At 42.8% G+C, this 144,179-nt stretch overlaps 1 protein-coding gene across 4 annotated transcripts; it reads left to right on the top strand.

Annotated features, from left to right (window-relative positions):
* Positions 1-30,773: 30,773 nt before the first annotated feature.
* NGF (nerve growth factor) lies at positions 30,774-81,683 on the top strand. Of its 4 annotated transcripts, none has more exons than XM_010371946.1 (3): positions 30,794-30,822; positions 74,394-74,517; positions 80,794-81,683. In XM_010371946.1, exon 3 carries the CDS (start codon positions 80,806-80,808, stop codon positions 81,529-81,531), a length of 726 nt encoding a protein of 241 aa, XP_010370248.1. In that variant the 5' UTR covers positions 30,794-30,822; positions 74,394-74,517; positions 80,794-80,805; the 3' UTR covers positions 81,532-81,683. The 4 variants fall into 4 exon arrangements, with proteins under 4 accessions (XP_010370245.1, XP_010370248.1, XP_030792213.1 ...); XM_030936353.1 differs by lacking the exon at positions 30,794-30,822 and adding an exon at positions 31,429-31,561; XM_030936352.1 differs by lacking the exon at positions 30,794-30,822 and adding an exon at positions 60,696-60,755.
* The last annotated feature ends 62,496 nt before the right edge of the window (positions 81,684-144,179 follow it).

Below are 144,179 nucleotides of genomic sequence, written 5' to 3'. Positions count from 1 at the left end.
AGTCAAGCAGTTGGATGAAATGTTTGAAACACATAAATTGCTGAATCCCAGCCAGGTTGAATGATTACAAGAGGACAATACAGGCAAAATACAAAATCAAGATAGTTTTCAGACAAAAACTGTTAAAACAGCATCAAGTCCTGTGTTGTATGAAGAACAATGACGGCAATCCCATAATTTGTGGAAAGAGTCCTTCACCACCAGCATCTAATTGCTGGCATGTCTTTTCCAAGAATGGAGGCAGAAGTCGTGTAGTTAACTTTTGTCTACTTCGTCCTTCATAATGGAAGATCTATTAAGATTGAATATTAAATTATTCAAATAAATTAAAGACAGCATCTTCTTATTGTCTCTTACCCATGAACACAGTGTGATCAAATTAGTCATTTCTTAAAACCAGAACATAAATAGAAAAAGGAATCTCTCTCCTAGGTCAGCAGACAAGGAAGGAAATGGCTCCAACTGCCTATTTCCCTAATCCCAGGACAGGATATTTTCATAGTCCTTGCACTCTCCCTTTAGGGATAGATGTGATGGGTGACAAATGACGTGTTAATGACTCCCCCTGGACCAAAGTTTAGATGTTTGTGAGTCTCTGCCAAGGCTCTTGTCCAGGGAGAACCAAAGGAAGGGGATTGGGTCTTGGTGCATCATTCAAATAGAATGAATGTAGCATCAACTACAATAACCCTGGGCCATGACAAGGGTTCCAGCATCTTCTAGTGCTCCTCAGAAGCTCCGTTCATGAAAATTAGGCCTACTTCTCCCATGGCCATCTCCACCATGGCTTCATCAGCACTAGTTTAATTGCTTTATCTAATATAAGACATTTATAATCAAGAATTTAAAAAATTGTATGGTCAAGTTGTGCTGAGCATTACAAGGTTGTCTCTAATGTTCTGACACTCTAAACCCATAAATTATCAAATGCTAAAGTCAAATAATGTTTACTCTACCTTTCCTCTTTTGGAGACCATCATAATATTGTGAAGGAGTTCCTCACAATAAGGATGTGCTTTTGCCATCTTGATGGAGTCTCCTTCTGCTGGTACAGTGTGTAAAAGTACTATGGTCCTGCATAAACCCTCCCTATGAGTGTAAAGAGAGTCCCATGTGGCTGGGCACAGTGACTCATGCCTCTAATCCCACCACTTTGGGCAGCCAAGGCGGGAGGATCACAAGGTCAGGAGATTGAGACCATCCTGGCTAACACAGTGAAACCCTGTCTCTACTAAAAATACAAAAACTTAGCCAGGCGTGGTGGCATGCAACTGTAATCCCAGCTACTCAAGAGGCTGAGGCAGGAGAATCACTTGAACCTGGGAGGCAGAGGTTGCAGTGAGCTGAGATCGTGCCACTGCACTCCAGCCTGGGTGACAGAGCAAGACTCTGTCAAAAAACAAACAAACAAAAAAACCAGAGCCCCATGTACTACAGATCTGTTTATAATTTCCTAGCTTGTTGGCCTAAACACAGCTTGGGTTTCCAGGGACATGGAACAGGCTCCTAACTGGTGGCTTGGTGACATTAAGTCTCTCCACCTGAAAGTCGCAACTTGCCTGCAGTCAGAGTTCTTGTTCTTCCCAATCAGCTCTCAGCATTTCTCTGCTCACAAAAGGAAAATCCCAATTTCTATGCTGGCAAAAAGTATATGAAGAGTTCATATTTGTTCAACAAGCACTTATTAAACACCTACCATTTGCTGGCCTTGTGCTAGATAGTAAGGGCTCAGACTCAAATTTTACCTCCTTCCAAATAAGTAGTAAGAGCTGGGAGTTGGATAGAACTCCAAGATCTGTTTGGAATTTTGGCTTTGTTTTTTACTAGCTTTGTGACTTTGTGCTAGAAACAACCTCTCTAAGCCTTTTTTCTCCTATCGCTAAAACATGGGCAATGACAGTGTTCATCTAATTAGGGTCATGTGACTACTTAATGAATGGACATAGTGAGTTAGAACCGTGCCTAGCACATAATTAGACCTCTTCAAATGTTAATTCTTCTCACTATTGTTATTCTCATTTTACAGGTAAGTTGAAGATGAGAGAGATGAAGTACTTTGTTAGTACGAGCAAGAGCTAGAACAAACTAGGTCTACCTGAAACCATGCTATACCCTGTTTTTCCAACATTAACATGTAGGAAAGCCTAGATGTTTTCCATCTCTCCATTTCAACATCCACATGCCCGTTTCATCCTTAACCTGGTTCATATCGTGGTTGTAGGATGGCTGATGTGGAGGTCAGGGCTATGTCATTCCTGGTTCCTGTCCACTTAGAGAAAAAGATTAAACCCATCCATGTGTCTCTTATTTGAGAGCAAGCGGAAACATTCACGGCAAACCTATCTTGTCATCACTTTGGTCAAAACCGGGTCACATGGCCATTGAGTCACTCATTTATAGGTGGGATGGAAATGTCCTCAGAGTTTTGGGCCCCTTGGAATTTTCAGGGCACTTCCTTACTGATTTCCTTACTTACTTTATTTATATTCCTTATAACTTTTTAGACTGGAAAGATTTAAGTATGTTTAACTATCTGTAGTTCAAGCCGTGATGGATAATAGATTGTAACAGAGAATGGTGGCAAAACTGATAGCATAAAGATCCCATAAATGAGGAAGAGGACAGGAGCCAAAGCATTGGTGGAGAATGGGGGGAGTTGTTCTCAAGTAAGAGAGGGACCCCTCCTCCATTATAACAGGAGACACAGAGCAGATGGGTCCCCATCTAGGCAGGTGACTGGCCAACCTTGCTCCCTTCAGAGGTCTGAGTCAAAGCCACCCACTGCACACTTTTAGTTGCATCTACTTCTAAAGGGACAAGTTTTTTGCTACCTAAGCAGGTGCGCAACCCACCAGAGGAAATTATTGAAAAGTGTGTCCTCGCCCACAGTGCTAGCATTTCCAGCTGGGCTTTTTTTTTTTTTTTTTCAATCAAGGTTTGACATTGAAGAACGTGTTCTAAGAAGCATAGAGTGTTTAGTTTCCTCTTTGGATAATGCCTCCTCCTCTAATCACTGATACCTCATGACAAGCTCTGGCTCTTTGGACAAAGTGACCCAGAAAGCCACAGGCTGGTGGGTCAAGATAAACTAGGAAAGCTAAGAATACACCCTCCACATTTGTCAAAGTTCCCTTAAAGAAAACAGTTTCCTCCAAGATATTTATTACTTACAAAGGAAAAATAGTAACTTCACAGAAAAAAAAAAAAAAAAACCTGGCAGACACCAATTAATCAATCTATTAAAGTTAATATCACCAGTAATGAGACATATTGACTTCCTGTACTCCTTGATAGGATGAACCCAGAAGGGCACAGCCCTTTTGTGGTATTCATGATGATAATGCATTGCCATGATCTAAATATGTGAAAACATCAGACCAACTCAAATCAAAAGACATTCTACAAAAACTGACTTCAAAAGAACTGAGGTTATGCAAATGTCCTTCTACAATTGATTGCCTAAACAAACTGGTCCATTAAACCATGGAGTACCACTCAGCAAGAAAAATAAATGAATTATTGACCAATGCAACAACTTGGATGGATCTCAAAAAAATTAGGCTGAGTGAAAAAAAGCCAATCTCAAGAGATTACATACTGTATAACTCTATTTATATGATATTCTTGAAATGACAAAACTATAGAGATAGAGAACAAATTAATGGCTGCCAGGGATTGGGAGCTGGGGATAAAGGGAAGTAGCTATAGAAGGGTAGCACTGGGAGTCCTTGAGAGAGAACTGTTCTCTAGTGGTGGCCACATGAATCTACACATGTGATGAAACTGAACAGAACTTATACAATCAGACACACACACACACACACACACTGATACACACAAGTCCATGTGAAACTGGTGAAATCTGAAGAAGATCCATGTTCCTCATCAATGTGAATTTCCAAGTTATGATATTACGCCACAATTATGTGAGATGTTACCAACGGGGGACACTAGGTGAGGAATATAGGGATCTCTCTGTATTATTTCCTACAACTGCATGTGAATTTAAAGTTATCTCAAAATAAAAAGTTTTAGAAATATACATTGAAGTTGTCAAGAAAAGATTTGGGACAATTACAGATTGGAAGAGACTAGGGAATCATGATAACTAAAGGCAATTTGATATCCTGAATTAGATCCTGGGCCAGAAAAAGGACACTAGCGGAATAACATCTGTAGTTTGGCCCATAGTGTTGCACAAATGTTCATTTCTTATTTATGATCAATGTATCATTGTTAAGTATGACAGTAACACTAGGGAAAGCTAGTTGAAGGATACACAGGAACTCTCTGTACTATTTTTGTAAATTTTTCTATAAGTTTAACAAAATTTCAAAATCAAAAACTAAATAGAGTCTATAAGGAAAGATTTCTTCTATCTTAATAAAAATCTGATAACTGCTTTTTAAATATAAATTGAAAAGCTAGCAATTAGAGTAAGCAAAATTAAAAACGAAGTGAAAACAAAGGGTATATGTAATTTCATAATATTTTTACCTATAGATTTCTTCAAGGTTAGAACCATTGAGAGCAGCTGTAATATAAAATCGTCTTCTATTTTTCCTTCCAGGTGACTCTACAGTCCACTCTCCTAAATTTCCCCATCTGGTGCTCGTATCTTAGAGCAACTCTCTGCTCCTGATCATCCTGTTCTGTGAATGTGCCACCTCCTACGCCCCTCACCTGCCCTTTCTAGTGGAGACCCAAGCTGGCCCTGTGGCCACCTTGGCTGATTCCAATGAACCCACTCAGGCTGTCTCTAGTCTAGAAGGGTGACCCCCCATGATTCAGTACTCTTTTCTACAGGATGGGTTGAAATGCTCGGTAAAGATCCCACCACATATCATAAATACGAGATAGATTTCTCCACACTCCTGGTCTCAGTGTCACACTCTCAGGTCCAGGGAACTCAGAAGAGACAACCAACTCCCACCCAGAAGTTGCACTGTGCAGGCATGTTCTTGGGTTCAGCTTCCGCCATGTTCCTAGGCCAAGTTATCTAAACAAGCCAGGTTTTGCTGTGGAGACTTTTTTCCTTCCTTTAAATAAGTACTTTTCCAAGCATGGAATTCAGAGGAGAGGTCACTTTCTCTTCATGGGAATCTGTCTGCTTTCTTTTTATGGTCATTTCTATATCGAGAAGGTCCTAGGTCCAATAAGCCATGAGGTATCCTAGCAAAGCTCTGAGCAAGTGTCCCCACTTCACTTGCTATCTCATTACCTCAAGTCTCATTCAAAGGCCACACTCCTCCAGTTCCCTTAGTCACTGATTTTTCTGTTCAAGTGGAAAGAAATACTTAATGCTACACCATTTGTTTCTTCTTTGGGTTCTTATCTGTGCAGCTCTGGTCCACGGCTGAACTGGTCTGGTTTTCATCCATCTAACTGGAGAGGTTATAGCAGGATGGACAGAAGTTTGGACATAGTGGTCTGGGAAAACTTCTCCCATAAACCTGACTTGATGCATCTGTCCTGCTGGCAGCGGAGGCCCACCAGGCTTCCAGCTGGCTCTTTGCCTCTTCCCGGATGAGGAGCTCCATTGGATGAGGAGCTCCATCATATTCTTTACTCTGGCAGAAGCAGGCTTCCTGTCCAAGATCCGCCCCAGAGAGGTAGGCATGTCATAGGTCAGGTATGCTGTGAGCAGTCTCCCATCCCAGCAGGTGCACAAGGAAGACCCACACATTCAGCAATGAGAATCAGAGTGGGGGATCAGACCTGCCAGTCCTTGCTTCTTCAGACCCACGTCTTCCTAAAAACAACCAAAAAATCCAGATCAATTGGGTGATTCTAGCTTACAATCGTCTATTTTGTATTTCAAAATAACTGGAAGATAATAATTGGAATTACAGAAAGGACAAATATTTAAGGTGATAGATATCCCAATTACACTGATTTAATCTTTACAAATTATCCAAATGTATGAAACTATCACATGTACTCCAAAAACTTGTACATCTATTATGTACTGCTAAAAATAAAACTAATTAAAAACACAAGAAACAAAGCACCCACATTCATCTTTGGTTATGTTAGGTGAACCAACAGAACTTAGAGCTAAGTTTCCAACATTCAGGCTCCTGAATAAATCCATTCATTTTTATACAGAAGATCGGGCCTAGAACTTCAGATACTTTATTTCCAAGCCAAAGTCCTCTGACACGAATGACTTTAAAGGAAATCTACCCATCTACTCAAATCCCACTGGTATAATGTTAAGAAAATCCACTGCATTAATATCTCTAGTTGTGGCTGACCAGGGGCATTGGCCACGAAGGAAAAAGGGAAATAGTCCAAGACAGGGAAGGAGCTGGTTGGTATCTCAGGCCTGCCTCAAGGGTCTGTGTCACTTTGGTGAAGTTGCTAGGCTGAGAGGGTTTCCAGGTCTCACAGACCGACCTCTTCCCACTGGCAGTCTGTTGGCACTTACTGAAGGTTGGCTAATGACTGTCACATGGGTCCACTTTAGATCCCTGCCCCAGGGCTCAGAGCACACTGCAGCCACAGCTCCAGGCACAAAGTGGCACCAGGAGGGGCCAGCCACTGTGCCTAGTACCCAGCCTCTCTGCACTTTCTGGTGCATCTGGAAGGTCCCGAAGGAGGGGTTCAGGGCCCCGGCTGCCATGGGCACTGTAGGTGGGGGAGATACTTCATGGAACTCAGTGACATTTTCTTTCTGTTTATTCTTTATGTTTTAATGGAATTCTGTGGTCCAGACTTGGTTTCAGGCTTCGTGCTCTCAGAGTCAGCTAAAGTACAAAGGGGGGAAAAAAAAGAGAAAGTAGTGGGAAAAATTAGATTCTTGATTTGTGTCCAGATGGTACTGAACAAAAATAGACTCAGAGATTCTCACTGCAAACTTGCCTCTGGTATGAAGCTCCCCCCACCCCCCTTCATTTAAAATCTTCTTGGTAGAAGAGGGAATGGGAATGGGAAAAATACTGGGAACGTTCATTTTTCTTTTTCCCAGCCATATATTAAAAGTCTTGCACAGGTTCCAGTTGAGGACTTTTGTGCAACACCAGGAGTCACACTACATGCAGGCGCCTGGGGTGATATGATTTCAACCAACTAGGAAGAGCCCCTCCGTTGGTGGCCTGAAGGCAGGATGGAGGGAGCAGTGTGCTCTGCTGGCAGCCCCAGCGTGTGACATGCTGGGAAGCCCAGCAGCAGCTGGCCCGGCTGTGGCTCTGAAGGGCCCAGCCTCAGCCCTGCTAGGAACAGAGCAGCCACCCACACCCCCTCTGGTGCCATGTTCATGGAGCTCACTTCAAAAGGGACACGGCCCCTGGGGCTCTGGGCCCGCCATACCTGCAGGGAGCAGCAACATTGGCACTTGTGCCATTCTCCTCCACTCAGAGAGAAGCTCACGGGGCTTTTCGGTGCCTGCTGGAAGGCCAGGTACAGAGTAGAGGGCACACAGTCCTGAGGAGAGCACGGAGAGCATTGAGGAAGTCCACTTGTTAGAAACACAAAAAACCTGACGGATTTAACAGCTCATGTGAGATTCCACAGAACATGGGCTTAATCACAAAACCAAAGCAACCCAGAACCCCATCTCTGCCAGCCTGAGGCCATACCCTGTGTGGTTCTCTCATCCCAAAGCTTGTCCCAGAATTTCTATCACTCCTTGGTGTTCTCTGGGAGCTCAGTCCATGAGCTACCAAACAGAACGGACGTGCTAAAGTCCAGGACCCCTCTCCACGGACCGGCAGCCCAATGGTGGTCAATCAGATGCCAACAAAATGAGCAGTGGCCAGTTAGAAGGTGCTGCTTTTTAATGCAACTTTCTCACAATTGGGTTTTCTTTCTAATATTTAGGAATAGTTAGGTGCTGGAGCTGGGCATGGGAATAGAGCCAAGCATTTGAGAGGCAGGAACCAGGCAGATGTCAGAAACAAGAACCAGCAGATGGTCCAAAGAAGGCATCTGTCTGAAGGCCAGGCCGCAAGGTGAGAGCTGCTGCCAGTCACCAAGACGGACACTACAGGAGAAGCACAGCCCAGAACGTGGCCTCAAGCACTGGGGTTTAGATGCAGGAACCTCTTTATAGCTGCCTGTGGCCACATCTGGGTTCAGGCCCTGATGCCTTTCAGAGCTTGAAGCTTTGAACTGAGACTGTTAAACTTCCTTAATCCTCTTCACCTGTGTGTTAAGTGTTTTCTCAATTTCAAATCAGCATTAGGTGGAACCTCATTGTGTGGACAATGCTATCAATATATTTGAAAAGAGAATATTTTGTTAATCTCTTTTTTAAAAAATGAGCTTCTGGATTCATTGATTTTTTGAAGGGTTTTTCGTGTCTCTATCTCCTTCAGTTCTGCTCTAATCTTAGTTATTTCTCGTCGTCTGCTAGCTTTGGAATTTGTTTGCTCTTGTATCTCTAGTTCTTTTAATTGTGATGTTAGGGCATTGATATTAGATCTTTCCCACTTTCTCCTGTGGGCATTTAGTACTATCAATTTCCCTCTAAACACTGCTTTAGCTATATCCCAGAGATTCTGGTATGTTGTGTCTTTGTTCTCATTGGTTTGAAAGAACTTATTTATTTCTGCATTAATTTCATTATTTACCCAGTAGTCATTCAGGAGCAAGTTGTTCAGTTTCCATGCAGTTGTGTGGCTTTGAGTGAGTTTCTTAATCCTGAGTTCTAATTTGATTGCACTGTGGTCTGAGAGACTGTTTGTTATGATATCCATCCCTTTGCATTTGCTGAGGAGTGTTTTACTTCCAATTATGTGGTAAATTTTAGAATAAGTGCTATGTGGTGCTGAGAAGAATGTATATTCTGTTGACTTGGGGTGGAGAGTTCTGTAGATGTCTATTAGGTCCGCTTGATCCAGAGCTGAGTTCAAGTCCTGAATATCCTGGTACATTTTCTGTCTCATTAAACTGTCTAATATTGACAGTGGGGTGTTAAAATCTCCCACTATTACTGTGTGAAAGTCTAAGTCTCTTTGTAGGTGTCTAAGAACTTGTTTTATGAATCTGGGTGCTCCTGTATTGGGTGCATGTATATTTAGGATAGTTAGCTCTTCTCATTGCATTGATCCCTTTACCATTATGTAATGGCCTTCTTTGTCTTTTTTGATCATTGTTGGTTTAAAGTCTGTTTTTATCAGAGACTAGGATTGCAACCCCTGCTTTTTTTGCTTTCCATTTTCTTGGTAAATATTCCTCCATCCCTTTATTTTGAGCCTATGTGTGTCTTTGCACGTGAGATGGTTCTCCTGAATACAGCACACTGATGGGTCTTGACTCTTTATCCAATTTGCCAGTCTGTGTCTTTTAATTGGGGCATTTAGCCCATTTACATTTAAGGTTAATATTGTTACATGTGAATTTGATCCTGTCATTATGATGCTAACTGGTTATTTTGCCCATTAGTTGGTGCAGTGTCTTCATAGTGTTGATGGCCTTTACAATTTGGCATGTTTTTGCAGTGACTGGTAATGGTTTTTCCTTTCCATGTTTAGTGCTTCCTTCAGGAGCTCTTGTAAGGCAGGCCTGGTGGTGACAAAATCTCTCAGCATTTGCTTCTCTGTAAAGGATTTTATTTCTCCTTTGCTCATGAAGCTTAGTTTGGCTGGATATGAAATTCTTGGTTGAAAATGCTTTTCTTTAAGAATGTTGAATATTGGTCCCCACTCTCTTCTGGCTTGTAGAGTTTCTGCAGAGAGATCCACTGTTACTCTGATGGGCTTCCCTTTGTGGGCAACCCAGCCTTTCTTTCTGGCTGCCCTTAACATTTTTGCCTTCATTTCAACCATAGTGAATCTGATGATTATGTGTCTTGATGTTGCTCTTCTCAAGGAGTATCTTTGTGGTGTTCTCTGTATTTCCTGAATTTGAATGTTGGCCTGTGTGGATAGGTTGGGGAAGTTCTCCTGGAAAATATCCTGAAAAGTGTTTTCCAACTTGGTTCCATTCTCCTCGTCACTTTCAGGTACACCAATCAAATGTAGGTTTGATCTTCTCACATAGTCACATATTTCTTGGAGGCTTTGCTCATTCCTTTTCATTCTTTTTCCTCTAATCTTGTCTTCAAGCTTTATTTCATTAAGCTAGTTTATATTTGACTGTGCTTTATACTTGACAAAGCACTTTCACATTTCTTCTCTTTTTTGGACCTGATAATTACTCTGCAAGTTAAAAAGGAAAAACTCTGAGGACCATTACACTCTATGAGGACAGGGATTATTTTGTTCATTGTTGCAATCTAAGCACTTAATATATTGCCTGGTCCAGAGTACATACTCATATATAAATACCTGCTGAATAAAGGGATGAATGGGTGGGTGGGTAGATGAATGGAATTTGCCTTAATTTTCAAGATGGATTCAATTTCCAGTTCCACTTACTAGTGAGAAGCCTTGTGTAAGTCTTTAAACCTTATTTTCCTCATCTATAAAGCAGTGACAATGATATTGTTTCTGCTACCACAATGGAAAAAAGGACAAATTTACTTAGTGTCATTGTGATCAGGAATAAAGCCAGGGCTTGAATAGGGTCTCCTGATTTCTAGGCCATTGTTTGTCCCAATGTATATGGCAGAGGGAGGAAGAAAACTGTTGAGTGTTAATCTGTCAGGCACTATTTTATGAACGTTAAAATCATCATAGCAGGGCCAGGTGCAGTGGCTCACACCTGTAATCCCAGCACTTTGGGAGGCCAAGGCAGGCAGATCACTTGAGGTTGGGAGTTCGAGACCATCCTGTCCAACATGGTGAAACCACATGTCTACTAAAAATACAAAAATTAGCCAAGCGTGGTGGTGCATGCCTATAATCCCAGCTACTTGGGAGGCTGAGGCAGGAGAAATGCTTGAACCTGGGAGGCAGAGGTTGTGGTGAGCTGAGATTGCGCCACTGCACTCCAGCCTGGGCAACAGAACGAGACCCTATCTCAAAAAAAAAAAAAAAAAAAAAAAACCTCACAGCAGCTTTATAAAGAATTGTTATTCCCAATTTACAGATGAAAAAAATTAAAATTTAGAGAAGTCAAGTGACTTGCCCAAGTTTCTACACAGTTAGGATGGGACTGGAATGCAAGTCTACTGACTTCAAAACCCATTTTCTTTCACCACCTGCCATATTTTCATATTAGCTCACACTAAATCCAATGTTGGAGGCCTCCCAAGTTCCCCATCCACTTTGGAAACAAGATCTGCAATATCTGCCAGTGACTCCAGTCCTGTAGAGAAACAGCCAGCCGAGTGAGCGGTCATCATGGTTTTAACTCTTGACCAACACGTAAAAACAATCTTGCAAAGTTGGAGTATTTTGGCAAAAAACATGGCTATCCATTGCCACATTCTAGATCATCAAACCACTTCTGCTTGCCTAAATTTTTAATTCCTGACCATTTGAAGAATAGCAGATAATCATGACCTTTATGAGACCGATTCTACGGAAATATTTATGGTCCCAAATAAACTTGTATTTATTACAAGTATATAAAGATTTACTGTGGAAGTCACGGTGTAGGAAAACCTGCAGGAAAATGAAAACAGGGTTTAGTCTAAACCTTTTCATAGCCTTTCTATTATCGTAATTGGCTGAGTTACCTTCCATCCAGGAATCAGGTATACAAAGCAACTTAAGACTCAAAACTCTGATTCAGAATGTTCCAATGTGGGACACACCTGTGCTCAGGAGGAAGGAAAGAAAAATGGGGTAGAGAAGAAGAAAAAACTTTAATCCTGGAAAAATGGAAACTCTTAACATGCGGGACTCAAACATGCTGGTCTCCAAAATGTGTTTCTCTATTAGTTAAGGCTCAGCTACAAGTGACAAAGAACTCAGCCTAATTAGTCTAAAGCCAAACGTTAATTTATGAGTCCATATAACTTACAAGTCTAACTGTTTGTATGCCCCTCAAAATTATATATTGAAGCCCCCAATGTGATGGTATTTGGAGGTGGGGACTTTGGGATATGATTAAGTATAGGTGAAGGTGGGGCACTCATGGTGGGATTAGTGTTGTTATAAGAAGGACCAAAACTTTCTCTCTGTCTCTTCTCTGGGCAATGTGAAGATGTAGTAAGTAGGCTGCCATCTGCAAGCCAGGAAGAGGGCCCTCACCAGAAGCCAACCATGCTGGCACCCTGATCTTGGACTTCCCAGTCTTCAGAACTGTGAGAAATAATTGTCTGTGGTTTAAGCCACCCAGTCTATGGTATTTTGTTATAGCAATGCCCACAGACTAAGACATATGTCCAGCTTCAGGCACGGCTGGCTAGAGGGAGGGATCAAAGCTGTCCTTATCACCTTGTTAATCTGTCCCCTGTATCTCAGCTCTGCTTACTCACCCAAGGCTTCATTGTCAAGTAAAGCTCACACCTCAGTGCAACCCAAGCAGCTCCAGCTTATATTGCCTCAGGTTCAAGTTGGAAGGAGAGCCTAGGTTGAGGTCTCTCCTTCTGTTTCAGAATTCCCAGCAGAATCTCATTGCATCTCACTGCCCCTGTTGGGGCCACATGCCCACTCCTGAACCAAGCTCTGTAGCCAGGGAACGTGATGTGCTGATTGCCTTAGGCCTAGGCCACAGGTGTCACCCCTGACCTGTGGTTGGAGCATCACTCAAAGAACCCAGAATAAGGTGAGGCCACCAGCTCATCAAGCGACATGGTGAGGGTGCTGGAGACACAAAGAGCACAGCCTACCAAGTGGCTTAGCAGAGGCTAGGTGGGGGCCAGGCCAGATCTCAAAAAGAAACCCTCAGGACCAAGAAAAGCGTGATACAGCAAATAAACAGATCAACACCAGAAAATAAATAGAGCAACATTGGCAAATAAAAAAACTGACTTTTCCCAATAATCTTGTAACTGAGTTTGTTATTGAGCCTTGAAATCCTTTAAACTGAATCATAAGTTAAAAGGGGAAATTTGTTGAGATGAAAATTCATACCTTATGTAGCTCAAGCTTCAAAACCCAGAACATGGGACTCTGTAAAAAGGTTGTTTATCCTAGAGAAATGCTTTCTTATTAAATAATGTACAGGTGTGCCTCACTACACTGTGCCTGTATTCCTAGAATACTGTGCGTAAATTGAATTTGTGATTCTTTTTTCAAATCTGGAGTACTGAAAGGGGCATTGCAAAATGCATCTCTGATATGTGAAAAATCTCCCTATTTTCTCTGCATGCTTGAGTTGTGGCTTACTGGTTTTTTGTAAAGTGGAGCCTCTTGGTATCCTTACACACATACACACACAAACACACACACACACACACACACACACACACACACACACAGAGAGAGACAGAGAGAGAGAGAGAGATTCACTATCCACTGGATATGGAAAAGCAGTACCTGCAGAAGAAGCTTAAAAGGTTTTTTTTCCTCAATAGTCTTTTTCCATATGAGTCCGCCCTTGAGGGAATAAATCTTTAAATTCACTTCCCCAGAACCTATTCCTCCCCAGACAACAAATTTCATAAACAAATGGCCCTTCGGCAACTTGACAGCAGAAAGACTCCAGGAGCCAATACTCCCGGAGCCAACAAACAAAATTCTGTTTCAATAACGTCTGTTTCCATCAGATCAAAGTTCAGACTTCTGAACATCTCAGTGGTACCAATTAGCACAGCAGTCTGGCTAAGTTAAACAGATTTCACCAGCAGAATCTAATCCAGAGAGGTGGTGTCACAAGGACAGATGCCAAACTAGGCATATATTGTGGACTGTGCTGATTTGTTGATTTGGAAATTCTGTTTGAACTGTTGATAAAAGTTGATACTCAATCAGCACAAAGTAAAGTTGTGCTGATTAGTAATTTTCTCTCAAATAAGCTGGGAACTCACAGGTTTCCTTTGGCCAGGGGAATGCATAACACTCTTTTTAAAAACAGCCTCTTCCAGCAGTAAAGCTCTAGGATATATGAATATGATAATGATACAAAATTCTAAAAGCAAAATGGCAAAAAGACACATTTTTGGCTTCTGTACCATAAGTCTTTTTTCAAGAGAAAAAGGAGGGAGAGCAGATTGTAAAGGACTCACAAGTGCTTGCCAGACCTTATTTCATCATTGCCTGCTACCTCTCTCAGGAAGAAAGCAGAGAGGGTCATTCCTAGAAGGAGCAGGTAACTCTCTGTTTAATGTGGTTTCCAGGGGCACTGGAGCCTCAAACCCAGGGAGCACCTTCCCGAACTGCTATCCTGATGCCAGGCCTCCTTCCATGGGGGTCACTCTGCTAAAGGCAGCTGTTCTTGGGAAATGCTGGCTTAAAGCCACTAACATGTAAAACAGTGATATCAGAACCTCTCCTGAGAGGCAAAATTGATGATACCGCACATTCATTATGGGAACCATCTCATTTAATCCTCCAAACAACTTTATAGAAATGCATGTTTTATTAATATCTTTTTACAGATGAAGAAATTGACACACACACACAAATAAAAAACTTCCTTGGGCTACACAGTTTCAGTTTAAAGCTACACAGGGTTTGAAGAACCAAAAGACTTGGGAAGCCACAGAGAGCAAGGAGCACAGGTAAGCTTAACCTGCTTCACCATTGCCCCTGGGGCTAAGCCCCAGACAAGTCACAAGCACGGCTCTCTCTGTTTTCCCAGTAAGAGAAAGGGGACCCAACAGGGATGGGGTAGGGTGGGGCAGAGAGCTCCCAGCAAGTAACCTGCAAGGCAGGCACTGGTGGAGTAAGCAAATCGGCTGACAAATGCCAAGTCCCAAGGTAAAAAAGAAAGCAACCCCCTGATTCTTGCTTCTTAGCTCGTGTCATCTGTGAACAGCTCCCATCCCATGGACCTTTTTCACTTAAGGCCCAAAGGTTAAGAGAAGCAACAAACAGGAAAGGGATTCCCCATGGGCCTTGCACAGAATCAGATGTTGACAAACAGAATCAAGTCCAGAACTAAGAATTACAGTACCTGATACTCTCCCCGGGCCTCCTCTCACCGCTCTACACCTTAAAGACTGACATATGTAATATATTTAGGAACACGAAACATTCTCAGTGTCCTCACTGCCAGGAATTTTCTCTCAGCATCTACATTTTGCTTTGTAACCCTAAGCTAGTTCCACCATGGAAAGCTCCTGGGCACCCTGGATGGGACAGACCAGGAAATTGCTGACTTCACCCTGAGCTCCCTCAGGTGGATGACCCACCTGTGAAGGTCTGGTATGTTGGACCAGAAAGCACTACAACATCCCAGAAATCCAGATTCCCTCCACTAAGATAGCTCAAGTTCATGCTGTTAAGTTAATTTGTCTAATTACAAGGAAAACATTTGACTCTGATAGCTCTCTTTGCAATGTCCCATACTTTGAGGGATTAAAATTCCTCCTAATATACCAGAGAGGGTGTACTTCTCAATGGATTTGGCTTCTACTCAATGGGTTTCAGAATCCATTGGCTCAGTCATTTAGCAAACCTTTATTTGAGCAACTACTATGAGCCTGGCCCAGGGACCGCTGCTGGGTCCTTAGCACTCCCCACAGGAGACAGACAAATCATGACAATAGCAAGTGGCCATTTTTCAAAACGAACAGGCAAACCTGGCACCATGGGAGCAGAGTGCAGGGTTCAAGGCAGTACACTCTGCTCCACATTGGTGCTGACTTTCTGATGACCCGGAGCCACTCAGGTTTTATCTGCACTCTGAGATCCATTTTATACTCAGATTCAAAGTGCATCAGGATGCTTCCTGAGAACATGAGCCCAAGCCACCCATCACACATCATCACATCTAGGGAAGTCCCCTCAGTGACGGAGGCAGGTGTTTCAGGGAACCTGAGCATGGGCAGTCTGGCTGGGTGGGAGGAGCCAGCCCCTCTGCAGTCCGACCCAAGCTGAGGCCCAGAGACCTTGAAGGTCATGAAGGGGCCAGAGGACAGTGAGTGCAAGCCAGTTTGCTGGATGCACTAGTCATTCAAGCAGTCACACTTTTATGCAATAAATATTTCTGCCGTGCCTATTGTGTGTTAGACATTGCTCTGGAGTTCGGGGCTGAAATAGGACAAATATTACTTCCCTATAGAGCTTACATCCCAGAGCAGCAAGTCATACAACAAATAATAATAGCAAATGCTATTACTGTGTGCCTGCTCTACCTGCTTCACATATTTCACCTTCACCACCAGTCTGTGAAGTAGGTGCTATTACTAACCCTCTTTACTGACAAGGAAACTGGGGCACAGAGAAGCTAGGTAATTTCCTCAAGGGAGCTAGCTAGGAAGTGAAGGAGCCATGGATTTAACCTCTGTAAGTAATACAGAGCTCAGTCTTCAAACAACTACACTGCCACAAAATAAATCAGTTGCTTATGCATTGTATTACATGATGATAATTTCAGGAGAAAAAACGTAAGGCAGAGAAGCAGGATAAGGAGTGCTGGGGTGTGGTGGGGAGAGTGGGGTGTGTATTTTTCATTACAGTGGCTGGGAAAATCCTCAATATGAAGGGTGCACTTGAGCAAAGACTTGGAAGAAGTGAAGGACGTCTTGGGAAAACATCCTGGGTAAGATGACATGGGGAAGGGCATTCTAGAGTGCTTAGGGAAGAGCATTGCAGGTGTCTTGGGGAAGGGCGTTCTAGAGTAGATAGTGAGTGCAAAGACCCCGAGGGCAGCATGCCTGCAGTGTTGAAGGAGTGGAAGTGGAAGGAGAGGGAAGGTAGAATGAGGTAGGATCAGACAGGTAATGGGGTTTGGGGGTGGGGCACACCATGCAGGACCCTGGAGGACCCTGAGGAGGGTGACGTGGGCTATCCTCTGAACAAGATGGGAAACTGGTTGCCGTTATGCTTTTGGCCAAACATTTCCATTCCTTCCCTCTGGCCACACGATAGGATTGCCCCTTTTCGTCCCTTTGAAGCTATACATGGCCATATGACTTGCTGAGTCAACAAAATGAGAGTGGAGGAGATGTGGTCACTTCAGGCAGAAACTTTAAGAACCATTGTGTGAACTACCCTGTCAGTGTCACTGCTTTCTGTGACTTCAGGAGTCTTCTTCAGGCTCATGTCCTGAAGGACTGTGATGAACAGAGCCCTTCTGCTCTACTTGATGGGACATGTGGTTTGAATGAGAAGTAAACTTTGTTGGGTTAAGTCACTGAGATGTTGATGTTGCTTATCACCTGAACATAATCTAGCTCAAACTGACTGATGCAGAGTCCAAGGGAGGGTTTTGGGAAGAGAAGTTTTAGCAGGGTCAATCTGGCTGGAGCTGGTGTTCAGAATAGACTGAAAGGAGACAAAAGTTGGATGCAGAGAGAGCAGTTAACACAGTATTGCTATAACCTAGGTGAGAGATAAAAGGATGGTGTATTGGATCATAGTAACACGGGAGGCAATGAAAGGCAATCATATTCTAGATCTTCTAGTGGAACCACTAGGATTTGCAAATGAGTCAGATATTAGGTGGAAAAGAAAACTCAAAGATAACCTCAAGATTTTCAGTGTGGACAACAAGAAGGATAAAAATGCTCTCAAGCCCCCAAACCACCTGCTAACACACACACCACACACACACACACACACACCCCTTAAAAAACAAACCCCAAACCCTGTTCCTTATTTGGCAGGCAAAGGAGTTATTCCTCTCAAATAAACATTGCCCTTTACTGACAGTTTATGTCCAAATGAACAGACTCACAATAGAGGTTGGCTTATTGTAGATCAATTTATTTTAGCAACTTTCAATTCAAAGAAACCCTTGAAATCATATAGTATAGTCCATGCCACTCATTTTATCTGAAGAAACTGGGGTCCAGGGAGATAAATGATCTTGCCCAGGTTCATGTAGAAAATGAGTCGAGTTGATATGAAAATGGGTCGAGTTGATATCCAAAGATTCCTGATGGCTAGTGCAGTGCTTTCCCTCCTGCCTCATGTCCAGTCTGGACAGAGGATGCTCCTAGGTGTGCATAGGCCTTGGAGGGGATGCAGGGAGGAGAGGAGAGACATTTAAAAGGAGTGTTACCTTCTTCACTGTTTTGTATAGACCCATCCTGAGCAGGCCTTAGCAAATATCTTCCCTTAAGGTTGCCATTACTTCCATCACGCTAACCTTGACTTCACTGGTCCTGATCCAAATACCAAACCTGAGAAGAAAAAGTATTAAAATAAACTAAAAAAAAAAAAAAAAAAAAAAAAAATACATCCTACGCTCTCTCTCGCTCTCTCTGTGTTTGTGTGTTTGACACCTACAAAGCATGGAACACATTCAGGTCCCTTCTTCACTTTGTCTTGTTTGGTGTCTTCTTGCCCTGCCAGCTTTGTGCCATTCTTCTTGCAAAGCATTCTTTGAGCTGCTCCCCATGGGTCGGGCACAGCTAAAAACAGGCAGTGCCAACACATCTCTTCATATCCTAGCACAATGTATCCTAGCACACTAACTAGAATCATTTGTATTATGCACTTCTATGTCATACTTTAAATTTGCGAGATGCCTGACTATCATTTTTATTAGATTTTTATTATGAGTTGTACCTTTTAAAACAGCTATTTGAGACCATTAACATTGGAACCCTTCTCTGGCTTTCTGCAAACCTTGGACAATGCCCATTTTTAGTGACTATTGTTGTAGACCTGCTCTGAGGTCTAGGGAAGCCAAACCAGCTTTTTATAGTTAGTGATTGGAGATTTCCCAGGGGTGACAGAGTGGTGAGAGGCAACAAGGAGTTTAGACCTGAATCTCTTCTTCTAAGAAGAAGGCAAAGAATAACCTGAAGAGGAAAATGCTACAAAAGACAGTCACAGCGTTAGAGGCCAAATAGCACGCCTCAGAGCCATCGGCAGCTGACATTATAAGGGACAGTTTATAATGTTTACCAGGCCCTAGTATTGGAAAAATGTGCAGAATAAACTGAAATTGTGTTAACTTTTCTTTCTGAAGTTTAAATGAAGATCCGCATTACATAAAAGTGCCAAAAAGTATATCAGAGCCTATAAAAATGTTAACTAAGACAGGGTGTTTCCAATGAAAACAAATTCATTGGAAAAGAAATGTCCCCATAAAAAGGCATGCTCTGTGCCTCATTTCTCTATTGAGAGATCTGCAAATGCTGCACTTGATGTGCAGGGTAAACCTCCGTTTCTTCCAATGCAAACCAATTTTGTCTTTCCCTGCATATGTGCAAGCAGTGTGGTAGAAAGGTCACTAAAGCTACATTTGGAACAGTGTGATATTGTGTGCTGTTTCTGGACACGTGACCTGTTTCATATATTAACTGCATTCTAAATTCCATTAACGACAATGCCATCTGTGCTTTCTTTAGTTTTTACCTCCATATGTATCTTTATTCCACCTTAACGGATCCCAGCTGTTATTAAAGAACATGGTTTAAGTCCCTTCACAACAAATATTTCTCCACAACAAATGATCCCAAACAATGGCCCATTTCTTGGAATAGTTTTCCTCAATTCAATTTAATGACTATATTTGAAGACAAATTCTTCCAAGTACTATACTCAGTTCAGTTCTGCTGATGCAGAGACAAAAAAGAAAGGCTGAATACTCTATGCCAAAGGGCTCAATATTTGAAATGACAAAATTCCAACACCACAAAGGAACTGTGGTTATCCCTTGAACTAATACAGGATTCCAAGTGGGAATGGTGGTTTTATCCTATAGATGCTTTAGATTATTATTATTATTTTTCTTCTTCCACTTCTGCAGCTTTTTGTCAGAGGCCTCTGGTTTCTAGGTTCCGTTTCCGGGATAGGAGTTCTTCACCTCCAGCTGCTCCTCCACCATAACATAGACTTACTTATTTCCAAGGGAGACTGAGGAGGCCTCCTTGTCATCTTAATCAGGTCAATCAGGTCTGACAGTGTGATATTAGCATCGATACCAAACAACTGAATTGGGATTTATCTATACCAAAGTACACAGCAGATGAAGCGTTTAAATCAAGCCTTTGCCCTGTCCTGTGGCCTTGGTGGCAAAGTAGCCATTTATTTCATCTCTGTCCAGTGGAACTACGTCACACATAAGAGCTTTTCTCCTTGGGCCTCTTGTGCAAGCATTTTTTCCCTCACCACAAAATGTTTTTCGTTTTTAAAAAACGAACTTGTTGCTCCAACCAGCTTGGTTACTGGCTCTGGGTCCAGAACTTGAGGGTAAGTGGTGAGGTTGAAAAGTGTTTCTAGATTCTGTGGCTTCAAAGTGGTTACCCTTTCCAAACCAGGGTGGGCTCTCTGCAAAACTCTCAAGTTGGCGAAGTCTGCTTCTCCCCTTCATTGCCCCTAGCTTGGTCTGAGCAAAAGGAAATGCGTCTGTGGAATCAAAGGACCCCCTGACTGAGCGCTCACCATATGCCAAGAAACATTCCAAAGTCCCTTACCTGCACTGTCACGGTTAAACCTCTCCATCCACATCCTTAGCAGGGTTCTTCCTCCTCTACGGAATCTGGTGCTCAGAGAGGTTAAGTAACTTGCCCAAGGTCATAAAGGTAGGAAGTAGCTGATGCAGGCTGGACTCACATGTGGGACAAAGAAACCTCAAAGGCCACAGGCCCAACTCTGCCCTTTAAAGCTTTCTATCAAACTCCAGCTACATTCTTTAGGGTACATGGTACAAGGACATGCTATTTTTAAAAAAGACAATGAAGAAAAAATGTTTGGCAAAATATATAATTCAGCTTCACAGTCAATATACATACATATAATTCAAGTTATTCACAGTCCTTCTGTGACAGCAGAAAACCCTAGCTCTCACATGCTCCCTGGGACTTGAGCTCGTTGCTGGAGACATTGCCATTGTAGGCAGCACAGGGCATACGCTTGCTCCGTGGGGCCAGAGAAGCCTGTCTGTCAGGAAAATGCCTTCCCCTAATGCACTTCCTTCTTAATTAAAATAACATTTTGAAAGTAAAGTTATACAGTGTTTAGAATAAACAGTACAACAATAGCTGTGATTAATCTGTCAGAGATCGTATAATGTGATGCTAATAGGAAGAAATAAACTCCTGCTGAAGATCAAAGTCATCTCTGTACACCGGGAACTTTTAAAATTAGAATGCAGATAAATGAATCTCCAACCTAAGAAAAAGAGCTCTGCACTCTGCAGGCTTAAAAAATGAGGGAGAAAAGACAGCCTGAGGTCTTCCCACAGCCCAGAGGAGCTGGGAGCCTGAAGAAGGAGTTCTGGTCTGAATCCTCGCCTTCTGTTTTTCCCAAGCATCTGGCAGTCTCTCTTTCTTTAACCTTGTGACAGTCACTCAAGCATCCCTTAGTCTGCCCAAACACTGCTATAATCCCATCAGGCTCAGCCCATGAAAAGGCACGTGTGCCTGTGTGTGTGTGCTGGGGGGCTGTTTGCGTGGAGCTGGGGGGCTGTATGTGTGGAGCATGTGTGCTGGAGCTGTGGTGGAAGAGGAGAGGCACCCAAATCTGTGCTGTGTACCCCCTACACAGACCCTCTCATGTGCCTTACAGGCAGGTGTCATTTTCATTTACAAGCATTGGACTTAATGAGCGAAGGGGCTGGAATTAGGAACTGAAATCTTATGGTTCTAAAGCCTAGGCTTTTGTTTTGTTTTGTTTTGTTTTGCTTCTCTTGGGGAAAGGTGTGTCCTAAGAAAGTATGATTATCCACGGAAAGGCAAATAAAGAATCTAAGAATGTGCATGTAAACATATTGTTAGGCAGCAATTAAGAATGGAATACCTACTGCATGCAGTCATGGTGTTAGGTGCTGGGGATGCCACGGCCCCTGCCACCCCAGACAGTAGCTTGTAAAGGAGGTGGGGAGGAGAAGGGGGACAAACAAGCAGGTAGGCCTTTATAATATAGTGTGTAGACTGCAGAGTGTTGTGGAGACCCAGTCAGAGGGGATGATGGGGTCACAGAGCAGGACACCTAACCCAGACTTGGGCAGTAAGAAAGTCACATTTGTACTGAGGCCTCAGAAATGAGGTGGGGTTGGCTTAGTGAAGGAAACACAGAGCAGAGAAACTGTCCCAGGAAGAGGAAGGAGCGTGTTGCAAAGGCCCAGAGACGAGATAGAGCATAATTCATGGAAGTCAATACAGTCTGTCTGTGAGCAATCTTAACACCTATGCAAAATGATGTCAGGGCCTGCCCATTGACCTTGTATTCTTCCAAATATCTTCTTCACTCAATTTACAAACTATCTCCTCCATCTTTTGTGTTAGCTCTGCTGCCCACTGAAGTGCAAATACTCCTGCAAGAACCAGTGGACTCCAGTGGTTTCATCTCAAGGCCAGCGAGTATTCTAGGCCATTTACTGAGGGTAGGATTGAGACCTGAAGATGACCTAAGGTCCCCTAGAGCAAGGCAATTTTTGCCAGACTCAGAATTCGGCAGAAGTTGAAGTCCTGCTCAAAGCAAGCCTTTGTCAAATAAGGGGTGATGCATGTTTCCCACTGGCTATGTAGCAGCTCAACCTGCAATTCCACATGACGGAGGCACATCTTCAGTACCCGAGAGGGGTCCCAGGAACTCCCTACTGGTCCAACACTGCTGCTTACATAAGAGTAATACAGCTCTGGACTGAGCAGGGCTGAAGAGGCACAGCTAAAGGTCATGGAGGAGTTAAATCAACCAGCACATCTGAGTGATACAGAGAGTCTTCTTAGCTTCCACTATGCTGATAAAAATTGATTTGGTTCTTTAAGAATTTTCCCAAGTATTAGTCTGTAAGGTATAGTATGGAGAGCATGAGTTTTGCAGACTGTCTTAGACCATTTGTGTTGCTATAAGGGAATATCCAAGGCTGGATAATTTATAAATAAAAGAAATGTGTTAGGCTTATGATTTTGCAAGATGCACAGGGAGCACAGAACCAGAATTTGCTTCTGGTGAGGACCTCAGGAAGCTTCCACTCACGGTGGAAGGTGAAGGGGGGCTGGCATCACATGGGGATAGGAAAGATGCAAGAGAGAGGGGAGGGTGGTACCAGACTCTTTCAAACAATCAGAGCTCATGGAAACTAATAGTGAGGCATCACTCATTACCATGAGGACAGCACAGGGCCAGCCATGAGGAATCTGTCCCCATGACTCAAACACCTCCCACCAAGACCCATCTCCAACATTGGGGATCAAATTTCAACATGAGATTTTGAGGTGACAAATATCCAATCTATATCACACACCAACAGACTCGGTTAGCTATTTGCTAGTTTTGTTCAAGATGATTATTAAACCCTCTGAGCTTAATTTATTTATCCATATGAAACGCATTCGTTGAAAACCTATTATATTCCAGGTATTATGATGGGTACTAGAAGTTTAAGGTTCCTGAAAATTTTATAGTTTAGAGGGGATAGCAGATTGTTATCTATTGTACAAATGTGATAAGGAAGGCATAGGTATTCTCTTTCACATTTGCCAGTTGTGTGATCCCCCCCCGATTCTTCCAGGGGCATATGATTTTCACAGGGTACCCTTGGGACTGTTGCAGCTGGAATGCAAAGGGAAAATGTCCATATACATCTTTAGCAAGACATTTCACAGCAAGACAGTGGTTTTGAAAGTCAGTCATTCTTGTGAAAGAAAAAAAGGGGGAGGGATGCTGAATTTCTTAAGCTCTCACAGATTATAAAGAGCTAGACTTGGAGAGCTTGATCATAGAGTTTTACTATAAGCTATTATGGTAGAGGGAGCTCAGGATGTGACATAAGAGGAGTTCTGGTTGAGAAGAGAAGAAAAAAACACTCTTGTTCAGCCCAGAGAGTAGAAGAGGAAGAAGGAATTGGGAAAGTCAAGGTGGTCATCTGCCAGCGTCCCCAGTTGCTCTCACACTTTGGCCTGCACCTCAAGGTAGAGAATGAGTATTATAGAAATAAACAGGTAGGAGGGAACCAGGGAACACTGGAGTGAGTGATCTGTTTCCCTGGGTTCTGGCCTCTGGGAGATGCCTCATAGTTGGTATGGTGCCAACATGGTAGAAAGTGAGAGTGTAGCTTGATGGGGGGTTAAGTTCTCAGTGGAGACTCTGAGATGATGATACTGGTTGCCTTCAGCCTGTGTGCAGTGTGCAGAGACAGCCAGCCTCAACATCATTCCTGATCTGCAAACTCCATATGTTGCACATACGTCCTTGAGTATTCCATAGGCCCAGCAAAATCTTAAATTGAAGACCCCTGCTTCCCAGGCCACCACATAGGCCCCACCTCTGGATGCTCTATCTCCATAGCCAGCATCATCATTTACCTGTTCAGGCAAATCAGGATTTCAGAGGGCACCCAGGAGACCCTTTCCTCACCCTACCCCTGCATCCAGTCATTCCCCACTCCCCGATGAATTTATACCCTAAGTTTTGTTTGAATGTCTCCTCTGCAGGCTTAGCTCCCAGGGCATGAATCAGCCTGCTGCCATCACTGTCACCCTGACTATGACTACTGGCCCCAGGTGGTCTCTCTGCATTTGATTTCACCCTTCATTATCCATGCCTTCCTCGACCTTCCCAGTGACTGATCCAGCAATATCTCCTACCACATCATGTCCCACCAGTTCTGAATCAGCTGCAGTTTCCTGCATGCAACGTGTTGTCTCACACTTGCACACCTTAGTTCAAAGTGTTCCCTCTGTCTCAAATGATGCCCTTCCCAGCATTCTTCTCCTGGCTCCTACTCATGCTTCAAAGCTTAACTCAGGTAATATCTCATTTTAAATGATTTATTGAGCATGTGTTTTGTGCAATATGGAGGGCTGCAGAAGCACCTAGAAAGGACGCTTAGTCTTAACTTGGGGGATCAGGGAAAACACCTGACTAGAAATGTCATTGAAGATTCTCAGAGCTGAGTTTCAAAGGAAGAGGAAATGGACAGGTGGAAGGAGATGGGGGAAAGCTAAAAGTTTTTGAAGCACTGAAAACATCATATAGGACCTGTGGGGCTGGTGCTGCTTGTGAAATGAACTGAAATAAATTCACCATGGCAGAGGCTAGAGCAAAGAAAAGAAAGTAGCAAGAAAGGAGGATGAAGGGGGGCTGGAGGAGCCAGATGACACAGAACTTTGTAAGTCTCTTCAAAGAATATGGAATTTATGCAAAGTGCAATGGGATAACAACAAAGGCAAAGCCCTAAGTTGGTTGAATTTCCCATCTCCCCAGCTTCGAGATCCTCTCTTACAGATTTCTTATCAGTTTATGTGCCTGGTGCCCCATTGGATAGTGGTTCCTATACAGCAGTAATCATTTCTTCTTGAGCTTTGTTTCCTTGTACCTAACACAGATTCTGCCCCAGGATAGGATTTTAATAAATGCAATGAGCTCAGTGTCACCATTGAGGGGACAGAGATCTACCCAGGATATGGCAGAGTCCATTTATGCCAGACTCCTGCATAGGAGCATCACAGATGAAAGTATGGGGTTCTTGCCTGCCTCAGCACCACAAAACCTTACTTGTCAACATGATACCACGTGACAGGAAGGAGCAGCTGTGAGGCTATGCAGGCAAACTTCATCACTGGGGAATCCTGCCCCAGAGGTATCTCTGGGGTGGCCCCAATAGGAATGTACCAACTCCAGGGCCAGGAAGGACTGTATAGTGAAGACCCAGATGGAGGCACACTTGCCTTGGCTGTGGGCTCGTGAGGGACCCTGAGGGTTTGTCCCAGTGGAAGAGGAGTGAGAGAGACTCAGGGGACTCTGAAGAAAGCACCAGTGAAAGCCACAGGGTCACCAGTGGTTCTTGTGGAGACCAGTTCTTGTGGAGACTGGAGTCAGACCAGTCTGAAAAGGTAGAGGCTCACAGCTGTTTGAATCAGGAGAGCAGAGGAAAGGATCCAGTCCCCAGAGGGCTCACCTGACTCTCCTTGCAGGTACCTAAGGAGATCATTGACTTGGTTGGCACTGCCTGTCTCTGCATCTGTCTCATTCACCTGTCCTGTGCAGATCAAGCTCACCAAAATCACAACTGACTTTTATGGGCCTGGCATATAATGTACATTAAATAATGCACATTTATTTAATAGGTGAAGCAAATTAATAGAATTTAAATTTCACGTGTCTACTGGGGACTACTAGAGCAGGGAGGAAGGAAGTGGGGCAAGGGTTGAAAAACTAACTGTTGGCACTATGCTCACTATCTAGGTGATGAGATCAATCATATCCCAAACCTCAGCATCAGGCAATATACCCCTGTAACAAACCTGCACATGTGCCCCCTGAATCTAAAATAAAGTTGAAATTATTTTAAAAAATTAAAAATAAAATTCTATGTGTTTATAGGCTGTTTTGTTCATTTGCTGAATCCCCAGCACCGAGAATGGGGCTGGCACATAGCAGGTGCTTGAAAACTGTTTAACATATTCACTCCATATAATGAAAAGTAATTATGATTATTATGGCTCAAGGAGGGTCAATCTTTCTCTTAAGGACACACCACCTAAGAGGACAGATGGGCTAAATCTTGCCAGTTCCAAACTGGTGACTTTTCTGGGCAGCAAGCAAAGAGCTGAACTGTCCTGGGCCCACATGGGTTTCCTGACCTTTCAAGAAGGGGATCTGTGGGGCACCTGCCTGGCTGAGTTAAGAGCAAGGGCTTTGGATGGAGGGGCTGAGAGTCAGAGGAAAGACAGAAACACAGTCCTTGCCAGGGCCTGTGCAGGTTCGCTGCAACAAGAACCTAGGTAGTGCTTTGCATATAACACTCCAAGTGTTGGTGATTAAAGGAGAGGCCAGAGTTGAAACTATGCTTGGAATTATAAAATTAGGAGAAAAAACACCTGGAAGAACAAGAGTGGAGGAGAACGTAAAGCCCCAGGACTGAACTGTGGGAGGCCCACGAGTGCAGAGGGCAGATGAAGAAATCAGAGGTGGCTAGTAAGCCAGGATAATACTGTCACAGGGACTCTGAAAGGAAAGTGGTAGACAAAGGAGGTCATGAATAGAGCGGACTAGGACTGGCAAAGCCAGCTGAGCTTTGTTGAAAGGAGGAGGAGGCATGGCATTTAACAGCAAGGGATTGGGTTCAATTCTCTACTCAGCTATTTGGCTAGCTATGAGACCTGGAAAGTGACTTACCTCTCAGAGTTTCATCTTTTTTATCTACAAATGAACAGGACCAATTAATAAGGCTAGGAAAAGTGCCTTGCCCAGTATTTGAAATAAGGCAAGCACTAGATAAATGCTGCTGAGATTGTGTTGGTGGTGGTGGTTTTCTTGCAACTAATGACCTTTAAGAAAAAAAAAATCATCAGTTCAGTAGGGAGAAAGGAAAGGAAGGGGAGGAAGATGGGAACTAGGTTGCAGAAAGTTTGGGGGAGGGGGCAAGGAAATGATGGGTATAGATCAGTTTGCTGAAGAATTTGATAGTGAATGGAAGTTGAGAAATCCAGAGTTTGGGCTAGCAGTTTCTTTAAGAGAGAAAAGGCAAGTGAATGTTCACAAGCAAAAGCGAGGGAACTAGTAGAGATGGAGGAACTGGAGATCTCAAGGAGAAACAGCAAAAGCCAGCAGCAGGCCACAGGAGTAGGCAGGGATGGCCCAGAGATGAAAGGGGCACCACTGGCTCTCTCTGCACCCTGGCCTACTTTAGCTCCTTTACCAGCTTTTTACTGTAGCCTGAGTTGGTCAGTTTTTCTCCCAGGCTCTTTCAGGGAGTGTAGTAGAAAGAAGTCTTGCTTAGAAGTCAAAAAGCCTGACACTGGCCACGTGTATTTGGCTGAGCCTTTTTCCTTCCTGAGCCCTTGTTCCTTAATCCATAAATAAGGTGGCTGGATTGATCATTTCTGTGATTCTGTGGCCATGTCATCTCACTAAGCATTATGAAACATATCCTCTTCTGAAGTTCTTCTTCACTCTGATTAGAAGGAAGAGGAAAAAAAAATCTTTAAATGGAAGCTATCACTTCCTCCAGCAACTGGGACAATATTTCTGTGTTTCACTTGAAGAACGAGCAGATCCAGTGATTCCATCCTTGCTGGCAGATCTCTGCTGAGCCTGCTGGTGTTTTAAATAGCACATGCACTTTGTCCTGGCCTCCTGGAATGAAGCAAGGGAGAGGCCAGGGGTTTGTGCTAGCTGACTGTTGCTGTTGATGAGGCACTCAATGGCTGCAGGCTTCTAGATCTTCAGAAATAACAACAATTACTGTACACGCCACAATCTCTCCTCCAAGTCAGCAAATGCATCAGCTGCTGGTTATTTTGATACCCTGGTTTCAAAGCTCTTTCGAGAAAATCTAGTACAGAAAAACATTCTTATCCTCTGCTTGTCTGCACCATTCCTCTGGCCGCTGCCCTCTCAGCTGTTTTTCATTCCTGTGAATGTAGCTGGTCCAGGCCTAGAAGTCCTTCTCTCAATGACCCAAAAGAAGGACATTTCTGCTGGAACCTTCTTGAAAGTGGAAGAGGCAGGGGAAAAGGCACCTGGCTGTGGTCTCTGTGCCAAAGGCAGGCTGATCTGGAACCTGCTGGAAACCAATCCAGTGTTGGTGGGTTGTCTGACAGTCACAAATGACTCTGACTGTTGTTGGATTCAACAAGTATCAACTGAGCACCTACTATAGGCCAGGTCCTATGCTAGGACCTAGGGAAACTGTGATAAACATGGCCAGGGACTAATAATCAAGCCCCCACTAGAACATAAGCTCTCTGAGAGCAGGTACCACTGCCAGCACACAGTGCCTGGCATATGGTAGGCTCTCAGTCAATAATCTTTGGAGTTTTTTTGTGTTTGCTGTTTACACGTTCTTACTTACTCAAGATCCTTGAAGTCCAGTGACAGAAACAGAGGTAGTTAGGGGCAGAAAGGAGCTCTTATTAAACCAACGTGTGCAATAAGAATATGACCAACAATTTAGGGGATGAGGATGGAGCATATAAGCAAACTTATACTCTGCTTACATCACTTAAAAATTTCCCCCTTACATACCACATGAAAAAGAACCACAAGTGCCCCAAATCCTTTTGTCCTTCTGAATGATGCCACAAGAACACATACAAAAGCTCTGCATTCAACAATCAAATTCTCTGTTATTCTAAAAGTTTAATTTCATACCCAAATTCTCAGGCAGCTATTATGTAAGGCTTGGGGCTAGTGCTTTCCAAGCAAGTTTATACATGACATGATTGATGGATGAATTCATCCTGTTGTCTGGAAGTTCTTTTGTTTAATTGACGATGATAAATTTCCTAATGGATCACCCCGACTATGATACTACTTTTGTAGAAAGGGCCATTCACGGTGTTCCCTGGCCTCTTGCCCTCACTTCCAAAGTGTGTTCATATACCAGCCTGTATCTGAACAAGTTAGAAGTGGACAAGCCTAAGGCTGGGAAACAACGAGGTCACACCAAAGCTAAGGCCGACTTCCAATTCTAGGGCTTTTTGCCTTCTTCGTCCTTCTCAGAGCATGTGCAAATGGAATGAACTTTCTTGTGGGAGCAAACGTGAAAATAGAAAGAAGTAAGACTTTAAGACTAATCTGAGCCAAGGGAGTTGGAAATGCCTAGTCAGGGCTTCATCTTGCTCAAGTGCCATCCATTGGGAGTAAAGGACCACCCCAGGACTTAGTACAGGAATCATCTGCTTCACTAAATCCCAGCTCCCCAGAGGGTGCCCTTCTGCTGAGTTGCACTGGCTAGTGTCACCAGCAATAGAGAGATTCTGTGCCTCAGCTTCCCTTCCTGTCACTCTCCCCACACCCACTTATCCTCTGTGGCATCCACACGGGGTAGCAGTCCAACCCACCCTTGCTAAAGAAAGAAGTGAAGACACAGACAAGCTCAACACAGGAGGGAGTGGGGCTGTAAATTTCCAAAGAGCTATGAATCCCCTGGAATGCTACAATTAATGATGCACATTTGGTGACAAATTTGACTTCAGGGGTATTTCTCCCTTGCTAATTTTATGCTGGGGTGGGAACAGCCCTGGCAGAGGGGCAGGGGAAAGTCAGGCAAGCTCCCCTGTCAGACTGAATCCAGGGAACTCAAGAAATCTTGAAGGGTCAGGAAGAATTTGTGTGGGGCCTGGAGTGTGGAGAGAGGGCCTAGGCAGAAGGTTTGCTGGCTATGTCAGTCTAGGGGTCACAGGCCCGTTGCAAAACTGATGAAAGCTGCAGACCTTCAGCCCAGAAAAGAATATTAGCATTGCACACAGTCGCGCAAATCAGCCTACCGTTTCAGAGGGGCCAGGGACTCCGGGAAGTTCCTGGAACCCAGGGCCTTAAGTTAAGGTCCCTGATCTAGTCTAGCTCCTGACTCCTGAAGTCCTCTGCCCCTTGTCCCTACGCTGGACTCACCAGTGCCTGGGGGCCTTCTAACTGGTTCTGCAGCCGTCTTCCCTTGTCAGAGGAGCTTGGGCACCTGCCCCTCGCAGAGCTCCCCCTGGGTTCTCACCTATCCTGGGGTAAGGAAAGGCGCCATGAAGAAAAGCTCCCTTAGGGCGCGGGGAGCAGCCAATGCCTGGGGCACCGAGGGCGACGCCGGGCAGACCAGGGAAGCACTGGCGAAGGGCAACGCGCGGGGGCAGGGCGGAGAGGTGAGGGAAGCTGCGAGCAACTCCGCTAGGCCCCAACCAGTCGGCCCAACGACCCCCGCCGGTGCCCCAGAAAATGCCCCTCCCGGCTTTGCGCGCGCGGCCCCTCAGACCCCAGTGGGTTTCCCTTTGACCTCTGGAAGTTTAAAGTCCTTCTCTGGCTGGGTCTGGCCAGCCCTCCAGGAGCGATCCGCCTCTAGTCCCCAGGACCCCCTCCAGCCGGGCACCACCGCCCAGCCACAGCAGGTGCGGGGCTGGTGGTGGGGAGGGGAGGGATGGGGGCCAGGATTTGGAGCGTGTGACTCAGGAGTACGGGAGGAGGGGCTAAGAATTCAAGAAGCCTGTGTGAGAGCAGCTCTGCGCTCCGGCACAGCAGAGAGCGCTGGGAGCCGGAGGGGAGCGCAGCGGTGAGTCAGGCTGCCCTGAGCCGATCCCGAGAGGGGCGCAGCGCGGGCGCGGGCCGGGGTGGCTGGGCTTCGCGGGAGAGTATGCAAGGATACTGGTCTGGCGAGCTCTCTGGTTATCCCCAAGGCTCCCGCGGGCCCAAGAGCAGCCCTGAGAAATGTCCCGAGTGGGTGTGGGGGCGCGGGACCCTCGCGGGAGGACGAGTCGGACCGCGGGAACAGCGTTCGTTCTCGTCGTGGAGTTCCTAGTCCCGGGATAGCCGGCGGTCCAGGGAGCAGCCTTGGCGCCTGCAGAAGCCCACGGCCATGCCAGGGTCTAGCTCGAGGGCTAGAAGTGGATAACGCGCAAGTGAGGGAGAGCGAATGGGCACGGAGAGGGATGCGCCGGCAGCTGGCGCGCCGGGGCGGGAGGAGTGGCGGCCAGCACCGCGGGGGGAGCGCAGAGCGCGCTGGCTGAGGTGAGCGCGGAGTCAGGAAAGTGCTGCGCTGCTCCCAGGTAGGGGGACGAGCGGAACCGGGCGCGCTAGACCTAGGGCAGTTCCCTCCGCGCGTCTCGGAAGGGCTGGGAGTCGTGATTGAGGGCCCCGGGGGTTAACCCAGGAAGTCTGCGAGCCAATGCTGGGGTCCGTCCGGCGTACCGGGGCCCTCCACGGAGCCGCGTTGGACAACCTCAGGTCGAGGTCGCCAAGGTTCAGCCGTGCCACTTGGGTCACACGCTTCATCTCCAGCTGTCTGCTGCCAGGTGTGGGAGAAGCGGGCGTGGAAGGTTGGGGCGGGCAGCGCCTTGGGTTCAGGCAAGGAGGATCTAGGAGAGGGAGAGAGGACTCAGGGGTCAGGGACCTGCAACTTTGAGCCAGCAGAAACAAGCAGCTTAGCTCCCTCTAATTACAGACCTCCTTCTAAAAAAAAAAAAAAAACTCCGAGATTCTTAAGGAAGGTGTTTCGTGCTTGAACTTTTTCTTCTGTTGTGATTTGAGAGATTAAAAAAGAGCCTGCTTGCTAGGCTGGTTTTTCCAAGTTGTTCCAGGTTGGAAGTTGTAACAGTTCGAAGGATAATTTATGAGTGTTTCATGCATTAAAGTGTATTACAGCAAAGCCTTTTGGGTGCTGTGGGTATTAAGGAAAACTTAGTGCACGTTCCCAGCTGGAAACCAAAATAGTGCTCTCCTGGGTGCCTCTGCCCCATCTGTCATCCAAGGCCAATGGAAATCCTGTAGAAAAGGCACTTGATTAATTGTCCTGGCTCCATCCTCTGGGCACACCCACTACCAGTGCCAGTCCCCTCCTCCCCAACCCATGCACAGCCAGCTGCACTCTGCAAATGCAGAAATGACAGTGGAGGCCCCATCGGTAACTTCTCTCCAGGGTCTTCAAACTCTTGAAGCTGTCAGTTAAGGCTACTGGAGGGGAATCTTTCCCCTTCTCTAGGCAGTGCAGAAGGGCAGCAGCCATTGGGCCCTGCCAGCCCTTCTTACCCTGTGTTTACAGTTTCCTCCTGAGTGTCTGAAACTTTCTCCCTCTGCAGAGTCACAGAAGAAAGGCTATATCAAACCTGATGGGTCTCTTTTGTTGAATAAGTCATATGTCAACCTGATCAACCCAAGTGTTAATTCATGACGGGCAATGTTCCCAGAGGGTCAGAGGAGACGGGCGGGTCTGGGGGCTGAGACTGGCCTAGCTGTAATTGACTCACATAGAAAGTGAACATTCCTCTTGTTGAAGGGGGATAGGGTTAATGCCACATGTTGCCAAACTCCTACCCCACTCTTTCCCCAACATCTTCATGCAGGTAAAGGGAAAAAAGAAGCACCAAAAATGGGAAGCCAAGATCACTGGGGCATGAGAACACTAATTTGACAGAAGTATAGGAGCACCTCAGAGGATTTTAGAACCAGCTGCTGGCACCACTGCATTTCCAGCAGCCCAGGCCCATCAGAGAAATGAACTGGGCCCACTCAGGGCAGTCATCCCAGTGTTGGTGGCTCTTTCCCTGCTTTTAACCCTTGCCAAGGAATGGGGTTCTTGCCTTCTCCTATTGCCCACCCCACAACTCCCCTGCCCCAAGGGCCAGTGGGAGCAAGGGATGAGGCTTCACATTCTCATTCTCTTTCAGGGAGAAATCTGTGCCTTGGACAAGAAGGGGGCCCTGGCTGCCGACATCAGCAGGGAGAGTAGGGTAGGGCAGGGCAGGGCTGGAGCCCGAGGGAAGTTTCTCATCATTACTGAGATTAAACTGATGAAAAAAATCACACAACTTTACTTTTTAAAGAGTGCTGAGCACTCCTGCTGTGCTCATTCATAGAGTGCTTTACTGCAGCACCCTGCATCAGAGCAGCAGGGAAACTACCCAGAGATTCAGCCACTGTTCTTCTCTACCGGGCATGGAGCAGGGCCAAGGCCCAGATCCCCAAGCAGATGTCAGTGCCAGACCCGGACCAGAGACCCAGCCATTTACCTTTTCCCAGTAAGAACTTTCACGGACTTCATAGTCTGGAGCAAGCCTTAGAGACCTTTGCTGGCAGCAAATTCTCTGCTCTCAGGAAGCAATGGAAGGTTTGCTGAGGTCTTGCGTAAAATCTCTGGATATCTGTGTGCAAACAACCCATGCTCCCAGAAAACACCTTTCTGTGACACAGAAAGAGTTCCTGTGTGTTTCTTTGACTATCAACTCTGATCTCACAAACCATCAGCTCTCAGGCTTAGCCAGTTCCGAGAAATCAATTCTGTGGTGGACCATTTTGAGCAAACTGTGTCCGCTGGCATTGGGTAAATAAATGAGGATGAAAGACCCTTCCCCAGTCCATTCCCATGAGACCTCGCTTGATAACAGTGGGGAAACAGTTAAGATCCTAACTCCAAATAGCAGTCAGACCAGGATGATCCTGAGGCTGATATGTGAATGGAGAAACTGAGGCTTTGGGGTCCTCGGTCTTTTATTAGGGTGTGCAGAAGCATGGAAATGTCACTATTTGAGCCAAGGAGAATAAAACTTCAGCCACAAAGTTTAACAAAGAGCAGAAGAATGAAAGCATGCAATGGAGAACACTTTCTGGTGGTTGGTGATGTTTTCATTGCTCCTCTCTGGGCTACTTTACATGCTTTTGAGGCCTCAGACTATGACACAGTAGGAATCAGATTAAAATGTTAGGATGATCCCTTGATTTTCTTCTCCTATATTTCGGGTAAACTTCCTGTTATAGTTTCCTCACTTGGGAGAAGGGAAGGGAAGTAGCTTTGTGACCTTGAGCAAGTCGCTAAACTTCTCAGGTCTCACTTTCCCAACTCACTAGGCAAGTATATTGGATTAATATTGTTTCTGAATGGAGCTGTCAGCATTTTGGGACAATTCTTGGTTAAGTGTGACCAATCTGCACAGTGCAGATAGTTTAGTATCCCTGCCTCACCTCCTAAATGTCAGAAGTCGTAGTGACAACCCCAAATGCCCCTCATAGAGGGCTAAGTGTATTCAAAGATAATGTTGCTCCCGGTTGAGAAGTCTTTTGGAAATTACCAACAAGGGCCCTATTGTTGGGGTTTCTGTGGTTAATCATCAAATTGGGGCTTCAGAAGTCAATCCTTGGGCTTCATCCTCCAGGAGCCAACAAATCAGACTCTAGGCCACCATCAGCAGGATCCTCAGTGCTGTAGTCCCAGCAGGTGTTATCCTTTGCCTTTTGTGAGTGAAGTGGACTACAAATGACCCATGGGAAAAGAAAACCAGAAAGAGTAAGGTGAAGGGACAGGTGCTATTAGAGCATGGCAGCTTCCTTCTCTGCCGTATGTTATTAAAAACACAGGCAGACTGCCTGCCTGTGGAGTCTGTAGCACTGGGAGGAAATCCTTCCCTCCTTTGCTAAGTGGATCACACTCTGGCACCAGGAGGTTCCTTCCCTGAAGCAGAAGCCCCCAGCACTGACCGCACTTAATACAACATGAGTGCATGTTGACATCAAATTAATACAACTGTGCCCAAGCTGCGAAAATAAATGAGAATTGATAATGTGACATTTCATTGAAAAAAAGGCTAGCAACACTACACTTGATGGATGGTGCTTGTAGCACTGGGTTTATTCTCAAGTAGAATAGCTCGTTATTCTCACCTCTGCCTCAAGGTCTCATTGGGGGACAGAAAATAGAACTATTAGTTTATTTATAGTACATAGAGTTAAAACGAATAAAGTCTTCAGAGGACAGGAGGGTATTATAGGAACACATGCTTTCTACTCATGCCCAACTCATTACAAGTAGGAGTGAAAATGAACTGCAGAGCTTGGTGCTGATTTCAAATGAGCAAAATAAAAGAAAGAAACAAAAAAAGAAAGAGAGAGAGAGAGGGAGGGAGAGAGGAAGGGAGGGAGGAAGGAAGGAAGGAAGGAAGGAAGGAAGGAAGGAAGGAAGGAAGGAAGGAAGGAAGGAAGTGAGGAAAGGAGGGAGGGAAAGAGAGAAAGAGAGAGTCTTAAGGAGCTCCCTCCCCAAATGAGGTTGATCTGATGATGAAATCTGTCAGGTGGAACTGGCAACAATGCTTTTGAATTGCCTAAGACCGTAGCCAACGCATTCACGTGCGGGAAGTCTTTTTTTTTTTTTTTTTTTAATTAGTAGTACTATTAGTCAGAGTCAGACAGTCAGGATTTCCCTGAAAATCCACCACTAGGCTAAGCAGATTGAGATGTTTTAGCACTTTTGGCACCGCCTGTGGTGGCTTCTGCAGGTGGAGAGCCCTGCAAATGAAAGAAGCTGGCTATGAAGTCAGTGGGAATGAACCGCCCAAGTGTCACACAGAAGCCCTTCCACATTGGGTAGTTTCAGTCCACTACTACAGAAATAGTTTCCCAATAACCACGAAGTATTTGCTATCAGTACAGATGGGCTGATTTTCCCATCTCTTTTGGCTGTTCCTTCAGAAGTCAGAGTTGGTGGTACAGGTCACTTCCCCTCCGTGTGCGGTTGCTAAGTGAGCCCAGAGAGGATGGTCTGAAGAGCTCAGCCCTTGCCCACGTTAGGGGGTGGAGGAGACTGTCCTGTCTTCAGTTCTTCATCAGTACAGATGGATTACAACCCTCATTAGTAATAGAGTGACTTGCATGTCTCACTTACTCAGTCTAGTGAAATGCCAACCCATTTTTGGATCTGAGCAGACCTGGCTGAGAGGTCAACAGATTGAGGTACTGCCTCATCACTATGGATGACTGTGTATTGAACCCCCATTGTGTATGGGTGATGCCAAGCGGGACAGGCTCCCTTTGGATTATGGAGAACACTTTCAGAAAAAGAAGTTCGACCAATGAACATGAGCTTCCTCCCCTCCCCTTCTCCCTTGGAAGGGCTGATCTGAGGGGAGCCCCCACTGCATGGTTGTTTTTTTTTTAATTTCAGGTAGGATAACATCTTTTTTGTATTTTTTTATGTATCTGTGCATATAAAGCTTTTCTGCATTGGGAGGAGAAATCTTTTTGTTTGCATTGAAGACTTGTCTAAGAATTTACTCACTGATATTTTAACCTTCTGTAATTAACATTCTCATTTTGATAGAATTTTAACCAAACATTTCATCTTGCATATTATCTTCACCTCATAATGGCTGGGTAAGAGAAGACTCAACGGAGGTTCTCCTGTAATTTTCTTCCAGAGGCAAACTTCTCCTCAGACTTTTATTTCAGAAATGTTATGCAATATTCTCTAAATAAGGCATTTCTTGAGAATGACCATTTTTGCTGGCAGCTTTAAGAGTGTTTTGCTTCCTTACTCCACATAACAACTCCTCTGTGTCTTTAGGATTTTAAGTGTCTTAGGAATTCTTCAAGTTTACAAGAAAAGAAAGAGAAAGTGAATTTTGCTATGGCAGTGGGGCATTTGTGCTCTCCCAGACCAAGAGCCAAGGGTTAAGCAGCTTTGCTGAATTACACAGAACCTGTGGTTAAACGGGAAGATAGTCCTCGCCCCACAGGGGAGGGGGCCCACCATATATCAGGGTACTGAATAGATTTCCTTCTCTCAATTAACGTTCTTATTAATATGTTATCTGGGACACTGGGCACTGTGGGAACTCAAAATAAATATAAATCATGATCCTGCCCCAAGGAGCTTGCTCAGAAGTCATAACTAAAAGGCTTAGTGGCTCATCAGAGAATATAAATGAGCTGAGGCCAGAGATCGCTGTGGCTGTGAAAAACCAGAGAGGCTATGCCTCATTGTTAAGGGGCAGGCCAACCATTGCTCTAAAGGATTGTAGGTCCAATATTGCCAGATCTCTTCGAGAACTTTTCAAGAAAAGCCAAAACTTTGAGATTGAAAAGCCAAAACTTTGAAATTTCTTCACTTTCCACACATCAGTACAGACCAAACAAAACTTGTCTGCAGGCTTTTTTATCTTCTTGTCTAAATTAACACACGGAGCAATTGCAAGCAGTATCAAAACTGGAAGTAGGATTAGTACTAATTCCGTGACTATATGACCTCCAAGAGGGAAGGGGTCTGGATGTCAAGAAGGCTTTTTCAGGGAGGCTTCTCGGAGGGGAGTGAGGGGTTGTCCCACAGGCAGGTAGGATTTTACAGGAGTCCTGGCACTTAGTCAGATAGAACTGGATTTAAGTCCAAGTTCACTTCTCATTAGCTCTGTGAGCACATAACTTAACCCCTATAAGCCTCAGTTTCTTCATCTGTAAAAGGGAATCATGATGCCCGACTGATTTTTGAGGGCAATTGTAAAGGGGAAAGGAAAGAGTACTGGAAAGTTCTTACTGCTGAGTCCAGAATGTAGCCAATATCCAGTAAGCTGAGGCCCCCTTCCCGATGGGGACCCCCTCATTGAGCATTGCAGACAATTGCTTTTCAAGGATTTCGAATTGCTTTTTCTGCCCCAGGAAAAGCACAGGAGGTCTGGGTTATTTTTCTCCTCTCCTGCCCTCTTCTTGCTTCTCCCTGAGGCCTGTGGCTGCTTGCCCAGTTGCCCTTTGTCAGAATCCCAACCTTTAAAACCCTGACCTGGGCCACAGCAGAAAAACACAACCCTACTCAGTAAGGAGGAGAAGTGCTCCAGGAGGCTGTATAGACACGCACGGCAAATATTTAAGGAATTCTTAGGAATAAAAAAAAAATTCGTAAATCTGGATTTTTGCATGAGGCCATCACAAGAACATGTTTTCTCAATTAGCGTGCACATTGCTTGGAGTGAAGTCACCACGTCCACAGCCCATCAGGGCTGACTCGAGCTGAGCCACCTGATCAGACTTCACTTTCCATGACCTAAATGTGATTCAGCCAACCCTGCCACTGCCCCTAGCTGCTGAAACAAAATCATTCCTGAAATCCTAAACCAGGGTGGAGATGTACGTGCTCCTCTGAAAAGCAGTCTAATTTCAGATCCTGGTTGTATTCACCCCAAATTGAGAAAGACAGCACTACTTTGGAGGGTGGATTGATAGAGTCCCCACAACACCTTGCATGTTTCTTTTCTTTTACCATTTATTGTTAGATGGTGACTGTGTGTAGCCTTTCAGAACAGATGAGTTCTTTAGGTTCTGAAATCAGAGAAAATAGTTTCTTTTGCTAAAGCATACATCAGTTGCCTAAAATATTAGCAGTCAGTGCCTGAGATCAGTGATTATATATTCTGGATGGTTTCCTGGATTGACTCTTTTCCAAGCAAATGGCTTTGTCAGATATTTGTAATTTCTGAAATATTTTATTAATGATGTCCTCTTGCCAGAGGGATGGTCCAGAGTATACAATTAGCTGCATGCCTCAGGAGCGAGAGGCTGCCCGGCATCCACCGACATCAAGCAGGAGTTCAAGGACACTTCTAATCAACTGCCATAGAGCAGAGAAAAGAAAATGTTTTCACAAGTTGAAGGCCGGGTGTGTGGCCCATGCCCAGCACTTGGGGGTCTGAGGCGGGAAGATCACTTGAGGCCAGGAGTTAAGGTCATCCTGAGCAACATAGTGAGACCCCATGTCTACAAAAATAAAAATAAAAAAATTAGCCAGGCGTGGTGACATACACTTGTAGTCCTAGCTACAAGATGGGTTCAGGTGGGAGAATCACTTGAGCCCAGAAGGTTGAGACTGCCGTGAGCCATGATCATACAAGTGCACTGTAGCCTGGGCAACATAAGTGAGACCCTGTGTCAAGAAAGAAAGAAAGGGAGAAAGAAAGAGAGAAAGAGAGAGAGAGAGAGAGGGACGGAGGGGAGGGGAGGGGAGGGGAGAGGAAGGAAGGAAGGAAGGAAGGAAGGAAGGAAGGAAGGAAGGAAGGAAGGAAGGAAGGAAGGAGGAAAAAGAAAGAAAGGTAAAGAAGGAAGGAAGGAAGGAAAGAAAGAAAAGAAAGGAGGGAGGGAGGGAGGGAAGGAAGAAAGAAGGAAGGAAGGAAGGAAGGAAGGAAGGAAGGAAGGAAGGAAGGAAGGAAGGAAGGAAGGAAGGAAGGAAAGAAAACAAAATACAGGTTGAGACCTATCATCAGGTTATGCAATCAACTTAGTGTGCAACTCTCATTAGGGAAAAAAAATGAGAGAGAATAGAGTAACATTTTCAAAAATTAATATGCATTTCATATAGCAAGGGAAAATGTTTATGACACTTTTGTTTTAGTTATACTGTATATATGTACATATACATATATATGCAAACTGGCTCATAATAGAAAATGTGGTTTTTTACTATAAGTCATAGTCAAAAAAAGTGTGAAAGCCACTGGCATAGACAACAGCATTATTCCAAACAGTGGATGCTTCTGAAGCCAGGCAAGCTTGAGGTTAAGTCCCAAGTCTGTGATTTGCAGTTGTGTGATCTTGGGTAACTTTCTTTCTCTAAGCATCAGTGTCCTCATCTGTAAGGTGTCCTCAGCTGTAATTCTTGTACAGCTGTTGTGTACATTAAGTGACAAAGATGTATGAAGTACCAGGTTCTGTGACTGCCACCAAGGACACCCTCAGTAAGTGAGAACTGCTGTCATTATCTGCCTTCCCTTTGCCTGTTCCTCCTCTTTCTCTTCTTCCTCTCCTTCTCTTCCTCTTCCTCCTCCTCTTCTTTTCCCTTCCCCTCTTCCTCTTTCTACTTCCTTCTCCTCTTCTTTTCCTTTTCTATCTCTTCCTCCTCCCTCTTTCTTATCTTCTTTGTAACTACTCAACCTCATCAGAACTATTGACAATGTTTTTATACCTAAGGTTTGCTTTTTCTCTAGCAAACACAGCAAAGAAGCAACAATAATCATATCTTGTCTTTGGCCCCACATTCTGCACTGTCTTTCTCCCATTTCATGCTTGCAAAGCCATCTTTCTGTGATTCTTTTCCCCAAGCATGACCATAATAGTAATTGTCCAAGGGGCACAGGACATCCCCCTCCCTGTCACTGGGCACTAACAGGGAGTAGCATGGCCTTTCCTGGCCTTGCCACTGGAATAAACGCTTTGGTCCTAGTGTGGGTTCAGTGACTTTGGAAGGAGCTTCTGTTCCCACAAAATCATATCCTTCCCCTTCAGTATATTTTTATAAGAACAACAGGGCTAAGATGCCATTAAAATGTTGATATTGTCAAAATTCTAAAGAAGTTTCTGCCCAGAGCAGAGAGTCTAACATTTTCTCCTGAGCGAGGCTCCAGGCTGCCACAATGCGGAAGGTTTACATTTCTCCCCTGGTATAAACAGTTTAAAGGCTCTTAATGTGAATGTTGGAGCTGACACGTTCAGGTAAACCCTGATCCTAACTCCAGCCCTCAACCCAGTGAGCAATCTATCACTGACCTCGGACCTCTGGTTCCCAGTGGAGGGCACGTGAAAGAGTGACCCACACCAAGATTCTACTTAGGGCCACAAAGGTGACAGTCCCAATTTTCTTGAGAGCCTGGCTGATGTCGCCTCTGAGAACAGATCAGTGATGACAAACTGCCTACCTCTTAGTTCTCACGTAGGCTTAGCCTGCCCCCATTCTGTATTCACCCTTGTTCCCCCAGGGCTCATTCCAACTCTCTCCTAGTAAAATGCCCTCCCACTGGGCCCCATTTTCACCACTAGTACTCATAGAGGATTATTAGCGACATCTCCTTTCAAATGCTGAATTCCTGTCCAAACTAAAGATTTAATGCTCCTTTTTAGGTGGCTAAGATATCTCTAGTTGAGGTTTGCAAGATAGTGGGACAGAAGGCAAGAAAAGAGACCTGCTTCTAGAGATAATTTTCATCTTTTAAGTGTATCCTCTTCTCTCCACTGCTCATTCCACTATTGCCTGTAAAATTAATGTCACCAAGCCAGTTGCACCTTTTAAATAACATTTATAGCAGGAGAGAGACATTTGTCACATCATGCCCTGCCCCCACCTCCCAGGCAGGTGGATGATACTGAACCAAGCACCAGGGAGCTGGAGTGGACTGCAAACAAGCCAGCAGAGAGATGTTTAAATTCATTGCTGTTGCACCTGTTTTTAAAGGAAAAAGCAAATGCTGACTTACTTTTATTGTGCTCAAAAGGCGGAGGCGGGGAGTGTATTTCCACCCTTTCTGAAACTTGAAATGACAAATGGAATCAATTGCCCCTGAAACGACACGCCACTAAGAATGTTTCTTACTCATGAAATGAATTACCTTTCTTTCCACCTGGGTTCAAGAGTGTTGTGTTTGTGTTTTCACAGGGAAAGTGTGAACACTAGAAATGTTTTCATTTTCTATTTTGAAGAGGTCAGACTCCAAAGCCTGACTTCAGATTTCATGCCCATGTGTCAGCATCTCTGTGTCTTGGAAATGAAAGAAAATATTTTGGGGGTGGGGTTTTCAAGTGCTGTTGTTTTTGAACTTTTCCAAAAAAGAGCAGGAGATGTCAGAAAGCAGAGAGCTTAATAAAGCAACACAAATATGTTTCAAAGGTTTTTTTTAAAGCATCTTTATGATTAAGCCAAAAAATAATAATTTTAAGTTGACACAGTGCACAAAATGTTCATCTTCCAGTCATTTTGACTTCTTAAATGACTGTGAACCTATTACAGAATTCTGACCGGCAATACTGGTGTCTAGAAAAATCTGTTTGTATCTTCTTTCTTTTGTGGTTTGGGAAAGTTATTATGTAAGAAATAAAAACAAATGGCTATGTCAGGGGTAGATTATTTCAATTCACTAATACCTAGATTTAAGAGATGAGGAATTTATTCCTGATTCAGAATCTTACTAGTGGTATAATTTAGGCAAATTACAAAACCTCTCTGAGCCTCTATTTCTTAATCTGGAAAATGAGAATAATGCTACTTCCCCCGCATATCTGTTAGAGCTGTTGCATTGGATATGGTTGATGGATGGGGAAACAACTTGGTTGTAGACACAGAAGGTAAGATGGGAAAACCTGGACCAGGAGTGTGAAACTCCAGGTCCTAGTGCTAGCTCTGGTCTTAGTTGCATGAGGGATCTTGACAGTCACTTGCTCTGGTATTGAGCAGTTCTGGCTCCTGCTGGTCCATTCCAAACGCAGTAACAAATGTAGATGCACTCACATAAACCTGGGCAGAGTTGAGGTATTCCTGCCATGGTCAGAATGGAGGCCTGTGCCAGGCATTGAGCAGAACCTTGTGAGGCAGAGGCCAAGAGCACCATAGAAAAAGCATGAATGTGGAAACAGGCTTTCCAGGGTTCCAGTCCCAGGAGTCGTGCTTAAAATGCATGTGATGGAAAGCAAGTTGCTATAGTGCTCTGATTTTCAGTTTGTTCAGCTGTAAAGTGGGATCAGTAGCACTTATTTCCTAAAGATTAACCAAGGTAGCTTTTGCTCAATCATTTGGTTGTCTAAAACTTGGATATAGTACCATTGCCGCCACCATTGAACACAAACGAGTGGCTGGGGAGCTCCCCAACTACTCAGTCTAAGGCAGAAGTAACAACAGTGCCAGAACGCTTCGGGGATACACATGTCCCTGTCTCTTCTCCTAATGTCCCTTCTCCCTCATTAGTCCTCCTCCCTGGCCTCTTTGCTGGCTTGTCCTTATTCTCTGGACCTCTAAATATGGAGTTCCCTGGAGCTTAGCTTTCCTTTCTAGATCGCCCTCTTCCTGGATGATCTCATCCTCCCCAGGCATGAGCTACGGTCTACGACTTCCGGATGTTCATTTCAAGTCTGGACCTCTCCCCTGGGCCCCAGACTCTTATATTCTACTGGCATGTCCACTTGGATGTCTAAAGGACATCTCAAATTTAGAATTTCTTTTTATCCCCAAACTACTTTTCTCCTAGTCGTCTTTGCTTTAGATAATGACATAATTATTCCCACAGAATAATCCAGAAACCATCCTTGATTCTGCCTTCCCTCTCACCTTTTATATCCAATTCACCAGCAAGTTTGTTGGCTTCACCTTCAAAATGTAGTCAGAATCCAACCACTTCTTACAGTCCCACTGCTGCCTCCTTAATCTGGGCCAGGGTCGCCTCTCACCTAGACCTCTTACTGCATCTCCTGCCTCTGTTGTCGTTTTTCTTTTAGGCCAATAGCAGCCAGAGTGCCCTTTAAAAATGTAAATTGCAATGGTATTTCCCAGCTCTGAGCCTCCCATGGATTTCCATTATATGTAGAATAAAATTATCTTGCCATGGCTTTTGTTCAGTGGTTCTTAAATAGGGGTGATTTTTCTCCTAGGGGATATTTGGCAATATCTGTGACCACCTCATTTCTGGTGGTCATTAAGAGGATGGTGGAGGCTTGAGGGGTGTTACTGGCAGCCAGTGGGTAGAGGCCAGGGGTGCAGCAAAACAACATGCACAGGACAAGCACCTGCAACAAAAAAATCATCTGACTCAAAATGTTGATAGTTCTGGGGTGGAGGAAACCTGCCTTATGCGATCTGGACCCTGACCATCTCCAGCATCTTAATCACTCCTCCCCTTGTGGTTGTGTGGTGACCATGCTGACCTTTTTGCGATGTCTTCAACATGCCAACCTTGTTACTGTCTTGGGGCCTTTGTACTCACTGTTTGCTCTATTTGGGACACTCTTACCCACAGATCTTCACATGGTTAGCTTCTGATCAACATTTAGGTCTGCTATCACCTCTTGATCATCCTAATCTAAAATATCTATCCTACCGCCACCAAGCCCTGCCATTCTATTCTCCCACCCTCTCTTACTTATTTTTTAATACTTAATTTTATGATTTGTTTTCTTATGCTACTATCTGTCTCCTCCACAAGAACATAAGAATGAGGGCAGGAACTTTGCTATGTTCATCAAGGGATCCATTCATCACATAGTAGGAGCTCTATAAGTCTTTGTCAAATGAGTAATTCAGCAAATAACTGACAAGGATAGCACAGGCACGGCCTATGACAGAAGGTTAGGAGAAGAGATCAGCAGGATCTAGTAATTCAGGGAATGCTCTCCGGAGGAGACCTGCCATGGGCTGCCCTGTGAGTTTCCGGAGTACACCATCCCACCAGATGAGCTGGCCCTAAAATGGAGAGGGGCTTCCTCTCAAGCATATATGCACCCAGCATAGCCTTCTTGTCGGTTAGAGACAGCTGTGGATTTTAACCTGTGATAGGACAGAGACCCAAGCTGTAGGGCTCAGGGGTCCAGGCTCTGATGGAGGAGAGGAACCAGGAAAGAAAGTGAGTATGAGAGAAGCAGGTCCAGGAAAGAGAAGCTGAAGCTCAGGTTGGCTCAGGTCAGGAATGGAACCCAGTATAGAGGGAAGGGAGGCACCAGGGAAGGACAAGCAGACAGCTCCAGAGGAAAGTCTCTGGGTTGGCTCATCCTGGGGTAGGGAGTCAATTGAGGAAGCTATGAAATGGAAAGCAGATAAGGGACAAAATCAAACCTTTCATGTAGCCTGGCAGAGACAGAGTCCTGTTTAGACATAGTGACCCACATAGAGCTGGTACCACATGAGAAACATGACATTATGACAAACACAGTTAATTCCAGGACAGTCTTGATTCCAAATGCTCTGACCCATCATCAAACATTGCTCTTGTTCTTCAGTTTTAGAAAGTCATGACAGTAACACCACATGTAACAGTGCTTAGCAATGCCAGGTGATGGGTGGGTGTTCACTTCCATCCAGGTAAGCCTCTTGTGCCATCTCAAAGTAATGATATTGATGTCCAGTTCTTAAGGGAGATGAAGTGAGCACAACAGGTCATAGATCATATTTCCAAGGTCCCAGGATTCCAGGTTATACAAATTCTGGGGTTTGTAGATCACAGTCTCCCACGGGAGAGGGATGCCTGGTGGCATGTACACAGCTCTGGCCATCCTGATATTGTCTCCAAGAGAAAGGGTATGGTCAGGGTCTGTGCCCTCAGAGCCACCTCAGGACACTTACTCATAACTCTGGTTCATTTTGCTGCCTGGATCCTTCTAAGGAGATGACTACATGTGATTAGCTGGCCAACACCTCATTTTATTAGTCTGTTAATGTAGTTTTAAAGTAACACACCTAAGATGCAGACAGCTTACTCCAACCTAACAAAAATGTCATTATGAAAATTTACAAGGTCTACAGAGTGATATAATGGTGATGAAATTCAGATGTGTCAAATTACCCTCATGTTTAATTTAGCCTGACTCAGTCCATAGAAATATGGATTTTCCCACAGACGTAGTCTCAGCTGCCTGGGCACCGTGTGCTTTGCAGGGCTGAGGCTGTGATAAGGTTGCCTGTCCCACAGCCTCAGAAGTCATAAAACAGCCTGTGCTGACCATCCCCTCCTGCTTCCTCAGATTGCTGCTGACAGGCCACTTTGTCTTTTCATTCACAAAACCCATCTGCCAACTGGTCTTTGGGATCCCCTTCCATCGTTAGGTCCTCTTCTTGGTAGACACAGATTTGATACTCTCAAACTTCTGCTCCGTTGAAACATGATTTCTGGATCTTCATTCCTACTAAGAAATATAGGGCTGATGAAGGCTTAGACCCATACTCATCCCAGGGGCAGATTCTAAGCAGCTGTCAAGTTCTCTCAGTTAGAACGTTAATAAACCCCACTCAGCAACAATGGACCAAGCAAAAGCCTGACCCTGGTCCTTCCTTCCTGCTAACAATGTGACTTGCAATAGCTTGTATAAACTCCCTCTGATTCTCAGCTTCCTGAACTGTAAAACCAGAATAATAATAATACTCCCTTATAAAGTAGTGATTGTAAGAAGAGAACACATGTAACACTTAGCACTGTGCTTGGCACATAAAAGCTGTTCAACAAATGGCAGCTACTCTCATTATATTATTAAAATCTTGGAAAGTAAGATTTCAGACATTAGTCAATGACTCATGGGAATGTTTTGGAGCTTGAGGTCTATGTAAAGTGAGAGGGCAGGAGAGTGGAGTCTAAAACATGGGGAGGAAATCCCCATGCAAGGAATGCAGAAGGTCATTGCCATGGCATCATGGTGACTGACCACTCATTTGTGGGCTAAACCCCATTAAGCCAGCTGCAAAATGGGGGTAATAATAATGTTGCTATAATTATTAAATATAGCAATGCTTATAAAATGGTTAACATAGCTCCAGGCACACGAGCCTCAAAAAATTTAGAGCTGTTGTTATCACAACCAGTCTTCCCTTGCTAGCTCCTCTGTCACCTCTTTACGCTGGTCAAGCCACTATTTAGACAGGTCCAACCTGGGTTCCTAAGGCACTATTTCACAGTTTGGGGGGGGGGACAGTGCAGCCCCCACCCCAAAGGTCTCTTAGTGTCACAGGGCATTTATAGCCTCCAGAAATCACTCCCACAGATTTCTGGGGCCCACTCCTTGTAGCCTCCAGGTGGCTTTGTCACACGTAAAGGCAATGTCATGCTATGCACAGAAAGGGAATAGCCCCTTTCCTTTCTTACCATGGGCCTGGAGTTGGTCCCACCTGGCTGTCACCCTTCATTCTTGGGATAGTCATGAAAGCAAGGGATCTGTACCCCCGAAAGGAATTTATTCAGCACCAGCAAAGGGCAAGGTGCCCAGACTTAGCTTTTGCCATGAGCCCTGCCAGAAAGGGCTGGGCAGGGACAGAAAAGAAATTCCAGAGACAAGGTTTCTCTAGTGTCCTTGGACTTGGGGAGAAGTAAATTGTAGGGTTGTCTCATTTATGATCAAAGGTACAAAAACTTTATAAAATGCCGTGAGGATATTTTGTCCGTGTTCCTAAGCAAACAGAAAAATGGAGAAACATTTTGGGTCCACCAAAATTGGTAGTTAGGATGAACTTTTACTGCAAGGGCCATGTCTATCTTAAGCTAATTATGTAGCAAGTATGGCTGCGTCCTCACTGTGTGCATGCACTGCTCTGGGCTTTTGGGGGCTGTAAGAACATTTAAGATTTACACCTGCCCATAAGGGGCTTGCCATCTGTTTGGTGCTTCTTATTTCAGTTTTAATTACAAGGAAGACATTAGCCTTTTGGGAAAAGAATCACTGGGATGAATCTAATACTACTGGGCTGGCTTTCATGCAGATTCTTTTATGGCCCTTTGGCCTTGGACATGAAAAGGTAGTGAAAACATTTCATTATAAGGTTCCTTCTCCCCTCCTGCATGCTCTACCATCTGCCCTTGGCTATGACACACACACACACACCTCACACACACACCATGCAAAAGTGGAGCCATTTCTGAGACAACTGCAAACATTAAAGAACTGCAGTCCTTTCGGACTCAAAAATCCATAAAATCCTAGTGTTGAAAGAATAATGAAAAATAATTCAGTCCTTTCGTTTATAATAAATGCAAAAAAGAAGAGAAAAAAACCCCAAAAAGCTGGTGGATGAAGTTCCTTCCTTGATTACAAATCACAGTGTTAGTAACAGCCCACCCAGCCCAGGGCTCAGTTCATTTTTTCCTTCCATTCTTTCATCAACTATTTATGAAGCACCAACATTGTACCAGGAGCTGTGCTCCTGGTGATACAATGTACCACTGGTGATACAATGGTGGAAAAAAACCATACATAATTCTCTCCCTCCTGACGGGTCTTACAGACTAGCCAGGAAGATAATCAGTCGGCATGCAAAGAAATGACCATTTCCACCTGCTAAGTGTCATGAAGGACAGTTCCACGTGCTGGTCCATGCTGCATCTTGGTGGGTAGAGCAGGCTTCTTAGAAGAAGGCATGATTCATCTGAGGTCTGAAAAGTGGGCAGGAAAAGGAGAAGAAGGATACTCTAAAGATAAAGAGAAGTCCTCCAGGAAAATATCTCACACAGTGGCGGGCTGAAGCCAGCTCACACAGGCTCACCCCTGCTCCACCATAAGCTTCTCTTCCCAACTCCACTCCCAGTGAGGCCACACTGCTAACCTGGAATTGGCCAAACTGGGGATAATCGCATGCAGAAAGCAGCAGATGCTCCAAGTGAGGGCTTCCAGCCACCTCTGCTTTGTAGAGCCATTTTTTACCAACACTTCATGGGCTTCATATACAGTGGTGCCCGCTTAGCTGTGGTTTCGCTTTCCAAGGTTTCAGTTACCTGGGATCATTTGTGGTCCGAAAATATTAAGTGGTAAATTCCAGAAATAAATAGTTTATGTTTTAAATTGTGCATCATTCTGAACAGTGTAATGATATATTGCGCCATCCCACTCTTTTCTGCCCGGAACGTGAATCATCCCTTTGTCTGCTCTCTAGGCTACCTGCCCCTTAGTCACTTAGTAGCCTGTTTGGTTGTCAGATTGGCTGTCACTCATTACCCACTTAGTCGCTGGTTTGGTTGTCAGATGGACTGTTTCAGTATGGCAGTGCTGGTATTCAAGTAGACCTTATTTTACTTGATAATGGCCCCAAAGCAGAAAAGTAGGGATGCTGGCATTTTCTTATAATTGTTCTATTTTATTGTCACTGTTGTTTATCTCTTACTGTGCCTAAGGTATAAATTTTATCACAGGTTATGTAGGTTTGGGGAAAAAACATAGTGTTTATAGGATTTGGCACTATTTATACAGGGGGTCTTGGAACATATCCCCTGCAGATAAAGAGGGACTATTGTATTCCACCTGTTTTCAGACTGAGGGTGACACAAACACTGCCCTTTAAGCCACCAAAGGCCTGGTCCTGCTCCTGCAAAAACTCTACCAAATGCCTATTCCCAGAAAGGCACTGTCAATAAGTGACTTGGGCCTTGCGGCTGTTTATTTCAGACCCTGGGCCATCTGGCTTCTCCCAGGCTCCAGAACATCCCAACAAGTTAATACCAGACAGCTAAGAAAGAGCCTGTTCTTGTGGTCTTCGCCATCCCCTTGCCATCTAATGATATTTATCAACCACCCACGCCTGCCCAGTGCTGTATAAGACACTTGGCCAGGCAGATCGCAAGTCAGGCTTTGACCCCTCAGGAATTCCGGGCCTGGCTGAGGCTGCTAGGCTGACATTGTTCTTCCTTAATATAAGGAAGAACTCAGGCTGTTGGGGGCACAAGAACCAGGGCTGAGTGCCCAGCTGAGGATGTGGTTTAAGAGATGGTACTGCTGCCCTTTTTTGTTTGTTTCTAGGCACCAGAAATGCCAGGTGAGTAGGGGTTAGAGTTCATACTATGTATGATTTGGTCAAGTTTTAAAAACAACTGACGCTACCACCCGTGTACCCCCACTACGATTCCACTTCTCCAAAGAAATTTGCCAAAAGAAAAGGTGAGTTTTGAGTTCTTACTAAGTCTGTTAGGAAGCAAGGATGAGTGGCAATCCCAGAGGTGGGGGTTTTGCAGTAGCAGTGTCTTTGTTTCCAAACTGTGTGTGTACAGATGTGTACATGAGTATGTGTCTGTGAGTACATGTACACGTGTGTGTGCTTGTGTGTGTGTAAGCATGTGTTTGTGGGTGTGTGTCTGCAGTGCCGGCAGAATGTGGAGAGCAACAGTGTCTGCAGTGGTGCAGGGTGCAAAGGAAGCAGCCAGACGGGGCTATGAGATGGAGAATCTTGAAGAAGGCCAGTCACCGGGTCTGGTTAAGAAAAGAAACCAGGCATCCTGGATGGACAGAATTCCCTTCCCTCTGGTTATTTCTCAGCTCCAGAAGGGAGTGAGTGACTCTCATTCTTGGCCCATGCTGGAGAAGACACCCCCTGCACTGTGGAACTCAAACCATCTACTATCTTGACCTTTAGTCAGACTTAAATGCTGGATATGACCTGTGTGTCTCCCTGCCAGGACTCTAGTGAGAGCCAGGCAGGAATGTGCAGAGTATGAATCTGGGGAGTCCCATGAAGCCATTCAATAGCATCTGGCCATAGCCCTGCTGTAAGTGACACTGGGGCCGACCGTGTGTCTCCAGGAGGCTTCCACCCAAAAGCAAGAATGAGAAGTGATCCAGGTGGCATTGCCAGCTATTGATGGCTAGTGTTGAATTCATTCTGCTTGTCAGCTGCATCTTTGGGAGTGGGGAGCAGGTAGGAGTGTGCTGAGGGGAAAGGCTCTCAGAAGGGCGTACTGTTGGGAGAGTAGGGACCAGCAGGTGGGCTGCCAGGGAGGTAGGGATGTAGTGATGCAGAAAGTTGCTATTTGAAGGCTCTAACAACAAAGAAGAGAGGATGGTTGGAGATCACAGAGTATATAGGGGTGGAGGCTGGTGCAGGGTGAGCAGACAGACTGTTGGAAGGTGGGTGGACATGAAGATGGCCCTTGGCTGCTTTGCAGAGAAGCTTTGCCCCCTCCCAGGTCTTGCTTCCTCCTTTGTCCTATGCTGTGGCCTGTCGGCACAGCTCACATGCTACTCCTTTTCCTGACACTGCCTTGGAGCCTGGGATTATCCACTGACCCTGTCCCCACCACTGGCAAAGTATAATTTGTGGGTCCCGGCCCAGACAGTGAGAGTCAGTGAGAAAGCCTGGAGGGGAAGCACTGTCCAGTTCTCGGTAGAGGGACTGTGGGCAGAGTCACCATTAAAGCTGTGCAGGTTGTGTCCTGTCTAGGGCATCTAGCTAAGGGGATGAGTAGGGGCTCAGCTCACCAAACAATGCCCCTGGCAAGGAGCGGCCTCTACCTGAGAAAGGGACATTTCTTCTAATTCATACAAAGCTTACTCAGGGCCTAGCTGCAGCCCCCATTCTGGGAGCCCCTGCAGGCCATGGAATGGAGGCCCCAAGAGAGAATAGAAATGCCAGAAGAGGAGAGAGAGCATATACGGTGGGGTCCCAGTGGAGGGGGCAGCCTTCAGAACAGGGAAAGGTGAAGACCAATATTAGCCACTTTACAAGTCACCGAGAGCCAGCCCGGGGCTATCATTTTACTACACTGAAATGCTTGTGGTCTGAAGATGAAGGGATGTTTTCCTTATTAACATTGAAATAATTAACTTGTTTATGTTATTATGCTCATTGTCTAAACATTGTTCAATAAAACATCTTATTGCTGATAATTTTCCAAATGTTACAGTAAACACAGGACTCCTGCCAGTGGCAGGAATGCATTTCGAGTTACACAGTAAGCGCGGTGTTTGCTTTGCTGCCAGAGTCACTTGACTAAGGTCTCCTGACTGTAGCTTGGCTGCAACTTCTTATCAATCCCAGGTGAAGAGCACTCTGATAAAGAACAAATTATTCTCTGTGGTCAGATCCCCAAATATGTGGGTGACAAACACAGTGGCATTGTTTCCTTGACTGAGTCTTGTTTTCCATGTGTGGGAGGAATTCCAGACTTGAGAATTCTGCATCCAGACTTCATAGATTTCTTTTTCTTAATTGAGACAACACAACTAATGATAAAGAACAATACCAGCCTGGCTTTCAAGCTCCAAAAGGCTCCGGGTCAAAACCTGACCTCCATAGGGATTGGAGAGGGTCCAACAGCAACTACTCTCTTCTGTTGTCAAGCTAGACCACGGGCTCCTTGAGACTAACTTTCCGTTGGCTTCTGGAGCATGGAAACGGAGCAGATGTGCCTGCCTGCTAATGCACTGTAGGATGGAACTGCTCGCCCAGCTTATTGAAATCAGATGCACAACACTCGAGCTGCCCTGCAAACAGATGGTGGCTCCACGCAAGTGCCATCACATTGGAAAATTACAAGGGCCATGACTCCATCCCCTCTCCACCATGCAAAACTGCATTTTTTTTTTTTTTTTTTTTTTTTTACCAACTGGGTAAGAGAAAGTCCTTCTCTTCTCCATACATCCCCTCTAAGGGGCCAGGCCCTTGTGAAATATAGCACTCCTAGATTGCTAAAGTAGTATGAAAATTTGAATACAATGGACAATTCTGGAAGGATGTACCCTAAATATTAACATTCATTATCTCTGAGTAGGAGGGAATTGAAATTAAAAAGCAGCATGGCATATCTGGACTTGTACATAGTTTTTTGAGAAAATTACACCCAATTCCCAAATAGTATTCAACTTGTCAGAAACAAATTCTGAGATTGTTTAGAAATTGTTTTTAATATGCAATATCCTTTAAGAAAATTTTACCTTAAAATTCTAGATAATCAACTATTTCAATTGGTCTGAATTTTAACTTTAATCTAAATTATATTGAATTTCTTTGAGAATTTCTAGGTTAAAACTATGTAATCTGAGTAAAACATTAAGTTAGAGTGATTTTGTTGGCTGATTTTGGATATTTACATAAGCAAACATACATATATAGCTTCAGTTTCCTCCTCTGTGCAAAAATTAAACAGCTCTATTCATAGGACTATTATGAGCATTAAGTGAGATCATCCATTTAAAATATATACCACAATACCTGACTATACAAGATACATAAGAAATTATAGCTATCATTAGCTATATAATTGTCATTTTTCTTTTAAAGATGACACCAATTTCTGCAAAAAAACAAGTGGACAATCAACAAGGAGATATCAATTGGCTTATTTTCTGAATAGATGTGAGTGAGGAACAAATATCCAGGGCCCCCACTCAAGTCCTCCAGCCTGCATTGGCTCTTAGATCTCTTCTCAGCCAGACCTAGAGGTAATGAATGCTTAATTTGGTGTGGCAGGAGTTTAGGACTAGAAGAGAACTTAGAGATAACCAGTCTGGGTCATTTTACAGATAGTGAGATTGAGCCCAGATGGGTGATGACTTCCCCATGTCACAGAGCAGCAAAGACAAGACTCTAGGGCCTTGACCGCTCCTCTTTTCACTTTGACAGATGGTCTCTCTGGTTGATATATAATGATATATAATGACATTGACTCCTGCTAGTGCCTTTTACTACATTGTGATATCACACAGTGCATAGCATAGCCCTGGATGCATAGTAGGTACATGATAAATGGTTTGCTTAATCTGCTGATGTGCCAGGTGTATACTTGACAATCTAAGAGACAGGAAGTCAACTAAGACAGGATCCCTTCAGGAAGGTTCAAGAGACTGACAAGGAAAGTTACAGCAGGGGAAGAGGGGGTCTTAGAAAGGGGAAATTTGTTTAACTTCCTCGACAGGAGAATGAGAGTCAGAAGCCGAATCACGTAATGAACCTCAGCGAGTTCATTCGCCAGACTCCCTATGCCAGACAAGTCCCAATGCTACATATTTACCAAACATACATGTATAGCTCTTGACTTCTCCCCTAACTCTACATGTCTATATCAACTGCCTATTCCAATTTTCCATGCATATGTCCATAAAAGGTATCTCAAATATAGCTATCTCAGTATATAGGTATCTCAAATTTGACACTTTCAAACCTAAACTCTTGATTCTGCCTTCAATCCTGCTCCTCATTCAGTGTTCTCCATCTCAGTAAATCATGTCCTTTCAGCTGGGTGCCAAAAAGCTTGGCGTCATCCTCTATCCCCCTGTTCCCTCACTCCTGCACATCACAGTCCATCAGGAAGTCCTTTTGACCCTATTCCTCCAACGTATCCCACTTACATTGTCTTCTCTCCTCCCTTACATTGCCATGAGGCCCCAGACCATCACCTCCCACCTGGATAATTGCAGGAACTGCCTTAACTGATCTTCCAGTTTCTTTTCTTGGTCCCCATTGTGTGTGCTCTGCCAGAGTGCTCCTCTTAAAATATATCCAGTCATATTGTTTTCTGCTAAAAATCTTCTAATCGCTTCTAATCTCCTTAGAAATAAAGTTCAAACTCCCCAGGGTCCATAAAGCCCTACAAAAGCTAGTTCCAGTTGCCCCTCAGCTGTCATCTCCTAACACTGCCGCAGCCACAGGGGCAGGTTTGCTGTTTTCAGCCAAGCAGGTTCTTGCCTCAGGACCTCACACTGGCCATACACTGCCTCAAATGTCCTTCCCACATTTCTGCATAGCTTTCTCCCACACTTCATTCAGGTCTCTTTGTAAACATTGCCTCATCAGAAAGACCTTTCCTGACCAAACTAGCGCTTCAACTTATAATTCCAAAACACTTACTGTGCTTTATTTCTTCCAGCACTTATCACCAACGGACATTTCCTGGTAATTTGTTCTTTGTCTTCTGTCCACCTTTATGAGAGTTTAAGCTCCCTGAGAGCAAGAATTTTTCTGTTCTGTTCACGACTATATCCCCAGTATCTAGAATAGTGTTTTGGTGCATAGTAGTTGCTCAATATCTAGTTGCCAAACAAGCGAGTCAACAATAAACTTTCATTCTCTATTTTAGCTTAGTTGTTTGTGTGCTTATCTATTCCCCCTATTAGACTGGTCTTCTTCACCTGTAATTCCTGCAGTTCCAGGCATGGTGCACCTGCACAGAACAGGTGCTCATTACGTGTGTGTTGAATTAAGTTGAGCAATTACCAAGCACTAGCCACAGATTTTGTGACTTAAATCCAGTTCATATCATCTACAAGAAGCACGCCCAAAGGGTTTGTTAATTTTTCTGAGAGATAGTCCCAATGTTTCATTACAACTTAGGCAGCAGCTCTGGGAAGAAGGAGCCGCACAAAGAGCTTTGTGTGATGGGGAAAACAGGGAGGTGCAGTCCCAGTCAGAGCTGTTAGCAGCAACCCTTTGCCAGGCCTGAACATGCAAAGCCAAGCTCTGGGGAGAGCAACAAAAGGGCCGATTGGATCCGAGCCACGAGGTCACAGAGTCCGCCTTGGAGGGGAAGGGTATGCCATGTGTTGGCCACAGAACCATGTAGACAAACTACAGCGAGTCAGACACACCAAGATTTTTGCTCCTGTTTGTTTCTGCTACACTTCTACAGAATCAAACCACTTTGTTCCTTGACTTTGGAATCATGTCCATTTGTTTAAGGTAATGGACTGGGGTCTTCCACCATGCCACCCCCAGGACCCGCACCCTGAAGTCCTGGTATAGGCTGTGCTATAATGTGGTCTTTTTAATAACTAGCTTCTTTGGAAGGAGTTCAGGTGCAGCCAAGTTGTACAAATTTCAGGGTTATAAGTGGGGCTAGAACATGACACAATGTACTAGGAACTATTTTACAAATTTATCTTAAAATCAAAGCTACTTGCAAAAATGGATTTAGCTCTGCCCTCAATTGTTTCCTCAGGCTCAAATGTTTAAATAGAAATAATTCACAAAATATGTCACTGTCTGCTTATATTTTATCCTCATGGCAATAGAATGTTACTCAACTCCCCAGGTCACTATCAATTATTTTTAAACTGCTTTGCCTTTTACTAAAAACTCTTTAGTATCCAGAAGATTTGTTTCAAAAGCTGATCAGGAAACAAACAAACAAACAATTCTGCATTTCAAATATTTATTAAAGGAAAAAGGAAAAAGCTTTTAATAAAGAAACTTAATATGATGAGTATTTCGCTTTTACCTTTTTAGTGGGTTGTTGCCCCTAAGTGATCCTTGTCATTGTAAACTATGCCAGGAAACCTCCAAAATTAAAGCAAGTGCGGATTTACAAAAAAACAAACAGCAGCTGTCCCAGTTCATCTAAGGGTCTGGGCCAGCAGCCTGCTGAGAATTCATCAAGCCCAATTGAGCAGTTCAAGGCAAAAGACATTTAAAAAATAAAGTACAAACCCCTTGGGAATATTAAGAAAAGACTCATCCAAAGTTTTCCAAAGACGTGCATCCAAGGCTCAAACCATTACAACAGACCAAAGCAGTACTCTCTAAACCAGAGCTGCAAAACAGCCACTTATGAAAGCTACTACGTGAGACATCAAAAGTATTCAGGTCTTTCCTTCACACAAGACTGGCTTAGAGGGACAGAACTTTCTTTTTCCTCTCTCTAGAAAATTCCCAAACCACAGTTTTATGGGCTCTATTATACCGATTTTCAAAACATTGGTCAACTTAAAATGCCATTTCCTTTGGATGGTTTAGATTATTCTCAATAAATTTTTAGTATATTGATTCAAATAAATGCTACCAAATCCTCAGTAAAAAATGTTTCCATGGTGAAATAAGTATGACCTCAAATGAAATCTTAGAGATTCCCAATGCATATGGAGAGCTCTGAGTAAAGAAAGCTGTTTCTAATCCAACAGTTCCCAAATATGTTTGACCATGGAACCTTCTTTTTACTAACGCCTTTTGACATTCCAGGGTTGAGAAACACTGGTTTAAACATTTCTGTGACTTCAAGGTCAAGGTTAAGATCTATTTCCTATTGGGATCATTCATTCACCTATTAAGTAGACATTTTGTTAGTTGGCTTGTACAGGCCAGGCTCTCTACCTAGACCCCAAGGCAAATAAGAAGAAAGTGCTAAGCTCCAGCAACTCTGGTATCTGTCAGGGTTAAGCAAAAGACAAAAATGTACATAAATATCAACATTTTCATGTGATACAGGCTTCTGTGAACCCCTTCATTGCTGACCGTATGTACAGCACAATTTATATCCCAAGTTGTTCACTAAATATTTCCTGTGCCTTTGTCGTGTCTCTTCCGCTATATTGTTTATTACTTAAAAGCAAAGCTCATGCCTTATACTTGTCTAGTATCCTCTGTGGTACCTGGCATGGGATTGGACACATAGTAGGTCATCCAGTGAATACTGGCTGATTGACTGATTGAGGACAAAACTAGATAATCACTTGAGTCCTTTTCAATTTTGCAGTTCTAAGAGTCATTTTCAAATACTGGCACAATCTTGTGCCTACAAAACTATGGTGAACCACAAAAGCATTGAATAATTCATTAGCTCTAGTTTACCAAGAGATGTCTTAATGCCACAAAAGTCACAAAAGTAATGCATGCTGCCCCACCAAATAGACAAGCAACAGCAAACTAAAGCAATTTACTCGCTACTTATGGACACAACTTAAGTGTTAACTTAAAATTTAGTGATTTGACCTTGTAATCAGAGAACAGTCAAGTTCTGATTTTACATATGGGAATCCTGGAAATCAAGTGAACATTTAGCTATTCATTGTAGAATTTAATACAGATTAGGGTTAGCCACAATTGGTAACACTTGGGGAGTTGTTAATTTCTTGCTGGCAATTTCACTGTAACTTCCCTTCATAAATTTCAGATTTAAACTTGGCATTGTCATCCAGATCTTATGCACGTTTATTTGATTTACATATGATGAGTGGCTCCTAATAGTATACTCAGTAAACAAACATCACCTCTGATGCTTTATGTATTTGAGAATTATTCAGAGCCACAGAAATTTAATTTCATAAGTGAACAAGGAAGTGAATTTAGTGAGAATAAATTACATTAGGCTTTATTATGATACGGCAGGATTTCCCAACCTCTGTACTGCTGGCATATTGGGCCAGACGATTCTGTGCTGTGGGAGGCAGACCTGTGCATTATGGCAAGTGTGCATCATCCTTAGCCTCTACCCACTGGATGCCAGTGGCACCCCTCCTACCCCCTTACCAAAGATGGCTCTAGACATTGCCAAATGTCCCTTGTGGGAGGAGTGGGAGTGGGAGAAGTCTCTCCTGGTTGAGAGCCACTGATGATAAAAGAACCCCTGGTGACTAAAGTCAGTTTTAAGACTAATGGTAAGTGAATTTTCAATTTAGTGGAGTATCGGTTAGTATGTTCCCAGAGAATGAAAATCAATGCTTATTGTGCTTTGGAACTAGATAAATCTGTCTTCTTTCTAGCCTGTCTGGCTTGGGACAAGTTATCTAGCCTCTCAGAGTCTCAATTCCCTTGTTTGCCCAAAATAGAGTACCTACTTTGCATGTGGTCTCAAGCATAAGTGACCTATACACTGAAAAGCTTCTAGTGTAATGCCTGGCAAGTACCAGGCATGTATGAAATATTTGTGTTCCCCTTCCTCCTCCCCCCACCCCGCCTGTTACTCCTCCCATGACCCCTTCCCCACACCCCACACCCCTTGCCCCAGTGCCTGGGATAAACACAACCAACATATATGCTTGGTGGATTCTTTCCTATTTTTCTTTCCATGGCACAAATAATCAAAAGTGTCATATATACAAACCTTATACAAGCTTTGGAGAATAGAACAGCCTAAGTCAACAATAAATAAAGGAGAATCTGAGTTCTCAACCCTTAGCATTTCATGCCCAAGAGCTTCCACTTACAGGGAATATGTCCACACACATTGGACTAATTTATCAACTTCTTATTCTCTGTCCAACATGGTAAGACTGTAACTTGACCAAACACAGGGACTGCTCACAGGCTGACCATGTTTCTTACCGACACCCCCAAGCCATCCAATAGACCAGGTTTCTTTCTCAGCAACACTGACTGGAGCCATTGCCCCTGAAAAGGCCCAGGCTCGGCACCATGGTGGGAACAGTAACATGGAAATGTATCTGGTGTAGTCCTAAACCTGAAGGATTTACAGAAAGGACACATGGAAGGACTTATGGACCTTATGTTCATTATAAAGGCATTATAACAACATTACCAGCCATTTGGAAAATGGGAAAGAGAAGAAGGAGATCACCCAAAGTTGTAGCACTCAATACAACTGTTTTCATTTTACATATTTACTTCCAGGCCTGATTCCCACACACATGTGATTTCCCTTGGCTGCAACAATTTCACACATATTCTTCTCAACCTGTTTTGCCCCCATACTGCACTAGATCCCAGCATTGTCCCTGATTCTTACTGTCTTCACAGTTTTCACATTTGATGACTGCATAGAAATTCTTGCAGAAGATTTTCCATAAAGCAACTAATTAATTATCCCTTTTTTGAGGAACACTTGGTTTCTGACTTTGCAATTATAAATAATTTAGTAGCAGGAAAAAAGTCATAAATATAGCTTTTTCCCTCTCAGGACGTTTTCCTAGGATAAAACCTCAAAAGTAAGATTAGTAGGTTAAAAACTATGGGCATTTCTACAGTTTTAAGTATAATATTGTCAAATTATTTTAAAATACATGATTCTGTTTACAAAAGCTATTCATAGTTTGCCTAGAATGATGGTTTCCAGCTTTATCCATGTCCCTGCAAAGGAACATGAACACATCCTTTTTTATGGGTGCATAGTATTCCATGGTGTATATGTGCCACATTTTCTTTGTTTAGTCTATCACTGATGTTCTCACTCATAAGTGGGAGTTGAACAAGAAGGACACATGGACACAGGGAGGGGAACATCACACACTGGGGCCTTTTGGGGAGTCCGGGGCTAGAGGAGGTATAGCATTAGGAGAAATACTTAATGTAGGTGACAGATTGATGGGTGCAGCAAACCACCATGGCATGTATACCTAGGTAACAAAACTGCCATTCTGCATATGTATCCCAGAATTTAAAGTACAATAAATATTTAAAAAGCTATTCATAGTTTATTTCAAAATATTTACAAAATATAGAACAGTATAAAGAATAAAACAAAAATCACCCATAATCTCGTAATTCAACTACTGCCAACACATATTATATTTCCTTCTAGTCTTTATTCCCCTGTGTCTGTCTTTAATATATGTATCTATCTAAAATTAGTTTTATTATAATATTATCAAGTCCTGGCTTCCTAAATGAGCAGGTATGACTGCTCTAAGGCATAACAAAGGGGTCTTACTAGAGTGCAAAGGATGGCTCAAAGGCTACCTGATTGCTTCAGGTATCCCAGTAGCCTTCTCCACTCATTCTGCTAAAGATCACTTATCTTCCCTCCTTGCCAATAGGACTGTCTAGCATTCCTGTTAAATGGAGCCTAACTGATCACATACAGGGACTGCATTCTAAAATCAATGTCTGAAAGGCCTTTGAACTGTAACTGACTTTACCTTTGAAAATCCCTGAGGAAGGACCCGTGTTGGAGAACCATTAGTGTCTCTCAATAAGTTCAACCAGCTAGTTATTCCTCCAGTGAGAACTAGTTGCTCTTTCTTGGGTTGAGCACAAGACAAAGTAGTTGGCTTACAAGGGGCTATATTGTTTTAAAAACACCAATCTTTAACACCAATATCATGCAGAATGAAAGTTGAATGGGAAGCAACTCTGACTGAAGAATGGTATATTCAGATCTCAGCCTCACATAGTCATTTGTGGAATGACACTAAGAATCACCCTTACTATTTAAGTGGTTCATCATTTTCACTCTTTCTTTCTCTCACTTTCTGTCTTCTTTCCTCCCTTCCTTCCTTTCTTCTTTACCTCTTTCATTGCTTCCTTTTTCTCTCCTTCTTTTTTTTTTTTTCTGATTACATATAACTGAATCTACACAAGTTTAATGCTCTTATAACAAAAGGCCATGACAGTCATTCATACTGAATTGGACACTGCTCATAACAGGGAATTCCACCACAACTGGCAGCCCATTTCTTTAGTTGAATATCTTTAGAAACCTCATGTTGAAGTAACGCTTGCCTCTCTTCCAGTTCTGCCCATTGTGTTTCCTGGAATGATGGAGAGCAGCTCTTCTCAGACTCCCTGTGAAAGCCTTCCTGAAGTTCTAACATCCCTACTTCATCCAACCCATTTTTGTTATGGTGTGGTTTTTCAGGTGCCTCACCTTCCTGGTTTGCCTTTAACACCTTGCCACTCTGGGAAGAGAATGACTGTGGGTCTTGGGCAAAGCCTATAGCCTTCATCAACCTGTTCACTGACCAACTGCACAGCAGTGACAGGGGCATGGCAGTGGCACAGAGGAATGGTGGAAGCACATCCCTGAGACAGCCTCTCTGCAGCCCCAGCTCCAGCAGCCTGCATCCCAGATTTATGGATGGCACCTGGTAAAGCAATGATGCAAACTCAATGTGAAATCCAAGTACATCATCATCTATCTCTGTATTTGGTTTGGGGTTTTATTAATGACAGAGGATGTGATTAAACAGTTTACACTGTAACTAACTCCAGCTGGATCCAAGCATCAATGGGAAACCCCAATTCCCCTGATGTTGTCCTTGTGTCCTTTCTACTCACAATTTCTTTTCCAAGGCATTTTCTCTGAATCTGATAATGGTGAGGTCATACAATCTCATTTATTTTAAGAGACAGTCTGGCATGCCCAGCCCAGTGGCCCTGCAGTGAAGGACTTTTGTGTTGAAGATGCTGTGAGCCCTTGGATATGGCCTTATCCTAACCTATGAGATGAAATCACTGTTTCATTCTGCCAAGGCAATGTTATCATTGGGTTTGGGCTTATATTTGAAATTTTTCCAGCAGAAATCATATTCTAATAGACTCTAAACTGAAATATCATCATGCATAATCTTGTAAGATTACCAGAAGCCGGTTCAATGAAATTTAGGTTCTTTCGGTAGAGTTGTTGCGTATTATAAAATGGCTGTGATTACCTATTCCTTGGACTTTTTCTCTAGGGAAATTCAGGAATCACATCTCACCAGCACAAGCTGAGTACTATAAGTCTGCTTGTGATTTGTGCAGTGATTTCTTCCTCCTCACCAGAGCTGAGGTTGAGATTATCTTCAAAGTCTTTCCTCAGTCTCTGTCTCTCTGATCTTTCTCCCAGCTTCTCTCTCTCTTGCTGGCATTGCTCCTTTGCCCTTTGGATCTCCCTCCACACCCTCCTTTGCTTTCTCCACTCCCCTCTATTGCTTTCCTGCTTCCCCCTCTTCTCATTTACTCTTCGCTCTCATTCTCTTACTCCCCTCCTCTCTCAATTGCGTCCCACTATAGCTCCAATGTTCTCTTTCTACTATTTCAGTTTTCCTCTACAATAACATCAGGTTTCCGAAGGGTAAGACAAATCCCAGCTCACTTAGTTTGTTCCAGTGCCTATAGGTGTTGGGGTGATCTCATTCCATCTGTTCAGGATTCATCCATTCATGCCACCACATTCAACAAGCTCCAAGCTGATGGGAAATGAGACAGCCATTTCTCCCTCTGTCCCTGACCTGGGCTTAGCCCCAGGATGGCTCCTAACTGGAATCAGCAGATCCAGCACCAGGGCCAGGGCCATCAATCATCAGTACCAACATTGTCAGATATCCCATAGTGCCCAGTGGTGACAGGACCAAACTGCATAATTAATGGCCATGTTGTGCTCTTCTGATGTGCCTGCCAAAATGTCACTGCTACCCTGTAGGTGACAGCCATTGTTCACTGATGAAGAGCCTTCCTCTAATTTGCACCATCATACTCACTATTCTTGAGAAGCTAAAAGAAGATGGTGGCTTTATCTCTTTTAAAGAGAGTTTCTAGAGGCAATGGGCTGGTGGGCTAGAGCAACTTCCAGAGTTTCACCCAGTGCTTGCAATGAAAACCACCAATTTGCTGTGTACACAGCAACGTAATTCCTAATATTAAGCTATCGACCCAACTCTCTATGGCAAATCAGAAGATAGTTCTTTCTCTTCTGGCTATGTTTTTCGTAGTGTGAGATTTTTATTATTCTAGAAAAAGGCCATTTCACCTGCTAACAATGAAAGCAAATGTCTTGCCTAAAACAAACAAACAAACAAACAACATACCGCTGATGGTAACTCAACCTCCTCTTTTTTTGCCTTATGATTTACTTCTGTTATATGAAGGACTCACTGCTGAGAGCATATAGCCTGGACAATTGAATCCTGATTGAGCAACTCACATGAATTCTGGGAAATAAAGTCAACAATTCACAAATTGAACCCACTTCTGAATGTTCATCCACCAAGGACTCTTGACATTTGATCTCTTTGCATTTCTGCTCAATGTTTATTGCTTTCCACTCGTCCCTCAAACCAAAGTCTTTGCTCAGTAATTTCTTGTTTTAGAAAGTGACAAACAGACCAAGCAGAGAAAACACTGTATGTTTTGGACTAAAAATGAAATCATTAGGGTAAGTTTCTATTCTTGTCGACTGGAATTTTACTCTGGTTTTGATTAAGCTCAACAAAGATATTATATTTGATGCTTTCCTGTAAATGTATGAGATGGTTTGCTATTGCTGTCCATGAATGGAAATATTAACAGTCTCCACTTGGCTCCATCAGCCTCTGGCTTGGTCTTCACACCCAAAAAGCCAACTAAGAGAATCACATCCTCAGCCCAGAGTGAGTAGTTTCTGTCTTGCCTGCAGTTTTTCTTCACAGTCTCAGAATTAAGAGTAAGTCTTATCCAAAATACGTAAAATTAAATGGAATAGCCACACTCTATTTCTATAAATTTCTCAGTAAGGAACAACTTCACATGTCTAAACATCTATCTTTCATTGCTACATTTCTATCAGATTAGTGGGTCCTTCCAAAATCTGTTCCTTGTTGGTTAGATTACTTCAGTGAGGAGAGAGTATGATGTATGGGCTCCCTCAAGGGTATAAACAAAGAGAATGTCATGACAGATAAGTAGAGAAGCCAAGGTATTTTACAAACTCAAAAGTGTGTGCTAATTTTTTTTAAAAGCAATTAGGTATATTCAAGCATAGAAGATGCACAGAATCCCACCTATACATTATCCATATCATGGAAGCGGAAATTGACACTCAGAGCAAAACCCAGAGGACAGAACTCTTGCTCCCTTGAATTGATCAGTGTTGTGAGCAGTGCAGAGTAGGGTTGAAAAGGAGTGAACCACAGAGCAAGGGACCTGGGCTCTTGTCCATCATGCCACCCACTCAACAGTGTGACCTTCTACTTCCCCACTGTACTACTGAGGTGAAGTTTCCTCATCTGTCAAATGAAGTTTGACAGAGTTTCCTTATCTGTCAAATACTAACCTCAAAAGATTTTTAATGAGTATTTTAAAAGGAAACAAATATATATAAAGTGCTTAGTATAGTGTCTGGTACATAATACATGTTATTGATTTTTAGTGGTAGTAGTTGTATTCATTTCTAACCCACAGATTATGCTAATGGAGTAATTAACATATTTTAACAAATAATATTATATTACATTTAATTTCACACATAAAATATAGGTCATTCTATCCTTATTAATACTTCTAATACGGCCTAAGCTGTAGGCCAAAGAGGACTCTTGGGGATTTCTATCCTATCCCTGCCTTTTCTTCCTACAAACCCAAACTCAAACTCACAATTTTGGCATACTCACCCTAGTGACCCAGCAGTCACTAGGAGCTCCCCATTCAGTCTGAACCAGTGACTGAGGAAAAAAGAAGCTGTCTAGGCATCCTCCTCAGACAGCTGTCCTGCCACTTCTCCCGCTGGGGTGGAAGGGCCAGGAGACAGCCATGCTCAGGGCCTGGCCTTTAACTCCCAGAATGCCTCTCTTAGAAGTGGGAGTCGTTGCTATCATGGAATTGGACTAGCCAGAGGAGTGCCTCCTTCTGGAGGCTGAGAAGAGAGGTCAGAGAGGGTGCTCCCTTCTTTTAGAGGCCTAAGCACAAAGTCCACTTGTCTTCAGATGTGAAGAAATGGAAAAACTCAACATGGTCTGCAAAAATTGTGTACCTACATTTAAAAGATTGCATCAGGCAAATGGAAGAGCCTTTCTCATTTTGGAGGACCAAGATACATAATCCCTTACCTGCTTTTAAAAATATGGCCAGGTGCAGTGGCTCATGTTTGTAACCCCAGCACTTTGGGAGGCTGAGGTGGGCAGATCACCTGAGGTTAGCAGTTCAAGACCAGCCTGGCCAACATGGTGAAACCTCATCTCTACTGAAAGTACAAAAAAAGAAAAAGAAAAAATCAGCCAGGCATGGTAGTGTACTCCTGTAATCCCAGCTACTTGGGAGGCTGAGGCAGGAGAATTGCTTGAACCCAGGAGGCGGAGGTTTCAGTGAACTGAGATCATGCCACTGCAGTCCAGCCTGGACGACACAGCAAAACTACATCTCGAAGAAGTAAAAAATACTTGTGTGTGTATGTGCACATATCTATATATAAATGTTCTTGTGACCATTACAGGTATTGCTCTTTTGAGATAATTCTAAGATTTATCAAGGTCTAAACTGAAAAATGTTATAACCAACATTATTGGAAATACAAAGCTGACAAAAGAAAAGAAGAATCTCAGGAGAAAGAAAGGAAAAAACAGCCCCAGAATCAGTGCTAGAAAATAGTATAATGAAATATATGGAGAATCAGGAATATTGATTTCTAGATCTAACTCTATTTACCAGTCAGTTGGAGGTTATACGGACCTACACAATTCATTTAATTACTCTGGAAGAGACTAAATGACCTCAAGGCTCAGCTATCTTCTGCCTCTGGTGATTCTATTTATGGCCTATGAGGAAGTCTTGGAGAACACTGGTCAAACTTCCATGACTCCAAAGTTCTTTAACCCTTTAGAGGTGATGGGGATGGTGACGATGGTAGTAATGTTAATGGCAGTGTTGATGGTGGTGGTGGTAATCATGGCAAAATGTTGGAAGTGGTAAAGCTGGTGGTGGCGATAGGATGTTGGTGGTGAGGAAGTGTTGGGGAAGATGGTGGTGGTGATAATGATGGAGGAGGTAATAGTGGTGATGGTGATGGAGAAAGTAGTAGTGATGATGGTGTTGGAGGAGGTGATGGTAGTGATGGTAATGGAAGAAGTGGAGGCAGTGATGGTGTTAGGGGTAGTGGTGGTTGTTGAAGATAATGCTGCCATGCTTTATGGATCTAAATTCTATACTTGACCTATCTAAATGCTGTGATAGATTTCAGAAGTGGGCAGAGAGGGAAAGCACTTAAGTCCTGGGACTTAATGAATACAGGTGCACAAAGAGCATTGGTACCTGTCTCTGCCCATAACCATCACATGTGCCTTTTGAAGTTTTTCCTCTGTTTGGGACAATGCAGGCAAAACATATATGCTCAGGCAGATACACAGTGTTCTACTGGTTGTGAAATTTTTGGTGTTTGTTTGTTGAGGTTTTTCGTTTTACTTCTTAAATTTTAATTTATTTTTGCTTTTTATTCCTCCAAAGTTTGAATCCTTATTTTGAGAATACAGGAATCAGGTCTGTGGAAAGAAGGAAAAGTTGAAATAGCCAAAAAGAAAGCAGGGCTGAAAGTACTGGACACAGATGAGGGGACACAATACAGGGAGATGAAAAAGGGGAAAAGCATCCTCACACGCATGAGACCAAACTGTGGTTTTGGCAGAGCTTAAAAGTAACTGTCAGTGTGCAACCACACAGGATAGGTACATGGCCCTGGGACAAAAGGTGAGAGCTGGAGCCAGTCCTGGTGGCTGCAGCACAGAGGGAGCTGGGGCAGTCAGTCTAGCGCCCACCTTCCTGGGGACAAAAGGCGACACTCTCTAGAGCAGACAAGGCAGAAAGAGTCCCTGGAGGGCCTTCGAGGTGCAGCTTCCTTTACAGACAGAGGCCTGGTGCCAGAAACTCGGCTGATTCACAAAGAGAGAAGTGAAATGCTAACAAATGGTTTTCATTATCATCGTGCAGTCTCCACCCTCATTCTGTATGTGTACTGTGTTTTTTCTTTCTTTTTTTCATCTTTTCATGGGTTGTAACTAAACAATGAGGTGATTGCCATCCCAGTGGATTGCACAACATAACCAGCGGCTGGGTTGGAGCATAGCCTTCTCCAAGGAAATTCTAGACAAGAAAAATGAACAAGCTGGAAGTAAGGAGGGTGTTTGTTTTGCACAACACCTGTGTGCATTTTTAGTGCTCATAAAGAAGGTGGAACGAGGGTCTTAGATTCTTAGGTCCTCTGAGGCCCACCTGTCAGGCCACCAATGTGGCACTCTCCTTCTTAAATAAAACACTAAATAGCCAAAGTGAAAGGGAGGCTTGCCCAGTTATCCAAGAAGGCGAATTGGGACCACTTATTATTTCCCAGTATAACATGAAATAATGATTTACTTGGGTTGAATAAACTGGCGCAGCTGTGGGAAGAGTCTTCAATTCCGTTCAATAAACATTCATTAAGTGCCTACACTGGGACAGCCCCACAGATAGAAATACACTTAAGACCTCAAGAAGTTAATCCAGCAGATGCCTAAACTTGTCCCAAATCCCTGGATAACCAAGTATAAATTTGATCATGAGGATATCTTCCATGTTGTATTCTCCTTGTGATTCACTTTTCCTGCAAGGCAGCAATTACTTAAGAAAAGATGCTATTAACTTTACAGTGCCTGGCAAGTTTTAGTGACAGCTAAACATCGCAGCGCTCAGACGAACACAGCCATAGCTGGAGCAGCTTCCTCCCTCTGACTGCGACATGGCTGAAGAAAATGGATCATTTCAAAAACAAATGTTTCAGTTTGTTACTCAGCATCTTTGTTGGCAAATGATTGCAGATAATCGCCCCACAGCTGCAGGCTGAGCAGTCTACAATTGCTCGGTTCCACTGAGCATGTGCCTGGCCAACCATTCCAATCACAACTGGGACACAAAGTGGCGATTTCTTCCTGCCAGAGAGGGCCAGGTGGGGGCATGGGATGAACAGGAGGCATCACTTTCTCTTCTGCACCCAGATCTGCCACTAACTAGCTGCCTGATTCTGGCCAAATGTCTTTAATGATATTAATAAGAGTAGCTGATACTTATGTAGCACCAACTAGCCCAGGCACTGGGCTAAATGCTTATTCAATTTAACCCTCTCAATAACCCAATATGGAGGGTGTAATTGTTCTGATTTTTGAGAGAAGATGTTGAGGGGCAGAGAGGTTAAGTCTCTTGCTGAAGATTGAGAAGTGTGGTGATTGAGAAGGAAAACTGTCTGCCCTCATCTCTGGAATTTCTAATTACCCACAATGTTCTGGGTCTCTAGAGACAGATACTCTCTGTGGGTCTCTCGTTAGCTCCGGAGTAAATTTCCCCAATGCAGAGTTTTTATTTTGTTCATGTTGTCATTATCAAATAAACCTTAAAAGAAGAAACACTAGAAGACTGGGAATATTCTGAAATATAATTATATGAGAAGCAAGTGACTTTAGAAAGGACAGCAGGTTTTCATCTCTCTTGACCTTTCCTCCCGAGATAATGAAAGAGCTAGATGAAACTCCTTAACCTAAGCTCAAAAATCCCTGTCAAATAGCCCTTCATTAGAGTTAACCACCCTGATGGTATTCCAGCATTCCCCATAAGTCATATGTGTTACTGTATAATAGGAGCCCATATGGGACTAAGATAGTTAAAGCCATGCACAGGAAGTAGCTAAAACAGCACAAAGCCCCCTGACAAACACACACATGGAAGTAAATTCTTCATTTCCAGTTCTTATCTTCGCCTCAGGTTACCTAGGATTTGCATGTGCTGCATGCCTGGGCAAAGCTGGGCTGAGTTATCTCTTTCATGCCTTGAGTCAGATTTTCTGGATGTGAAGTCAACAGACAAGCCAGGAAATGTCAGTGCAGAAGAGCAAGGGAGCTCAAGACACGATGGCAGCTGTCACTCCAGAGTGGTGTGGAGTGGGACGGTATCTGATGTGTCCTCGGACTCAGTTTCCCTTGGGAGGTGTTTGGTGCTGACTGCTTGTGATCCACGTTTTCTTGGATGCAGGTTGGTTGAGGTGCAGTGATTTTTGCAGTGAAACTGAAGTCCAGCTGCTCAAACAGAAATGGCCTCATCTAATGGACACTTTAATGAGTAAGGGTGGCATTTTACTTGAATCCTTACATTCAAGTCCCATGACTCATCCCTTATCCCTCCTTAATTGAAGGATGGACTGCCTGCCTTTTTTAAAGCACCAGAATCCCATGTGTCAGTTAAGCCAGTATAGTTCCTGGTCTTTTTCAGGGCTATGAATCTTTACCTTGTCTTAATTTCTGAAGTTACATCTGAATCGCATTATAGACTTATGTGTTGTAACATTTCTTGACCTATTGCTTAGAAAACATACCACACACTGAGAGGAAAAGGCTAGCTCAAGAAGACCCGAGGACATTTAATCCTATAAAGCAAGTAGAATAAAGGGCTTGGATCTGAGTTAACATTCACTGGCACCGTTTTGTTTTCCTTCGTGTGTTCAATCCTAGGTGGTCATTCAAGGTCTGCAGTAGCCTGGAGACTCCATAGGTGCTGTTATAATTATATGCGAACCTTGACTGCAACCAACCTGAGAGTCGTTGCTCCCACTACCACTGTCTGCTATTAGTCCCAAGTATGGGAACAACGGACCAGGGAAAGGCCAAAAGCATCGCTGAAATAGAGTTTTTTGTGTGTGGTTTGAGGATTAGCCAGTTGGAACCAAGGAGATGTTTTCTTAGGATCTCAGAAAAGTTTAAAAAATTATTGGATTGTTTTTGGCACTCAGATATAGATTATAGATATATTACTAGTATTACTAAGCTGATGGGCTATACTACAAGGACGATTATTTAGCCATACATTCTTGCAAAAATATTCTGCCCTCAACTCTGTAACGGAAGGCTGCTATGTGTTTAGATGTCTTATCTTCTACCACATTAATGTTGTTGTAATTACTCACACTTTGAAAACCTCCCTGGGGTGTGGGCCGTCATATAGCTCATGAATTCCTCCAGTCAGGTAAACATGCGGACTGTGTTTCACCACACACAGTAGAAAGCCACTCTCATTCATAGCAAGTGCCCTTTGATTCTGAAGCTGAGGTCAGTCAACCACAACTTCTTCCTACCTACAGCTGTCTGACTCTCCGGGGAAGTGCTAGAAAGGGTTTTGTAATTTACCCACAAATTTCCCAAAGAACCATAGGACCATTTTTCTTTCAGGAAAATGTGCCAGGGCACTTTAGAATTGTCAGCATTGAAACTTTTCATCAAAAATAACAGCAATTTCACTGAATCTTAATGTCTTCCTAAGTCCTTGGTATTAATTTCCTATTGGATGTGCCAAAACCACTGGATAGTTAAAACACATCAAATCATCTTAAAATGGCCAAAGTTGATTTTTCCCTCAAAAAAGAGCTCCTTGTCAGCAAACCTCATATTACATTTCATACTAGAAAAGATTTCAAATTCCTTTTCCCATTGTGGACAGACTCAGGGTAAGGACTAATAGAGGGAGGGGAGAATGGAGGGTAATGGCTACAGCCAGGAAGATCACAGCAGTCACATCAACAATTATTCTTATTTCCTCAACAACATGTCCTTAATGTAAGACATTCCTAGTGAGTTTCCCTACTCACAGAGCTCTCCTTGGTGGAAACTAGGAGAAGGGGGGCTGAAGCTGCCCTGGCATCTTTGATGTAGTGATCAATTTGGCTATTACCAAATAGTGGGTTGGACTATTATTAAGTCCAAGGACCATGTGCTGAAATTTTGAATACTAAAGATTTGGGGACACTTGGCCAAAAAGACCTCTGGGACCACTCCTCCCATGTGCTCCAAAGCAATGGCTAGTCCCAAGAGCAGCTTGCACTACATCAAAGATGTCAGGGCGACTGCAGTCCCCTTTCTCCTAATTTCTGCCCAGGAAAGCTCGGTGAGTAGGGAAACTCACTAGGAATGTCTTAGATTAAGCACATGTTGTTGAGGGTATAAGAATGATTGTTGGTGCGATTGCTATAGGCTGTAACTATTCCCCTTAATCCTCCCCTCTCTCTGTTAGTCCTTACTTGGAGTCTGTCCACAATGGGAAAAGGAATCTGAAATCTTTTCTAGTATGGAATACAACCATGAAGTTTGCTGACTAAGAGCTCTTTTGGGGGGAAAAAATCAACTTTGGCCATTTTGAGATGATTTGATGCGCTTGGTAATGGCCTTAATAATGTTCAATAATAGGCATCACCAGAGAAATTGACCAAAATATTATCGATTAACCTCAGGGGTCTTAAGAAGAGCCCTCTCTCCCCTAGCTCTACCAGGCTCAGGGTTGGTTGGACATTGGGTTCTGAGATAAGTCCTAGGAGTATAGTCCAGAAGAGGGAAGAAGCCCACAACATACCTTTGACTGTTGTATGGAAAGTTACATTCAAGCGGGTGGTCTACAGCAGCGGACAGGCTCTGGGTTGGTGCTTCGTCTTTGCACTGGATCCTTCACCCCATGAGGAGGAACAAGGTGGAAGCCCTAAAGCAATGGTTCTTAAACTTATGTAACTATCAGAATCACCTGCAGGGTTGGTTAAACCACAGATTGCTGTGTTTCATTCCCAGAGTTTCTGATTCAGTAGGTTTGTGGTAAAACCCAAGAATTTGCATTTCTAACGTGTTCTAAGAGATTACTACAATACTACTATGGAATCACACTTTGAGAACCACTGCTTCATAGCATAAAACCCAGGACAGGACAAGTTCTAGAAGAGGTACACCAGACTTTATTAGGATTCCTTTGTGCCCTGTAAGAAGGAACAGAATATGATCTTGAAATGAGGTGGGATTTATTTCCATGCATTTATCAAAAGTGTGAGAGCTGATTTCTGTTTAAGTGATTACTCTATGAAAACAGACAGGGTTTTAAAAATAGATATGCATTTGGGTTGTTTGTCCCAATGCCTTGCATTAGCAATTTGTAATATTTAAATTGGATTTAATTTTAGAGCCTCAACCTTCATTAGCATGAGACTAAAAACAATGACAACAATATCTACAAAAATCTTTTAGAGTTTCATTATTGTGGACAGAGAATTTCTCTCTGCAGTAGTAAACTGCTTATATCAACACAGAATAAGACAAGGCCAAAGGCATAGGAAATGCTGGACACAATTTCAAATATAGCAATCAGATATCCAGATGAGATTGGCAGGAGACCCTGGCCCTGGCATGCACCAGGGTGACTTGGTCCAGAAATTGCAGATACAGGGCCAGGGAATCTATTGTGGTTGGCTTACAGTAGACACCCTAAGAATGCAGATCTTCCTAGGAATTGTGGAATTTTTTATTTAAACCAAACTTCCCTCTTCTTCTAGTCATCCAGATTGGAGGCCATCCTAGCTTGTAGTGGAATATCCAGAATATTTCCAGAGAAAGTCACTATTCCTTCTCTGGTTGCTCCACTGATTAAAAGCGGAGGCTTTTTGTGTCCTATAGGAAGAAGTTCGGTGGGCAGGCCCCAGAAGGGTACTGCAAGTCTATTAGCACCTCCTGATGTGTAAGGCCCATTCTATACTCCTCTCCTCTCCCCTACTCCTCTCGCAATGCCATGGTGGACCTCCACCCAGTTCTTGAACTCTGGGACTTTTCCTTCCCTTCTTCCCTAATGAGCTCTTATTCATCCTTAAGAACCCTGCTCAGATGTTACCTCCTCTATGAATATGTCTCTAACCAGTCTGGCCAGATAAAACCAATTTCTCCTTCCACTGTGTTTCCATATCATGTCACATATACATCATACTTATCGCACTGTACTTTAAATGTTTGTTTATATGCATGCCTTTTCCTATCTCTAGATTACTTGTTCTAGGAAGTTAAGTATTATGTCTTATTCTTCTTTGTATCCCTAGCACCTGACACCTAACACAGTGGCCAGCACAGGACCTGTAAGTTTAAGTGTTTAATCAATGAAATAAATGAATCCCAATTTTGGGGTGAGAGAAAGCACTACTTAAGCATCTAGTAACAATGCAGCCTGGAAAACATTCAAAGTCATGGAATCTCAGATGATCAGAGCCAAAGGGGACCTTAGCTCTCGTCTGTGCCAGCTTCTCATCCTATAGAGGAGAAAGCTCAGAGATGAACTGAATCTCCTTCTATAGAGGAGAAAGCTCAGAGTGAACTGAATCAGAATGCAGGTGTGTGGGTTCCAGCCTGCAACCTTTCAGGTTTAGCCAAACACCCAGATGAAGGGTTTATGGACTAGATGAAACCGTCTTCCCATGACTAATGGGACCAGATAATGTCCACCTCTTACCCTGGGGACATGCCATTCTCCCTCTCCCATGCTAAGTCCAACCCTGGGAGAGCATGAAAATGTTCTTCATCACAGAATGTAACCTTTTAAAGAGTGTCTGAGTACGCATTTTCATCACTAGCCTTCAATCCCAACTGAGTATTGAAAGGTTTTTCTGGTTCTTTCTGGGACAAGAAGACTATTTTGAGCAGGATGGGAAAGGAAGAAGAATGGAGACATCCCAGGGCTTAATTTCATGATTTCTAGTGGCTTGAAGACCACTTCAGAGGCCCTTGCTACCTCCCCTGTTCTCCAGCTCCTCTTCGTGGTTGGAGTTTGGGGAGCCGTGGTGGCTTCTCTGACATTTGCTTTCATAGCACAAGCTGAGAGGGAGTTGGATGAAGATATGTGGTGGGGATCCACGCTGGACAAAGATATCACAGGGAGAGGAATTTTTTGGAGTTGAAAAGAGAATATGGACAGGAAGGTTAAGATGTCATTCTAGAACTTTATTGGGAGGGTTTCTCCACCCTACAACAAATTCTGTCATAGACATAATCATTCATTCATTTATCCATAAATATCACCCTCCTGTTCAAAGCCCTCCACTCCCTTCCTAATGTCCTGAGGATAAAACCATAACTCCTTGCTGTGTCTCTGTAGACCTGGCTCTTTCTGGCTCTCCAGCTCATTTTCTAGATCTCATTCCTTCATGCTCAGAACCTTTGTCTTGTTTCTATCTCAGGGCCTTTGCACTTGTTCCTGCTGCCTGGAATGTTCTCTCCCTCATTCCTTCTCAACCTCCAGGTCTCAGCTTGAAGGCCATCTCCTCAGAGAACTCCTCGCTGAATGTCCCATCTACAGTAGCCCCTCGATACCTCCTGCAGTTGCCCTCTATCATCAGACCCTGTAATTGCCTTCATGGCATATAACGAATCTGGAGATATCTTGCTTATTTACGCAAGACTGTAAGACCCCTGAGAGCAGAGGCCTTGTTTGTCTTATTTACTCCTGCTCAACACCAGAAACAGTGCTTGGCACATAGTCGGTGCCCAGAAAATATTGTGAATGAATGAATCGCCTACATAGATTAGGTTATAGAGGTGAGAGAATAGAAAACTTACATTGTTTCTAGAAACTACAGCCTAAAATTGATTTTTTAAAATTGTATCAGCTCCATAGCTTCCAATCCTAAAACCTGCCTTTCATTGTGGTACTCTGAGATTTCTGTCTCATTCTGTGAGAGCTCCACACTGTCTCTCAAATCATCAGTCTGTCTTATTTGTCACCATTACTCATCTGCATTTTTATCAAAGCACCAACTTGCTCTGGATTGTCAGGGATTTTGCATCTGTATAATGTGTTTTAGGCTGGTTCAGAGTTGGATCTACTATGTCTGCACGTGTAAGGTACTGAACAATTTCCATTTTGATGCCAGATTAGGGATCTGCTAGGGCAAGACTTTGGCATGTGTCTAGAAACACCTGCACTAGGTGCAAGATCAGCCATGGACGGTGTCCAGGCTGAAACCAAAAGGTATGGCGCAAGAGTGAGAGGCAGGTGCCACTACAGGACCATGAGAGGCCAGGCCCCGGTAAATTTTGGTAGCCAGATTCTAGCTCCTTCCTGGGCCTTGATGCTGGTAAAATCCCAGAACTCAAGGAAATGTAATTTGTCCTATTGGCACATGCCTCCCCACTGTGTAGGGCACAGGAAATGTGGTGAGGTACCAGTCTAATGCCAGCTCTCCCCCTCCACAGAGTTTTGGTCAGTGGTCGTGCAGTCCAAGGGGCTGGATGGCATGCTGGACCCAAGCTCAGCTCAGCGTCCGGACCCAATAACAGTTTTACCAAGGGAGCAGCTTTCTATCCTGGCCACACTGAGGTAAGTGCCTAAGGGGCCTTGGCCTTGCCAAGGTCCTGCCTCTGCAGCTGCCAGAAGCAGGGGTCCCAAGTGACAGAACCTGAGAGGGCAAGTCAGATTGAACTGCTGAGCAGCAAGGGCTTGGAGAAGCTCTCAGTGATGCAGCAAATGCAGCCTGCCTAGCCCAGGAGAGGAAATCTTTTGTGCCGTTGGCCCCATGGCCCCCAGGGACATATCAGGAGTCTGAGCTGCATCAAGGGTCTAAAGTCACCAAACACAGGACCTCGAATAGACGGTGTCAATCAGACCTTCCACACAACTCTCTGGTCCGACTGAGCAGGGAACTTGTGAAATGGAAGGTTCGTAGCCACTCTTTGTGCCCTTGGCTAGTGGAGTGGAGGGGTGTGGAAGAGTTCCAGATCTGCACACAGGAGGTCTGGCTCTGAGTTCCATTTCTGTTTGGTGTGTACCTGTGATGCAATTACTTAATCTTACTACGTCTCTGGCTTCTCATTGTTAAAATAGGAATGATGTGGCCAACCTCCCAGGTTTGTGTAATGGTTAATTAGAAAATTATACCCAATAAATAATTATTATTATCTCAGCTCGTTCATGTCAAAGTATGTCTCTAAGAATTCAGATCAGTTGGTTTGGTTCCCATTCATGTATCCAGTACACCTGCCCTCCAAGAGCCCAATGACCCCACAGGTGCCGGTACCTGCTAGTGCTTTCTGGTTGCATGTTTCTATCATGGGCATTTTAAGTGCTTTTGGATCAAGTCTACATGATGCCCAGAAACCCAACAAAGCAGATATGAAACAATTCAATATCTAAATATTCCTTAATATCTGGATTTGTGGCATCAGGAAGGTAAAACTTATAATCTGTTGAATGGAATTTTCATTTCGATGTTGGGGGATGAGTAAACTCATCCCAGCACCTATCAGTTACAGTGTGCATATGGCTTCAGGCCTCTCTCCTCTAAAAGATAGCAAGGCTGAGCTCAAGTCAGGTGTCCATAGACTGGCCCTGCCACTCACTGGCTGCAAAAGCCCAAGTCACTTAGCCTCTCCAAGGCTCATTTTCGTCTTCTACAAAGTTAAAGAATTAGGCTAGACTTGTGGCTCTCAAAATGTGGTCCCCAGACCAACTGCATCAGCATCATCTGGAAACTTATTAGAAATGTAGATTCTTAGTGTCCTCCTACCAGAGCTACAGAATTGAGCGTTCTGGAGATGGGGCGCAGCAGTCTGTAGTGTAACAAACTCTCCAGGTGATTCTGATGCCCTGAAGTTTGAGAGCCTCTGGACTTGAATCTCTGATGTACCTTCCAAGCCATGCCTCCTTCCAATAAATCCTGTCTGGGAGATACTAACAGAGGCTCTGGATTTTACTCTGTCAATGCCTCTCTCTGTTCAGCTCAGCCCAGGACACCTCTGAAGTACCTTGCTGGGGAAATGAGGAGCCACAGAATTCCTCTCACTCCAACCCCCAAGAGCATTCGAGCCTTTACAACTGAAGACAGCAGCCAGTTAACATTTAGAGTGAAGGTCAAGCGTAAAACAAGAAATGACCCTTGACCCACTCTCAGAATGTGGCGAATGAGATGGAGGAGGAGGAGGCTGGATTTCCTTAGCCACAAGAGTTTCGTCTCTTGCCAACTGTTAGTGACCCGGGTTCACGTATCCCATCTCTAGCCCGAGAATTGCTCGCAGCTCTTGGCATGGCTCTCTCCAAGGCAGGAATTCTCTCCCTCCCTTCTACAACACATCTCCCCAGGCACGGTTGCCAAGCCTCCCAGTGCTGTCAGCCCTCCTAACCACAAATATTTGGGCCAGTTGCTTAGCTCTGTCCAGCAGCTCCATCACCTATTCAGGTGAGGCCAGAATCTTTGAAGATCATTCTCCTAGTGCAAGAAATGTATCCTATTATTGGAGTGTGTGAACCACTGGAAATCCACAGAATGTACCACTGGTTCAGAAGAGGGCAAGAGAGTGGGGCAGCCCATCAGTGGCTGGTTGTAAAGGCATCCCGATGGGCCACCCCACTCTTAGTCATGGATCTTCCATTCTAGGTAGGAGGAGGACAATTAAAGAGCATTCTCACATTAAATAGAACATGTTCGTTCATGTGAGCCCCTAATTGCATCCTCCCCATCTGATCATTCAGCTTGCAGAGCTCTGCTTAGTAAAGCCACACAGAAGGCTGTCATCTGTTCAGGAGAAAGGCTTCAAAGGGTGTTTTAAAAAAATAAATAAATAAAACTTCTCCTCTGGTTCACATCAAAAATAAAAAGAATGTTCTTTTCTAAACGGTGCATTATATCACTAGAATAGAGAATGCACTCAATTTTTCTTTTATCTACTGATCATTTTTTAAAAGAGAGTTTTTGTTTAAAAACTTAAAAGTTTATAGGAACACACTATCATGAGTGAATTAAATATATATATTTTTAAAACTTTAAACCTAAAATCTAAATAAGAGATATATTTGAGGCATAGTCAAGTCTTAATGAAACAATCTGCCTGTGATACAAATCTCCATTGTGATTAAATGTGATACCATTTGGTATCTTGACTGTGAGTGGAAAAGTAGTGTTAGAATTTAGGAACTTTGTGAAGTCAGTTCAGTCAAACCAGCAGATGCAAGGCAGAGTAGAAAACTTCGTAAGTGCCTAAAATGAAAGAATATAATAGTTGGAAGATACCTTAAACATCCTCACACAGATGGAGAATTAAGGAACACTGGAGGCAGGAGACTTGTCTACATACTCACAGGTTCTTAGAGGTGGAGTTACCTGGGAGTTCTAGGTCACCTGGAGGCAACAAAGATGAGTAGGACACTTTGCTGCCTACAGGGAGTTTGTCCTCTAGAAGGGAGGATAAGAGAATACAACTGCCCTAAGAGAATATAAAGGGAAGGCTTTAAGAGATAAAGAAGGTGCCGGGCATCGTGGCTCACACCAGTAATCCCAACACTTTGGGAGGCCGAGGGGGGCGGATCACGAGGTCAGAGATCAAGACCATCCTGGCCAACATGGTGAAACCCCACCTCTACAAAAAATACAAAAATTAGCCAGGTGTGGCGGCGTGTGCCTGTAGTCCCAGCTACTCAGGAGGCTGAGGCAGGAGACTTGTTTGAATCCAGGAGGCGGAGGCTGCAACGAGCTGAAATTGAGCCAGTACACTTCAGCCTGGGCGACAGAGTGAGACTCCGTCTCAAAAACAAAACAGAAAGAGACACAGAGAGAGAGAGATAGAGAAGGTAGTTTGTCTCGGAATTAGAAAAAGTTCCCCAGGGGAGGCAGCATTGAAGTTGTTGAAGGACAACAGGAGGATTCCACCAGCAGAGGTGGAGAGCAGAAAAGGCCCTGGGAGGGTAGGGGAGCATACCTGGAAGGGAAGAGTCTGAAAAAGGGCAGTGGTGGGGAAGCCCAAGCAGGAACTGACCCCAGGAGTTTTGTGCGCCCGGAATGCAAACTATGTGAGGGGAGTAGAAGGAGGCAGGATCCCATTGCCAGGCAGAGCAGTCCCTACTGGCTTATAGACAAGGGACTTGGCACCAGTTCCTTTGAGCAGGGTGATATGAATCAGAGCAGGTTTTAAGACGCTAAATGGGGCGGCCAGGGATAGAAGGCATTGGAAGAAGAGAGATGAGGGTCCAGGACATCAGGTGGGAGACTGTTCCCATGACCTGAACTAGGGGCCCAGAGATGAGAATGGAAGGGAAAATACAGTTTCAAGAGAATGCTACCAAAACAGAACCAAAAAGGCTGGATGGAGGTCAGGGATGAAAAAGCAGAGGGATAAGCAGAGGTATAGAGCTAATGAATGAATGAATGATGGTTCCAGTAACAGAAAAAGGAAACTGTGAAGAAGCATGTTTAGGGAGATGAGGAGAGAGGATCAAAAGAGATGGTAGCTGTGAAACTAATAATCAAATGATCCAAAATGGGTCTGTTGCTGTTGTATGCAGAGAAGGAAGATGGGGAGAAGATGGTCCTAATTAGGATTATGAGTATGGAGATTTTCGTTTTGGATGTCTTGCATTTAAAAGCCAGTATCTATGGAGAATTGCCCTCAAGAAGCTGGAAGGCAGAACTAGCTTCAAAAGACTAGTTGATTAGAGATTCAGGTATGGGAGTTGATTGCACAGAAATTTCAATGGGCTCCTTAGAAGAGGATGAGCCCACCAAAGGGGAGACCATGAATGAAGTGGGAACTTCGGGTAATGGGGAATAGGGAGAATTATGTCCCTTATGTCCATCGAAACCTTTTTATTTAGTTATTTTCATTTTCCCCTCAAAATTCCAACAAGTGTTATGAATTTGGATATAAGGGGATGAATTTCAGTTTTCTTTCTTCTCCTTTAATCTATCTGATAAGAGATATTATATACCAAGAAGAACAAAGAAATGAAACATGAAAAGGAGCAAAAGTAAAGGGTTTAGATTTGCTGCCAACTGAATATTCAGTCCTCTAACAGTTGTCCAGACATTTATCTGCAAGACCATTAGCCAACAGATCTGGTAATGGTCAAAACCCCAGATATGCCATTGCCTCCTTTGCATGGTCAGCTGGAGAACTGGAGCAAACAGAAGCATTCTTGAAAGAAACCAAAGAGAAAAGAATTTGGTGATTTCCTTCTTGGTATCTCACCAAAGAGCTGTCTATTTCCAGCCGAATAAAAGCACAGTATGGAGGAGAAGAATGTGTTGCCTTAAAACAGATTAGAAAAGCAGTGTGTAGCCATATGCACAAAGGCCAAAAGAGACCACGCACTGTGATGGAAAGAAGGCAGATGGCGAGCTTCTCTTGCTACTCCCATTCATTCTTTCATTCATTCTCCTTAAATTTTTTGAGTACCTACTACATGCCAGACCACACACACACACACACATGCACATACACATATGCACATACAATTATGCTATTCTGAAGTGCAGAATGGAAAGATATCATTTTTGATTCGAGTGGTCTGAAAAGGCTTCGAGGACTAGGTGGTATCTGTGTGGAAAGGAAGTAGAATGACCCATGAGAGTGGGAAGGAGAGATGGGAGAAAGGAGAGAATTGGAAGTTTGCAGAACACTCTTACAGGTGCTATTTCTAATCCAACCAAGAAGATCTATGGAAGTTTACAGAGGAGCTGATGTTTGCTACACATCTACAAGTATGCACAGGAGAGCCACAGAGGCCAGTGAGAGGCCCTTTAGGAGCAGAACTAATTCTACAACTACTTGACCAAGTGGGGGGATTATTTGTGGGGTAACTGCAGTGCAGTACGGAGTCCTCTTGGGGACAGATAGATCCATACCATTTGATCTATAGTCACATAAGAACAAATAATAAAAAGAAAAGACATGTCTAAGAGTGAAAGAGAAAGGGAGGGAGAAAAGAAGGAAGGGTGGATGGAAGGACAGACCGGCTTAGTAATGGGTCAACTTTGGATTCTATTTCTGGTTCAGTTTTCGTTTGTGACTTCAATGCTTTAGTGTTAGCTCATTTTCTGTGAATCAGTTTCCTTATATGTGAAATAAAGATGATAAATCCTAATCGAACTCACAGACTCATGAAAAGATAGAAGTGAACACATTTTAAAAACATCACACAAAGAGGAACTATTATGTGGTCCACAGTTATATATGTGGGGTGGTGTCTGAAGAGGTGCCTGGACTAAGTTGGTCCCAGAGCCACAAGGTTTTTGCCAAACATGATGCTTTGTGAATTCATAACAAGGGCTCCGAGTCACCAGATCTTAGAGCTGACCCAGTGCACTGTCTGAAAGGGGGTACCCAGTGCTGAGGCTTCAAGACATGTCCCCAGCAGATCTCCCCAGTGCCTTCCCAGAGGATTCAGAACTGCTGAGCAGGACAGCACCATCACATCAAGGCACAAGTGCCAGGGAGAGGTGTCAAACTCTCCTCACCAGCCTCCCTGGTACACACATGGACACTTACCACCTCCCTCAGCCTCCTTAAGCGTCAGAGAACTCAAAGGATTCTGTCTGATATTTCCAAGCTCATACTGAACTACTGGGCAAAATTCCAGGGGCTCTGTCCCTTCCTGGAGAAGCCTGGATGGGGAGACCACACATCCATACTGCCTGAGTCAGCCCGGCATATGCCTGTTGTCCCGATGTAACCATTGCTAGCACACCCTTTCCCTCTCAGAAGTGCCCCAGTTTGAATGAAATCTCTTTGTGATCCCCGTGGGAGGTCAACTCTGAGGGACCCAGAAACTGCCTTTTGACTGCATTTAGTACTCCATGGAGTCACCCTCATTTCTTTTTCATTCCAGGTGCATAGCGTAATGTCCATGTTGTTCTACACTCTGATCACAGCTTTTCTGATCGGCATACAGGCAGAACCACACTCAGAGAGCAATGTCCCTGCAGGACACACCATCCCCCAAGCCCACTGGACTAAACTTCAGCATTCCCTTGACACGGCCCTTCGCAGAGTCCGCAGCGCCCCGGCAGTGGCGATAGCTGCACGAGTGGCAGGGCAGACCCGCAACATTACTGTGGACCCCAAGCTGTTTAAAAAGCGGCGACTCCGTTCACCCCGTGTGCTGTTTAGCACCCAGCCCCCACCTGAAGCTGCAGACACTCAGGATCTGGACTTTGAGGTCGGTGGTGCTGCCCCCTTCAACAGGACTCACAGGAGCAAGCGGTCATCGTCCCACCCCATCTTCCACAGGGGCGAGTTCTCGGTGTGTGACAGTGTCAGCGTGTGGGTTGGGGATAAGACCACCGCCACAGACATCAAGGGCAAGGAGGTGATGGTGTTGGGAGAAGTGAACATTAACAACAGTGTATTCAAACAGTACTTTTTTGAGACCAAGTGCCGGGACCCAAATCCCGTTGACAGCGGGTGCCGGGGCATTGACTCAAAGCATTGGAACTCATATTGTACCACGACTCACACCTTTGTCAAGGCGCTGACCATGGATGGCAAGCAGGCTGCCTGGCGATTTATCCGGATCGACACGGCCTGTGTGTGTGTGCTCAGCAGGAAGGCTGTGAGAAGAGCCTGACCTGCTGACACACTCCCTCCCCTGCCCCTTCCACAGTCTCCTGGGCCCCTCCCTACCTCAACCTGTAAATTATTTTAAATTATAAGGACTGCATGGTAATTTATAGTTTATACAGTTTTAAAGAATCATTATTTATTAAATTTTTGGAAGCATCCTGTGTGCTGACACTGGTTATTTTTCTCAGTAAAATCATCTGCAAGTCTCAGGAAGATGCAGGGGGAATTGTCCGAATTGTCCAAAGTACTCCCTGGCTCCTTCTAAGGCCCACCTGTAACCCTTACCCCACCCCCAGCCAGTGCTGCAACTTCAGGAAAGGCTAACTGGTTTCAGATACTAGCCTAAGTCAGGCATGATTAGCAAAGGAAGCCTGCTGGATTGCAATTTTGTTCTACATTCCAGAGCCAAAGCTACCTAATCATTGGATTACCTGCCCACTGCCTGGAAGCATGGGCTCTGGTCTCTCCCTTGGGGGAGTTAGTGGAGCTTGATCAGGAAGCAGATCACCACTGGGCACGGGGCTGCCCTGGCCTCAGAGGCACAGTCTCAGTCCTGGGGGCACTCGATAGATAGGACGAGGCTTGCACCAAAGATCTGCGCGCTGCTCATTTGTAGGGGAAGATGTGCTGTCTAGAAGAGTTGTAACAGAGTAATCTCACGAGGCCTGTCAAAGTAGATCTGGTTTCATGTTCAGCCGGCCTTAGTACTCATGGCCACTCTTCGGTTTATCCCTCAGCAGCCTCCTGCAGAAAGACTTCATTACCCCAAGAAAACATTAGTGCCTTCGACACTCTTACAACCTACTAACAGCCACAGTAGCAACTTCCAGGGCCCCCAACATCGGCCCACAGCCAAGGAAGCCAGAGATGGGAAAGAACTTCTGAAAACTTTTTTATTCTTAATTGGATGATTTCCATAAGTGACCAAAGGTGACTGGGGCCGTGAGACCTGCAGAGAAGAGGGTGGGACAGAAAGACTAAGTAAATGGAGTGAGAACCAAATAAACCGGGAGATGTGGAGGACAGGTGGGCCGGCAGGGAACAACGGCTTTCTGCTTCTCCCCAACAGGGGAAATGAAACAAGGAGGACAAAGAGAAGGCCAGAGGAGGGTGTGACGAAGGGGAGGGGAGGACAGAGCAGCAGGAGGAGGAAGGTGTGATCTCTCGTCTTTACCAGCACTCTCCAGCCTCCAGGAAAGTTAGCAACCTGGGTGGTTCTTGTGGGGCTTTGTGAATGTGTGCATCAACACTGATTCCATCCAGAGCATCTTAGACAGGAGTGAAGGTGACAGAGGGACTCCAGGGTTCAGCCTGGAGCAGGGCTCCACCTAGCCTCACACAGCCCCCTTCCCCTGCAACTTTCATTTTGTATTTTCCCTGAAGCCACAATTTTCCCCCAGACAGAGCACTTATAGTAAGACAGACATTTTCCCCTCCTATCCGTCCTCTCTCCCCCCGAGGATGAAATGCCTACACTGGTTTTCAAGAGAACAGGCCCAAATTGTCCATCCGAGAAAAGAGCAAATGGTCTTATTCATTCCCTCTGTAACTCTCGCTGTCCGGCCCCACCCCCCAACCCCATCCAAATAGGGCAAATTAGAACTGTAGGGAGCTTTGGCATGAGAACCATTTGATTAGGGTAGAAGCATGATGAAATGTGCCCTGTTTTTTTCTGTCAAAGCCACTGCAGTTGGAATAAAGATTTATGTTCAAGAAACACCAGCTAGAACATTCTGTGCTGAGATTCTCGGTGAGATAAAGGGCTCGGGAGGGAGCCCTCCCAGTGATCTATGTCTGTGACTTTTTACTGGGGTCCAATGCCAGTGGCCTCACCTATCCAAGGTGCCCCTACAAACAGTTTCTGGGTGCCTTTCTTTCTCTTAGAACTGGACTTTGGACCTGGGATGTGGGGAGAGAGGAGTGGAGAGGGAGGCCTTCAGGAAGCTCCCCATCAGGAAGGTTGGCTTGTGAGCAGCTACACCAACAATCCTGGAGTGCTGCCTGCAGCACTGTAAGATATTGGGACATCTAAAAAATGTCTTTGGCTCCCCTGGGCTGCCAAGAGGGAGGACCCTCTGAGGGAGCCGGAGGCTGAGGCCCTCACTTCCATATAGGTTGCTCTCCTGGGTGTCCGGTAAGAGGAGGGCCCCTCACCCCAGGAACACCACCACCTACCCAAAGGCAAAATCTGCTCTAGGCGGAAACGCTGGAGTCCCAGCCTGGGAGCCAATGTTTTCACACAATATAAGGGATATCAGTTTGGCTGATCGGTGTCGGAGCCTTCCAAAAACAACCCAGCGCCCGGTGGTTTCCGCAGCTTGGGCTCTGCTCCCACACACGCGGGGGAGCTCTGGCTTTCAGACCCACCCGGGCTGTCCCAGAGAGGCTGACCCGGGTCGCCAGGGCCCCAGTCACTTGAACACTTCTAGAAAACAGCTTCAAACCGCCCACTATCCTCTGCTGAGGAGCGGCAGCAGCACATTTTGCAAAAGTTTCCTTCCTGTGCCTCACTGAGATTTTTCTGCCTTGGGTTCCCCAAAAGCCCAAAAGGTGAGAGCAGATCCGTCTCCCCTCGGCAGCTTCCTTTGGTGAAAGGCATCCTCCACCATGCCCAAGAAAACTAGCGCCCGCCCTGGCTGTCCGCCCTGCTAGCAAGGCTCAAGCCCCGGCCTGGGAGACCGCGGGGTGCCTGACTCTGGGGTACACTCAGTTGTCCCTCTGACGCCCTCCCCCAACCAGAGCGCCAGCCTCCCCAGCCTGACCCCCTTCCCTGATAATAGAAAGCCCACCACGGGGACAGAGTTTCAGCAACAACCCAGCAGCTATTTTCATTTCCGTGAAACAGCAGTGTTCCTCCTAAAAGCCTTACCACTTTCTCCTCAGCATCATCCACATCATGGGAGGAGGATCCGCCCAGAGCTGGAGCAGAGGACAAAAGGGCACCCGGGTCTCGTGTCTGCTCCTTGGAGGAGAATCAGCTGGGCAAGAGAAGCGGAACCGAGTGTGGGCTATGGAGAACCCAGGGGCCTGGGAGTCTTTCTTACACAGGCCTGAACGGAACCGTGGGAGGCAACGGGTGCTCAGAGTCGAGGTCACCAGCCAAACCCAGTGCCGAGGGAGCAGCCCAGTGTCATGGTACAAACTCTGGGCTTGGTGTCAGCAGAGCTTGGTTCTGGCCCCCCTCCCCCATTTCTATCTGTGAAACTTTGGCAAGCAACAGTTCCTCTTTGAGTTCAGTTCTTGCAGCTGTGAAATGAAAATAATCATTCCTATATCCCAGAGTTGTGAGCAAGAAGCAAAACCAAGTATTTGAAAGCAAACAGTCAAGTCCTATACAAGTGTTAGGCAAACTAATTTATTCCAAACTTAACAATTCCTGTGTTGATTATAGGAGAGAAGCAGCCATATTGGTGCTTACTGAATATTTGTTTATTGGCACATGTATGGACTGGAGAAGGGAAACCCTCTGGTCAGTGGACATCATGGAATATAGATGTGGCATAGCCAGGCCATGATAGATAGATAGATAGATAGATAGATAGATAGATAGATAGATAGATAGATAGATAGATGATAGATAAGGCATAGCCTGCTTTTACCAGGAGGGTAAAAGCAAGAACAAGCAGCTATTCAGCTTCAGATGCCTGAATCCGAGTTCAGGTAGGCCACCTGGATTCTAGTGATTCCAGCATAGTTGGTGGGCTTTGGAGTCAAACAAGTATTTCTGCTAAGGCTGTGTAACCTTAAGCAAGTTGCTTAACATCTCTGACAATTGACATATGGAAACTCTGATGATTTCTTCACCTCTGAAATATGGATGATAATAGCACTTTTCTCAGAGGGCTGAGAGATAATTTAACGAAATAATATATATAAATATACAAAACTAGCTAGTACTTAAGAAGTGTATAATAAATTTTCATTTTGAAAAGTTGATTAGCTGAGAACCCCTAAAAGGAGGTTAGAATAGAGTGGAACAACTTTCCACAAGGCAAGGAAGCTTATGGACAGTTTTATAGATGTATCCTAGGTTTATTCTGTGACAAGCAATACTAATAGTGACCTTAGCACTTATTAAGAGCTTGGTATGTGCCAGGCACCACACTAAGCACTTTATGTGGATTAGCTCTGAGCAAGCCTCTGGGTTCTAAGACTGAAGACTATCTTAAGGCAAGCGGCGGGGAAGGCTGTGCTTTCTGCTTATGTGTATCAATGCCAGAGAAGTGCTCCACTGTTCTCTGGGATGTGTTTACTCCCCCAGCCCTTGGCAAGTTTATAAACCATTGGCTTTGAAAGTTTCCACGTGTCAAGCACGTGGGATCTGTTTTGCTCTAATTCACTTGGGTTTGCAACTGAAAAGCTCTGACCTTCCCAAAGTTCACCTGGGTGTGTGAAGATGGCTCAGGGGCCCAGGGCCAAGAGTAAGTTGTGCAAATCTTCCCTCCACCACAGCAGCCTGCAGAGAATCCCTCCAACCCAGGGCTGCTCCTTCAAGTCAAGGATGCAGCACATCTGTGTTTCTTCAGCACCTGGACCCAATCTTGCATGTGACAGGCAATCAATGTCTTAAGGAAGGGAAGACAGAACTTAGTTTCCATCTTTTTCTCTATCCCCAGCATCCCCACCCTGTCTCCTTCTATCCCCTGCACCTACCTTGTGTCAGCCATACATGCGTTAATGGTCTCAGTTGAAAACAGGGTCCTCCCTGAGGCATGTGAGGCATCTGGGTAGTTTTCAGAGGCTGGTGTCAAGAGCAAGATCAGACCATCAGGGATAAAGCTTGGCCTCACCCATGGCTTGGCTGAGTGACACTGGACAAATTACTTCTCTCTCTGCACTGCAGTTTTCTTATATGTAAAATGCAGGTGGTAATAAGAGAACCCACTTCATTGTATTGTAAGGCATTTGATTCAATGTTTGGTACATAATAAATCACTGTATATGAAACATTTGTAAATACACAGTACACACAGCTATATACACATATATGCACAGATATAGACACAATATACAAACGTACACACACAAAGATAGTGTGTATGCATATGTGTGTGTGTAGGTGTGAATAATCCCTGGAAGCTAAGAAGCAGCCAGGAAGTGCTCATTCTACACTCACATGCACCCACACACTGACTTAAAAACACAGTGTAACATACAAATCCATCCAATAAGCATTCTAAATGATGACTACTGTAATAAGAAGTAGCCCAATGGAAAGAGTAAGCCAGGAAAGACTTCCTGGAGGAAACAACTTCAAACTGCACGTGGAAAATAAGTTGAGTGAAATTATTGTCCTATGCTGAGACTTACTCCAGAATTAAGAACAGGGTAAAATCCAACCAAGAGGCTGCCCAGCCTCCATGGGAGAGAGATCGCTAATAGAAGTGAGAGTCTCTGTGTATTCTCTCACTTCATTCTGAGCTACAACTGGCAGAGGAGTTAGCTTCTCTTGCAATTCCAGACCTTAGAAAAATTCAGAGAATAATCCTGTGAAATCCTGTAGGAAAACGCAGTTAAAGTCCCCATATGGTTTTCACAAAATCTTGTCTCTGTTAAGACCAAACACCAAAGAGCTGGTCAAATATCTTCCTGAAGATGGGGCCTCCTCCAGCCATATCAGCTGGGTTTCCTCAATCCCCAAAGCAAGAAGAAAAAAAAGGCTCTCAGAGTAGGCACCATGCATCCCTGGCTCCAGTGGGAGACTTGGGTTGGAGAGGCCAGCCAGGCGCCTTGGCTAACGTTTGGTGCCACAGCTAAGTGCAATCTCCAGCTTAGCAGCCTCTCCCCCTTTATCTCGCCCCCACCGTTCCTTTCACTTTGACATAATGAAAGTGCAACTTGCACACTGTCTCGAGATTGCATATGATAATTGGAAACATGTGTCTTAGCTGGCATACCTTCAAAGGGCTTTGGAACTCTGACTTGGGCCGTCTTCTGATTGCAATAGCAATCCCCCAAGCTGGCTTTCCAGTCTTCACATTCCTTCAGCTGCACCTTAGTATTAACTCTTGCCAGGAGAAGGCTGTTGCAAGCAGAGCTCATTCCTGAGGGTCTGCAGAGGCTGGCAATAACGGTTTCCTGAGTGCACAGCAAGGTTCTGGGCTTGGCATCTGGGCACTGACTTTTCAGAAAATAACAGCAAGAAACAGCAGGTCCATTTTCCTTTTTGCAGAAACGGCACATTGATGAGTTGTCACCTAAGCAGAGGCCTGGGTCTTTTAGAGTATTGCTTGGACTCTCAAGGGTTGTGATGCTGGACCCTATCTAATCCAGCAGTGTGCTTTTTTCCTGAAGAAAATATCAAAATGTCATTATGTCACCAGGAGACTCCTGCGAGAAGTATAGAATCAATGGTGACTCCACGATAATCACCCCAAGCTGTGTGATGGACAGGTGAGGCCAAAGGGACCTTATTCAGTTCAGCAGACACTGACTGCACATCTGTGATGTGCAAGGTGCCATGCTAAGCCCAGAGTAGACAGAGGAGTAAGATGGGGCCCCTGTCCTCTGGGCCCTTACATCCCAGTTGGAGACTGAATAGAGGATTGGGTGTTACTTTCAACTTTCAGTCTGGATATACCCATAGACCACATATCCACAGCACATAGAGGTAGCCCCCAACTCCCTCTGGTGTAGGCAGCAATCACCCGGCCCACCCCCACACACACCTTGGCCTCCACCTACTTATTGATGACTTGCTCCCACTCCTGTCTCAAACCTACTGAGTTCCATACTCTCAGCTGGCCATGCACCCTTAACCCTAATCCTGCCTTGAGTTCTCTATGGAAGTGTTTCTCAAACTTTCAGGTTCACGTGAATCAGGTCTGATTCAGTAGGTGATGGATGGGGGACTAAGATCCTGCATGTCTAACAAACCCCCAGGTGACATACACAGTGCTGCTCTGGGGACCGCACTTTGAACAGCGAGGTCCTACACCACACATGGCTCCCCAGTGGTCTCGACCTGTTCTTGCTTAGGACAAGTCTCATTTCTTTGGTTCTCAGGCAAACTGGCCTTGGACAGAGCAGTCCTGGCTTGAGCTCTACCAATGGGAATCCAACCTCTGCCTTTGGTAAGAAGAAGTCAGAAAGAGGACCATCTGACTAACATCATACTGGGGAAAACGTGGTGTGGATGACAACCAAGTCCCAAGAAGGTAGGAACCTATCCCAAAAGGAAGCTGGAGGTGGAGACATGGGTAGGAAGGAGAGGGTGTGTGTCAGGCCTTGAAGGTATATTTGACAGAGAGGCAGAAAGAGCAAGGCACCTGCCACACAGCACCAGCCTTGGTCCCATTTGTAGAAAAAAAAGACATGGTGGCAAGCAAAGCACCACAATGGAGACCTGAGGCGGAGTTTTTCCTTCTTGAAATAAATCTGAGCAAGCATCCTCTTTTCTCTTATCCTCAGTTTCTTCTTCTTCTTGATAGCAAAAGATAAAGTCCTCCTCCTCGGTGTCAGACATCTTGGACTGTCCTAAGGCTTCCCAGAGGGGCTGTTTTTACTGCACCCAGGACAGTTTACATAACACTTACATCAGCAATGGTTGTAAAAATGAAAAATGTCACAGTTCAATGTGTAAAACAAGTAGCTCCCATCAGTTTCAGAGTTTGTCTTCCTTCATCTTTAAGTAGATGAATTCCGTAGTCAAACCATGTCAGGAGTCATTTGAAGCATTTGAAAACCCCAAACCAGGCCTCCTGATGGCCATGTGTGGAGTTTCCACCTCAGGCTCTTACCCTCAAAGGGCAATATACAGTTTATTTACAGTTTGTCATATTTGAAGAATGTCCTTTAAAAATAACAACCAGTTCTATTCTTTCTTTCTTAAGTTGGCTCCTTTCTCAGCCCATAACAGTTGTTGCTGTAATCACAATCTCTCTTTTATCCATTAAATAAAAATATCACTATTTTGGGCAAAAGATCATGAACACAATAAAAATGAGGCTTATGATTGTCATAAGGGAAGTTTAGCTAGAAAAAAATATTGCAAAGAATTCAAACCACCAGAAGTTTATCAGAACAGATGGCCAGCAAGTTCTCTTAATTAATAGTTGCTCTAAGCAATAAAATCAAAGTAAATGTTGCCTGTGTATACCAGAAATCACATATTCAGATCACGTAGTGAAGTTCTTTGGTTTACATTTAGGTATCTCGTGCCACAGATATGCAGCCTTTGGTGGTAAATATAAATTTATCTCCAGAAAATATGTTGTTTCGGAGACTGTTGGAAGTTTTCGTTTTTTTTTTTTTTTTTTTTTTTTTTTTTTTTTACTTTTATTTTACAACATGATTCTACACAGAGCAAGAGCCAGAAGACCAAAATCTGGGCAAAACTCCCCCTAAATCAGTCTTGCTCAGTTTTTCCAGCAGCTTCTGGATTCAGCACAGGCAGGGATTCCAGCTGGGAAAGCTATCAGTTTGCTGCTGATTTTCTTCTTCTGTGCTTACCTTTCACTTGGGTCATTTTCCTGATTTTTCTACACATGTTCCAGGAAGCCTTCCCTCAGCCTCCTGTCAGACAAGACTTCTTCCCATTGAGCAATCACACTGGATAAGATTCATGGTTGGGGAAAGTGATGATAGGACTGAGGTCTATGAACAAGAGGGCCCAACATACATCAAGGGGCTTGGATGACTCGTGGTAACAAAAAGCAAAACTCTATTCATTGAGAGATTTATTCTACATAGACTTTAATCATGGCTTTATTCAGTTGTGGTTTGTGTGTATTTGGTGAGTCACAGATGTTTTTAAGAGGAAGAGGCTTTTCAATATTTTTCTTCATTATAAAAGCTTTATCTTATGTAAAGCAATAAAAACACAATTAAAATGGAATATCCAGATTCCAGTGGAATGAGGGGAGAGTATCAGAAAAAGAAGGTGAGGAAGACAGGCTCAACCCATTGACATATACAGACCATCTGGAGCATGAGGTAAATCTCAGCGCTATTTTCTTTTAACAGAGACACTGCAGAGTTCAGGTGGCAAATAGTGGCAGGCTGAGGAGAACAGTGAGCACTACTGCCCTCAACACACCCATATAAGCTATGTGTTTATATCTGCCCCTTATTGGCTGGGGGTAAAAAAATAAAAATAAAAAATCCTGCTCCATCTACTCCATTAGCCCATATTGGCCCAAACTACAAATTCACCTGTTTGTTGTTTTTTGGATTTTTATGAATTTATATTTAGTGAGGGAGAGGCAAGTATGGCAGAGAGGTTAGGAGAATAAAGTACAAGAGCAGAATTCCTCCGTTCAAATCCTAACTCCCTTGCTTAATAACTATGTGATCCAGAGCAAGTTACCTAAGCTGTGCTTCTTTATCTGTGAAATGGAGATGATCCTTTGCCTCAGGGTTTAATATCACCTCTGTAAAGTGCCCAGAATATTGTTAGTTGACAACATTACCTTTCTCTCATGAGCTCTATGGGTTCATTCCATTAGGGAAACCAAGAAGGACTAGAGAAAGGAAAGGTAACCTACACATCATCAGTTCCAACCCTGAGAAGGAGAGGTAGAAAAGGAGACCAGAAAGCAAAGTGCTAAGAGAAGAGATCATCTGGCTCACTGTTGGACAGCCTGGATGCTACGGTGAGTTTTTCCTCATGCTGAACTAGACATCATTCCCCAACATTTCCACCTTTCACCCAAAGTGCTGTTTCTGGAACAATACATGGAGTTGGCCCATGCCCTTTTCTATGTGACAAATCTTTGAAAATATCTATTATGTCCCCACCTAAGTCTTTTATTTCCCAGGCTAAGCATTCCCGAGTCCTTCAATTATCCCTGGATGACGGAGTTTCCATGTCCCTTCCCATCATAGCCAGCCTTCTCTGGACACACTTTAATTTTTCCATGTTCCTCTTAAAATGTGGTGTCCAGAAGGAAACACAATACTCTAGATGTGGACTGACCAAACACTAATTACAATGGGACTATTAACTCCTTTGATCCACATAGTATATTTCTATTAATGGAGCCTAAAATTACACAAACGCTTTCAGTGGCCACATCACACTACGTTTTCATTTTGAGTTTATGGTAAATTACAGCCCCTTGGTTTTTTGTTTTGTTGCATTGTGTTTATTTTTTACTACTGTATTATTTAACCAGGACTCTTCTATCTTGCATTTTGCCAGTAATTATTTAGGTTAAACACAGAAGTCTGACTGACTAAATGGTGAGAGTTAAGGTCTTTGTGGGCAGGAACTATGTCTAGCTCATCATGGCATTCCCGAGTCTAGCACATTGCCTGGTTTATCCATGTGGTAGCTGTATCTTCTACCTCTTGCCTCCCATCATGATGACAGCTTAAGGAATAAAGGCACAAAGAATGTACCAGGCAGAAGCTCAATCTTTACTCCTAATTCTAGCATTAACCCCAAATCCCTATGACATCTCCCACCCTGGCAACCCAGAGTAGAGCACCTTTGTAGGACTTTTATGCCCTTACTTGAATCAACCTATATGATGGCAAACTCAACAGGGAAGGAAGAGGAAAGGAAAAAAACAAATCGAAAACAGGGGGTGAATAAAAGAGTGTTTGCTCAGTCCAGCTCCATGTCTGTTTGCCTGTCCTTCCCACCAAGAACTCTACCACTTCAATTTGGGGCATCCTGTGAGAGGAGGGGGGATCCTTGAGCTCCCCCTAGAGGTTAGAGTATGGGACTAATTAGAGATACTTAAATGATCACTGATGTTGTATTCTTTCTGAATCTTACATCCAGTATTCCAACATATTGATCAGTCCTCTCAACTATCAGATAATTGTGAGTTTAAGAAGGATTGGGCCAACCTGGGGCTTCTAAATGAAATACTATTGCATGTGACCTTGGTCCAAGGAAGTCAGTGCAAACTCATTTTGCCTGAACATGAACTTCCTTACCTTGTTTGGTTGCTCCTGTCAGCTTTGGACCCCAGGCAGCCTCCCACACACTTCCAGGCTTTGTATTTGCTTAACTTGGACTTCAGATTTATTACTCATTCACTTGGTCATCCAAGTCAAGGGCTGCATAGGCGCTGGGAATACACTAGAGAGATAAATCAGGCATGGGAATTATAATCTAGTGAAAGAGGAAAGTAACCCACAAATAAGTGAAGCTGTAGCCAAAAGAATCACATAGGGTCCTGAGCACAACAATAAGGGGCTCTGACCTTATTGAGGAGGAGAAAGTGATGTGTGAGATGAGAAATGAACACAGTCAGCTAGTTAAGGACGGGACTGAAGTGAAGGAATTTCCAAGTAGAGGAAATGGCCTTCTGCAAAAAAAAAAAAAAAAAAAAAAAAAAACCTGGTACATAAGGGAGCCCAGCAAGTACCAGAAGCTGAAAAGAGGCCAGCATGGCTAGAACAGAATGCAGAGAGGAAGCTCACAGGAAGGTAAGGATACAGAAGAGAACTGCTTGGCTTGTCACCAAGACCTGCCTCCAGATTAACTGTGACCATGACCCATGCCTTTTGAGCAAGACTGTCACATCATTCTTTTTTTTTTTTTCTTTGAGACAAAGTCTTGCTCTGTCACTGAGGGTGGAGTGCAGTGGCGTGATCTCAGCTCACTGCAAACTCCGCCTTCTAGGTTCAATAGATTTTCCTATCTTAGCCTCCTGAGTAGCTGGGATTATAGGCGTGCACCACCACGCCTGGCTAATTTTTGTATTTTTAGTAGAGGTGGGGTTTCACCACGTTGGCCAGGCTAGTCTTGAACTCCTGATCTCAAGTGATAGCCTGCCTTGGCCTCCAAAATTGCTGAGATTACAGGCATGCGCCACCATGCCCAGCCAACTATCACATAATTCTTAATCTTCCTTTTCCACTCTGTCTGCCAGAATTTCATGAAATACACTGTCAAATACTTCAAGGCAATCAAAATACACTATGTGCATATCATGACCCTGACAGAGCTGTGATTCCATTACAGACCATAGCCATAGTGTATCAAGGATGATTGAAGATTGTTTGCTCTTCTTATTTAACAGGGAATGTTTGGACATGCTTAAAAACATGGGAAGAAGTCAAACAGGGAGAAACAATGGGTGCTAGAGAAGATGGTAAATAGAGGAAAAACAGATTCCTTCATGAGGAGACACTAGGTGCCTCCCTAATATTTTTCTATGAATAGTTTCACTTATGTCTTTAAAATCATATCATTTGGCAATACTTTTTATTTGTTCAATGTTTTTTCTTGTAGGTAAGAAATATCAACTGGTGACCAAGCAAACTGAAGCCTATTTTTCTCCATTCCAGCATTATTGAATACCAGCTACACATCTGTAACCAAGCAGTAGCACCCTCTACTTTTATTGTTCATTCGTCTAATCACCCATTCTTTCAGCAAATATGTATTAAGTTCTGTCTATGTGCTAGATATTGGAGCTAAAAATATTAATAAAACAGAGTATTTGCCCTCAGAAGGCTCACCAACAAGTGAGAAAACTATACAGGACACAATTAATGAGTGATGAGTAGATGCAAATGTAAACAAATTTTAACACGAGGTGAGAGAAAGCTCTTAAGTCTGTGTTTGGAGGAAAGGAAGGCCTTTCGTGGAGGGGTATTTGAGCTAAGACTTGGACGATGAGTGGGAGCATACTACCAGTGCAAGAGGAAGTCCAAGGTAGAGGAGACAACATTTGCAAAGTCCTGGAGACAAAGAAAAATGTGGAGTAGTCAGTAGCTGAAAAAAGGTAGCTTGGATGGAGTCTGAGGTGGCCTTAAGAGTCCAGAGAAGATGAGGCTGGAAGAGCAGGTAGGATTCACTCATGATAGGCAATGAACTCTGTTTTCTACAATTTAGATTTTATTGGCTAGGCAAATGGTGAAGCTCCAGTTTGCATTTTAGAAAGACTGCTCAGGCAACCATGTAAAAGATAAGTTCAATCATAACGACCTGAAGAGAATTTTAACTGAACTTGACATCAATAACTCGTTGGTTCATCTACATTTGGCAGTATACCCACAGTGCTACCTTGATTTGTTTGGAAGAATATCTAAACTTTAATTAGAATCCAGAATCTCTGAAAAAGATGGCTGGGGTTAGCTCAGTTTTTTCTTAATTGTGTTCTGCAGAATGCTAGTTCTATGGAGTGTTAGTAGGTGCTAAGGGGTATGGGGGTAGAGGAATGTCTACCAGTTACATTTTAGGAAATTATACTTAAGGTTATTACCCTTAGGGAATAGAGTGGCATTATGGGTAACCCAGAAAAGATAAAGCAGAGAAAGTGCTTCTATGTTTCTTCAGAAAGCATCAAAGAAGACATATTGCAGGAAGTTATAGACACAAACATAACCTCTTGCTTCCTTCTCTGTGCTTACTTTCCTTGGACTAGTGTTAAAATGGGCTGATATTGATATTCTCTGAGCACACAAGTACTCGTTGCAGTTTTAACTTCATCTGGGTGGCAGGGAGAAAATTAATTTATGATTTGAGAATTTGTTGTGCAGCTGACTAAACCTCCCCTAGAGAAAGGGCCAGGGTATGTAGATGGTATCAGCCAGGCTGATCAAGGTGAGGAGAAGGTTCAAGGGGTCAGGATAAGTCAGAAAGAGGAGGGACCAGAGAAGAGATGAGAGAAGAGATCCAGGACTTGAGTGTTAAGCAGTGACCATGGGAGAATGTTTGAGTATCAAGATAGAGATGTTGAATCTGACATTAGACCTGGGCCTGAAAAAATCAGTAGGATATTAGGTCCCAATTAATGTAGAGACATAATAGGAAGCTGGGAACAATATGTAAATGAAACAAGAAGGTCTAGGCCTTTCTCCGTGAATGGAGACGGGTAGCTTGCAGCATCTTTTTATGAGGCGCTGTCTGTGTGATATGGAAGTGCGGGGAGGGGGGTCACTGTGCATTAAAGGCACAGCACCTGGGTAGGCAAGGTCATACCCCTGGACTATAAGTTACTGGGCAGGAATCATTTGATTAATTTTAGTTCCTGTAGCATCCAATACAGAACTTGACACAACAGTAGGTGCTCAGTTAAGATTTCTTGAACAGACGGCTAAATAAATTCTATAATTTAAGCTTTCCTCCACATCACCAACCTATCCCTACCTCTGTGTTCCAAAGGAGATTCTACTTTGACACGGTGTTTCTTTGTAGAATGACCCTCTGAGTCTTTATCCCAACAGAAAGATACGAAAACCTTCATTAAGATGTAGGCTTTCTATTTCAATAGAAAAATGACACCAGTTGGCAGACCTATTTCTGGTGGAACACCGAAAGTGGCACAGGGTCTGAATGTTTGTGTCCCCTCAAAATGTATATGTTGAAATCTAAACTCCCAAGGTGATGCTATTAGGAGGTAGGGCCTCTAGAAGATGATCAGGTAATAAGGACAGAGCCCTCATGAGTGGAACTAGTGCCCTTATTTAAAAAGCCAGAAAGAGTTGCCTTGCCCCTTCCACCCTGTGAGGGAACCGCAGGAAGGCACCATCTGGAAGGAAGCAGGCCCTCACCAGACACTGAATTTGCCAGAACCTTGTTGTTGGGCTTCTCAGCCTCCTGAACTGTGAGAAATAAATTTCTATTGCTTATTGGACGTGTGGGTTAAGGTATTTTGTTATAGCAGGCCAGACAGACTAAGAGTCTTGCTAACCACTCCTCTCCCTCTTTTTACTTCATTCCAACACTAGGCTGGACTTCTGGGAAGCTAAGCAAGCAGGAAACATGGTCCCAGAAGACAGCTTACTGAAGAGGGATCATGGGAAAAGTTTAGCAGTGCTACCAACTTAGGCTTATTGATCAATAATTTTGTTAGGCAAGTCAAAACCATAGAAATGGTAATATTGTGTTATTTTGTTAATTTTTGCTTTTTCCTAGCTTCTATAATCATGGAAGAATTTGAGCATGGTTGTCTTTTCACAGAAAGGGAGGAAAGGGGGTGTAGGTCTTGAATGGTGTGTGGTTCACCCTGTGGCCAATCGCTATACCAAGTGCCCAGGAGTAGAGTCATATAACTCACAGGCAAAATGCCAGTGGGTCGAGAGCATAAGAAATCTGATAATGCCCGCTTCCTACAGAGCAGCAAATGGCATTTCAGAGCAATGTTCATGGTGTCATCTTTTCCAAGGTTTATGTACTCAGGGAAGATGGAGGGAACTGCTAGATATATTTGCAGGAATATGAAAAAGACAGAAACAAGGGTGGCTGGCACTCAACGCAAAAACAAGTTGATTCTGTTGCATAACATTGTAAAACTACTTAATGTGAATGCACTTAATGCCCTAAAATGTACACTTAACAATGATTAAACAAGTGATTAAAATGGTAAATTTTATCTCATATGTATTTTACCACAATAGTTTATTTAATGAGCAAATAGAATGGGGGGAGCAACTTGATTCTTTATAACCTGTATAGAGGGAAGGGATCTATGGTGCAGTTGGTTCAAAAACATCTTTATTTGGTTTTGGATGGCAACATAGGAGTCTGTGTATATGGCTGGTAATGTTCCTATATGTTCACCTTTCTCTTGGGCACACACTATCTGATAACAAGAGAAGAAAGTGCTGCAGTGCACTGAGTATCATGAAAGCAGGAGCAAAAGCTACTCCTGGCCATGTGTGATCTGCAGAGTGATGGGCAGTAACTGTACCACCACTGGGCAAGAAGGCCCAGCTATTTATGCACTGCCCACACAGCTGATACTCAGCTGAGCCAATGTCCATTTTCCTCCCCTGGTCCATAGCATGTGTGTGGGGTCCAGCTAGGGCTGTCCTGGAACACAGTAACAGGCAGAGACTTCCGCATGCTCACACCCAACATCTTGTCCTCAGAAGCTCTGTCAGTCTCTGCCTCAGAAAGGCTGGCCAAGGAATGTTCAATTCAGAGGCACTCCCTGTCCTGCTCAAAGACAAAACAGTGACAAAAGTGACAACACTTTATGTCTGCAGGGTAATTTATAAGAATAGCCTTGCAAAATTATCCAGCTTCAGTTGGTGTTTGTCACTTGCTGCCTAATGTCTTCAGTCCAACATTAGTGATAGAATAATATCAGGTCTGGCCAGGAAAAGGGCTTTTTAGCCTCTCCCTTCTTCTTAAAGGGGGCCTCCCTTCCAACTTAAGAAACATTAGTCAAGCATCGACTGTGTATTCTATGCTAGATCCTGGGACCACACAGAGAAATTAGATAAGACCCTGAGGTCGGGGCATTGCCCTCCCTCAAACCTCAAGCCTCATGCTTCCTAGTTGTAACCTTCCCTAGAGATCTGGAGCCCAAAAGATGATTGGTTCCCAGTCAGTCCCTTGGCAAGTATTCACCCTTTGCCTCCCCAGGAAATCTCATTCCATTGCACTGTCTCCCTCTGGCCTTAGCAGAAACTAACACTTCTTGAGGACACTGCTCCCCTGCCTCAGTCAGTTTGGGCTGCTGTAACAAAAATACCATAAACTAGGTAATTCATAAACAACAGAAATTTATTGCTCCATTCGGGAGCCTGGGAAATCCAAGCTCAAGGTGCCAGCAGATTCACTTTCTGGTGAGGGCTTGCTCTCTGCTTCATAGATGACACTTTCTCTTGGTGTTTTCACATGACAAAGGGGCAAACAAGCACCCTCAGGCCTCTTTTTAAAGGGCGCAGTCCCATTTATGAGGGCACCACCCTCATGACTGAATCACCTCCTAATTACCTCAGCTTTTAATATCAGCACATTGGGGATTAGGTTTCAACATGTGAATTTTGAGGAGATACAAACATTTACCATAGCATCCCCCTACCACTCTCTCTATGGTTTCTCATTCTTCCATTCCTCATTTACCTCAAGCTGAGGTGGGGGTAGAGAGGCAGTAGCACTGGGTACCCATTGCTGCTTCCAGGCCATCACTCCTCCTGCCTCCTGTGAGAGTCTCTTCTCCTTTATGACTTTACCATGGTGCCTCACTCCTCCTCATGCCACCAACTGTGAACCTCCAAGGTACTGAAGAGAACTTAAGTAACATTTAAAAAAAAAATTCACTATCATCAAGTCCTGGGAATTTAAGTTCTTAATTTTCTGAGATCTGATCCCTCTCTCTCTGCAACCACTGCCCTGTTCAGGCCTTCATCATCTCTTGCCTGGAACACTGCTCTAGCTTCCTTACTACTGTATCTGTAGCCAGTCTTGTTGCCCTCATATCTACCTCCTCTTCCTTTCTAAAACAGAAATATACCTGTCGTACTTCCCAACTGATTGTGACCTCTTGGTGATACTAACACGTATTAAGAGCTGACGTCGTGTGAGACACTGGGCTAAGTGTTTGATATGTTACTATTATTGACCCATTTTACAGAAGAAGAAAAAACAGATGAGAAATAGTCAAGATCACATAGCAATAAACATCTCAGATGAAATTCGCAGACATAACTCTTCAAATCTAGAGCCTAAGCACTCAAATATCATGTGTCATTAATGTCTAGGCTCCCACCAAGCACAAGGGAGTATTTAAGGAAGTCACTGCCTGGCCTCCGTAATGTTAGAAGCAGCTATGTTAGCTGCTTTGGTCAATGAGAAGTGAGTGGAAGTGATGTGGCTCATGTCCCGGTGGAAGCATTTCAGCCTGTGTGTAATTCTCCATGCTCTCCTTCTCTGCTGTGGTGAACCCCAAAACTTTGTGTTGAGATGATGGAATCATACAATGATAGAGCCCTTTTCTGCCTGGGTCCTGAGAGACCAGTATGAGTTGAATTTTCCATCAAGCCACAGGATTAAAGCATAAACTACAAATAAGATTTTGTTTGGTAAACCTTTTGGCAATTGAGATTTGGTTATGCTAAAGAGAAAAAAATATATACTCTCAGTGTAACTTAGCCTATCTAAATGAATACAAATATACCACCTCACCTCAGTTCTAATAACCAGGCTCTTGTCTTCTTGCAAACTCCTTCTTACACTTCAGTTTTTAAGTAATTGCACTTACTAGCTCTGCAAATTCAAGTAAGTCATTTACTTCTCACGATCTTATTTTCTTCCACTATGAGGAAGTAGAAGGTTGAATTAAATTTTAGGTAACAAACACTAACAGAGAGTTGGTAGGTACCAGGCACCATGCTGGATGCTAGTTGATACCAAACCCCCGCTCCTATATCTGGTAGATAGCATGAATCTGTCCTGACCCGCTGCCTAGAACGGTCCTCCAGAGACAGTCTGCTGGAAACAAACCTGGAGCAAGTCCTGGCTCTGCTACTAGCCATGACACCTTGGGCAAGTTATTACTTAACCTGTCTGTGTCCATTGCCTCATTTAGTCAAACAAGTATATTTGTTGTTACCTATCAGGTCCGTTGGGAGTGTTAAATAAAATAAAGAGTGTGTGTATAACTCTATGGTTAAGTCTGTTGGTGATAGAAGCAGACAGATCTGGTTCTAGTTATAGCAGTCACCTCTTACTTGCTATGAGACCTTGACCATGTTACTTAGCCTCTTTGTACCTCAGTTTCCCCATCTATGAGGAGAGAATAATAATGGGTACCTCTACCTCATTGGGTTTTAGTGAGAAATAGCTCTTGGCACATGGTGGCACTCAACAAAAGTTATTTTTTCTTAAGAAAGCTGCTTTACACATGTTAGGTTGCTACATATCTATGTATCAAAACTCACCACAATTATTTATTGAATGGATTTTTCTTCCACCTTGAAGACAGGGGCTGAGTCTTGTTCCTCTTCACCTCTACAGTGCCTGGAAAGTAGACGGACTAAATAATTGTTTCAGGATTGAGCCCGAATACATTCATCATGTTTTCTATTCTCCTCTTTCTATCATCCTGAAGAAAACTCAATCTCTTGGCCTTAGAAAGTCACAGGCTCATCTGGGGGACTGTTCAGTTGTCAAAGAAATCAGTCTTCAAAATGAAAGGGGAAGGAGCGAAAGGGGAGGGAGCAAAAGAGTGACGAGCTCCCCAAATTGCCTACGTCTCTGGGTTGTGTTTTTCTGCAGTCTGAGAGGTTTTGTTTTTGATTTAAAGAAACAAAACAGTTTCCAAGAAAAACTCCTTTTGCTATGATTCAAAACCATTTAATTTGTGATATTATTTCCTCTGCTGAGCTTTCAACTTTCTACACCCCTCTGGGGCTGAATAGCTCAGGGGCTGAGCGTGCTCTTGCGTATGTAACATGGTGCTTCTCTGCAGGCCACCGCTGGCTGCAGAGCCCTGAGACGCAGTTCACGGAAATAAATCACAGTCCCTACGGGCTTTATCCAGATGGACGTCAACAGCATCCTTGCAAGTGGACCCTCCCACGCCTCTTAATCATGGGTTTTTCCCTGGGGAAAGTGTAGGGTCGTCTGTGACTAGAGTCAGCACAGCCAAGCTCAGGACTGTCAGATGAGTGTCTCTGCATGGTTTTGTGGCAACAGTTGGGATTGCCTTATAACATCTCAGGGAAAAATCCCTGGAATCCCAGATAGAGTGTCTTTGTCCTCACAGTTCACAACCATAGAGAGCACCTGCCTTTCCTCAAAGCCCCTCCAGGCTTCAAGGTGGCCAAAAGAAAGCTTTTCCTTCACCCGCTGGCCATGTCCCATGTCTGAAAACTGTTCCACAAGTGGCCTGGTGCCTTTTAAGGCTTTTCTTGAATGGAGGGACAATTCTACCTGGATCATGGAATACACTGATGTAAATTCTCCCAGGCAGGAGAAAAGCACCCCCTTCTCCACACCAGCACAGAGAGGAGCAGGGCTCAGGCACCAGCATTTTCCTTACTACTTGAGAGCCTCTTCAGACCAAGGGAAGGATGCTACATTAAAAATCATTTTAAAAAATCTACATGAGGCTGAAATTTCTAGAATAATTTTCTAAAAAATGTACAATTTGACTTGGAATGGAATGAAATTGTCACTGGAATTGTTCCACCACCAGGCAGAAAATATATAGAAAAGATTCAGACAAACAAATATTGACATTAGTTGGTTAGTTATCCCTTTCAATCCCAATATGCTATAATCGAAGGAAAATACTTTTGCTTACCAACAAATACTAAAAGCCTAGTAAGTGCACTGTACTCCTTGAGGTACCATGAGACATAAGGGGATGAGAAGACACAGTCCTTGTACTTAGCCTTACTCAGGAGGTAAGATACCTGTATCAGGCAGGATCACTTAATTGATGCTAATTTCAGAAACTTAAAACTATAAATGCCTAAATTCCCATGTATGTGAGGTGTCTTTCATAAATCATGGAGGAGGCAGGGCTCTGCTCCACATCCTCTTGGTTCAGGGACCCAGGCTAACAGAGGCTTAGCTTTGGGGAATGCCCCGGGTTACTGCAACGACCTAACAACAATATAGGGCAGTATGTAATCAAGGACTCAGTGAAGAAAGTGCCACATTACAGTTTGATGAATGAATGAATGAATGAATGAATGAATGAATGAATGGGAAATTCAAGTGAGTTGAACATTAAAAAGGAAGATTTAGGATGTGGCTACACCACTGAAAGGGGAGAAGTAAGTAAATGGGAGGCACAGAGAGGAAAATACCATCTCCAGAAGAAGTGAAAATGACAGAGCAAAGTGGGAAGGAAACTAAAATTTATAAATCATCTATTATGCTCCAAGGGCTCTGTAGAAAAGTTTACATTTTATGATCCTCATTTTACAGATGACATTGGGTCTCAGAGAAATCATAAAGCTTATTCTCCTATACACATACTTCTAATAAATACAGAGCTGGCTTTCAAATAGAAGTATCCTTGGCTCCAAAGTGTGTGAAATTTTCTACACCACAAGAATGTAATAAGCATTATATTTTTCCAGGACCGTGAGGAGGCTGGAATGTCTAAAGCAGCCCTAGGGAACAGTGAAAGATAAAGTCAGAGAATTTTGGCTGTGGGCTGAGTTTGGAACTGATCAGTAATCAATAAGGCATCACTGACATTCAATTTGTGTATATATTACATGCACCTATTACTGTAACATTGCAGGAGTTATCAGTATTAATAAAGTATTTCCTCCTTTCTAGGAGCATACAAAGCCTTAGGAAATAAGAGTTACCCTGTAATACAGGCAGAATCTGCTACTTCATAGCACAAACAGAAGTTCAAAGGGTAAAGATGGGAAACACACTCTACATGCAGGTGTAGGTGGCAAGGGAAGAAAAGGAGACAGGCGGTCCTGTTGTTCCCAGGAAGCTAAGGAGAATGGCCAAACCCTTAAGTGTAACTGTGCCTTCCCCAAGCCACACTGGCCACAGTAGGACCCAATACAAGAATAACACTTCCCACCAGATATTCTCTATGATTTATTGCATTACTAGGGTGTATTTCACCCATGCTCTGAAACCGAGCCTTCTTGTCTACCACAGAAATGGCCCATCATTTTTTCCTTGCATTCATCATTTTTTCCTTGCATTCACTCCTTCCTCCCTGCATTTTCTCCTTCCTCTAACTGAATTACAGTGTTGATTGACCTGGCTCATTAACAATAATAATGATAATAGTAACTTCCAACAATTACAAAATACCAAAGATATGGATCAGATACATTGTTTCATTTACACCTTGCAACACCAGATGAAGAACCCAAGACTCAAAAAGATATGCATCTTATCCAAGATCACACAGCTAGTAAACATCAGAGCCAAGATTCAAACCCAGATCTTTCATTCTGCACAGTACTGCCTGGAGACTAAGGGCTATTTCTTAGAGCGAACAGAGCACAGTGCCTGGCACAGAGAAAGAAAAACAACCAATGTTTATTGAAAGGGTTAAAGGAATAAAAAATCAGACATTGAAATCACATTCCTGTAGTGACAAATATATTTTCAAGAGTGAGGAATGCATGTTAATGAATTAGGAGATCTGAGTTGGTGAGACAGGGGTGTAAGAAATGTCGATGGTAGGCACTGGAGTCCAGAAAGTGGAGGTGGGATTTGCTGGCATCTGTAGCAGGCAGCACAGTAATTCTTTGAACAGTGGGGCAGGACCTTCACTCCAGTTGTGTGTAAGAAGGCGAGAGGTGGATGGGGCGGGAGATATGGTGGTAAAATGAGAACCTGGACTGGGTGGAGACAGTGAGAAGAAAAGTATCAGATACTGCAGTGCAAATCAGTGGGATTTGGTGGAAGATTAGACATAGGTGATGAAGGAGGAGGAGTAAAGGATAACTCCAAGTTTTCTAGGTGGTATAAATTTGGCAAGAAATTTCTTGCCATTGAAATATTCCATGGGGCATATTTTATAATACTGCTGTGTACTTTTTTTTTTCCTTTTTTTGAGACAGAGTCTCACACTGTCACCCAGGCTGGAGTGCAGTGGCGCGTTCTCAGCTCACTGAAACCTCCGCCTCCCAGGTTAAAGCGATTCAGCTGCCTCGGCCTCCTGGATACCTGGGATTACAGGCACCCACCACCAGGCCCGACTAATTTTTTGTATTTTTAGTAGAGATGGGGTTTCACCATGTTGGCCAGGCTGGTCTCAATCTCCTGACCTCATGATTCACCCACCTCAGCCTCCCAAAGTGCTGGGATTACAGCTGTGAGCCACCACGCCTAGCCAATACTGTGTAATTTTACAGATCTTTACCATTTATAAAGAACCCCTGCACCCACTGCTTTACCTCAATCTATTTTACAAATGAAACAAGTAAGACTCAAAGCGTCTCAAATAGGAATTACCTGCCCCAAAGCCCTCCTTTCACTTTGGTAACCAATTCTTTTTGTACAGACAAATGGTTAGGAACAAAGATATCCATGTAGCAGGTATAACTCATTAAAGGACTTAAAAGAACTTAGTTCTGGAACTTGAAGGAAAAAAGTTCTGGAAGAAGGAACCAGATACTCTGTGTTCCCTGTCGAAGACTGAATGAGAGGTCAATGCACACTCAGCATTTAGTTGGATGGTTTCCTGTAGGATAAAGACAGACTTGTAGACTCTAGGAGAAGGATGTGTGTCTAGCCTGAAACCAGGGACTATGGTCTCAACACCTCTGAAGAAATGAAAGTCATGAGAGAAAAAAATCCTGACAGGAGGGGAAAGGGCTGCATAATGTTGCAATCTTTAACAAAATAAAATAATCACATGTTGTTGGTTAGCCAAACCCAACATCCTTTCTGCAAACCCTGTCTTTCAAGCAAGGGACACAGCAGGAAGCCTTCAGGATTAAGAGGGTGAATCTTAAGTCCAGCTTCTACGTGGAGAGCACTGTTGTTCATGAGGTTCGTGAAGGTTGGACAAATAATGACATAATCCCTTCAGATGGATAATAACTAGCAGAAAAAGAAGAGACATATTATTCATACTCCCAACCCTAAATGAAACACAGTGTTTATCAACTCCTGTCAGTTTTTTTTTAATTCTTTTTTCTTCCTTTTTTGTTTAATCACTGTGTATGAGAAGTTAAAAAATAAAGACACTTTTAAGGTTTAATTTAGAACACTTGGTATGCAAAGCAGTCCCAAAGAATTCACTCTGACCTGTGGCTGGAAAACAGGGTGCCTTTGTATCTAACATATTGGAAAGTTTGTTCACAAGTCTGTCTTTTCTACAAGAATAAGATCTCTCTGGCAGTCAGGTACCACACACTTAGCAGATATTAGCCCATAAAGATAAAAACTCAAAAAATTAATGTGGAGTGATAATATATTTTAATTCATCTGTGGAACAGAAATTAACCAGGGTTACTATATGCGGTTATCGGAACTATTCTTTCTGTTCCTGCTCAAAGCCAAGTGGAAGATACACACATTCTATGCCAGCAAGTTCCTACCAAGTTCCTCCTTGATACTCTCTTCTAAGTTGCCTCCCGAAGAACAGGGGCCAACTAGAGCATCATGCTTGCTAGGGCATTGAGATTATGTAACTTTGCAACTACCCCTCTCCGTAAGTGTGTTCCCCAAGAAGCTGCCATAATATGAGTTTTTCTACACACACAAAAAGCACTGTGGCACGGGAGATGGTGAGTATGGCCTATCTCCATCTTTGCCATGGCCAGACCTGTTAATTGCCTTGCAATTATCCTCAAGTCATTTCATATGGGTCAAATTATTTCCCACTCTAGATGTTAAGCTTCCTGAAGATGTGGGCCTTGTTTTACTGTTTAAATGTATTGTCAGGGTCAGGAACACAGAAGCCTTAATTAAATGTACCCTGAAATAAGAAAAGGTAGGGGCGAAGAAAAGGCCCCCATGGGTGGAGACAAAGAGTTGGGTCAGGGGTGGGCATTCTCCTTTGTGGTAGAATCAGTTGTCTGTGGCCCTGGATTTCAATAGCACAGGAGTTTTGGTGATCTCCACGAAGAAGTTAGGAACAGGCCGTGGAATTAAAACTGTTCATTACACAAACACAAAAACCTTTTAAAATATTTAATTGAAATGGATTGCCACATTTGTTGAAAACAGTTCTTCACTTAAAAAGAGCAGCTTCAGACAGCCTGTTTAGATTTCCAGAACATCTGTGCCTATAATGCTTGGAAACTCACACTCCAGCGCATGGAAGCTGTCTCCAACAGGTCTGTTGCCAAGCTGCTTAGAAAATAACTAAAGAAGAAGAATCAAACAAACTCTCCAAGTAAGTGTTCCCTTTCTACAGCATGCACACTTGCTTGGTTTCGCTTTTATTTTATTTTCTCCCCAAATGGCTTTGTTTGCAAGGCCTTCTTCATGCTGTAAAGAGAGATGGGCTAGAGATGAGTGGACTGGGGTGTGACAATGAGTGGCCGCCTCTCTCACTGCGCCCTTTCCAGGAATCAGTAGACCAACTCCCAAATGCTCCTGTGCATTTTCCTCCAGACATAACATAAATTCATGAGAAATTTTCTTCAAAGAAAAAATTCTCCCAAACCTCCCAGACCCACAGAATGGCAAATCTCAGGGTCAGCAGGGGCCTTCGAGGGCATATACAAAGACACCCCTCCCCACGCAGGGATTTTCTTGTCACCAGGCTGGCCTGGCTAGGGGCGTCTCCCCTCCGTGGGGGGCCCTCCAGTAACAGGAGCTCACCACTTCCCAGGAAGTCCAGGTCTCTTATTCATGGTCACTTCTCCACATTCACCCAAATTGCTTCCCTGTAATTCAAATCATCAGACCTGCTCTACCCTGTGAAACTTCAAAGAATGAATCAAATAAATTCTTTTCCATGGCAGACATTCAAATACGTTAAAAGAATTGTCAGGCCTCCTTGGAGTCTTCCCTTCTTGGGCCTAAATAGTCCCCATTTTCTGAAACCAGCCTGCACATGATGGGATTGTGGGGCCCTTCCCTAGTCATTCATGCAGCCCCACCGGATATGCTCCCACTTGAAGATAGCTTGCAGACAGGCAGGACATTCCCTCAAAGGAATGAAATCCTCTGAATGTGGTCTGCTAACTACAGAAAACACTCAAACCATGACTTCCCCTAACCTCTGTTCTTTAGAAAACCAGAAAATCATAGCATTCTGTGGTTTATCCGTGGGTTTCTCCCATGTTCCCCTCCATGTATTAACTGCTTTTAACTCACCTTCACCCTGTCCTGGACTTTGTAGATTTGTTGAGGCATAGAGCTGAACTTGAAATTTTTTTAGAGCTTTACCTTTGAAATTTTTATCTTCACAATTTAAACGCTTCATTTAGTCTGTTGAAATTTTTTGTACCTTGACTTTGTCATCTAATATGTCATCCATCCCTCCCATCTTTAGGAAGAAAATGGCTTCTGTGTCTTAATCCAAGCCCAAGATTTAAAAAAAAAAAGTGTGTATACGGTAGGTTCCAAAACGGAACATATAATAATTACCAACATTTATTGTTTTATTGTTTACCATAGGCAGGCACTGTTAAATCCTTCTCATGAATTTACACATTTAATCTTCATATCAATACTAACATATAGGTATCATTAGTATCCCTCATTTATTGATGAGGAAACTGAAGCATGGAGAGGTTAAGCAACTTGCACACAGTCATCCAGCTAGTAAATGGCAGAGGCAGGATTTGAGGCCAGGCAGTCCAAGTTCAGAGCCTTTGGTGTTAGCCACGTTTCTATATTGCCCCTGCTCACAGACATCAAGAGACTTCCCTCTACCTTGACAGCAGTAGTCCAACAATCAATGCTCTTTAGGAATAACTGGGTGGACCAACTAAAAGGCCAATATTTATACTATAATTTAACCTATTTTTGTTCATCCTTCCATAAGTATATTATAAGAAACTCCATCACATGGTTTCCTGAAGTCAAAACGTACTGTCTATAGCATTACCTGGATATGCAGGTTCAATCACTTGTCAAAGAAAATGAGTTTAGTTTAGAATGATTTGTTCTTAGAGAACTTGCGCATGTGCTAGTACTTGTCTGCTTTCTGGCCCTTTAAGCCTGCCTAGCTTGCCCCACATCACTACCCGCAGCTGTTCCTGGTTATTGCAGAGGGCTATTCTTGCTTATTCTAGTCTAGTCCATCCTTGCTCCAAAACCCTCTGATGCCTACTTTAATTACTTGGTATTTGAATCCCACCTTTGATCCTTTCTTCTCACACGGTGTATCTATGTTTTTATTTTATTCTATTTTATTTTATTAAGTTCCAGGATACATCTGCAAGTTTATTACATAGGTAAATGTGTGCCATCGTGGTTTTCTGTGCCTACCTACCCATCGCCTAGTTATTGAGCCCATCTCGCATTAGCTATTTATCTTGATGCTCTTCTTCCCCCGTTCCCATAAGTATGTTTTATAAAACATTCTTTCTACCAGATAATAGGTTTTGGGTTTTTTTAAGGAGTATTCTTGGGTTAAATAAAATTAAACTATTTTATTTACTGCAGAGCCTTTCGTATGCTAATGTGCATTGTGAATTTCTGGCTAGAGTGACATTCTGTGAAGAATTTCAAATTAGTTGGCCGGGGAATCTGTGCTCTCTCTCCCTGTCGCTCTCTTGCTCTCACTCTCACTCTTTCTCCTTCTCTTTCACACACACACACACACACACACACACACACACACACACACACACCCTGTGTGGAGATATTAAGGGTATGTTATATAATATGAGTATATTTGAACACCAATAACTACTTCCTTGTCTAAATGCACACAAATCACCTGTTTGTGAATGTGTTCTAGAATTCTGTCAAGGAAACAGAGAAATCTAACCAAGTAGTACTAGAATCTATATTTTCCTATTTTCTGAAAGGACACAGTATTTATTTGTCTCCATTTGAGTGGGAATAAACTCCTATGCATCTTTTTAAGTCCTCTAGGATACATTTTTTACTGAGCCTGGAAGTTTGAACTGAAAGTGACTAAGTGATCTCTTATTTCTTCTTTCCTAAATCAGGCCTCAATGTCCCCTTAACAGTCTCTATGTTTCCCTTTGTAGACTGATTTTTTTCTTGCTCCCATTTCAAGCGTTGCTCAAGCATCATGTTCTCAAGGAAATAAAGCCTTTACTGACCACCTTATTTTAATTTTCAACACCCTCCCAGTGGAGTCTTCTTGCCTGCTGCAGAGATAAAACCAATTTACTGAGATAGCAGTCTTGCAATAGAGAAAGAGTTTAATAAATGCAGAACTAGCCAAGTTACAGAACAGAAGTTTATTCCTGAAATCAGCCTCCCCAAGAACTCAGAGGCTAGGAATTTTATGGATAATGTGGTGGGCACGGGGCTATGGAATGAGTACTGCTGATTGGTTGGGGATGAAATCACAGGAGTGTGGAAAATGGACCTTGTGTGCTGAGTCAGCCTCTGGGTGGGGGACCATGGAACCAGTTGAGTTATGAGTCACAGGTCTGGGTAAAGTCAGTCAGTTGCCAGAATGTGAAAGTCTGAAAAACCAATCTTAGGTTCTAAAATAGTGATGTTATCTATAGGAGAAATTGGGAAAGCCACAAATCTTGTGACTTCTGGCCCTGAGCAGTAAGGGATTATAGAAAAGCAAGCTGGAGAACAATGGCTGGTTATCATTTAACTATGCCTACATCTTAGCAGAATTTGGGCACCCCCTCCCCCATAATCCTAGTCTTGTCAGCTTTTATTAGTTTTACAGAGGCAGTTTCAGTCTCCAAACAAGGAGGGGTTCAGTTTTAGAGACGGACTATTATCATCCTTACTTCAAACCTAAACTCTAAATTCCTTGCACTAAGGCAAGTGAGCATAGTACCAGGGTCTTGAGAAGAACTCAGCAGGATGGGGCAAGGAGTTGCCTGGCTGCCTCATATCATTAGCACAACAGAGTGGAAGTACTAGAGGGGTGGGTTAGACAAAGCAAGGAAGAGAGTCTTCCAGTGCCTAGAGCTACTTGCTACAGAAATTTTAGGCAGAAGCAGCAGTCAGTTCTATTCCTTTCATCAGCCTTGTAGTAGAAGCAAAAAGTGCATCACTATGGAACAGGAGTGGAATTTCTAAGATTTGAGATCCTAAGAGAGAGGCAAACCATACCATTAGTTCTTTGGTCTAGGCAAATTCCCTAGAATTTGATGACTCTTCAGTATCCCTCCTACTCCTTAAGATGTGGAAGAGCCAAAGGCTTTGTTGTGGTCTGAATTTTTTTCCCCAAAAAAATCATATGCTGACATCCTAACCCCAGTACCTCAGAATGTGACTATATTTGGAGATCGGGTCTTTAAGGAAGAAACTAAATTAACATGAGGTCATTCACTAGGGTAGATCCTAATCCAATAAAACTGGTGTCCTTGTAATAAGAGGAAATTAGGATACAGATAGGTACAGAGGAAAGACCATGTGAAGACACAGGAAGAAGATGACCATCTACAAGCCAAAGAGAGAGGCCTCAGAGGAAACCAACCCTGCCAACAACTTGATCTCAGACTTCTAGCCTCCAGACCTGAGACAATACATTTCTGTTGCTTAAGCCACCCAGTATATGGAACTTGTTATGGTAGCCCTAGCAAACTAATACAGGCTTTCTTCTCTTAGAAGAGTACTCCCCAACCTTGACTGCATATTCTAATCACTTGGGGAGCTTTAAAAAGATTACTGTGTCTGGGTCTCACCCCAAAACAAATCAGAACTGCTGGAATGGAATCAAGCATTGGTATTTTTATCAGGGTTCTGGAGCACTGCCCTAGATGGCTCTAGATTTATAGTACCACCCCTTATTATACTCTGATTTTCAGTTGGGGTGGAAGAAGGAAGCCAGGGACATGCCTCCTAGGGCAATAAAGACACTTTGACAGACTCCCTGGTTGAGAGTTACTGCCCTACCATCTGGCAAATAGCAGATATCAGATTCTTTATACCATGGCCTCACCATTATTGAACACTTAATTTTTCTTCATCCTTAGTAAGAGTACATCTTTAGAAATTATTTTTTCTAGAAGGTATAAATAGGTATATTTTCTGAGTCCTTGCATGTCAGAAAATAGCTTTCTTTTACATTCACACATGGAAGACAACTTGGCTGTGAAAATGCACTTGAGTCACAGCTTTTTGGTGTTTACATACGTATACATTGCTCCACTATCTTCTGGTAATTAATGTCGAAGAGTATACATCTAAGGACAGTTTGATCTCAGTTCATTTGCAGTATATTGTTTTTTCATATTGTCACTTGGGGAATTCTTTTTTTATTCTATAATTCAAAATTTTGGTCAGAAAAATCTAGCCAAGAATCTCTTTTCATTGATGCTGTTTTCCCTGGAACGCAATAAATATTTGTAATCTATATACACCAGTCCTTGTTCAGAGCAGAAAAAGTTATTCTATTTTTTCTATTGCAACCTTAATTATTTCTTCTGCTCATTTTCCCCTGGACTCTTCAGAAGCATCAGTTATCCAAAATGTTAGAGCTTTTATTGGTAATTACTTCATTCAACAAACATTTATTGAGTGTTACGGCATCCACTATTGATTGCCTATCTAAAAGCCATTTCCCTTTTCCTAAATGCCCATGGAACCTCAAATTTTTCCCCAGTATTTGTTCTTCTTCCAAATGACTTAGGTTAATCCTGCTTGATACAGGCTAATCATGGTGTCTCTGCAAATTTTGTCAGTTATTGATTTAGGGAGTAGGTTAGGTGGTGGTTTATGGACTCAGTTTTTGCCAATCATGAGAGAAAGTCTCCTTGAGGGGCTTTTGGAACATATGTGTTAATTTCATAAAAGAGACACAAGAAAAAGCCAGTTCTTTTTTGTTTCTGGATACCCATCAGGGACCAGGGAATGTAGCCAACTTGCCAACAATGGCGGTGTGAAAAGGTGTAGAGAATCTGAGCTCTTAATGATGTCATTGAGCCACTCAATCAATCTTGGGCCCACAGTACCTCTGAAATTCATGATATATAAGATTTTTTAAAATCTTATTGTTGTCTAAGCTAAGGTTTGGCAACTTTGCATAAACATTGTGTCCTTTACAGGCCATATTTTCTCTGTAGCAACTACTCAACTCTGCCATGGCAGCATAAAAGCAGCCATAGACAAGACATAAAGGAGTAGCTGTGTGCCAATAAAACATTGTCTTAGACCATTCAGGCTGTTATAAGAAAATACCATAGACCAGATGGCTTATAAACAACAAAACTTTATTTCTCACAGTTCTGGAGGCTGGGAAGTTCAAAATCAAGGTACTAGCAGACTTGGTGCCTGATGAGAGCCTAATTCCTCATTCATAGACAGCTAGCTCTCTTTTTGCTATAGCCTCACATGGCAGAAGGGGTGAGGGTCTCTCTAAGGTCTCTTTTATAAGGGCACTAATCCTGTTCATGAGGACTCCATCTTCAAAATCTAATCACCTCCCAAAGCCCCACCTACTAATACCATCATCTTGGATTTCAAAGTATGAATTTTGGGAGACAATAAACATTCAGTCCATTGCAAACATCATTTACACAACAAGTAACAGCCTGGATTTGACCTGTGGGCTGTGATTTGCTGACCACTCGTCTAAGATATTTTGAATAGGACTTTCTGCTAGACACAACTGACTGTACCCTGAAGGATGCAAATACTATGTTGCAAACCCTGCCTATACTCTGAGCGATACATCAGGAATCAGATAGAGTTTATGAATATTACAAACTAACCTCCAAGGCAGGAGAGGGAGAAAAGCAAGCAGGTAGTCACACCAGAATGTGATAAATACTCCAATAGGGTAATGCAGGTGGCTGTGGGAGCACAAGAGAAAGGTACCAACCCTAGTTCTGGAGATGTCCAGGAAGGATTGAAAGAGAAAACTGGACCCACCCACATCTTTCATCTTCTCACATGAGTTTTATGTCTTTGTCTCTTTTATCTATCTGTTGGAAAATCTTCTTAAATTTTTTCTGCACATTATTGATTTTCTAATCAATTTTCTAAACAATTTTCTAAACTATAAAATCATCTTCCTTTTGCTTCCAATATGGATTTAAACTCCACTATTATACATTAATTTTCCATAATTTAAAAATTATCTCAGGCCCTCCAAATTGATTCTATGCTCTTTTTTTGTCTCTCAACCTGCTGATTTTTCATCTCAGCCTGTTGTCTCCTTAGAATTTTCTGCTCCTTTGCCATAGAAACTATGTCTTCTTGCATTTCACTGAAGATCCCAAATAATTTGCCAGAGTTTTATTCTGAACCTTTCAATATATCATTTTCAGAGGAATGTTCTTTCACTCTTCAAATAAAATACATTGTACCATATGTTAATATATAGTATGTGTAATTTATGTCTACTATACAAAAGTATGTATTAAATAAGTACATATGCAGGCACCTCTTTGTTTTAAACATAGAATATGATAATGTCTTAGTTTGTTCCTGCTGCTATAACAAAATATCTTAGACTGGGCAACTTATAAACAACAGAATTTATTGTTCACAGTTCTGGAGGAAGTTCAAGATCAAGGTGCCAGCAGATCTGGTGTCTGGGGAGGACCTGTTCCTCATAGATGGTGACTTGTAAGTGTCCTTACATGGCAGAAAGGGTGAACAGTCTCCCTCACTTTCATAATGGTATTAATCCCATTCATGGGGCTCTGCCCTTATCACTTAATCACCACCTAAAAGCCTTATGTGTTAATACTATCATATTGGAAATGAAGTTCCAACATATAAATTTTGAGGGAACAACAACATTTAGGTCATAGCAATCAGTGTATTTGAAAGTCCATGTAAGCCTTTCCCCTTATCCCTGTCCCTGAAATAACTGAATTTGCTGTTAATTATGCTCTTGCTTTCCTTTATATGTTTATCATAATTAATATATCCTCCAAAATAAGTTTGCCTTTTTAGATTTATATAAATTGAATCATACTACATGTATTCTTTCATGTTTTTTTATTTTTTATTCAATATGAGGTTCATCTCTATTGGTGCATATAATTGTCATTCACTCATTTTTACTTTTGTATAATATTTCATTACATAAATGTACTATGATTTTTTTACCCATTCTAGTGTTGATGGACTGGCATTATTTCCGTTTTTGCTTTGCAAACAATGCTACAATCATAGTCTTGTTCATGTTTCCTGGGGCACCTGTGCAAGTTCTCTAGGAAAGATACCTTGGTGTAGAATTCCTATATCACAGGACATTCACGTCTTCAACTATACCAAGGAATGCCAGATGGCTTTCCCGTGTGCTTAAGGCAATTTATACCCATCCAGCAGTGTAGGAATATTTTTCTTGTTCCACACTCTTAAAATACTTAGTATTATAAGATTTGTTAGTTTTGCAAAATATAGCAGATATAAGTGCTACCCAATTGTGATATTACTTATGTAGTTGAACATCTTTTCACATTTATTAACCAGTCCTATTTCTTCTCTGTGAAAGGCTTGTTCATATGTTTTGCCCATGTTTCTTTGTCTTACTAAATCACAGAATTTTGTTATATAATAGATATTAATTATTTATTAGTTAATAATGTTGCAACTATTTTCTAACAATTTGGGGCTTATCTTTTTTCTTTATGGTGTGTTTTGAAAGAAAGAAGTTTTTGGTTATGATGCAGTCAAATTTATAATCTAATTTTATAAGGTTTTCCTCCTATGAATATTGTTTAAGACATTCTTTCCCACTCCCAAAATTAAAATATATTTTCTATATTTTTCACTAAACATTTTGTAGTTTTCCTTTTTCAGTGGAATCCTTACACTTATTTAGAATGTGTGTCTGTGGCAGGGATCCAGTTCTTTCCCCACATAGATGAGCAGTTGTCTTAATGTCATCTGGTAAATGGTTAATCTTGTCCCAGCTTATTGTCAATGCCAGCTCTTCATGTAATGGCTTTTATCAGTTATGTATGCATCTGTCTTTGGGCTCTATTCTGTTCCATTGGGCTTTCTTCCTATCTCTGCACTCAAACCACACTTTTAACTATGATAACTTGAAATAAGACTTGATTTGGTAGAACAAGTCTTCCTATCTAACATTTTTCTCTGGGAGTATATTGTGTACCGCATTTTAATCATCCATATAAACTTTAAAAATAGTCAAATTCTTCACAATCCTACTTCAGAATTGTATTAGAATTACATTGAACCTGTGGATTGATTTGGGGAAAATTAATAACTTTTACAATGGTCAGTCTTCCTGTCTGTGACCATGATATATCTCTATTTATTTAGGTTGTCTTTAACATCTTTCAATAAATTTTTATACCTCTCTCCATAAAAATCTTGCATATGTTTTTTAAAATCTATTCTTAGGGGCCAGCCTTTTTGAGAGGGAGTGATATTATAAATTCTTTTTTGACTAGGATGTAGGGAATCCTTCTCTACTCTGATATTCTCTTCCACGTGGAGGGAGCTTCACCCTTGAAACAATCCTGACTGTCTCTGCCCCTCACTCACTCTGGCCCGGGGGGAGAAGAAGCAGCATAATCTGATTAACGATTTGAAGGAATAAACTTGGCTTTCATGCCCAGGCCCTTCCTCTTTCCTTCCTCTTAGGAGATGCTCTGTCTGTGAGAATATGTGGTCTTGATTACTCTAAGTCATGCAGAAAGCCTAACAGAAACAACCCCTCCTTTACAGGAGATACAGGAACACCAGCATCTGGTGTTCATATGCTGCTGGTGACTCACTGAATAAGGCTGTCTGGTTCTGGAATTCAGGATTATGAATCTCTCTTTTGCATAAATATTAGCGACGTTCTCCAAAATCGATGTTTGCGGTAATAAAAGTATTTCGGCCTCTACCTGTTCTTTTTTTTTCAGCTTTATTGAGGTAAGATTGACAAATAAAAAATTGTATATACTTAGGGTATAAAACGTGACATTTTAGTATATGTATGCATTGTCAAATGATTACTACAATCAAGCTAATTAACATATCCATCACATCACGTAGTTACCATTATGTGTGTGTCTGTGTGTGCGTGTGTGAGTGGTAAGAACACTTAAGATCTACTCTTCTAGCAAATTTCATGTACATGACACATTTTAGTAACTATAGTCACCACATTTCCTGCATTAGGTCTCCAGTACTTATTTAACTTATAATTGAAGGTTTGTATTCTTTAATCAATATCCCTTTTCCCTCACCCTACAGCTCCTGGTAACCACCATTCTACTCTCTGTTACTATGAGCTCAAATTATTTTTAGTTTCCACATGTTAAGTGAGGTCATGCAGTATTTGTCTTTTTGTGTCTGGCTTATTTCACTTAGCATAATGTCCTCAAGCTTCATCCATGTTGTTACAAACAGTACAGTATTCTTTTTTTTTTGAGAGAGAGTCTTGCTCTGTCTTCAGGCTGGAGTGCAGTGGCATGATCTCAGCTCAGTGCAACTTCCACCTCCTGGGTTCAAGTGATTCTCCTGCCTCAGCCTCCTGAGTAGCTGGGACTACAGGCACGTGCCACCACACCTGGCTAATTTTTGTATTTTTAATAGATACAGGGTTTCACCATGTTGGCCAGGATGGTCTCGATCTCTTGACCTCATGATCCACCCACCTCAGCCACCCAAAATGCTGGGATTTAGGCGTGAGTCACCGTGCCCGGCCAACAATATATTGTTTTCAAGGCTGAAGTGTGTGTGTGTGTGTGTGTGTGTGTGTGTGTGTGACATTTTCTTTATCCAGTCATCTATTGATGGACATTTAGGTTGTTTCCATATGTTGGCTATTGTGAATAATGCTGCAAAGAACATGAAAAGGCAGATATATCTTCAAGATAGTGATTTATTCCTTTGGATAGATACCCAGAAATGGGATTGCTGGATTATAAGGTAGTTCTATATTTAATTTTTTGAGGGATGTTACTGTTTTCATAATGGCTATATCAATTTACATTCTCACTAACAGTATACAAGGGTTCACTTTTTTCCACATTCTCACCAACACGTACTATCTTTTGACTTTTAACAATAGCCATCCTAACAGGTGTGACATGATATCTCACTGTGGCTTACATTTAGTTTCCCAGATAATTAGTGATATTGAGTATCTGTTATATACCTGTTGGCCATTTGTATGTTTTCTTAAAAAAAAAAAAAAAAAAAGTTTATTCAAGTCCTTTGTCCATGTTTTAATCGAGTTGTTTAGTTTTTCTGAATCCCTATCTTTTGTCTGGTTCAGAACTCAGGCTGGGAAAAGAGGTGCTATTAATTGGAATCCCTCAAACTCAATATAAATGTGTTCTCTAAGTAAATGCTGCCATTACACAGACACACCATAGACTTTTCTATTTATATATAGACATTTGTATTTATACACTGATATCTGACAAACATGAATCTCTAAATTCTAGTTATTTATTTGCAGATTATTTTAGTTTTTGTATTGAATAATGATATTATCTATAAACTACATTTTTATTTTTTCATTTATTTTCCTATTCAAATCTTATAAGTCTCATTTATAATTCTTGTTTTATTTGCTAGGTATATCATCTAGAAAAATGTTAAATAGAAGTGTGATAGAAGGTATTCTTATAAGATTTGCTTATAAAGCAGGCTGGGCATGGTGTTTTCTCTTTAGGAAGCTCTTTCAATACTTAATTCCTTAAATGTTCATACAAACATTCATCTTTTCTAATTTTTCTTGGATTAGGTTTGAAAAGAATTTATAATGTTGAGTCCAGGAATTTTTCCCTGTCACCTGTGTTTTCCAATTTTATTGGTATAAAGTTTTCCATTGTATTCTCTTGTCTTTTAAATATTTCCTGTTTCTATAGATATGTTATGATCTATATATGCCATACCTCCTTCTTTTCTTGATCAATCTTATAATTGATTTTATAATTTTTATCAGTGTCTGCACTCAGGCTTCATTGGTCTTTTGTCTTAGTTTTTTAATGCATTAATTTCAGTTCCTATCTTCTTGATTTCCCTTATTCTACTTTATTTGACTTGGTTTTGCTCTTTTCTAACTTAATTTACTAATTATGACCTAACTTCTCTTCTAATGTAAACATTTGAGACTGTAAATTTTCCTCTGGGTACAGCTTTAACCAATTTCAAAAGTTGCTATTTTATTGTTATTACTTTTTTAAAATGTTTAGCCATTTTATTGTAAAATGAAACACATATACATAAAACAGCATAAACAAATGTATAGACTAGTGAAATATTTTAGTCAACATTCCTGAACCATCACTATGGTAGAAAAAGAAAATAGAATTTTGCCAGCCACCTAGGAACCCTCCATTTGTCTTGGCCCAATCTCAACCGCCTATTTCTACAAAAGTAACCATATCCTGATTTTTACGGTAATCACATAAGAATGTGTTTTAATGTTTTTTTTCTCACCTAAGTATGCATCGTTAGATACTATAGTGTTTTGTCATGTCCATTTTACAAATATTGTTAGTTATGTCTTTAACATTTGTTTTACTCTACAGTTTTTCATCCATTTCTTTCTTTTTCTTATAATTTAGCTGTTGAAACCCAAGACTTTTGACTCCTAGAGTTTCCTAAAGTCTGGATTTTGCTTATTGCGTGCCCATGGTGGAGTTCAACACATTCCTCTGTTCTGTTCCCCGGATTTTTTTTAAAAATGGCAGCTGCATCTAGAGGCTCAATCAGATTTAGGCTTGATCTCTTCCACAATACTACAGGTGGTGTCATGTTTATTCATCAGGAGGCATATAATGCCTGGTTGTCTCTCTTCTTATGATATTGTTGCTTATCGTCCAGATCCGATAATTAATTAGCAGTTGGATTATGGTGATATTTCTAATTTTATAATTTTGTTTTTATTGTTATCTGGGAGAACTTTATAAAGAAATGCTTCCCTCATTTTGCTATTTTGTTACCCAGTAGTTCCATTCATTTAGGAAGGCAGAATAAACGCTTATTCTTTCCCCTTACTAATTTTAAGAAAATGAATTGATTTTCTATCATCACCCGATTAGTTTTTAAAATATCATTATAAACACAAGAATTTAAGTATATTTCAATTTTCTTATCCTTATTGATTCTTTATCCCTTCTTGCCAAAAGGAGTCTCTTCAAGTTGGTTCCTTAGTCCTTCTACTATGATTTTAATAGTCTTTGTTACTTTCTTTGCTATTTTGCATGACAAAATATTCTAGTTTAATCTAATACATTCCTTTGCCAAATGTTGAATCAGTCATTTCTCCAAAAAGCCCTGGTTTCTTTTAGAAGAAAATGATAATTCAATATTACATTCTAGGTTCTAGCAGTGTTCATTGCTACTGGCCTAGTCTTTCTCCAGGCCTTTCAGTAGATATACATATATAAAAATTGTTTTTATCCTCAAGGACATGAAAGGTAATAGAATTAAAATATCCATTACTATTCATTTGCTTTAATCCACATTTCACACACATCTGTCTGAGCATAATACTACTACTGCCACCACCAATCATGATTATAAAATATATTTGCACATGCTATTCCTATTCTAGCCCAATTTTTATGCTAATACTAAGCATACATTGTCAAATGTATGCCATTACATATTGTGTGCCATAGAGATGAGTTACCAAATTCTCCTTCACAGAGGGACTTCCTGCCCAGTTTCAAGAAGTTGGAGCAGTAGAGAGCCTACACCTGGAAGCTACTTCAGAGTCTATCTCAGCTGCAAAGAGATACTTTCCTGAGATTATGCTCTTCTTACTGCAGTCTTCATCTAGTGATTAAGAGAGGAGGGGGTATAAAGACCTGGCCTTTTTGGGCTAATAGCGGATACTCTGATAGTCAATACTTGCTCCAGAGCTTCTTGCCAAGTTGGCTAAGACTTTGTTGAGTTTGTGTGATAACCCAACAATCCTGCTTTCTCTCTCTTTCCTTCATAGGTGTTGATTCCCTAATAAACATCTTAAGCCCCAAACTCTGTATCAATGTCTGCATCTAAAGAATCCAAACTACAACAGTTAGTACCACAAATGGTGTGAGAAAACAGGCAATAAAATGATATTTTGAAGCTGGATTGCTCAATGCTTATCTGGCAATGAGAACCCCATCATTGATGATAAGACAGTATAACAATGGCCTCTGGCACGAGGTGGTGGTCCAGTCATTAAAACCGTTAAGTGATGAATTGGGAGAATATCCTAGAGAAAGAGAATGTAGTACAGGTGATGTATCAGTTGTTTGATATGTATAGAGAAAATAGGACAGGATTAGATGGCTATAAATAAGCACCACTGATGCACTACAAAAAGGTAAGGAATAACTAAGTGTAACATACAATTGAAAATCTGCTGTGAAAGCCAGAGAGCCTCTTTAGGTGCTTACAAAGAATCTCTCATTGCCTATTGTCACCTAATAGAATGGCTAAACATCAAACATGGTTAAATGCACAATAAAGTCAGTCTGTTTTAACACGATCAGGCCCCTATTTGAGAAATCTGGAACCTCGAAACATGAGAAAGGGATATCTGGATATCTAGGCCCTGAGTATTTTGACTACCAAAACTCCTCCAAAGCTTCTTAGCTTGCATATGCAGCCCCACTCCTAAAAACCAGCATGGTCTCCCTTACCTTCCTCCCATCCTCTTGTTGGAAAAGAGCCTGGAATCTTCTTCTCTGGAGAGTAGCATGTGTTCCTTTCAGTAACCATCCCACCTCCTCTCCTAGCCATTCTCTAGCCCTATATCTACAGTTCAGTTGCAACAAATCCCAGTGGTGGATGTGCTGGAACTAGTAAGAGAGAAAGTGGTCTGTATACCAAAGGAACTTAAAGAACTAACCAGCATATTTCAGGAGGAGTCAGTCAAGCTTTCCTGGGACTGGATGCTGAGAGTGATTAACCAAGTGGCCTCAAGATATAATTAGACAGAGAAGGGTTCAGTGACTTGGGAACATTCTCATAAGACACAGGATTTAAAATACTGGCAAGGCCCCCAGAGATGATTCAAATTTCCTAATAGGAGGGCTTAACGGAGCACTGAAAAACCAGTGGCTCACACTGAGTAGAGTTGAAAATGCCAGACTTGCCATGACATATGGTAGATGAAGAGGTTTTTGTTTTTTGTTTTTTGTTTTTAATATCCAGTTGAATGGGGAGGTAGGGGCAGGAAATCTCAAGAAACTGGGAATACTGGAATGGATATACTATGTACTACTAGGAGATCTGCTAGATGATTATTTTCCACTTGAACATAGTTACACATTATTTACAGAAACAATAAAGAATGTGCTGGTGAAATTGCCAGCAAAGAAATGAAGGCTCCCCTCTGTAGGCCATGGCTGATAGTAAAAGAGGCTGTTAGAGGACTTAACTTGCTGACAACAATGAAGATAAGATCCTGAAATAGAGGCCAGGTGGCAGCATTTCTGTTAATGTCTCTCTAATCATTTAAGTTTTTCTCTATTAGATTTCTCAGGAAAAGCTCATGAGAACAATGTTCCACGAGTTGTTGTGTGTTGACAGTTTTTGTTGCTTTTACTTAAAAGTCAGTTTTGCTGAATATAAAAGCTTTTGTTTTTTATTTTCTTTCCCAGGCTATCTTAAATGATATTCCTTTTTTCTTCCAACATAAAATTTTACTGTGAAAAATTCTGATGTTACCATAATTTTCTTTTCTTTATAAATCACAGGATATTTTTGTCTGGATTCCAAAAGGATTTTCTCTTTTTCTTTAAAGTGCAATTTTAGTATATGAAGTCTATATTTGTGTATGTCTTGGTATTGGTTATACTGGGTGAGTATTCTCAAATGCATGTGTGTTTTCCCATTTGTATTTTCATTTTTTGTCAGAAAAGTTTTATTCATTTACAGTTTTTAGTGTTTGTTCTGTTACTTTTAGTATTTGTTGAGTTTCTCCTTTTGAAACTACTATTATTCATTTGTTGCATCTTCTTTGCCTAGCTTCAATATTTGTCATTTTATTGGAAATTCTTTTTCTTCTTTCTTCTTTTTTTAAAAGATATTTTTTATTTTCAAACAATGCCAAACTTATAGAAAAGCTGTGTGAGGTACAAATAACTTTTTTCTGAACTATTTAAAAATAAATTGCCAATCTGATGCTCTCATCATGCCTAAACACATTAATTTGTATTTCCTTATTCTCCTACATAACCACAATACAACCATGAAAATCAGCAAATTATTATCTTTAAATTAATTTGTTGTAATTTTTTCCTTTTGACAATTATAAACAGCATAAAACTAGATGTTGCTTTTGTTTTTATCTTCTGAAATCCAGCCTTTTACTTTTCACTGGGGAATTTAGTCCACTGACATTTATTGTAATTCATAATATATTTTTACTTACTTAAAATTTTATATTTTGTGCTTCCATTTGTTATATTTCATATATGCTCATTTGATTTTTTGCTTTCTTTTAGATTAATTAGATTTTGTAGGGGCTTTTTCTTATTTCTTATATTTTTTCCATCACCTAATTTAAAATTTTTACAATTTCTATTCTTTTATTGGTCATCCTAGACTTTTAATATACACATATAACCTAACAAAGTCAAAGTTAAGCAAAAGTTTTTACCATCTCCCTGGAAATAGAGCTTAGAACACTTCATTGCTAAATCACAGCAACCTTCCACCCCAGTCATATTTACATGTATTTTTCTCCATGATTTTAATTTTATGTTGTTTTTTCTCCAAAATTGGATTTTATTGTAACTTTGATTTAGTTAGTGATTATATTTTCCCACATTTACCATTTTCTTTGCTCACTATTTCTTCTTGCATTTTATATCTTCTTTTATAGTTTTCTTTTTCTACCTTAAGTATACCCTTTAGAATTGTCTTTAATAAGAATAAATTGGTTGTAAACTCTCAGTTTTTATTTCTGTGGAAGTTTTTATTTTACTCTTATTGTTGTCAGAAATTTTTCCTGGGTATATACTTCTAGGTTTACAATTATAAGGCATTATACTATTGTCTTCTGATTTCCATTGTTCCTCTTTAAAAGTCTATTGTGAACCTAACTGGCATTCTTTTGCAGGTTATTGATTTTTTTCTCTTTTGATGGCTTTTATGATCTTTATGATTTTTATGAACTTTCTTGTTCTGCACTTTACAATGATGTGTCTAGGTGTGGATTTCCTTTTGTTTATTCTACTTTGGCTTCCTGGTATAAGGATTGTTTTATTTTTTAATGATGGAAAATTCTCAGCCATTATCTCTTTGAATATTATCCTTTACAACCACTCATTGTCTATAATATTTCCTTGTGCAAGTCTGATTAAGGTAATGGCATACCTTATGCTAACCTCTGTGATTTCCAATATTCCATTTCTGTTTTTCTTTTTCTTGGGTCTCTCCACTAAAATCTGGATAATATCTCAGTCTGTCTTTCAACTCACTGATTTTTTCTTTTGGTGATTCTAAACTGTTATTTAACCTCTTTAATCCATACACTGAATTTCTAATTCTATTTGATTCCTTTTCAAATCTTTTAGTCACTCTTATAATCTCCTCTTTTATATTTCTAAATGCCCTATTTACTTCCATTTTTAACAATTCTAATGCATTGTGCATCTGATTCTGCAGTTTATTGTGTGTTCTGATTCTAGCACACGATGGCGCTGTGTGTGTGTGTGTGTGTGTGTGTGTGTGTGTGTGTGTGTGTGTTGAAAATATTCCCACAGAGGATTTTCATTTGATTCTTCCATGGATCTGGGTAGACTACCAATCCTGACTCCTCTTTAAAGTAAATATACAGCTTGGAGGTTAGTTTTTAAGTTTTAGAGTTGTTGGGGAGTTTGGTCCCAGATACCTGTGAAGGCAAACTTGAGGTGAAGACTTCTTGCAGAAGGCTTTTACCTTATTTCACTCCACCCAGAATCAAAGCCAAACAGGCAAGGTTCCCCACAATCTCGATGGTGTGAAGTTTTATTGTAACTGACCACTGAGGATTCTGCCTTACAGTAATGCCAGCTTCATGTAGTAGTTTCAGATCTGACTACACTCTCACCTTATGTGGGCTTTATCTTCTGCCTAATTAAAGTCTAGGCTCTAGGCCATGAGGGATCCACATATGCTCCATGACAAATGCAGGCCATAACTCTCTTGGCAGTTTCAGGCTTTGAAGATGTATTTTACTTTCCCACCCACTTAGAAAAGCATTTAAATAAATTATCCAGCATTTTTAGGTGTTCTAAACTTGGAGGATTTCTCCAGTCTCTTTCATGTCATTAGAAATAGAAATTCTTTCCTCTGAGTTTTCACAGTGATGTTAAATTTTCTTTGTCATGTAGTATTTTTTGGTGCTCTCCATGGACAATTTCTCCTCTTCATTCATCCTCTTATGAGGCAGGAACTATATACTATGAGTCTTTGCCAACACCAGGGTATATGAATTGTCCTTGAGTCCACTCTAACTCCTAGTCTAATGGATGGCTCCTCCATTCAACAGATAAAGGGTGGGTTGATATTCACAGCTCAGGTTACTACTGTGTTTAACAGAATTTCATCTAGTTCAACTTCAGTGGCATTTTTCCTAAACTCATTGTTTGAGTCTCTAATACCTTTAACAAACATGGTTCCAGGAAATCTATAGTTTCCAGCATGTATTGTTATCAATGTTGTTCTTCTCTCTGACTCTACCTACTTTACTCATGAGAACTACACCTATTTAAATGAAATGTTCAACCACTAGTTTCTCCAGCTCTTCCCTCCATCTTTTCTCCAATTTCTGTTCATTTTTGTCATCAGAATTATTTTCTAGAAGTACAGTGACTTTTCCCAATACAATGATATTATTTTCATAACTGACTAGACTATATCTGTCTACAAATAGAGGAAGATAAATGAGTGGTGGAAGAACAGTTTTCAGGTAGATCAAAATGCTCTATCCCATTCCCTAAATGAATGTTCTCCTGTTTTATGGTTTGTAAACATCCTCAGCCTCTGGTCAATGAAGCAGACATCAAGGAATTATGAAATTACTTCCCCCTGCACCCTAGGTGTTTTGTTTCATGAAGTTAAATAAATAAAACCTGGCTGTGTCATAAAGAGAAACCTATGCAAGGTTTATTCCTCTAATTTAGCTCCATCTTTCTTATACTAAGGTGATTCTTCTTAGATTATAGCACGAGATTGTCCATTAATACTAATCTTTAGTGTTATAGGGTTTTGTCTTTTTTTCTGGTCCTTCAGGAATATTTATATCTTTCGGATATTTTGAAAAGCTGTATCAGAAACTGCAAGCCATATGCCATTTAAACAAGAAGACCCTTCCTTGGCCTTCACAAATTACATGAAAATATGATGCTTTCACCCAAAGTTTGTGTCTTCCACATCCCTGATAAGTTGGCAAATGTTTCCATAGGAGGCTGGTATGCTGAGGGATTCCAAATATCTTGGATCAAACTTGAGAGTGATGACTGCTTCATGCTCATCCCCCTGCAAGAATATATACCAGTTGATAGAGGCAAAAACCAACCCAGATGACCAAGCTAAGCCTATGGTCTCAGGAAAATAGTTATATACACAACCCCTTCCTCCCTCTCACCTATTCCTGACACCAGGCCCCACTCCCAGGTCCACTTCTCTCACCATGAAGGCCAATGTTCAAGGCTTCCTTTGCCAAGTTTTAGGTTTCCTCCTAATGACAATACTTCCTCCTTCCCCAATCACCAAATCCTTGATTTTCTTAGCAGTTCCTCACAACAGCAGAAGCTACTCATGTAATTGCTGATGAAAGGAACAAAGTGAAAACAGAGAATCCCTTGAAGATTGGACATCCTTGGGTGGGTGAGGAATCCTTTTACTAGCAGAATTAGGTCTAGTCAGCTCTTCCTTAATGTTCTGAGACATCAAGACAAGTCAATAATTTCTCATGTGCATTTCCCGATGTTCCTCATAGTCAACGAATGAATATTTTGCCCCTGGGTTAGAATAATAATTTCTGCATCACTCCACCTGGGTAGGTGGCATTGTAGGCATCCAGAAACTTCATACCAATTAACATTTTCTGCCAAGTATATGCATTTTAAGAACCCCACCCAGATTAACAAAAAAACTTTCACTTACTAACTGAATGACTGGAAATGGCCAAGCTTGGGAATTCTCAAGGTTGTAGCCTCAATGAGAGAACTATTAAATAATTTTACAGTTCAGCAATCTTACTCAGGGATGATGGATATGTGCCAGTTTTAATAAAGCCTTTAGTGTTGGGCTGAAGGGATCTGTCATTGGACCTGCTTAGTTAAAATTATAGATGACACAAAGCTGGGAGGAACCACTAGTGGGTGGATTGACAAGTTAAGATCCAGTAAACAGACAAAGCAATGGTCTGAAACAAATGGGGGAAGAGAGAGAGCTTTTAACTAAGAATAAAATTATCTGCATTTAGAATTAAAACATTAAATTGCTTAATATAATAGTCTAATCAGGGAAATGCATAAGGTGATAGCAACTACTATATAAATATCTTGAGGTATTAATTTATTAGACACTAAATATTAAACAACCATGTAATCTGATTAGACAAACAAAAAAAAACCCCTCTGTAATACTATCAGCCTAAATCCAGACCAAGGGAGATTATAACCTCCCATCCACTACATTGTCAGAACCATCCTGGGGTAGTGTTCAGGTGCCATAAGTTGAGAATGCCGGAAAACGTGGGCATCCTCAGAGAAGAGCGACTTGGATTATAAAGCATCTAAAAGATCTAGAAACTCTATTACATGAGAAAAAAATCAGATAAACCAAGTGATGGGGGCTGAAAAAGAGAAGATCACTATTTTTAATGATTTAAAGTGCTGTCAGATGAATGAGGCAGCAGATTTACCTCTGCTTGGTCTATTTTACAGAACTCAGGCCAAAGACAGAAAATTTTGAGAAGGGAGATTTATTTCAACTTAAAAAAGAATATCTAATCAACTTCAGCTGTACCACAATGAGTGGGCTGTCTCATAAAGTAGTGAGCTCTTTATCATTGGAATCATTCAAGAAGAGTCTAGATGACTGTCAGGAAACTTAACAAAATAATTCTTTGAGGGGGCTGGTGAGAGTTGGACAAAATGGTCTCCAACCTTAACAAGCTCTGATTTTAAAATTATTTTATACTAAGGTTTTAATGACTAATATGTATAATATGACCATCTGACACACACAATGACTAATGGCACCACATCAGGCATTATCAAAGACATTATCACAGGACTTGGGAGATAAAATTTTTGTCTGGGGTAGGGCAAGGAGGGTCTTCTTAATGCATATTCACTGGCAACTTGACTGTTGCACAAGACTAGTTTCGGTTTATTATGCTTGCCTGCATCAGTCTCCTTCTGAGTTATTGAAGACAGGGAGCACAGAAGGAAGGAAGAGAACACATTTTATGTTTATTAAGCCTCTGTGAATTTTAACCGTGCACTTTTACATATATTACTTCATATAGTTTTCAAGACAACCTAGAGCAGTAGAAAAGTATTAGGCCTATTTTACATGTGAAGATAGGACATCCAGAAAAGGTAAGAGCCAAAGGTCATCCACCTAGTAAATGAGAACGATAACATCATGACAAAGAAAAAGCAGAGGATACATGGGCTCCTTCAAAGTCCATCTTATGGAATTCTAGATTCCTGAGACGAAAAGAACTTTAGAGGCTCTATATTCCAACCCACCTATCAGTAACATGAAGTCCTTCTTAGTTTTGGAAAATTGGCTTTGCGCACTTAGGTCAACCTAATAAGAGAATAATAAAGCTGACTTTTAAAACCTAATGACTCTCATGGCTCTGTCCTTCCCAACTTTACCTACTTCAGACCAGGCTCCTGTGGCAGATACCCAGTACAGATTAATGAGTACCTGGCCTTGGTGGCAGAGCCCACAGCAGACTATCCCCACAGGATCCTGGAGCTCACCACTGGAATCTGGAACCTGGTGTAGTCTCAGGCCAAATTTCAGTTCTTGCCGGTCTAGGCACCCAGAGAGCTGCCTCTGTTACAAACCACCCCATAGGCCCGCACTCCAGGGAGCAAGGCTCAGTGGGAAAGAATGTGTTCCTAATATCCGTGTCATTGGTTTCGTTTCTTTCTCTGAATTTCCTGACTGGGCTGTGGATGCTTCCATGCTGCCTCAGAGAGAAGGCCCCAAGATGCAATGCTTTCCACCCCATAACTTCCTCTCATTCCTGCAGGCAGCCTTGGGTGCAGTCCAGCCTCAGAGCCAGTGCAAGGGGTGGAAACTCACCGCCTCCTGGTGTGATTCATTGGCCTCTCTGTTCCCAGCTTGTGATATATCCTGGCTCCAAAGTTCATTAAATCTTTGAAGAGGAGCCCAGGAGAACTGAGTGGCATGAGGAAAAAAAGAGAGAGACAGAGAGAGAGAGAGAGAGAGAAGGAGAGGAAGGAGAAAGAAAAATGTATTGGTCCCTAGCATCCTTCAGAGCAGGGATCAAGAACAGGTTTAGCTAGTTCTCTAAATTCTGAAACAGTAAGCTCTGCTGAGGTCTCAGCTCACTCTCCTGGCTTCTAGCATGCTGTTCCAGACTGGAAAAAATACCAAGTTGTGTCAGGTATTCTCTCTGCCCTTGGAAAGTTCATGCCTCCTGGTAAAGTCTTTTTGGACCCTCAAATTCACAATGCTCCCTTCCACCGTGATCTCATAGCATTCTACCTCTTCTGTGAGTCTGCTTAAGTCCCTTACGGCATTAGAAGCACACTAAATCCAAGAACAAGATTTTAATCCTCTTTATATTCACAAAGCATCTAGCACAGTGCCTGGCACACATTAAATGTTCAATCAATGTAAAATGAATGCAGTCTTACTGGGGAGATAAAAGATATATAAGTACAGATTAAAAGTACATGCTAGGCAGTACAAGTGGGGAATAAATGGGGAGAACCCCAGGTGGTGCGTCATCTCACATGGCTCTAATCCCAGCTTGGCCATTAATAGCTGTGATAAACTTGGACAGGTTGCTTCTACTCTCCAGACCTTGCCAATCCAGGCACCCAAGCTTTCATGTCTTTAAATCAAGGGGCTGATAAAGGATTTCTGAAGACCCAAAAAGAAGGTTCAGAGGTGAGAGACATCTAAAGGACTGGACTGAAAAGGCCATGTAAACTCAATACTTTCTGGTAGTTCCCGCCCTCAACTTCTCCCTTGGAGGTAAGGCTGCCCTCACCGAATTGCATCTCCTGATTCTTTTGCCACCAGGAAGTGAAGGGCCTCAGGTGGAGGAATCCTCTTGTGAATATCTGCTCTTATGAGCTTCTCTCCATACCACTTGCCCGTTCTTTTTCAGAATGGAAGCAAACTTTCTGGTCTCTGAATTCCTGAATATACTTTTCCCACCATTTTGAATACTGAGGCATCTGCCTATCCCCAATTTTGAAGCACTTAATATTCCATAATTACATCTGCAATTGCATCCGGCCCCTGGGAATTGCAATTCATTGAAAGACTATGTTGCAGGCCCTCTCACCAGCTTCTCACCTCTCTCAGGCCTCCACCCATTTTTATCACTGGTCCACACCTTTCCTATGTGGAAGATATTCTCCTTTATGGAGACAATGGATACAAAATTAGAGTTCGAGTAGCTCTGGTTTCGTTCATCGTCCATTAACATTTCACCAGCCATCCAAAACATGGACCTGTGTCTCCTTTGATCATCTTCTGCAGTTTAGGAATTCTGACATTCTTTTTATAGGTTTCTGTTAACCTTGGGTAGGTCTTCCTTCCATGTGTTGGATATGAGTTCTAAATTTCTCTTCAAAGACTCAATATGTCAGCATGTTCAATTCTTTGCCTTCTACTTTTAAACTTAACTTCCTCCTAAAGCAGCCTTTTTCGATTACCTGCTCCGTCCCGACTCATTCTGATTACCCGCTCATTCTCCACTCTGACTCACTCCGATTTCCTGCTCTGCCATATCCATTTTTCCTGCCAAACCACTCGCCCCATAACTATCTTTAAATTAGCCAGTCGGAATTAGTTTAGCCTGTGCTGTCTAACCCTAGCCAATAGGGGAACCACAGAGCAGCAGGGGCCACGTGCATCAGCAATAAGAATCCCTTCCCCTCCCTTATCCAAGTGTGCACTCACCATTGCTCCATCTGTAAGGGTGTACCCTTCTCTAGAAGTACATTGCCTTACTGAGAATTAAAAATAAAATTTTATATTCAAGTGCTATTTCTTTTGTGGCCTCGAAACTTTATTTATAACACATGTCTCACAAATGTACCTTTAGAAAACTGAACTCAACCAGAGTTCCTAAGGCAACTACGTTATTTCTTTCACCTCACACCTCATCCTCCTGAGTGTAGCTGGGACTACAGGCGCGCACCAAAAACTACATATTTCTACAGGTGGTTTCCCTCTTTCTTCCTTATCAGAGTTATTTGCAACTAAATAGCCCCAATTATGACTCAGATTCTTCTAGGCTTTTAAATCTGCTTCACTTTCAGAGCCCTGGGTTTACATCTGATTTTCTATGACATTTGCTTCACTCAATCCAAGGACGGTGCCAGAGTTCGCATCCTTGCTACTTCTAAGACTGTTTCTCCCAAAGTTTCTGCTATTTCTTCATCTTTAAAATTAGTTTTTTCGGGCCGGGCACGGTGGCTCAAGCCTGTAATCCCAGCACTTTGGGAGGCCGAGATGGGCGGATCACGAGGTCAGGAGATCGAGACCATCCTGGCTAACACGATCCTGGCTAACACAGTGAAACCCCGTCTCTACTAAAAAAAAATACAAAAAACTAGCCGGGCGAGGTGGCGGGCGCCTGTAATCCCAGCTACTCGGGAGGCTGACGCAGGAGAATGGCGTAAACCCGGGAGGTGGAGCTTGCAGTGAGCTGAGATCTGGCCACTGCACTCCAGGCTGGGCGACAGAGCAAGACTCCGTCTCAAAAAAAAAAAAAAAAATAGTTTTTTCTTATTGATAAGCATTGAGTCTAGAGATCGGAAGGATTCTCCCAAATTTAAAATGGTGGCAGTCTCTGGGGAGGGAGGAAGGGACACAGAACTGAGGAAGGGGTGCAAAGGGAATTTCAACTTTATCTGTAATGACTTAGTTCTTTAATAAGTCCAGAGCAAATGTCTCAACGCAGTCACACTTGTTAATTCTGGGGGTTAGTTATACATTCATTTGTGTTAGATTATTCTCTGTATTTTTCATATATTTTTCAAAATGAAATAATACATTGAAAAACAAGTCCACAGTGCCAGTTCACCCCATGGCTTCTTCCATTTTCTAAGAGAGAAATTCACAAAGTAATACCAGAATTTATCAGATATTCTACTTCTTCAGACATTTCAGCTCCACCTTTTAGGGCATACCCTTCACACTGGCCACACACACACACACAAATACATGTCTTTGGATATTATTTATATAAAACATATAAAATATGTTATGGAGATTATAAATATATCCACAGTATATTGTGTGTGTATGTATGTATAATCTCCAAAGACATATATATCCAACAGCACCATGCTATCTTCTGTCTTCCTCCCTGGGCTGAAGTCTTTGTTTTATTCATGCAATCAATCCCGGGCACCCACTTAGATCCCTATTTCGTTCCTCAAGACACATTTCCTTCTGACATCGTCTATCCTGCTTCATTCCTTCTACCTTCGCTGGGTGTCCAGGACTCATTTATTACCTAATAATTGGAAGCATAATGGTGCAGTGCTCAGGTTCTTTTGCCTTTTCTTCCTGAAAGGACATGATTTTTCTTCCTGAAAGGACATGCCTTAATGTTAATTCTGTGTAGGACAGACAATAAAATAGAGGCCATTAAGCCAAAGTAGGAACCATATTAACAAAATTTACAAATGAAGTTTTGCGTGCAAGATGTGCAGCAGATACGAAATTGTTAAATGGCAAAAGCTCAGCCTACTTCGGCAGGTGGAGAAGAAGAGTTTGAGAGTGCACCGGAAGTAACCATATGTGATGAAGGATGATGAAGTTAGCATCATCAGTCCTAAATTTGTTCTTTTATGGAATCTTATAAATTCTCAACTGCCATAGGCCAAAGAAAGCAGGGATTCTATCATACACTACAAAATTTGCAAAAAAAAGACAAAGAAAGTCCTTCTTCATTTAGGTCCAGCATTGCACACAATTTATTGCACACAATAAATAGCAAGATCAGAATAAATATTGAAGTAATCAGAGGGATGACAATTCTGTACCTTAAACCATTCATAAGGCCAGGCATGGTGGCTTACACTTACATTCCCAGCACTTTGGGAAGCTGAAGTGGGAGGATTACTTAAGACCAGGAGTTTGAGATCAACATAGTGAGATCCTGAGGACCGTTTTATACAAAAAATTTAAAAATTAGCCAGGTGTGGTGGTGCACGTCTATAGTCCTAGCTGCTCAGGATGCTGAGATGGGAGGATCACTGCACTCCAGCCTTGGCAACAGAGCAAATAAATAAATTAATAAATAAATAAACCACTCATAGGTAGAGAATGAGCCTTTTCCACAGTCAGTGTGAACCCCTGTGATTAATCAAAGAAAGTGACATATGTACTGTTCTGAATCAACTTGACACCCAGAAGAGGACAACAGAGGTAGAGGCCTAAAACTCAATTCACCAGAAAAACTCTCCTTAATCACGCCTGGTTCAGGATCTCACTAACACTCTATAGAGCACGTTTTTTTTTTGGTAACAAACGCCAGAATCAGAACTATTATACTACTTTGGTTTTCTTTTATTTAACGTGTATGATTTCGGTATATACACATACACATATATACTCACCATGCTCTTGAGTTAGCTACTTGAAAAATTCTACCCGGTTCTTTCCATGATGGGGGTTCAGTTCCTATCAACTCATTTTCTTGTATCCCTTATTGTATTTGATTCAGCATAAAGTGATTTTTCTTGAAAGTTGTTAATAAACAGTTGAAATGGACTCCACTGACATTTCCTGTGAAAGCTCTGTGCCAAGAATGGGAAACTTGGGAAAGTTGCCCCCTTTAAAGAATTCTTAACCTAGGCAAGCCACATGTGACACCAGACAGGATCTAGAAATGGTTTAAAATTCAGTTTCCACCAGGATGGCACTTATCATACAATTGAAAAAGAAAGAATTATTATTATACAAAATGCTAAATAACAATAAGAGTTCAAGTTAACAGTTTAGATAATATGAAATAATACACCATTTATTGCTACGTGAATGTTAGCGATCACAGTTACTACAGTGTATCAGAGAGGGACAGATACATTTCATAGATGGACAGTGAAGTATTTGCATTGCACAGGAAGCTATATACATGCATTTAAATAACCATAAATTTACGTTATTTTACATGGTTTTAGGACTTTAGAGCTTCCAACACCAATTTACATGCCTTTCATCTGATCTTCACAACATCCATGTACAGCAGGCAAGGTCAGTATTACCTCCTTTTAGAGATGAGAAAGATAATGCTTAGATCCGCATTATTTTGCTCCTTCAAGGGCAAAAGAACCAAAGTAATTTGACAAGTATTTGAAAACTTTAGCCTTTATTGAAAACTGTAATATTTATAGTTGAAAAGACTCACAGACTTTGGCTCAGGAAACTTAAGAAACAATCAGGAGCCACAGGCACGAGGTATAAAGCACAAATGCTCCATATATTATAAAACTACAACATGTTAGTGGTGGTGGTTGCTTTCTTTTAGACACCATTTCTGAGCCCAGAGATGTAAATGCCATTTCAGTCCTAACTACAGCACAGTCTGCGAAACATCCCAGACCCTGCTGAGCAAGGAGTCAAGACCTGCTGGAGTGCCCCCTTCCTCCATCAATTCCTAATGCCGCCAGAGCCAGGACTGAAGAGAGGAAATTGCAACCCTCCGTTTTACGACCTTGATGCTGTGGCTGAAGGGTTTAAGACAGCCAGCCTGACTAATCAGGGAGGCTGGACGCCTTGGGAAGCCTTCTCTTCATGTTTTGTTTGCTCCTAACATGTTGCAGTCCCCGTGGGATTGATGAAGACAAGTCCTTCCTGGCAGCTGGCCCTGGCAGGCCTGCCAGCCTCCTCTAGATCTAAGTCAGGGAGGCTGGGGGTAGCGGGCTGGGTGGACTTACAGTAGACTTTCCACAGAGCTTTGTATATTTTGTGTCACGCAAACTACAGTGGCTAAGAGAGGGGCTCTGGGACCAGCCAAATCTAAGTTCATATCCAAGCTCTGCTGCTGGCTAGCTTTGCAATCCTGTGAATTATTTCACTTCTCTAAGCCTTGGTTTCCTCTTCTGTTAATATGAGCATAGTAATAATCCCTACTCTAAGAATCTCTAATTCTGTAAAGATTTAATGAGATAATGTGGGTATTTAGCATAGCACCTTGCGCAAAACAATCATTGTTAACTATTGCTTTCTGTTTTTTTTTTTTAAAGAGATGTAGTCTCACTATTTTGCCCAGGTTGGTCTCCAACTCCTGGGTTCAAATGATCCTCTCACCTTGGCCTCCCAAGTAGCTGGAACTACAAGGCTGTGCCACTGTTTCCAGCTATAACTATTATTGTTGTAACAACTATTACCAATTATTATTACTTAGTATGCCAGTAAACTGGTTAGAGCTGAATGAAGTGAAAGATCTAAGTAACTTTGGGTCCAGGATCTGTGGTCAATAGACCGGAGTGCTCACTGTTCTTCCCTATTTGGAGTGGCTGGAAGAGATGAGAGGAAGGAGGTTCAGTAAGCACCCCTGATATGTGGGAGATTTACTTCTACTATTTATGCAATCCTCACCCCCACTGTCATACTACTACCTTCATGTTATAGATGATCCACGTGAGGTTCAGGCAGAGCCCAAGGTCATGGTGCCAGTCAGTGACTAATCAAACACAGGTGTGGGTGACTCTAAAACCCAGCTCCATCTAAAATGCCCCAAGGTTTTGCCCAGGTCCAAGAAAGAGGTCATGAATCTGAAAGTCTGGAAAGTGAATTCTAGCTACTATTTTGTCCCAAACTAGCTGGGTGCCCTTGGATAAGCATCTTGCTTCTGAGGGCCCAAGATGCCACATCTGTAAAACAAGACGTGGCCTTGATGACACATTAGAACCTACCATGTCTGGATTCTCGGAGTGTCTGATCCAGAGCAGTCATTACAGGCTTACTGCACTGCAAGACAGCTCTCCCTACCCTAAGGACCCCTCACCCATGGAGCACTGGAGCTCCATCTATACAATTTGTTTCTCTTCCATTGATCTTTCCTGTCCCCTCCTACCCTAGACACACAGTCCCACCAGCCATCCCTCTGTGCACATCCCTCTGCTCTAAGCCACATAGTCGACAACACTTAAGTGGACACTACTGCATTTGATAGTGTCCCAGAGTAATATTAAATAAGGTTGTTATATATTTCCTTTGAGATTGTGTTATTAACAGTTCTTGTCCTCAAAGCATAAGGGATGCCCAATCTTTAAATGTTCTGGGGCCCAAAAAGGCATAACCTGATGTTTGGCCTAGAGAAACCTGTGGCCCTTTCCCTCTTTCCATCTGCCCAGCTACATAAAGAGCCAAGAGACTCTAGGACCACACTCATCCTGATGTCCTCATAGATGGACAACTATAGCCTCTGGGTTTCTCCATGAAACTGAACAAATTCAAAGCCTGGGGTCCCAGCTTCGCTGGGAGGAGCAAAGGGTCAATGTACTAAGGAGACTCACACACAATTGTTAACAGTTTATCATCTGAGACCACTCCACCAGCATCCCAGACATTGATGTGGGAAATAGAGCTGGGAAGTGTTAACTGTTCTAATGCCAAGAGTAACCCTTGGGGAAGGGAGAGAGAAAGGAGGCATTCACCCCAAGAATGTGTTCTTAGGGAGGCAGACGTGACATTTTAAGCTGACAGAGGGATGCTGAATGATGTGGAAGCTGAAGGCATGACCCTGAAGTGGCACAGTTCTGATTCATAACCTGTGTGACCTCAGGAGAGTTATTCAATCTCTGTTTCCTGATCTGTAAAATGAGTCTGATCACTGGTCATATAGAGCCTTTTTAAAAATTAAATGAAATAGCATGAAGATCTTTTCATTTAATAATCACTCATTAGATTATAACTACTATTTTTGGCAACTGGTGGGTGAGTCCTGCCACAATGCCTACGTTCTTTTGTTTGACAAATTCAGGTTATCTTATACCAACTTTTCTTAAATAAATCTTGAGACTATCAGAAGAAAATGTGCTTTCTTTCAAATGGGCAAGACAGGCACATTAGAGAGAAATTATATAAAATATATAGTAACTATATAAAATAAATAGGTGGCATGGAGTCCCACCGGTCCCCAAAGGCTAGTGGCTGGTCCTTCTCCTCAGCACTCACCTCTGTCTGGGGAGCAGGACCTGGGGGCAGGGACCCTGAGAGGACATGGGTTAAAGTTCTGGGTTAGGGGAGTGGGGTACAAAGACAAATGCTGCTGTACAGAGAGCATCCTCTCTACAGCACCTTTCCGGCTAAAGAGCAAAAGTCACTGTGACCATGCAGTGGGGGCTCTGCACCTCTTACTCACAGTGTTCCCTGACTCCGCATTCCTTGCTGCTGTTGTTGAATGGCTCACTGACCTGGAGAGAGCTGAGAGCCAGCCTGTCACTTCTCAAGAGGGACAAGAAGCAAAGGCAGACACATCTAGTCATCATCCCTTAGCTGCCCTATCCCAACTTTGATAGTCCTTGAAGATTTTGAAGCACATTTAGGAGTGGCAAAGTGAAAAGCATGTAGCAGGGTGGGCAAATGGGTGACAGTTGTTGGTCATCACTGTTCTACAGCTCAGCATGCAGCTTACTCTGGGATGGTTCTCACCCAGAAAATGGCAACCATCAGGAAAACAGACCAAAAATGTGATACAATACTCTGGGGAAGATGGGAACAGGCAAGACCAGGAGGAAGTAAGAACTGATTCTTTCCCACAAGGGACAATCAGAAATTAACAGGTAGAACTTTCATGAATGAAAGAAGCAATGTATCAATGAATTAATGAATTGCAATTATTCCAGCTGGTTCTTCAGTGGATTGATGCCAGAGGTCTATTAGGAAAAGAGCAAAAGGAAGCCAGGATGGAGGCTCTAGGGACCTATATGGGCTTATCTCAGACCCACTTCAGCCTCAGAACAGGAGCCATAGTGTTTGAACATATGAAAAGTCCCACAGTGAGAAAACCTCCAAATACAAAGTCCTGTTGAGCCATTAGGCTTCAGGACAATATATGCCAGAATTACTTCCTGCACTACCCTGTGTTCAGCAAATACAAAAATGTGTTTGTTCTGTGAGGCTGGCTCATTAAAGTGACATGAGCTAATCTTACCACATCGAGAGATGTCTGAAATAAAACAAAAACCACAGTTGGCACCAAATCAACTCTAAACACTCAGAATGTTTAATCCCAAGATTTTCACCCACTGGTGGGCAGCAGGGCATTTAGCAGAACCCCCTCCTTGTGACTGAACTTGTCACCCTCATCTTCCCCCTCCAGACTCATGAGCTGAAAGCTTTGCAAGCATTTTTGACTCCTTTCTTTCCATCCTTCCTGATCCTAAGAGTCATTATGTCCTGCCATTTCTTCTTTTGAAAAACATTTACATCTGCTCTTGGTTTTCCATCCAGATGGCTACAACCCCAGCCTGGGCCTTCATCTCCTTGTGACTGTTTTAAGACCCTCTTGGGAAGACACCTCCATATACTGTCAGCATGTTGGTGTCTTACCAATCTTCCTAAACACAGATTTTTCATGTCATGCCTTTATGTCATGCCAGTGGCACCTTATTCCTACCAAGTCTTGTCTTCCCTTAATCGCATTGAGTGTGTCATCCTTTGAATCTTGTATTAGGGTTCTCTAGAAAGAACCAATAGAATGGAGAGAAGGGAGGGAGGTGAGGGAGAGAGAGATGAAAGGGGACATATTAGGGGAAGTGGTTCACAAGATTATGGAGACCAAGAGGTTCCACAACAGGCCGTCTGCAAGCTGGAGACTCTGGGATGCTAGTAGTGTGGCCCAGAACAACTCAGAACCAGGAAAGCCGATAGTGTAACTCTCAGTCCAAGGCTGAGGCTTGAGAACCTGAGGGGTCACTGGTGTAAGTCCTACAGTCCCAAGATTAGAGAGCCTGGAGTTCTGATGTCCAAGGGCAGGAGAATAAGAGTGTCCCAGCTTCAGGAAAAGAAAAAATTCGCCTTTCCTCTGCCTTTTTGTTGTATTCATGCCCCCGCCAATTAGATGGCACCTGCCCACATTGAAGATGGATCTTCTTCCCCACTCTGTCCATCAACTCACACACCAGTCTACTCTGGCAACACCCTCACAAACACACCCAGAAATCATGCTTACCATGTTAATCCAGTCAGATTGACACCTCCATTCACAGATCTGTTCCATCGTCAAAGTTTTGAATCCTGAAGCCCTCTATCATTCCCTGGCACAGCCCTGCCCAGTCTTCATAGCTGCTCAGGGCCACCTCTATTGTGAAGCCTTCCCTGACTCTGCAGAACAAATGTTCTATGTTACTTTACTCCTTCCTTTTATGTAACACTCATCACATTTTATCTTTTAAGTGTACTTACAAAGTTAATTAGAGTTATTTATCCATCTCAACCAACCCCTTTGCTGCCAGCTCAGTGCATGAAACCTCACAGTAGTGAACACTGGATAAATATTGTTAAATTTATCCTAACCATTCCCATCATGTCTACACTTGCCTGTAGTCCATTGCTCATGCTTACCCCAACCAGTTCACAATCCTTTTTATGATCCCCTCCACTTTTTAAATCCTACCCTCTCATCAAGGCTCAACTGTGTTTCTAAACTCCTGCACAGGACCCTGAAGTACAAAGTCCTGCCATATCAATTTCGTCTCCTGCTTCAACAAGATGGGTCTAGACTGGTAGATTACAGAATCTAACTTTGTAGTAAATCTGATTGCAGCAAAGCATTTGACAAGCATTTCAAGATAGCCTCATGGGCAAGCATAGAGAAACATGGACTGAATACTAGTGTGATTAGGACAATTAATAGCTAATTGAATTACCATGTCCAAAGGGTGTAGGCCTCGGTCCTGTACTAAAGTTATTCAACAAATATTTATGAGGTTTCATTTTTATTAAGGGCTTAAATAAAGGCATGCTTAATACATAAGTGATGAATATCAAATAGCAACTGTCCAAATAAAGGGAAGAAGGGTGAAGGACTTCACACGTGATTTATCAGCAATAGGTTTGAAAAATATGTAGGAGGTTTGACTGACACTAAAATCAATATGTAATGATAGTGTGATAGAAGAAGGAAGAAAAGGGAGAAAGGGAAGGAAAGAGGAAAAAATAAATGATTTCAGGTGACATAAATGGAAGCTGAACGATGCCACACTAGGGGGTTAATGAGTAATACTTTAACAAATGGCTCAGTGGTCGAATAATTCGGGAAAAATTAGATGAAGTAAAAATTAGATGAAGTAAAGGTAGACAGGACTACTCAGATCCTTTAGTACTCTAACATACATTCTGAAATCTCCAAGAGGGATATTAGTCTGCAGGATTTCCCGAACATATTTGACTGTGAAACTAAGTGATCACCCACCCTTCAACTTCAGACCATGTCACAGGGGCTGGGATTGATGGGACACACTTCGGGAAACATCAATTTAAGGCAAAGCAATTCAATTCCTTGGGTTGATTGGAGCCTATCTAGAGTATTGCGTGCAGCTGCAGGCATCTCAAAGGAAGAGGAATAGAAATCAGTTAAACTGGATTAGGAAGAGCCATCACGTTGGCAAAAGGATTCAGAACTGAAATATCTGAGGAATGCTAGAGAAATTGACATGTTTTGCCTAGAGAAGAACTGACTTGGCAGGAGAGGAGGTGGTCGCCGAAGGCTGGGGACTTGATCATTATACTTAAATATGTGAAGATCTATCATATGAGAAGGAATTCGGCTTGTTCATGTGTGACCTCAAAGGAAAAATCTAAGACCAAGAGTTGGAATTCTCAGTGAGTCATATTTTAGCTCGATCTAACATGGTTTCTTTTATACATATTCCTTTTGGCTAAAATTCTGGTGCAATACTTACTGCCGAGCAAGGAGTATTATACTGTAAATCTTCCAATTCCCTTGCCTTTCTTTTTTCTTTGTCCAGCAACAGAAATTGAGTCACAAGAGATCAAACAGGACACTCAAATCCTATCTGAAGTAGTTTGAAAAAAAGAAAGATGAGTCCATGGATGGGTCCCAGCCAAGACCTTGAGGGAAAACTGAGAATCACGACAGGAAGAGAAAACAGCAACCCTAAGTCCAAAGGGCAGAGAACAGCCAAAGCCAAGGGTCAGTCCAAGATAGCGAAGCACTGACAGGGGTACAGGTCAAGAGCCTGGCCCTGCTGATTGCTGTGAACAGCAGCTCCTCTGTAGGGAGTTCTGATGCGACATGTCAGGCTAGCAGGGTTCACAAAGGGCCAAACCAGGCAGCAAAAGGGTCTTTCTTAGCTACCCCAGGGACATCATTTGCCATAGACAAGAAGCAGTTAAGTGTCACTCGTACAAAACACCAATATTTGATTCACTTCCATGAATCTCCTTCAATTAACCTTTTAGGACTAATATTTTAAGACTCTTCCTCTTATGCTGAATTTTTTTCAGAATTTGTATTCCTTGGTCCAAGCTCCTCATTTGACAAATGAGGAGGCAGAGGCCCAGGGAGGGGAAATGATTTGTCCCAGTGACAGAACTTGATAGACAACGGAAGGAAATGGCTTGAACCAAGACCTTCTGGATTGCCCATCTCATATCTGTCCCTTTGTGCTCATAATGATGCCCAATACAATGACCAATTCCCAGTCTGTGCCCTATACATATCGGTTGAAGTAAATTAGGGGGACGTCAGTGTATCAAGGAAGAGTTTGACTTCTCTATTTAAATGTCAAAAATGGAAGATTCAGGAACAAATGCCGTTTCTGCTCTGGATGTAGGCTGATGTCTTTATTTGGCACTGGGAGTGAGGCATATCTTTTCCACAGAGTGCTGGCATGAGCTGTAAGGGTCACCCCAAGTAAGGGCCTGTGAACCCAGACACACCACACTGAGGTGACGCTGGAGAAGTGTTCTGGGGAGTCTTTTCTCCCTGGCTGCCTATAAATAAAGCATAATTTTCAGTTGAAATATGGTCTATGGGTTTCTTCTTTCCTGGCATTTGGGAATTCCCTGAGGCCCCCAGAGTTGTGCCGCCAGAAAAGGCCATTAACTCCCACAAACTCAGGGGTAAGTGCTGCTTCCCAGCCAAGGCTCATAAAATTTCAAACGAAACCCTTCCGAACCCAGGAAGATCGGCCTGGTTGACAAGAAACACATGGGCAGGGCCAACACATGGAATGCATTTTGCTCAGAACAGCTTCTTTTGATGAAGTTTCCAAGGACTGAGACCACAGCTCTCGGCACCTTCATGGCAAGTACTCAGCTCTTGTCTCTCTGGGCCTTGGCATCTTGTTAGGACACCTAGTCTCAGGGACTGCTGACTCTCAATACCTTCATTGTGCCACAGCGTGGTCTCTGGCCCTTCAGGCACAAACACAAAGCACATTGTCACTATCTTAACCAGACCGTTTCCTCCTCCACATGGATTCAGAGCCACAAGTGTGGGCTCTCCTTGTGGGCGGACAGCCTGATGTGGAACGTGCATCTTCACTTGCACCAAGGACCGCTTCCCTGCTTGTTCCACCTCCCCAGTAAGCCCCAGGCTCACAGTGAGTGCCTTCTCCATTGGATGCTCATTGCACCCTGACAGAGCCCTCCTACCTCATCTATTCCTCTAGCCCTGCCTCAGATGCCATCACTGCTTTCATGACTGAGTGCCCTACCCACAGATGGCCCATGGAACATGTTTGTCAGTCCCTTCATCCCCACCCTCAGGCATCCCCTAGGTCTTCCTCACAACCTAGAATGCTTGGTCTCCTCCCTATCCTTTCTTTTCTACCTCATCCACTTTTCTAGGAAAGTTTCCTGAATTGACCTCTCCTCTTTTTATTTTTTTTTTCAGATGTTGTTGTTTATTTTGTTGTGGATTTTGAAGGAGGAAGAATACGTCTGTCATTTTTACAGACGTAAAATGCTCTGTCAGCAGGATTCCCATGTCTGCTTCCCAAATACAGGGGCCCAGATAATTGCCTTTCTCCTTTCATTTCCAGTCCTCCAGTCTCCGTTACTTGAATGTACATCACAGTTACTTGAATGCTAGTGGATAAAACTTTAGGACATTTGACCACATTTATCTTCTAAAAATTTCTTCTGTTTCACTGCAGTTAATCATTGTGGATGGATGGATCAGTGGATAGACAGATGGATGGCTAGATGAATAGATGGCTGGTTTAAATAAATATATACTTCTACCAGGCCCTAGATCTTGTCTAGCACTAACTTCCTACATTGGATACAAGAACCATAAATAACAAGGAAAGTAGTTGGTACCTTTCTCTGGTCATGAGGCCAGTCAGTTTTTCTACCACAGGAAACTGCCCAGCCTCTAGGTTCAAATAATAATGTCTTTTCTGTTCTGAGAAAAGCAATCAGAGGTCCTGGCCTTGTTCCTTGTCCTTGACTGTGTCTGGCCACCACTCCCAGTAAAACCCAGGAGACCCTTCCTTAACTAACTCAGCTCTTCTCCCTGTCAATCACCAACTGCTGCCAGGCCTCCACCAATACCCACCCAAAGCCTCCAGTGCCTTGGTTTTGCCCTCCTGTTTTTACATACAGCAGCAATCATTTTAAATGTTTTTCTGTTGGCATTTTCTTAAGAATGAGGAGGAGTTGGGGTGGAGAAGTTAAACATTAGTCGTAAGCAGAGAAGAGCAGATAATTTTTAAAAAAGAAAAAAAAAAAAGCCACTGCCCAGAGGGCTTGCAGTGTAAATTAGACACACAGAGAAAGTGTGACAAGATGGGGCAGGCACTCATTGGGAGACAGGTGGCAGCCAGGGATAACTGTCTTTGTTCTGGACAAGCCAGCCTGTCACCTGCCACCTTCAAGGGATCTCAGGGGAAGGCTCAAGGAAAAGATGAAAAGAGAGCACAAAAGTAGTAATGAATTACTTTAGATAATAAGTGGAAATGAAAGCATGACTGAGAGAGGCCCAGACACTTTTGCTTCTGGTGCCTTTCTTCCTTATATTCCTACAGGTGAGAAAGGAGGATACCAAAGAGTTTCCCACTCCCACAAGAATAAGAGAAAAAGGCAGGCATGAGGACCTGGCAGGCATATCCAGAATTTAACACTGGCTTTGCTCTCTCTCTTTCTCTCTCTCACTGTCTCACACTTTGTGTGTGTGTGTGTGTGTATGTGTTATTTACTGTTCCAATGTTAGTTTATTCGTCTAACATATGTTGCTGTGCTGAAGTTTTGTGAGTCGGTAACATCTTCCAGCCTCACCCCCGCCATAACCCTGCAGTATTCTCTTTTTGTAAATTCCAGGGCTAGAGCCCAAAGGCATCTCAGTCCAACACATCTTGTCACATCAAAATAAAAGCAAAATTCAAGCCAAGACATCATGGAACACCTCATAAAGCTCTCCCAACAGCCAGTCCATGCTCAAAGCTTCCAACATAAAACTGCTGCTGCTAAGACAATTCTCTTGATATCCATGTTGAATAGGAAGGTCAAGGGGGGGGTTAATTTTTTCGCTATAAGAAATTACATCAGTTCGAGGAGCGATATTGGAGGAGAGTGTCTTGAGAGAGGTTTATAAAAGTTGGCAAGGTCTATCCAATGTGGGACTCAATCCTAGGTCCATTGAGGACACAACAGGTCCTGCGCTGAAGACCCACAACGCCCATCTCTCTCATGTGAATGCCACACATGAACGGCACCCCTCCCGCCTTGGATCAGCCATTGTGAAATAGAGAAGAAACGTGGCAGGCTGTGAGTGCCCAAGTCCTGGGCCGTGGGTTCACCTGCCCACTGTACTTGCATCCTTTTCTTAGAGAGTCGCCCATACCAGCACTTACTGAATGGTGATTACCTCAACTATGCAGCAGAACATGACAATGTTATTTGGAATTGAGTTCTTTGTATTTCTACCTTTCTTCAGTGATTTAAAACTTGTTTAAGATGCGTGTTTTAGAGAGAGTGAGCCAGAGAAAAAGAGAAGAGATTCACCAGGTTTGACAGTTCTGATGAAGGGGCAATTGAAGCATCAGAGGCTGATAATTCAGGAACCATGGAAATAGCAGGACCCAGAGGGCAGCAAAAGCCATTCTTGGAGAGAAGAGACCCTCTCTCTGATTTGTAGGAGGGTGACAGCCTTCAGCTCCTTCCAAGCTCCTCCTATGACATGGGGGATGGGAAGTGGGAAGACAAGGGCAAAGAAAGCAGCCTCCCTGGGGTGCCCAGGTCCAAGTTGCCAGCATCCAGAGCTGAGCCCAGGCTGGACACTAGACCCAAATCCTCCCTTCTTAACTGTTTTGGGGGAAGCGAGGCAGAGGCACCTTAAGCCGATGGTTCACACCCCGGCATCTCCC

Source organism: Rhinopithecus roxellana, chromosome 8 (assembly GCF_007565055.1).
Source record: "Rhinopithecus roxellana isolate Shanxi Qingling chromosome 8, ASM756505v1, whole genome shotgun sequence".
In the NCBI taxonomy this organism is placed as follows: domain Eukaryota; kingdom Metazoa; phylum Chordata; class Mammalia; order Primates; family Cercopithecidae; genus Rhinopithecus; species Rhinopithecus roxellana.
Note: the sequence above shows the minus strand (reverse complement) of the source record. Positions and strands in the feature narration are given on the sequence as shown.

Excerpts from the sequence above, each read along its gene's own strand:
- NGF (XM_010371943.2), top strand. The coding sequence starts at position 80,806 with ATGTCCATGTTGTTCTACACTCTGATCACAGCTTTTCTGATCGGCATA.